The sequence below is a fragment of the Mobula birostris genome, chromosome 18 (genome assembly GCF_030028105.1).
Source record: "Mobula birostris isolate sMobBir1 chromosome 18, sMobBir1.hap1, whole genome shotgun sequence".
Lineage (NCBI taxonomy): Eukaryota > Metazoa > Chordata > Chondrichthyes > Myliobatiformes > Myliobatidae > Mobula > Mobula birostris.
In genome coordinates this window covers 60,265,190-60,409,368 of record NC_092387.1, presented here as the reverse complement: position 1 = coordinate 60,409,368, position 144,179 = coordinate 60,265,190, and the positions used below count along the sequence as shown (strand labels likewise).

General features: G+C 42.5%; 1 protein-coding gene across 1 annotated transcript; it reads left to right on the top strand.

Annotated features, from left to right (window-relative positions):
* Positions 1-67,100: 67,100 nt before the first annotated feature.
* Positions 67,101-139,882, top strand: LOC140212159 (tetraspanin-3-like). The gene is made up of 7 exons (XM_072282787.1): positions 67,101-67,330; positions 98,332-98,523; positions 103,029-103,103; positions 107,151-107,252; positions 107,967-108,119; positions 110,928-111,011; positions 139,200-139,882. The coding sequence occupies exons 1-7, from the start codon at positions 67,268-67,270 to the stop codon at positions 139,290-139,292; spliced, it is 762 nt and encodes a 253-aa protein (XP_072138888.1). The 5' UTR covers positions 67,101-67,267; the 3' UTR covers positions 139,293-139,882.
* Positions 139,883-144,179: the final 4,297 nt, after the last annotated feature.

Sequence of the window (144,179 nt, the reverse complement as noted above, 5' to 3'; positions counted from 1 at the left end):
TGTGGTTAACTTCACTCACCCCAGCTCTCAACTGATTCCACAATCACTCTGCATGGATAAGTTCATATTCTCAGTATTATTTTTTAATTGCACAATTTGTCTTTTTTTTGCACATTGGTTATTCGTCAGTCTTTTTGTATAGCTTTTTCGTAAAGTTTGTTGTATTTCTTTATGCCTGAAAGAAAATGAATCTCAGGGAAGTATATTGTGACACATACACATGATGCTTGTCCGTTGTATCCAACAATGACAGGAGAACTGTGCGAGAGAGTTTTTAAAAGTGGAAAAGCTGTTGCACTGGGACAGTTCCACTCTCTCGACTTCGGAGGTCCAGGTCTAGTGGTATGAGTAGACATCAAAAACTGGTGTCTTCCTTGCTTGTAGCAGATGCCCATGAGATCTCCCGTGCCTCGTTATGCCCTCCGTGAGGCCTTGTGAACTGCCTCGCTGGCTGTAGATCTCATCCACCCAGGCCACCTGAGCTGCCTTCACTCGTCCCTATCTCACCGGGGTCTGAGGCCCGCCAGCTCCCTTCACCTGCTTTGGCCCGCCTGTCGATGCGGTGTACCGGGGTGCGGCCGTTGTCGCATGCCAACGGTTACTCGGAGCCACAGGTGAGAGCTGAGTATGCAGTGGGAGAGACGGCCCGGAATGGACGTGACAAGCCCCTTCACCGGAGATGCTACCCCTCTCTGGCACCTCACACACCCCTGACACACTCATTGTTTAATGATAATTTAATTTCACTTTGGCTCCAGCACCTGAGCGGGGTCACCAGAATTGCGATCTGCACTCTGGGGTTATTGAAGGAGGAAATCAGCACCTCTCGGAAGATTCTGGAAACAGATTAGGTTAGTTTGTTGTTAATGTTCACATTGGGAATTTCCACATCTGCCTGCATTCAGACTTATGGCAGGCTAAAAACATGGTACTAACAGCATCCATTTCCAAGGCAGCTCTGGTCACTTCTGGTAAGACGATGAGTAAAGGGGTGTACAGGGACAGAGTATCGTGAGTCCTAAGCACACATCTGATCTTACAATGAAAAGTAAAACTGGTTTTACATGTAACAAATGCAGAACATGTGAAAGAGAAAGGTGCTTCACAAAGGAGATTTGCAGATTAATGTGCTATCACATGTTAGTGACGTGCTGTGTATTTTCAGCAAATGATGGCTGAGTCTGACTTTGAGGAAAGTGTCTAGCTCTGTTCCTGGCATCTGAGAACAGTTCACCTGACAAGGTGAGTGGAAGAGTCTCGTTCTGTCCTGTCTGACACTAAGGCCACTTGAGAGGGCAGGTGGGATCTTGGTTTAATGTCTGATGAGAGCAGAGATCAAGAGAGCACAATCGATCTGTAACCCTGTTCTTGGTGAAAGCCTGTGCTTTAAACCTGTATTTATTTAGAGATACAGTGTGGAACAGGCCTTTCCAGCCCAGTGAGCCACACCACCCAGCAACCCACCTAGTTAACACCAGCCTAATCACAGGACTACTTACAATGACCAATTAACCTACTGACCGGTATGTGTTCAGACAGTGGGAGGAAACCAGAGCACCCGGAGGAAACCCACGTGGTGACGGGGAGAACGCACAAACCCCTTACACTCGGCGCCAGAACTGAACTCTGATGCCCTGAGCTGTAATAGTCTTGTGTTAACCCTGCGCTACCCTGGCGCGCCAGTCCACTGGCCAAAGCAGAGAGGCTGAAGTGGAGTCACAGGCTCCCTCTGGCTCTGCAACACTTTACTGATGGGATCAAAGGATTTGAGGAAGTAAAGCTGCCTTCTGGAGGCGGGATAAGTTGAGAAGACGCGAGGGAAGGGACAAGGAGAAAGGAAAAGGAGGATTCACACAAAATACTGCAGGAACTCAGCAGGCCAGGCAGCATCTATGCTCAGCACAGTCGACGTTTTGGCCCGAGACCCTTTAGTAGGTCCGGATGCTGCCTGGCCTGCTATGTTTCTCCAGCATTTTGTGTGTATTGCTTGGATTTCCAGCGTCTGCAGATTGTCTCTTGTTTGTGAAGAAAAAGTAGGAATCTGAAAGTGGGAAGAAGAGTGGCAAACTATAGCCCAACAAGTGGCCAGACTAACAATTCCTTTCAATGTAGGAGAATGAGGAACTGCCTTATGGATATGTTTAAAATGAGGAGAGATATTGATAAGTGGGAGGTAACAGTTTTCTCCCCAGGCTAGGGGAGTCCAGTACAAGAGGGCATGGACTCTGGGTGAGAGGGGAAAGATTTAAAAGGGAACTGAGAGGCATCTTTTTCACACAGAGGGTGGTGTGAATCTGGGACACAGAGGCAGGTAAGGTACAAGATTCAAGTTTATTTGTCATGTGTACATTGAAACAAACAGTGAAATGTATTGTTGGCGAGGGTGCGCTGGGGGTAGATGCAATGTGCCCCCATGTATTCCAGCACCAACATAGCATGCCTGTGATGCTCGGCAGATCACAAGCAACAACAAACAACAACAGCAAAAACGAGCCCCTTTCCTTTTTCCTACTCACAAACATACATAGTGATGCACCATCAATAACTCTAAAAGACTGGAAGTAGAGTAAATACTGAAAGCCTTTTATTAACAGTAAAATGTAACCTCCAGCATGCTGAGTGTCTGACCCTGGACTGAGAGGAGCAGCCAAGGCCCAATCGCTTTTATTCAGGGGTCTGTGGGAGGAGCCACAGGAGCAGTCAGCAGAGGGGCGTGTCCAGACAGGTAACCCAGTTACAACAGATCTATATGGTTTACCACACATAGTCACAGAACAGACCTCCAGCCACCAGCTACCGGTGGACACAGACTCGGGCCTGCAGATACCAAGCATCTGCCTCCCCTGCAGACTCACAGAGATCTGCAGACTCAGCTCCCGCCAATGAACCTCCACTCCTGCACTTGCATTTTAACCCTCGTGTCTTAATCCTCAGCACCAGTCCCAAGACACGTTGATCACCAAACACTAGGCCTCAAACTCCAGACTTGCCGATAACAGGTAACTCCCCATACTTCTCATGCTTTAACCCACATTAATTTGTTTGTTACGTACACCAAAACATACAGTGAAATGTGTCGTTTGCATTAACAACTAGCACAACCTAAGGAATTGCAGGGGCCAGGCTGCAAGTGTCACCATACATTGTGGCACCAACTAGGGTTGCCAACTTTCCTGTATTAGCTGTATATTGGGCTAAATTGATATGTTCCATACGGGACCATCCTTGTCCCGTATTTCCCCCGCTAAGGTAGAGCGTTCCTATGAAACCGTTTGTGCCGAAATGGCGTAAAGCGAAGAAGCAATTACCATTAATTTATATGGGAAAAATTTTTGAGCGTTCCCAGACCCAAAAAATAACCTACCAAATCATACCAAATAACACATAAAACCTAAAATAACACTAACATATAGTAAAAGCAGGAATGATATGATAAATACACAGCCTATATAAAGTAGAAATAATGTATGTACAGTGTAGTTTCACTTAACAGAATCAGGAAAATTAAGCCAAAACCGATTTGTAGAAAAAAACCGGCACATACACGTATGCGCACGTACACGCATGTGCACACAGGTGCCCGCGCAAGGCTTCATGGTCATGGTAGTCTTTCTCGGGATAAACACAAGTGTCCCGTATTTGACTGCTACTTTTGTCCCTTATTTGGGAGTGAGAAAGTTGGCAACCCTAACAACACAGCATCCCCATAATGCTCAGCAGAACAATACAGAACACAACCAGAGCGACGGAGGATGAGAGGTGACCTGACAGAGGTGTACAAGATAATGAGAGGCATTGATCGTGTGGCTAGTCAGAGGCTTTTTCCCAGGGCTGAAATGGCTAGCACGAGCGGGCATAGTTCTAAGGTGCTTGGAAGTAGGTACAGAGGAGATGTCAGGGGTAAGTTTTTACGCACAGAGTGGTGAGTGCGTGGAATGGGCTGCTGGCGGCGGTGGTGGAGGCGGATACGATAGGGTCTTTTAGGAGACTCCTGGATAGGTTCATGGAGCTTAGAAAAATAGAGAGCTATGGGTAAGCCTAGGTAATTCTAAGGTTTGGCACAGCTTTGTGGGCTGAAGGGCCTGTATTGTGCTATAGGTTTTAAATGTTCTATGTTCTGACCAATAACTAACAACAGCAGCAAAAATAAGCCCTGCTACTCCTTCCTGCCCTGCTCCTGCCAATGAGCCTCGATTTCCGGACTCGCAATTTGACTGCTTGCACTAGGCCTGTTTGCATGCTGTATTGCTCTATGACTCAAGCTTTTGCAAACAGCTATGAAATAAATTGCAAATTATCTGTTTTAAGCTTTCGATGAGGGATAAATAATGAGAGTTTCCTACCCATTTTTAAAATAGTGCCGTGGGATCATTTATAAATTAGTGGAGGCAGGAAATCTCACGGCATTACACAATAGCTGAGTGAGGGGTTGAATTCTTAAGGCATTGTGGGCTATGACCAAGGGATTAGTCCAGAGAGGTACTTGGAGTCAGCCTAGACAAGTTGTGCCGAAGGGTTGTACGATTATAATGTCGCTAGAGAGAGCAGGTAGGATCCTGGTTTCATGTCTCATGAGACAGACTCTCCTCCAAGACCACAGCACTCCAAGGGTAACAGAGATCAAAAGAGCACAGCCCAGTTTTGTTTCAACTTCAACATCAGAATCTCACCATGCTTCCCATTCTGATGGTGCTTCCTTATCCTATCCCTGACATATTCTAAGATATGAGGGGCCGGAATGGTAGGGTGGGTGTGATTCTTTATAGCACCAGCAATCAGGCTTCAATTCCTGTTGCTGCCTGTGTGTGTGTTTTCCCCAGGTTTCCACTGGTTGCTCCAGTTTCCTCCCACATTCCAAACTCCAAACTGTACAGATTAGTAAGGATTAGTAAATGGTATGCATACTATGTTGGTGCTGGAAACACGGCAACACGTGTGGGCTGCCCCAGCACATACTCGGACTGTGTTGGTTGTTGATGCAAACGATGTGCTTCACTACATGTTCCGATGTATTCATGCATAGTTCACAGATAAAGCTAATCTTTATCTTGATTAATCAAGTCAATATGGAGATGGTGCAACTAACAATCTGCTGAAGGAACTCGATGTTCAGGCAACATCTGTGGAGGGAGAAGGTCAGTCGACGTTTCAGGTCGAGACGCTTCGTCTGGACTGAAAGGTAGAGGGAAGGTGGCCAGCAGAAATATGCAAGGGGGATGGGTGGAGACTGAGTTAGGATAAGATTGAGAAGAGCTTCAGTCCAGCTGAAGGATTTTGACCTGAACAGTCAACTGTCAATCTCCCACCATAGATATGACCATAAGGCGTAGGAGCAGAATTCGGCCATTTGGCCCATTGAAACCATTCCATCATGGCTGATTCATTATCCCATTTAACCCCTCTCTCCTGTCTTCTCCCTGATGCTGCCTACCTGCTGGGTCAAGTCTAATCAAGTTTATTGTCATTTCACTACACTGTATACATGTATACTGTCAAATGAGACAACATTTCTCCAAACCAGGTTGTAAAGCATAGTACTACACATAACACGTACATAACACACAATAACTTAGGAAAGTAAGAATTAAATCTACAAGTGAATTATGCACAGATAAATGAAGTAAAGTGCATAAATTAAATATTGTAGGGTACAGTAAAAGTTATCTGGTGACACTCTGAATACGATGCGGCAAGCATTTCAGAAGCCTAATGGCCAGAGGGAAGAAGCTGTTTACTATTCTGACTGTTCTTGTCTTTATGCATCGGAGTCTCCTGCCTGATGGTAATAAGTCAAAGAGGACACTGGATGGACGGGTGGGATCCTTGATAATACTAAGGGCCCTGCGTACTCAGCACTCCTGATAAATATCCCCGATGGATAGTAGAGAGACCCCTATGATCCTCTCAGTCATTTTCACTGTCCTTTGTAGACCCTTTTGGTCTGATGCTCTGTTGCTCTCATACCAGATGGAGGTGCAACTTGTCAGGAAGCTCTCAATGGTGCTGCTGTAAAACACAGTTAAGATTGAGGGGTGGGGTGGGGGGAGAGCCTTACTTGCCTCAATCTCCTCAGGAAGTTGAGGTGCTGCTGTGCTTTCTTATTCACGGAGGCGATATTCAGGAACCAGGTGAGGTCATCCCTGAGGTAAGCTCCCAGGAACTTGGTGCACTTAACTCTCTCTACAGAGGAGCCACGTATTCACAGTGGGGGAGGCATCATCTGCACCTTCCTGAAGCCCACACTTCATTTCCTTGGTCTTCGTTTGTCTCTCCAGTCCAGCATCTGCAAAGTCAAAGTCAGGTTTATTGTCTATGCACAGGTGCATTAAAACACTTACTCGCAGCAGCATTGCAGGCACAGTGTGTTATATAAGCAGCATTCACAGGAAAAGCTGTCTCTAGTGTCTTCATTAGGGAGATAGTGTTTATCAAGGGATTGCACGTTTTCAAATTAATTCCACAAATTCAGTGCAAGCAGAGGAAAGGCTTCTGGATAGGAATTTCACGGAGCAGTGCGTAGAGAGGTAGAACAAAGACAAAGAAAAATAAACCGGCTGATGGATGTATTAACTGTATTAAATACTGTCCCAAATGTATTGGCCAGACTGTTGCCAGACAAACATGGGCTCTGATTTCAACTCAAATTTTACAGAAACCAAGTAAGATAACATGCTGTTGTAAGTATTTGACCACACGCGAGTTCAAAGAAAACCCAGGAGTATAAAACTGCCCTCCATTCATCGTTGATCTTTTTCCCAACCTCATTTCATTTTCACTTTGTGTCCATTAACACTGGAACCTTGACAACATAGTCTGCCTGAGTACTGAAATTTATCTCTTTTGTTATTGGTCCTGTCAGTCACACCAGAAGCTAATATATTTTCTGCAGCTGCCTCTAAAACTTATTTTCTTTCTCCCCCTGCCTCGCCCCAGTACTTCCTGCTCTCCTGTTGAGCTGTTCTACGGTGGGAAAGAATTGCAGGGTTTCCAGCGGCCCACGCACACAGGAAGAGGAGGGGGGGCCATTCGGTCCCTCGGATCTGATCCACCATTCAATTCGACCACTGACAATCTGTAAAGCCATAGAGTTATGGAGGATTACAGCTTGGATATAGTCCTTCAACCATGTCCGCGGAAGCTTTAGGGAAGGTGCAGAGGAGGCCTACCAGGATGCTGCCTGAATTAGAAACATGTCTTAGTTTGAGTGAGCTGGGGCTTTTCTTGTTGGTGAGAAAGAGGACGAGAGGTGGCTCACAAATTTCCATAGATGTTCTGTGGAGAGCATTCTGACTGGCTGCATCACTGTCTGGTATGGGGATGGGGGAGGTGGTGGGAGCTGCTGTACAGGATCGAAATAAGCTCAGAGAGCTGTAAACTTAGTCAGCACCATCATGTGCACTAGCCTCCATAGTATCCTGGACATCTCTAAGGAGGCGGCATCCATCACTAGGACATGCCCTGTTCTCATTGCTACCATCAGGAAGGAGGCACAGGAGCCTGAAGGTACACACTCAACAGTTTCTTTCCCTCTGCCATCAATTTCTGAATGGATATTGAACCCATGAACACTACCTCACTACGTTTTTTATTTTCATTTTTACGCTCCTTATTTAATTTAACTATTTAATATATATACTTACTTTAATTTGTTTTTTTTTCCCTCTATTATTATGTATTACATTGTACTGCTGCCACAAGATGCTAAGAGGCATCGATCAAGTGGCTAGCCAAAGACTTTTTTTCCGGGGTGGAAATGGTTAACTAGAGGGGACATAATTTTAATGTAATTGAAGGAAAGTATAGAGGAGTAGAGGAGAGGTCAGAGATAAGTTTTTTTACATAGAGAGTTGTGGGTGCGTGGAAGGTGTTGCCTGGGGTGGTGGTAGAGACAGGTACGTTAGGGATATTTTAAAAACTCTTAGATAGGCACATGGATGATAGAAAAATGGAGGGTTATGCAGAAGAGAAGTGTTAGATTGATCTTAGAGTGGGTTAAAAGGTCTGCAAACTATTGTGGGCATAAGGGACCGTACTGTGCTGCAATATTCTATTAATGGAAAAGACTACAGAAAGTGTTGGATACAGCAGAGTCTGTCGCTAGCAAAGCCCTCTCCACCACTGAGTACACCCACAAGGGGTGCTACCACAAGAAAACAGCATCCAACAACAAAGACTCCACCATCCAGATATGCCCTCTTCTCACTACTACCATCGGGCAGGAGATACAGAAGTCTTGGGTCCTGTATCGCCAGGTTCAGGAACGGTTATTACCCTGCAAACATCAGGCTCCTGAGCTGGCGTGCATAACTTCTCAGCACTACTCTGCACTGAGTCTACGTCCTACAGACAAAGGGGCTTGTTTTACTGTTGTCGCTGCTGCTTGTGTTGCTCATTGTGGGCATGTCGAGTTGGCACCAAACTGCATGGTGTCACTTGCGGGCTGCCCTCAGCACATCCTTAGGCATGCTGGTTGTTAATGCACGTGATGCATTTCGATGTAGATGTGATAAATAAATGAATCTTTATCCTACACTGGAGCCAGTACTGCTCTTCCCCTTCAGACCGCATACCTAGTGCCTGCACAGTTTCTTCAGCACACATGCACTCCTAACTGCCACTGCAGGGCCAGAAAAAGCGTGGTGCATGCTGAGGTCGTTGTGGCTTGCCATTCAGCTCCACGCACAAGTGAATCACACGTATGATAGGGGCAATCTCCCACTGCATGTCCAGAAAGACCAGTTACATTCAATAGCAATTCTCCCTTTCAAAACTATAACATAGCATAGCAACCTTCTTGTTCAGTACAGCAGCACTTCGGGTAGAAACGGAGAAGGCCGGTGAATGTGGTTGGGGGAAAATAAATCAGCCATGATCAAATGGTGAAGTTGACTTGACGGGCCGAAGGGCCTAATTCTGCTCCTTTATCTTATACAGTAGTCTAAATGCTGCCTCGCAGCTCAGCGACCCTGGATCTCCAGTCTGCATGTCCTCCATGTGATCGCACGGGATTCCCCAGTCTGCATGTCCTCCATGTGATCGCATGGGATTCGCTGGGATACTCTGGTTTCCTCGCACATCCTGGAGATGTGCAGGCCGCTTGGTCATTTGGCCACTGTACAGTTATTTTAGTGTGTGTGGGGGGGTGGCAGAATCTTAGGGGAGTGTGGGGAGACTAAAACAGAATTTGTATAAGTGGTTGATGGGGACTTGGTGAGCCGAAGGGTGAGATTGCGTGCTGTATGAACACATAGTGTGATGAAAAACCAAGTTATCAGAAGATTGATGCAAATGAGAGAGATAAGTGAGACAATGGAGAAACATTCCAAATGTTAATGAGAGAGAGAAGAGAGATTAACGAAAAGAGACACAGTTCCGAGTATTGACAGACCGGTTGCTTTGAACCTGAACTGTTTGAAGTTTGATGGACAGGCGATACCCCAGCAGGGGGATAAAAGGAACAGGTTCGCTAAGGCACGACAGACACCACGAGATCACGAGATAACGAGACCCTGGAAGTGCAGTGTGCCCCCACAAGTTGGTGCGAGTTTGGAGGTCTGGTCGCGGGACCGACCATAGACGCACAGGGTGAAAAGGTACAATGGGCGGGAACCTGGTGTGTGTGTCCGCCCTTGCCTGGGTACCGGGTTCACTGCGAAAGAATGATTGTATCCGGAATGGAGGGGTCACAGTCAGTGACCTCAGAAGACATTAAAAGGGCTCGCCCAAAAGCTAACTGCGGGGAACATCAAAGGTCTGTTGAATCGAAATTTGCATTCGCTCGCGCTCTCTCTCTCTCTCCAACGGCACAACAGCGATTACTGCGAACTGTACTCAGCTGAACTGAACTCTGCGTCACTTGAGACTGATCATTTTACCCCAGACTGCAATAGAGCTTGATTGATTCCTATTATCCTAGTTCTGTGTACATGTGTGTTTTATCATTGCTAACCTGTTGCATTTATATCCTTACGATTAGAGTACTGTGTTACTTATTTCTTTAATAAAACTTTCTTAGTTCCAGTAATCCAGACTCCAACTAAGTGGTCCATTTCCGCTGGTTTGGCAACCCAGTTACGGGGTACGTAACAATAGCAAGTACATTTCATGTGCTATGTCATCAAGTCAGAAAGGTACAGCATAGAAGCAGGTTCTTTGGCCCATCTAGTCCACGCCAAACCATTTAAACTGCCTACTCCCATCGACCTGCATTGGGACCATAACCCTCCACATTCCTACCATCCCTGTAGCCATCCAAACTCCTCTTAAATGTTGAAATTGAGTTTGCCTGCACCACTTGCACCAGCAGCTCATTCCACACTCTTATGATCCTCTGAGTGAAGAAGACTCCCCTTATGTCTCCTTAAACTTTTCACCTTTCACTCTTAACTCATGATCTCTGGTTGCAGTCCCACCCAATCTCAGTGGAAAAAGCCTGCTTGCATCTACCCTATCTATACCGCTCGTAATTTTGTACACTTCTATCAAATCTCCTCTTAATCTTCTATGTTCCAAGGGATAAAGTCCTAACCTATTCAATTTTTCATTATAACTCAGGTCTTTCAGTTCTGGCAACATCCTTGTAAATTTTCTCTGTACACTCTCAACCTTAGTTGCATCTTTCCTGTAGGTAGGTGACCAAAACTGCTCACAATACTCCAAATTAGGCCTCACCAACTTCAACATAACATCCCAAAAAGGGAAAATCATTTTCTTTCAAAAAGAAACAGTATCTGAGAGCTACACATTAAAATGAGGAATTTGTACTGACACGTAGAAATTCCATAGTTAATTTTATCAACCTTTCAATGACCCGTCCAGGCCCATTTGCAGGGTATTGTAACATTAGCTGATCATTGATATCATTACATAAATTACAAGTCACAGCCTCTGTTTCAACTACCAAGCTCTAGAATTGACCTAATAGTAGTGTATAAGATGATAGGGGGCATTAATCGTGTGGATAGACAGAGGAGTTTTCCCAGGGCTGAAATGGCTAACACGAGGGGGCATAGTTTTAAGGTGCTTGGAAACAGGTACTGAGGAGATGTTGGGGTAAGTTTTTCACACAGAGAGTGGTGGGTGCATGGAATGCACTGCCAGCGGCGATGGTGGAAGCGGGTACAATAGGGTCTTTTAAGAGCCTCTTAGATAGGTACATGGAACTTAGAAAAATAAAGGGCCATGTGCTAGGGAAATTCTAGGCAGTTTCTAGAGTAGGTTACATGGTTGGCACAACATTGTGGGCCGAAGGGCCTGTAATCTGCTGTAAATTTCTATAGATTCACTCTATAAATATATTAATCTTTCTGGCTCTCTACCTCCCTTTTAGAATCTACCTTTTTGATTAAGTTTTCACAACTCACCTAATTCTGTGTTGTTTGTGAAGTACATTGAGTTAGATTAATGAGAATATAGAGTATATGTTTTTACAAGATATTTCACTGGATTGGTGCTGTAGTAGGTTTGGACATTATTCTCAGTGTTCAGTGGAACCTGTAGCAAAGAACTTGACTTCTGTGTCAAGTAAGTTAACCCACCTCCTAATGGTCAGGAGCCTACAAACATATGTTTCTACTTTGGCACTAACCCACTGAATTCGCTCAAGGAGATTACATGAGGACATCTGGAGGTAGTCAAGCAGATGAATATGGAGGGAATGGATCGTGTGCAGGTAGAAAGGTTTAACTTAATTTGGCATCATGGTTGGCAGTGGCCTCATGGAGCCAAGGGCCTGTTCCTGTCCTGTATATATCAGTATGATGCTCATGGGAGAGAAACTTTCAGCTGGGTGGTCTTGCTATGCATCAGTCACCCTTAAACTTCTGGGTGGTTTCAGGAGGAACCTTGTCCACCTAGGTCAGGGGTTGCCAACCTTTTTTATGCCATGGACCCCCATCATTAACCGAGGGGTTTGTAGCTCCCAGGCTGGGAACCCCTGAACTGAGTCACACAGATTACAGTTTCAGTGAGGCAATCATGGGGTAAAGAGAGGCTGGCAAAAAAGTCTGGTCCCACTTACAATTCTAGATCTTTCCCTGAGGTCTAGCACTACCTCCCCCTCACCTCCACTGACACTTATCTTGCCAATAATTGATCAATTGGGTTGTGATTGGTTTGGTGAGCATCTGCTTTCAGTTTTTTGCTTTTGGCTACAAGTTATTCACATGAAACATCCTTCCTGGTTGGCTTTTCCCATTGGGTGGCACGGTAGCATAACGCTTTGTAGCGGCAGCCACTGGAAGGTCAGGGTTCAATTCCTGCCACCATCCACGAGGAGTTTTACGTTCTCTCTGTGACCATGTAGGTTTCCTCTGCATGCTCTGGTTTCTTCCCACATTCAAAAAATGTCCGAGTTAGAGTTAGTAAGTTGCACGCATGCTATTTTTGTACCGGAAACATAGCAACACTTGCATAGCCCGCAGCATATCTTCAGAACGAGCTGGTTGTTGACACAAAAATATGCAGTTCACTGTATGTTTTGATGTTTAGGTGTATATGTGCCAAATAAAGAGAATTTTTCTCTTAGTCATTTTTTTGTTTGTGCCTTTCTTCCCCAAAATATCTTGTTGCCAGGCAACACTTTCTTGAAGCTTGAACGTTTTCTAACTCCTTACTGCAGGTGCCAAGGATGTTGGGCCGTTTCCATGTAGCTGTGTGAGGCAGATGAGGAAACATCATCCAAACAATCTGTCTGAACTTCCTGTGTCCGGACCTCACTCGGTCCTGGATACGTCAGGCATCTGACTCAGAGCAGAGGCGGTGAGCAATGAATGCCATCTGCTCCAGACTGGTGATCAAACAAGAAGGTCCATGAAGACCCTTCCTGTTGCTGCTCACTGCCACCTAAACACAGTTTTACGAGCAGCTTCTTCCCCCTGCAGTCAGATTTCTAAACAGTCTGTGAAACCATCAGCATTCCCTCGGATTTTGCTCTCTTTTTGCATTAAATAGTTTTTATATTTCTTCGTGTAATTTACAGTAGTTTTCATGTATTGCTGCCACAAAATAACAGATTTCATGACTTATATCAGTGATATAAAACCTGATTTTGATTTATTTATTTATTGAGAAACAACATGTAATAGGTCCTTCCAGCTCTTCAAGCCACACTGCCCAGCACCCCCAATTGAACTCTAGCCTTATTATGGGTCGCTTTACAATGACTGATTAACCTACTAACCGGTAGATCTTTGGACTGTGGGAGGAAACCCATGTAGTCACTGGGAGAATGTACAAACTCCTTACAGCAGCTGGGATGAAACCCTGAAAAGCATTGTGTTAACCACCACGTGTAAAGCATTGTGCTAACCACCACGTGTAAAGCATTGTGCTAACCACCACGTGTAAAGCATTGTGCTAACAACCACATGTAAAGTATTGTGCTAACCACCACGTGTAAAGCTTTGTGCTAACCACCATGTGTAAAGTATTGTGCTAACCACCACATGTAAAGCATTGTGCTAACCACCACGTGTAAAGTATTATGCTAACCACCACGTGTAAGGCATTGTGCTAACAACCACATGTAAAGTATTGTGCTAACCACCACGTGTAAAGCTTTGTGCTAACCACCATGTGTATTGTGCTAACCACCACATGTAAAGCATTGTGCTAACCACCACGTGTAAGGTATTGTGCTAACCACCACGTGTAAGGCATTGTGCTAACCACCACGTGTAAAGTATTGTGCTAACCACCACGTGTAAAGCTTTGTGCTAACCACCATGTGTATTGTGCTAACCACCACATGTAAAGCATTGTGCTAACCACCACGTGTAAGGTATTGTGCTAACCACCACGTGTAAGGCATTGTGCTAACCACCACGTGTAAAGTATTGTGCTAACCACCACGTGTAAAGTATTATGCTAACCACTACGTTACCGTGCTGCCACTAAATCTGATTCTTCTCCTGTGGTTTTAGGAATGGTTTATCAGTGTCTGTTTTCCATGAATGAGTAAAAAATACTCCATTGCATCAGTACGTTGTGAGTCCTGATAATCATCACCACAATGCTCGCTGTACCAAATCAGCTTCCCATCCAAAAGCACCACAGACTTTTATTTCCCAATTTTGTATTCAAGTATCTCCTTCGTCTCACCCCACTCTATCCCTCTTCCAATATCTGCAAACATCCAAGACACTGCCAATTCCTACATCTGGTGCAGTGTTGATTTTCACTACCATATCCACCATGATTTCAGCTGTACATTCCACTTTGTAAACCTCTCCACTTTTCTCTGGTCCTTGAAGACTCTTCATAAACCTCCAACACCCTCAGCCTCCATTTGCTGGTCACTTGTCATAACGACTGGAATCAAATTCTCTCTGCTTCTGCTCCTGCGAAACTTTCCGAAAAATTTTGCTAATCAAGGCACTATATAAACAAAAGTTATAAACACAGAGGTTCTGCAGATGCTGGAAATTCAGAGCAGCACACACAAAATGCTGGAGGAACTCAGCATCTATGGAGGGGAATAAACAGTCCACATTTCAGGCCGAGACCCTTCATCAGGACGGCGAGATGTAACCCTGTCTGCCCCCGCAGTGATGTCACACTGGCCAATGAACTTCTTTGGCTGGTTTGAAATTAACAACAATGTGAGGAGTGCAGGAATCCCGGCCATAGAGGATGAACAGGTTCTTACACTGAGCACACATGATGTACGGGGCACGCTGCAGAGGGTCAATCCACGAAAAGCTGCAGGCGCAGATGGGGTTCCGGGAAGGGTACTCGAAGACTGTGCTGAACAACTGGCTGATGTCTTTACCAGAATTTTCAACCTGTCTCTATCTCAGGCAACGGTCTCCAAGTGCCTGAAGTTAGCCATCATAGTGCCTGTCCCGAAGAAAACAAACATCAACAATCTGAATGACTATCATCCGGCTGTCCTCACGCCAATAATAATGAAATGCTTTGAGAGATTGGTCCTCTCCCACATCCCTGCTACCTGGACTTGCACCAGTTTGCCTATAAAGCAAACCAGTCCGCGAAGGATGCCGTCTCATTAGCTCTTCACACTGTTCTGACACACCTGGAGGGAAAGGGCACATACATGAGGATTTTGTTTGTTGATTATAGCTCTGCTTTTAATACCGTCATCCCCAGCAAGCTCATCTCCAAACTCCACCAGCTGGGCCTCAGCTCATCACTCTGCAACTGGGTCCTGAATTTCTTGTCAGAGTGTTCACAGGCAGTGAGACTGGGCCCTCACCTGTCCTCCACAACTATCATGAACACTGGTACACCACAAGGTTGTGTATTGTGTACCTACTCCCTCTTCACTTACGACTGTGTACCTGCATTTAACACCAATACCATCATCAAATTCGCAGACGACACAACAGTGATCGGGTTGATCTCCAACACAGACAAATAAGCGTACAGAGCGGAGGTACAGAACTTAGTGAGCTGGTGCTCAGAGAACAACCTGTCTCTAGTACAGCAAAGACTAAAGAGCTAATTATCAATTTTGGAAAGCCACGGGATGACGAGTACACTCCAGTCTACATTAATAGAGACATAGTGGAGAGCCCAGTTTCAGGTTTCTGAGAATACACATCTCAGAAGACTTTACATGGTCCACTAACACCACAACAATAGTTAAGAAAGCACAGCGATGCTTGTTTTTCCTCAGAACGCTGAAGAGAGCTGGTCTACATGAACAGATGCTGGTGATCTTTTACCGCTGCACCATAGAGAGCATCTTAACATACTGCATCTCTGTGTGGTATCTCAGTTGTACAGCAGCTGATAGGAAAGCACTTCAGTGGGTCGTCTCTAGCGCACAGAAGATCATCGGGACACAGTTCCCAGCCCTGGGGGACACCTACAGCTCTCGCTGCCTAAGGAAAGCTACAAGCATCTGTAAGGACAATATACACCCATGCAACCAACTGTTTGAACTTCTTCCATCTGACAGACATTATAAGATTTTCTATGCCCTCATTTCTAGACTGAAAAATAGCTTTTTCCCCAGAGCTATAATTGCTCTGACCCAATCGATCAAGCATCACCCATAAATGTGTTATATTGCTACTTTAATACTGGTTTTCTGGCTGTCACGCATCTGAGTTGCGCTTTTGTACTGCTGGACATTGCTTGTACTGGCTGGTTACTTGATTTTATTTATTGTTTATTTATTTTATTTGTTGTTTTATAGCATTGAGTACGAGAGTTGTAAACTCATTTTCGCTGTATTGGTGCATGACAAATTGTACTATGCAATGACAATAAAGATATTTCAGTTTTTTTTCAAAGAGTACAAAGCTTTCAAACGACAGCATCTCTCAGTGAAGATGTCTGCCAGCTAAGCTTGTCAGCACTTGATACCTAAAGACTGATGTTGGGAAAGATAATTCCGTTTACATGGCACCTCTTTATCATATTCAGCAATTATTGTTTGATGTTGACCCTATTTTTAAGATAAATAAATGCCCAGTGTGATCCCATAAACAGACAATGGGCAATCAGCGGGTTGACTGGACAAGTGAAGGGTATTTGATAAGTCTGAGCAGATAACATTTTGTGGCATTGCTTGTTTATACAAAGCACTCAGGTATGGGAATGGAGTTTGAACTCCCCTGAGGAACAGATGTGAAGGTTTGAAGTGAAGTCTCACAAATATAAACATAGGGTTCGGATTATCTTTTCAGTCTGAGTGTGAATCAGCTGTGAGTCATTCAGCTTGTTGAGCCTTATTATGTCTCACAGTGATGCATTAACAGTGACATTAGTGATCTTAATCAATAATTATGCCTCTAAATATCACAATTTAGTTTTCATCGCATTGAGCACCTGACTTAATTGAACAAATTATAATAAGGACTAAAATGGAAAATTTAAGAGACCATTTAGCCCATTACTATAATATAATCTCCTTAGCCCCTTCGTATACATCATTAAATGTAGAGGAACCTTACTTATGTAATAAAAGGATTTACGTCCACCACACTCACTCTGCCATTGTACCAGACACAGGGCAAATAACAAACATAATGAATCCAATCATATTGAAATACAGTTATCAAAATATTTTAAAAACACATTTGTGATATAGTAATATACAGTATGCACTTCTTTATTAATGTATTAAATAACAAGTAATGAGCGTGCAGTGAATGATATTTTTGAAACAACTGTAATGTGATATGAAAATATCTGTGATTTCTGTTGGTGACAAAGTCACAGGTACTTTTAATACTACTGTAATTTGTTGCCTACATTCATAAAATTGAACAAAATGCTAAACTTCAGTTAGGGGTTAATGAAACTAATGATGTAAATTTTTTCCCAAACAAGTTCGCGGACCCCCTGTAATCTATCCACAGATTCCCAAGGTTAAGAAACCCTGCTCTAATCATTTCCCGTCCAAATGTCTTTTAATTGTTGTTATTGTACCTGCCTCAAGTAGTTTTCTTTGGAGGCTCATTCCACAAACCCACCACCCCTTTGCATGAAAAAATTGCCCCCTTCATCTCCTTTTAAATCTTGCCCCCCTCACCTTAAACACATGCTCTCTAGTTTTGGATCCCTCTCCATGGGTAAAAGACTGTGTCCATTCACCCTGTCATTGCCCCTATTTATTATATACTCCCCCGATAAGCCATCCCACAGTCTCCTACATTCCAATAAATAAATTTCTAGCCTGCCCATCCTCTCCCTATAATTCAGCCTCATGTCCTGGCAACATTCTCACAATTCTTCTTTGCACTTTTTCCAATGTAATGATATCTTTTCTTTTCCCGGTGCTCCAAATGCAGCCTCACCAACATCTTGTACAACTGCAACGTAACATCCCAACCCCTATACTCATTGCAATTACTGATACTATTGTACAAAAACGCTATTTCACTTTTGTTTATGATACACAACAGCACCATTAACTTCTGAGTGAACCCAGTAAGTTTAAGGGGCACTGGAAGTACACAAGCACCCTGGACCCTGGCTCTGGCCACAAACGCACCCACATTCTTGCTGCCTGGTGTTCCAGACCCTAACCCAAGCTCCAACCACACAGCCAACTCACGGTCCAGATACTGACGTTCGCCACACCCAAGACCCTCGGGCTCTTGTCGTATATTTTACTTGCACTCTGGGCTCTTGGCTCACACTACAAGTCAGAAGCCAGATTGTCAAGATTTCTGAATGATCAGATGCCAGGTTATTTGAATTTTAGTATACTGTGGAAGACAGCCTGTGTAGGAGAGGTTGTTTCAACATTTTAGCCATAGAGATGAATGTACCATACAATAATTATGATCTACAGCCACATAGCTGTAACCCTATATAAAATATAGCTTGGTCTTATACTCCAGGGCCTCTTACTTGTTGGTAATTACCACTTGCACATATGGTAGTCACTAATATTAAACTGCAGGTTCAGTAATAACTAATATTATACAGAGTATCCAGCACTTACTAGTGTTAGTTTACAATCCCTGATGTGCAACATGAAAGGACGCTGTTATTGGGTGGTATCTTTTCTGCCGTGAAGAATAATCAAGCAGCCTTCTGTTTTTTGTTTAGCAAAAGAATTCCAAACACTCAAAATGCTCAAAGCCTTGAGTTCAAAGATCAGCTGAGGTTCAGTTGTAGGTGCCTAGTTGTTGGAAACTTCCCATCAGTTTTCACTCTGCCAGGCACCTTCCTCCTGTTGCCCCTAGCAACGCATTCTTACCGTGGGGCCTGCTGATCACAGGCCTCTGATGGAATTCCACCAAGCTGGCTGAATTGTTTGCTGAGAGCCCTTTGGGGATTTGGCAGAGCAGTGGGCTGAAAATCTGTGATGGGGAGACTAAGGGACGATTTGTTTAATTTGCTTGAAATTATTATGGGAAAAGGTCAGAGGTTGAAGTTGGGAATGAAACTGTTGATTTCTTTAGTGCAGACAGCAATAATTCAATTAAATCTTTTATTTTCTTTTTTTTCTGGACACAATTTTATTTTGTGTGTTTTATTGGCATACAGCCCAATAAATTATATTGTTAACCCTGCGAGTTTCAGCCAGAATAGAAAATAGCCTTGCTGAGAATGAGCTTGAAAAGGACTTTATGCTTCTTTTCATGAACATAAAACTGCCAATGTTCTCAGAAATGGGCTCATGATTAGGCTAAAGGTGTAGACATTTGAATCTGAATGTGGTGTCAGTCAGGATTAGACTCGGTTGCAGATGGCTTGAAAGTGAATGTAGACCATTGGACGCAACGGTGTGAAAGGCTGTCTGTTTCCAACAGCTACACTGAATGTCTCTACCCAAGAGTACAGCACACTCTGCAGCCACTCCAGGGTTGTGGTAATCAATGTGAAGGCTGGAAAATGAACAGGAATGTTTCGCTCTGTTCATTGAGTAAGAAATCAAACCTGCTGGGAAATTATTTACTGAGCTCAGCTGCGGTTGCTGTTTTTCTAGGGAATCTTCACACAGACGAGGTGTGAGGTCAGCCCTGGTGAAGTATCTCGACCTGAAACATTGACTGTCCGTTTGCTCCAGAGATGCTGCCAGTCCTGCTGAGTTCCTCCAGCATTTTGTGTGTTGAGATCATGTTTCATGGGTGTGAACTTGTCATCTCTTTCAATCTTCTATTCCACTATACACTCACTTCATCTTGAGGTAAAATCAATTCTCAAATCGCAGATTTAATGATTCCTAGTGTCGGCTAATAAAACACAGCTCTTTCTGAATTTGATTCCCTTGTCGCCTTGGGGAGAGCATGAGGAACAGACATTGCTCCTTAAGTGATGTTGATTGAAAGACAGATATTGGAGAGGATATCCAAGGAGAACTACCTGCTGTTAGATCATAAGACATAGGAGCAGGATTAGGCCATTTGACCCTTTGAATGTGCTCTAACATTTGATCATGGCTGATTTATTATCCCTCTCAACCCCATTCTCACGCCTTTTCCCCATAACCTTTGACACTCTTACTAATCAAGAACCTATCAGCTTCCACCAATGACTTGGCTTCCATAGCCATCTGTAGCAATGAATTCCACAGAATCACTACCCTCTAGATAAAGAAATTCCTCCTCATCTCTGTTCTAAAGGACATTCTTCTATTCTGATGCTTCTCCATCTGATTGAAGACTCCCCCAATGTAGGAAACCTCTCCATGTCCACTCGACCTAGGCCTTTCACTGTTCAATAGGTTTCAAAGCGATTTCCCCATCATCCTTCTAAACTCCAGTGAATACAAGTCGAGAGCCATCAAACACTCCTCATTCGTTAACCCTGACATTCCTGGGATCATCTCTCATGAACCTTTCCTGGACCCTCTTCAATGTCAGAACATCCTTTCTTAGATAAGGGTGCCCAAACCTGCTCACAATACACCAAGTGTGGTCTGCCCAACGCCTTTTTTGCTTTTGCATTTTAGTCCGTTCAAAATCAATGCTAACAAAATCAATGGAAGTAAGTTGAGAGGGGGAGAGTTTAACGGAGATGCACGGGACAAGTTTTTAACACACAGGTTGGTGGGTCCTGGATCAGGCTGGTGACGGCGGCAGATACAATAATGGTATTTAAGAGGCTTTCAGATAGATACATGAGCATGTAGGGAATGGAAGGAGAGGGGCTATGTGCTGGCTATGATCAGAATCAAGTTTCATATCACTGGTATATGTTGTGAAATATGCCAGAGATTTTAACCTGATTCTGATTCAGATTCCAATTCTATATACACATTATATATATATATATATATTATTGTAATTTATAGTTTTTGCATTATGTATTGCACTGTACTGCTGCCACAAAACAACTTGTATATAAACAAGAGAAAATCTGCCGATGCTGGAAATCCAAGCAACACACACAAAACGCTGGAGGAACTCAGTAGGCCAGGTAGGTTCTATGGAAAACAATTGACATTTCAGGCTGAGACCCTTCATCAGGACTGGAGAAAAATAATGTGGGGTCAGAGTAAGAAGGTGGGGAGGAGAGGGAGGAACAAACACAAGGAGATAGGTGAAACTGGGAGGGGGGAATGGTGAAGTAAAGAGCTGGGAAGCTGATTGGTGAAAGAGATACAGGGCTGGAGAAGGGTGAATCTAATAGGAGAGGACAGAAGCCCATGGAAGAAAGAAAAGGGGGAGGAGCACCAGAGGGAGGCAATGGGTAGGTAAGGAGATAAGGTGAGAGAGGGAAAAGAGAATGGGGAATGGTGAAGGAGGTAGGAGGGCATTACCAAGAAATTGACATTCATGCCATCAAGTTAGAGGCTACCCAGACGGAATATAAGGTGTTGCTCTTCCAACCTGAGTGTGGCCTCATCGTGACAATAGAGGAGGCCATGGACTGACATGTCGGAATGGGAATGGGAAGTGGAATTAAAGTGGATGGTCTCTGGGAGATCCCACTTTTTCTGGCGGACAGCGCATAGGTGCTTGGTGAAGTGGTCTCCCAATTCGCATCGGGTCTCACCTATATACAGGAGGCCACACCAGGAGCACGGGACACAGTATATGACCCCAACAGACTCACAGGTGAAGTGTTGCCTCACCTGGAAGAACAGTTTTATGCTTTTATGCTCAGTTCGATGTCGCTAACTCTGAGCCTCCAAGGAAAGCCACCGCTACAACCTGCAATTTGGTCATCTGAGGCTGAGGTACGCAGGTGTTTCCAACGAGTGGACAGTCGCAAGGCTGCGGGACCGACGACATCTCAGGGTGAGTACTCAGGATGTGTGCAGCATAACTGGCAGGTGTGTTTACTGATATTCTTAATCTCTCCTCTCCCAGTGTCGAGTGCCTTCCTGCTTCAAATTATCCACCATTGTCCCTGTACTAAACAAGACCAAGGTAACATGCCTGAACGACTGGCGTCCTGTCGCACTCACCTCAATAATAAGCAAATGCTTTGAGAGGCTGGTCAAGGATTACATCTGCAGCTTGCTACCACCCAAACTGAACCCCCTACAATTCGCCTACCGACACAACCGATTGACAGATGACACAATAGCCACTGCTCTACCTACCATCCTTACACTGTGTCAGACAGAAGTCATCTCTCTGACACAGTGATGTCAAGAAAACAACCTCTCCCTCAATGTCACAAAAACAAAGGAGCTGGTTGTGGATTACAGGAGGAATGGAGATGGGCTAACCCCTATTGACATCAATGGATCTGGGGTTGAGAGGGTGAACAGCTTCAAGTTCCTTGGCATCCACATCACTGAGAACCTCACATGGTCTGTACACACCAGCTGTGTGGTGAAAAAGGCACAACAGCGCCTCTTTCACCTCAGACAGTTGAAGAAGTTTGGTATGGGCCCACAAATCCTAAGAACTTTCTACAGGGGCACAATTGAGAGCATCCTGACTGGCTGCATCACTGCCTGGTATGGGAACTGTTCCTCCCTTAATCACAGGACTCTGCAGAGAGTGGTGTGGACAGCCCAGCGCATCTGTAGTTGTGAACTTCTCATGATTCAGGACATTTCCAAGGACAGGTGTGAAAAAAGGGCCTGTAGGATCACTGGGCACCCAAGCTATCCCAATCACAATCTATTCCAGCTGCTACCATCTGGGAAGTGGTACCGCAACATAAAAGCCAAGACCAACAGGCTCCGGGATGGCTTCTTCCACCAGGCCATCAGACTAATGAACTCACGCTGATTTGAGTATATTACATTGACTGTTCTATTTATTATAAATTATTATGATTGCACATGACACATTTAAACGGAGACGTAACATCAAGATTTTTACTATTCATGTATGTGAAGGACGTGAGAAATAAAGCCAATTCAATTCAGTTCAGTTTGGGGCCCTGAATGGTAGTGAGGAAGGAGGCGTAGGGGCAGGCGTAGCACTTGTTCTGCTTGCAAGGATAAATTCCAGGAGGGAGATCAGTGGGGAGGGAGGAATGGACAAGGGAGTCGCATCAACATATTGGGCCCAGGATAGATGTTCAGAGATGTCAACTCCCAGGAACTTGAAACTGCTCACCCTTTCCTCTGCTGATCCCTCGATGAGGACTGGAGTGTGTTGCCTTGATTTCCCCTTCCTGAAGTCCACAATCAATTCCTTGGTCTTGGTGACACTGAGTGCAAGGTTGTTGTTGTGACATAACTAAACCAGCTGATCTGTCTCACTCCTGTAGGGCTGCTCATCAGCATCTGAAATTCTGCCAACAGTAGTTGTGTCATCAGCAAATTAATAGATGCCATTTGAGTTGTGCCTGGCCACAGTCGTGGGTGTAGACAGAGAGTAGAGCAGTGGGCTAAGCATAAATCCTTGAGATGCACCAGTGTTGATTGTCAGTGAGGAGCAGATGATATTTCCGATCCACACTGACTGTGGTCTCCTGATGAGGAAGTCAAATATCCGCTTGCAAAGGGAGATACAGAGGCCCAGGTTTTGGAGCTTGTTGAAGATATTTAGATTAATTTAACATCATGTTCAGCACAGATATCATGGGTTGAAAGATCTGTGTTTTGTGTTGTACTATTCTATGTTAGAGGACTACAGCACAGAAACAGGTCCTTCTGCCCCATCTAGTCCATGCCAAACTGTTATTCTGCCTACTGCCATTGACTCACACCCAGAACATAACCTGCACACCTTTCCCATTCACATACTTATCCAAATTTCTCTTATAGGTTGAAATTGAACCTGCATCCGCCACTTCCTCCAGCAATTCGTTCCACATTCTTACCACCCTCCGACTGAAAAAGTTTCCCCTCAGTTTCCTCTTAAAACTTCACCTTTCACCCTTAACCCATGACTTCTAGTTCTAGTCTCACCCAACCTCAGTGGAAAAAGCTTGCTTGCATTTGCCCTACTGTAAGTACAAACGTTTGTACATAGTAAATACATGCTGATATTTAACTATTTATGCACATTTTATTCCATATCCATCCTTTAACCTCTAACTTATATTTGTGTGACTCTTTGTTCTTTGTCATTGTTGTGTACCATTGTGTTTATTGCATGTCATGCCAACACACCACAGCAAATTCCTAATATTGTACATGCAAATATATATCGTGAGTAAAGTTGGTCTTTGATTCTTAATCCTATTTGATTAGATTAGATTCAACTTTATTGTCATTGTGCCGAGTACAGATACAAAGCCAATGAAATGCATTTAGCATCTGACCAGAAATGTGAAGAATAGTGTTATTTACAAAATAACTGTGAATAAAAAAAGTGCTACAGCACACAAATATAAAAGTACTGAGACAGTACAATATGGATGCAATACTGCTTAGCGCTGTGATGAGAGGTTCAGCAGTGTCACAGCCTCAGGGAAGAAGCTCTTCCTGTGCCTGCTGGTGCGGGAGCGGAGGCTCCTGTAGCGCCTACCGGATGGGAGGAGAGTAAAAAGTCCATGGTTAGGGTGAGATGCATCCCTGATAATGCTTTTCGCCCTGCCCAGGCAGCACTTATGGTAGGTGCTCTCAATGGTGGGCAATTGGGTGCCGATAATCCGCTGGGCAGTTATCGCCACACACTGGAGTGCTTTGCGGTCCGATACGGGACAATTGCCATACCACACTGAGATGCAGTTTGTGAGTATGCTCTCAATGGTACAGCGGTAAAAATCCATCAGTATCCTGGGACAGAGGTGAGCTTTCTTCATGCTCCGCAGGAAATAAAGGCGCTGTTGTGCCTTTTTGATCAGGATGGAGGAGTTCAGGGACCAGGTAAGATCCTCGGAGATGTGGACACCAAGGAATTTGAAGCTAGATACACGCTCCACTACAGTTCCGTTGATGTAGATGGGGACATGAGTGTGACTCCTGACATGCCCAAAGTCCACGATGATCTCCTTGGTCTATACCCTTCATAATTTTGTATACTTCTATCTCTAGGTTCTATGTTCTCTGATCCACAACGACCTGAACGTTGTTAGGATGGAATTCTTCCCAGTCAGTGTGGAGGTCCAGCTTACATCTGATGCCCTTATGGGCCCGTGGAGCAGACAATAGCTTGTACTACAGGGAAATCAGCTTTACTGGAGAATCTCACTGCCTCATTTGCCACCTGGTCTGTACTGAAATCGTACCTCACCAACTCATCTTTGCACGAAATGTCGGGTGACTTTTCTTAAAGCAGTGGTTAGCAGCAAACTTTGAGACTTTGCAGAGGTCAGCTGCAGGCTGATTGAGAAGATCGTGTGGTGAGGGGCTTCAGCACCACGTGACCTTGACTTTCCTGGACAGAACAGTCCTGGTACGAGAGTATGGCTGAAGGTCTTTCTGCAGAATTTCCCAAGTCTCAGCAGTGGCAGCCTTGGAAAAGCTGAGACTGGAAAAACATTGTTCATCAGAAAGCCCTAGGTAAGATACAGCATCTTGATTATTTTTGGTTATTATTTAGAGATATAGCATGGTAACTGGCCCTTCTAGCCCAACGAGTCCACACTACCCAATGATACCCATGTGTCCAATTAATGTACACACCGTACATCTTTGGAATTTGTGAGGAAGTGGGAGACCCGGACAAAACCATGGGGTCACATACAAACTCCTTGCAGACAGTGGCAGGAATGATCTGGGGCTGCTGGCACCGTGATAACAATACACTAACAACTACACCACTGTGCTGTCCCAAATCTTCAGCCCTGAAGATTCTGTTGGAACAGGTTCTTTGTAAGAGGGCGTGTCTTTGCCTCTTGCCCAAGGCGCTGAACACACATTGTGTGGCCAATCATTGCCCCTAAAGTGGTACGACCAGGGCACTCACTTTCTGAATATCTCTGCAACTAAAATCGATTAGTTTAAGCACACGCTGTGAAATTGGGAATGTGCTTGAGTAGCCTCCAGTCAGATCTCAAGCTATGTAATTAAGAATCTTGATGTCAGCAGATTGTCACGTTAAATAGACATAAAAGAACATTGATATAATCCTACTTATACACTCAGTGGCCACTTTATTAGGTACACCTAAATCTAATCAGACAATCATCTGGGAGCAACTCAGTGCATAAAAGCATGTGGACACAGACAAGAGGTTCACTTGTTGTTCAGACCAAATATCAGAATGGGGAAGAAATGTGATCTAAGTGACTTTGACCATGGAATTATTGTAGGTGGCAGACAGGGTGGTTTGAGTATCTCAGAAACTGCTGATCTCCTCGGGTTTTCATGCACAACAGTCTCTAGAGTTTACAGATAAATGTGCAAAACACACAAAAAAAATCCAGTGTATGACAGTTTTCTGGGTGAAAATGCTTTGTTAATGAGAGAGGCCAGACTGGTTCAAGCTGACGAGAAGGTGACAGTATTTCAAATAACCATGTGTTACAACAGTGGTGTGCAGAAGAGCATCTCTGAACGCACAACACGTCAAACCTTGAAATGGTTGGGCTACAGCGGCAGAAGACCACAAACGTACAGTACACTCAGTGGCCACTTGTATAGGAGGAATTGTTCACTGTCATTCTTCATATACTGTACAGGCATAAAGGAGAAAGAATGATTGGTACTCTGGATCTGATGAAACAAAAAAAATAACAACATCATTAAGAACACAATAAATATAAATACATAAAATTAGTTGATATACATAGACTGGTTGTCCATAATGTGACGCTAGATATAGGCATATCTGTACACAAGGTGACTCTGACAGAAATGACAGAGTAGTGGTGATCGGTGGCGGGGGGTGGTCAGTGGGTGGAGAGGGTGGTTAGTGAGTGGAGGGGGGTGGTTAGTGGGGGGGTGGTTAGTGGGTGGGGGGTTAGTGAGTGGAGGGGGTGGTTAGTGAGTGGAGGGGGTGGTTAGTGGGTGGGGAGGGGGTTGGTTAGTGGGTGGGGAGGGTGGTTAGTGGGTGGGGGGGTTAGTGAGTGGGGGTGGTTAGTGAGTGGAGGGGTGGTTAGTGGGTGGGGAGGGGGATGGTTAGTGGGTGGAGGGGGTGGTTAGTGGGTAGGGAGGGGTGTGGTTAGTGGTGGGGGTGGTTAGTGGGTGGGGAGGGGGATGGTTAGTGGGTGGGGAGGGGGGTGGTTAGTGAGTGGAGGTGTTGATCAGCCTGATGCCTTTAGGGAAGGAACTGTTTTTGAGTCTGGTGGTCCTGGTGTAGACAGCCTCTTCCCTGATGGGAGTGTGATAAACAGTCTATAAACAGGGTGGGAGGGATCCTTCATGATATTGTGGCCTTTCTCCAGCACCTTCCTGTATATGTGTGTCCTTGATGGCGAGTCGGCTGGTACCAGTGATGCTCTGGGCTGCATAACTACCCATCTTCTGAAAATATGGACAGGAATGATAGGAATGCTGTTGAAGAATTAATCTTGCTGTATCAACAATATAATTTCTCAACATAAAACACCTCAAGTGTAGAAATTAGTCCAAAGCATTTTAAAGAAACCAACTGTATAAAAATAAACAAAAATACAACATTACAGTAAGGCTGCAAAGTGACATTAGGAAATCCCAATTGTTTGGCATCTGGCTGACAAGAGATGCTCACCACACTTCCTTGAAACCACTGTGGGCCGGGTCCCCATGCTCCCTGGAAACTCACTGGGTTCAGTGGGACTTTTACTACAGTAGCATGAATTTATCGCTTCTCTCTTCTCATCGGGCAGAAGATACAAAAATTGAGATTATGCACCGCCAGACTCAGATTCAGATTTATTTATTACATGTAGTATCGTGAGCAGTTTTGGGCCCATTGTCTCAGAAAAGATTTGTTGGCATTGGAGAGGGTCCAGAGGACTGCCGTGAGATTGATTCTGGGAATGAAAGGGTTAATGTATGAGGTACACTTAACGGCTCTGGGTCTGTACTCATTAGAATTTAAAAGAATGAGGGGTGGAGATATCACTGAAACCTAGAGAATAATGAAGGCCTAGATCGAGTGTGAACGGAGAGGATATTTCCTGGAGTGGGGGAATCTAGATTCAGAGGGCATGGCCTCAGAACAGAGGGATGGCCATGAAGAAAAGAGATGAGGAGGAATTTCTCTAGCCAGAGAGTGGTGAACCTGTTGAATTCATTGCCACAGACAGCTGTGGGGGCCAGGTCACTGGGTTTATTTAAAACAGAGGTTGATATGTTCCTGATTAGTAAGGGCGTCAAAGGTTACGGGGAGAAGGCATGAGAATGAAAAAGAGAGGGACAATAAATCAGCCACGATGAATGGCAGAGCAGACTCGATGGGCCAAATGGCATAACTCTGCTGCTATGTTTTATAGTCTTAATGTTATTTGCATTACCAATAAGCACACTCAAGGATGTGCTGGGGGCAGTCACATAGCAGGCCCACGCCCCTCCTACAAATTAGCTTCTACCCTGCTGTTATAAACTCCTTGAACGGACCTCTTTAATGATCCCCCAATCTACCATATCACAGTCTGTGTATATTACTGTCTGCTTGCTCTGTGCCTTCTCTGTAATGGTAAGTATAACACCGTATTCTGCGTTCTGTTATTGCTTTACCTTTCCTGCTGTGATGCGCTACTATTTTGAAATGATCCATATGGATAGCATGCAAAACAAAATTTTTCTCTCTACCTCGGTACATGTGGCAGTAATAAACCAATTATCCGTTTACATCTAAAAACGTGAAACGTGTTAAGGTAATCAATAGGAATAAATTCCTATGGTCTGGAATTCTCCCAGTCTAATACCGCCGAAGTCCCTAGCGCCCTAGATTATCATAGTTTTACAGTACATTTATTTCTTCTAATTTATTACATGCTGCTTTGATTTTGTTGTTGTTCCGTCTGTACAGTCTTCATTACCGCCATGAGTGTTTGGTCGCACTGAGGTCTTATGAGGACTCCTTGTGGGAACTTGTGTAAATGCTGCATCAGCTCACCACCAGCTTGCAGTTTTAAAGATAGAGACCACACCGCTATTTGTCACACGTTCGTTGAAACAGACAGTGAAATGCTTCATTGGTGTCAACAACCGACACAGTCCGAGGATGTGCTGGGGGGCAGCCCTCAGATGTCACCACGCTTCCAGTGCCAACATAGCAGACGCCCACAATTTACTGACCCTAATCCATACATCTTTAGAAGGTGAGAGGTTTCCAGAGCATCCAGAGGAAACCCATGTGGTCATGGGGAGAACATACAGAGTCCTTACAGGCAGCAGTGGGAATCAAACCCCAATCGCTGTTGCTGTAGAGCTTAATGCTCACTGCTACACTATCACGTCACCCCTCCCAGCCTCAGGTTGCCAGTCCTGCAAAATTGTGCCACAGTTTCCACAAATTAAACATTCATCTCCATTGAACAACCAAGGCAATAGTAAGTGTAGACCATTGAAGTAAAACTATGCAATCTTTAAAATTTTTAGTGAATAATATTGTTTTAAATGTTTGGATAGTCATGGAAAAGATGAACATTTGGAAATTAGATTTAAGGCAAAGATTCTTTTCAGATTCAAGTCAGCAGAATAGCACAAGCAACAAGAACAGCAAATCAAGCCCCTTTCCCAGCCTCCCACTCACACACACACACACACACACACAGGCCCCCAACCCCAGGGCAGGCCACCTCCTGGCCTATAACCTCCAGCACTTGGCCCCAGACTTGCAGACTTACAGACATTGGCCTCCAACCTCTGGACAGCTGACACAGCTTCAACCTTTGGGCCTCGACCTGCAGACTCGCCACCTTCAGCCTTTGAGCTCAGGATCTCGACCGCCAGCTTCACTCTCCGGGCTGTCGATCTCTAGGACTCAGCGACTGTGGGACTTGGGCCTCTGGGTTTCGACCTCTGAACTCCCATAGACCTCCATCAGTCAAATTTCCAAATGCTGTTACTTTTCTTATTGGGAATAGACAACCAATATTTGGGAATCGTTTGAAAACTCCAGAAAGCTGTTTGTGGTTGCCAGCTCTGATTGTACCAGCTGTCTCCTTTGTGTTGAAGTTGCTGTTTCATTATTTCTGCTCCTTTTTTCGTCAGTCATACAGTAATTGTGCCCATGCCTGGGTTGGGATTCTGGTGTGGAGCGAGATAGGTGTAGGGCTCTGTTGTGGCATCTGAGCTGCCTTTCCAGTGCTCCAGAGTAATGTGGGAGGGCAAGATTTTGGGGCGGCATAATGCTTAGCACAACGCTCTACAGTACTGGTGAAAGGGTTCAATTCCTGCCGCTGTCTGTAAGGAGTTTGTACGTTCTCCCCATGACCGCGTGGGTTTCCAGTTTCCTCCCACATTCCAAAGACCTTCTGGCTAAAGGGTTGATTCATCATTGTAAATTGTCCTGTGATTAGGTTAGGATTAATTGAAGGATTGCTGGGCGGTGTTGGAAGGGCCTATTCCACGCTGTTGTTCAATAAACAAGAAAATAAATAAATATTTAACTATGGTGCAAAACCCAATACTGTTTGCATTTACCTCAGTGGCCAAGAGCTTACACTCAAGATAGTTTTTGATTCATTATCATCCTGGCCAAAGGTTAACTCTCAATCAATATCACTGCAACATATTATTTAGTCATTATCAGCTAATTGCTTAAAGAAGCTTGTTAATTGCTGCACTTCCCACATTATCACAGCAATTTCATGTCAAAGAAGTATTTCATTCGCACTTTGGGCTGCCACGAGGTTATGAGAGCTGAATTATTAATGGAAAGTTTTCATTTTGACTTAAATACCAGTGCGTTACAAGTGTACCAAATTGGTAAATCGGAGCTCTGTAGTACATTCAGGAATGGGTATAATTGGACAGGTCTACGAAAGAACTGGCAGTGGAATCACAGTTGAATAAGGTCTTTTCTGTATCAGTCTAAGATTCTACATGAAATTCAGTAATCAGAGATTCATCTACTGCTGTAACCAGGGCAGTTTCAGTATTTAGCAGGTGACTGCATAAGCTAATATTAGGCATCAAGAATTAGCCCCTGTATCATTATGGGTTAAATACCCTTAGACAGTGTTCAAATAATTGCTATAAATGAAGTCGGCTGGCTCTGTTCACTATCCTCTGCTCTTGCCGAAAGCATATGTTTTGGCATTAGATGAAGATATGATCGGCTTGCTGATGATGACTTTAATGGCTTAACATTCCAACACTGCTGTTAAAGTTTCCATTTTAAAAACGTGAAAATGAATGGCTGAGGCACTAAGAAAACAGACAGACTCATTTATTTAATTTAATGGTGTTACCAGATCTAGTATTTCTGTTTTGAGTTTTCTTCAGAGATATAAAATGCTGCAGATACTGGAATCTGAAGCAACAAGCAATTGGCTGGAGGATCTCAGCAGGTTATGGAGGAAGGGGAGAGGAATCGACCCCCCCCCCCCCCCACACCTTCCCTACCCGGCGCAATCTGCCTGCTACATTTCCAGACATACCACCCTGCAAAAACTCATTTCAGGGAGGCAGCACCATCAATTTGCGGGAGACTCCCGGAACTTCCGGGAGAAGTGGGATGTCTGCAATAGAGTAGCTCCTTAGCAGCTAGCCGGCTAGTTTAAATAACGTTAGTTATGCTAATGAACGAATGACACCTGTTAAACTCACCTCAACATGTCTTTTACAGTCTTAACCCACCATGGGCAATAGAAAAGTCATTGTTGCAAACAGTGCAGCGAGCAACACTGTCATTATTTTCGACCCCTATTAGGCAGGGGTACATCTTAGTGTAGTCTGGGGTGACATACGTTTTATATTTTCTTTTTTTGGAACACTCTACCATGGCGTGTGCTCTCTCTCTCTCACGCTTGCTCTCGCGTTTGCTCTCTCTCTCTGTCGTGCTCTCTTGCTCGCTCTCAAAAAAATTGATTTCCGGGATATTGTACATAATTTGCGGGCATCAGGGAGCCACCATCAATATGCAGAAGACTCCCCGAACTTCCGGGAGAGGTGGGATATCTGCATTTCACCCCTCCTTAGCCACCCTGCCTTATCAGTCCCTCCTCTCCTATTTATATTGGCTATCTATCCTCTCTGTTCTTAGTCTAAACATTTCTTTAGTATTCCCTTCTGGGCACATGAATGCCATCTCCATCTTCCAAACATATTTAAACATGGAAAAGCTGTCAGCCAGTCTCTCTGTTTTTGTTTCCAGTACCTATGTATTTCTCAAAACTATTCTTTTTTTTTTGCCATAGGCATTTTCCGCACAATTTTCCATTTGGCTGCAGAAAGGACCACTAATAAGACCAATTTTTGCACATCATAAACACAAGAGATTCTGCAGGTGCTGGAACTGCTGAGCAAAGCACCACAAAGTGCTGGAGGAACTCAGCAAGTCAGGGAGTATCCATGGAGGAGATATCATCAGTCCCTTCCTCAGGACTGGAGAGGAAGGGGAATAGAAGCCAGAATAAGGTGGTGGGGTCAGGGAAAGGAGTACAAACTGGCAGGTTTGTACATTTTGATTTTGGGTTTAACATTCAACAATTCACTTTGGCCACCAGTCTTTGCTTCTGAAAATGTATTGTGCACTTAACTTGGAGTGCAGCTCTGAACAATTTGAATTGAATTGAACTGACTTTATTTCTTACATCCTTCACATATATAAGGAGTAAAAATCTTTACGTTACGTCTCCATCTAAATGTGCAATGTGCAATCATAGCGATTTATAATAATCTATAATAAATAGAACAGTCAATGTAACATAGAAATACACTCAAATCAGCATGAGTTAATCAGTCTGATGGCCTGGTGGAAGAAGCTGCCCCGGAGCCTGTTGATCCTGGCTTTTATGCTGCAGTACTATTTCCCAGATGGTAGCAACTGGAATAGATTGTGGTTGGGGTGACTCGGGTCCCCAGTAATCCTACGGGTCCTTTTTACACACCTGTCTTTGTAAATGTCCTAAAAGCTGTGAATCCCAGTCCAGACAATGCTGATTAAAATTCATTTGGGTGTCTGTGGTGTGGATGTGAATCAGGAGGTGTGGAGGTTGTATGTAGTTTCAAAGAAAGCATTGTCCACACATTGTAAATATGGATTTGTCCTTTGATGTTTGGCACATAAAATATGGAGCCCCACGCTGGGCCAGCAGACCTTTCCACCGAAAGCATCTCCATATGATGCCTGCTGTACCTTGTTTTGTTGAATAAAGAACCTGCTTTGTATTTATCAGTAATTTTCTTTGGTGTCTTCTTTCAGGCAACAACACAAATGATATATGGGACAAGGTGAGGGGGAAGGTAGATGGGTGGAGGTGGGAGGATGAAGTATTCCTTCCCTCCCCCACCTTCTTAATCAGGCTACTTTTCACCCTTCCTTTCCAGTCTTGATGAAGGGTCTCGACCTGAAACATCTACTATTTAACACCCCCCGCCCCCATAGATGCTACCTGACTTGCTGAGTTCCTCCAGCATTTTGTGTGTTACTCAAGTTTTGCACATGGTCTGCACCTGCATGTGAGCACTGGAAATGGGTCTAATCAGATCAGATACCCACTTCTTCAGCCCTTTATCATTTACACCAATCAACTTCCCAGCTCTTTACTTCACCCCCTCCCCCTCTCCCAGTCTCACCTATCACCTACCACCTTGTACTTCTTCCTTCCTTCCCCCCACCTTCTTACTCTGAACTCTCCTCCTTCTTTCCAGTTCTGATGAAGGGTCTCAGCCTGAAATGTAGACAGTTTACTCTTTTTCATAGGTGCTGCCTGGCCTGCTGAGTTCCTCCAGCGTTTGGTGTGTATCTGCAGATTTTCTCATGTTTGTAAGTAGAAAATGATCTGATGCAACATTTCTGACTGATTTTCTCTCTGCATTTTCAAGGCGTTAAAGTCAGATCAGTATTCCTGACACCATGCCTAGTGTGAAACCCAGCTCTCCCAATTAATTATTAAAATTTATCAAGGAAAAGAATCCCACCAATTCCTGCACGCATGCAGAACTCGTTGACTTTATTAACTTTGCCTCCAACTTTCACCCTGCCCTCAAGTTTACCTGGTCCATTTCTGACACCTCCCTCCCCTTTCTAGATCTTTCTGTCTCTGTCTCTCGAGACAGCTTATCCACTGATGTCTACTATAAGCCTACTGACTCTCACAGCTATCTGGACTATTCCTCTTCTCACCCTGTCTCTTGCAAAAACGCTATCCCCTTCTCGCAATTCCTCCGTCTCCGCCGCATCTGCTCTCAGGATGAGGCTTTTCACTCTAGGATGAGGGAGATGTCTTCCTTTTTTAAAGAAAGAGGCTTCCCTTCCTCCACTATCAACTCTGCTCTTAAACGCATCTCCCCCATTTCATGTACATCTGCTCTCACTCCATACTCCCGCCACCCCACTAGGAATAGGGTTCCCCTGGTCCTCAACTACCACCCCACCAGCCTCCGGGTCCAACATATTATTCTCCGTAACTTCCGCCACCTCCAACGGGATCCCACCACTAAGCATATCATTCCCTCCCCGCCCCCCCCGCATTCCGCAGGGATCGCTCCCTACACAACTCCCTTGTCCATTCGTCCCCCCCAATCCCTCCCCACTGATCTCCCTCCTGGCACTTATCCGTGTAAGCGGAACAAGTGCTACCCATGCCCTTACACTTCCTCCCTTACCACCATTCAGGGCCCCAAACAGTCCTTCCAGGTGAGACAACACTTCACCTGTGAGTCGACTGGGGTTATATACTGTGTCCGGTGCTCCCGACGTGGCCTTTTATATATTGGCAAGACCCGACGCAGACTGGGAGACCGCTTTGCTGAACATCTACGCTCTGTCCGCCAGAGAAAGCAGGATCTCCCAGTGGCCACACATTTTAATTCCACATCCCATTCCCATTCTGACATGTCTATCCACGGCCTCCTCTACTGTAAAGATGAAGCCACACTCAGGTTGGAGGAACAACACCTTATATTCCGTCTGGGTAGCCTCCAACCTGATGGCATGAACATCCACTTCCCTAACTTCCGCTAAGGCCCCACCTCCCCCTCGTACCCCATCTGTTACTTATTTTTATGCACACATTCTTTCTCTCACTCTCCTTTTTCTCCCTCTGTCCCTCTGAATATACCTCTTGCCCATCCTCTGGGTCCCCCCCCCCATCTTTCTTCCCGGACCTCCTGTCCCATGATCCTCTCGTATCCCCTTTTGCCTATCACCTGTCCAGCTCTTGGCTCTATCCCTCCCCCTCCTGTCCTCTCCTGTCATTTTGGATCTCCCCCTCCCCCTCCAACTTTCAAATCCTTACTCACTCTTCCTTCAGTTAGCCCTGACGAAGGGTCACGGCCTGAAACGTTGACTGCACCTCTTCCTACAGATGCTGTCTGGCCTGCTGCGTTCACCAGCAACTTTGATGTGTGTTGCTTGAATTTCCAGCATCTGCAGAATTCCTGTTGTTTGCCCACCAATTATTGAAGCTTTCCCTCAAACATTATGTATCACTTTCTATGATGAGACAAAAGCTCTGAACCAGAGGGGCACTGATGAAGAATTAAATGTAAGAGATTTAAAATGAAATTGGGGAAAAGAAATAATCATGGGCCATTAAACAAACTGACAAAATCTTCTATTTATACATGATTTGCTACTCCAATTCATGGCTACTTTAAGGCTTGTGAAGTGTGGTCAGTCAATGTAGATGAGTTTGCAAAGTGCTACATCTTCAAACAGCAATGACAAGCAATTCGAAAATCTTAAACATGAGAAAGTCTGCATATGCTGGAAATCCAGAGCAACACACACGAAACACTGGCGGAAGGGTTTGAAGAAGGGTCCTGGCCCGAAACGTCGACTGTTTATTCATGATGCTGCCTGACCTGCTGAATCTAATGCTTGTAACACTATTACAGCCCCAGAGACCCGGGTTAATTTCCTGCTACCGTCTGTAAGGAGTTTGTACATTTCCCCCATGGCAGAGTGGTTTCCTCCAGGTGCTCTGGTTTCCAAGGACATATGGGTTAGTAGATTATTTGGTCAGATGGGTATAATAGGGCAGTGTGAGCTTGTTAGGCCAAAGGGTCTGATATTGTGCTGTTTCTCTAAAGAAGATAAAAATAATTTAAAATTTAAATTTAATTTAATTTAGAGATACAGCACGATAACAGGCACTACCAGCCAGATGAACTAGATCGAAGTTATTTTTAGCAAATCACAAAGAAATTGGATGAGGGAAGTGTGACTGACTTGGGTACTGTTTTCCAAAAGTCACTTGGTAAAGTGCACCATGATAGGCTTGTCATCAAGACTGAAGCCCATGGAATAGAAATGGTTGTAGCGACTTGGACAGGACATTAACTAATTAACAGGAGTAATCGTTAAGGGTTGTTTTTTAGACGGTAGTGCTGAGTTGGTATTATGAACGCTGGTTTTCAAAATATACAGTATATGTTAATAAGTTTTCATCATCATCATCAGGTGCCATGCCTAGATTGAGCTTTGACTGCTATGGCCCACACACTCCTGTTTCGGGTCAAGTGGATCAATTCATTGGTATTCATTTCCAGTTCTCTGGCTGCTGTCCCCATCATCATTTGTCTTTGTCTTCCTCTTGCTTCCTTCCCTTCAATCTTTCCCATAATTACCGTGCATTCTAATTCCTCTTTCCTAATCACATGTCCAATGAAGTTACGTTGCCTTTTCATGATCTCATACATTATTTCTCTTTCTGTGTTTGCTCTGTTCATGACATCCTCGTTAGACATTCGTTTTGCCCATGATATTCTTTGCATCCTCCTCAAAAACCACATCTCTGCTGCTACAATTCATTTCCTCATGTTACTAGATATTGTCCAACATTCTGAGCCATATAACATAACTGGATAAACGTAACATTTCAGTGCTCTGAGGCCAGTTGTCATGCCTAGTTTAGTATTGGTCAGTATACTCTTCATTCTCGTAAAGGTGTCTTTTGCCATCCCTATTCATCTTTTGATGTCCAAGTCGCACCTGCCATCTGATGTCACCCAACTTCCTAAGTAGCAAAAGTTCTGTACTTGTTTTATGTCTTCCCCATCTATTCTCAGCCTGCAGATAGGATTCTCCTTCTTTTTGGATATCACCATACATTCTGTCTTTTTGTAATTGATAGGTAGACCCATTTTTGCACTCTTCAACAATTATATCAATTAAGTTTTGTAGTTCTTCCTCCGTACTTGCAATTAACACAGTGTCATCCGCATGTCTAAAATTATTGATGTTTTCACAGCCAACTTTGATTCCCAAGATGTCTCTTATTTTTTGTAATATTGTTTCACTGTACACATTAAATAAATCAGGGGAGAAAACACACCCTTGTCTAACGCCTCTCTTGATTTTCATAAGCTGACTCACTTCTCCATCTATTCTTACAGCGGCAGTTTGTTCCCAGCACAGATTTCTGATTAGGTGGAGGTCTTTCGAATCTAGATCTAGAGTTTTCTGTAATATTTCAAATAACTTATTGTGCTTCACTTTATCAATGCTTAATAAGTTTTACCTGAGTGTAAAATGAACAATTTCCAAATTTATAGATGACACTAAATTTGGAGGCACAGGGCACCCTGAGAAGAACAGTAAAAGACCTCACTGAGACATAGATTGATTAAATTTAATGCTGCATTGGATAACCTCTTTTCCAACAATGACTGGGAGAGTTTTTAAAGTGGAAAAGTTAGTGCACTGGGCAGCTCCACTCTCTCGACCACAGAAGTCCAGGTCCAATGGTATGAACAAGCGTCACAAACTCCGGTCTTCTTTGGTTGCATTGGGTGACCATGTCATATCTGTGTCCTTCCCTCTCCATGGAGTGTAGCAGTACATCCTTGCTAGCTGTTGGATCTTACTGTGGACCTCATCCACCAGTCCGCCCGAGCTGGCTTCACATACTAGGACAGACATGTCCCTACCTCACCGCATGCAAACAGCTGCTTGGAACCATAGGTGAGAGCTGAGTGCCCGATGGGGACCAAAGGTGAGTGAGCTGCCCCAGAATAGGGTGTCCAGGGAGGGATGGCACCTCTAGTGAAGGGTATTGCAATGTGCTGCTGCTGTAACACAACAAATTTCACAATATATGCCAGTGACGTTCAACTTGATTTTTGATCATGATTCTGATTTTCCTGCCTTTCCTATGACATCCATTCTAATTAAGGAAGAGAATCTAAACAAGATAGCCAATACAAAAAGGGGTACAAACAGAGATCTGTGGGTATACAGGCATAGTTTCTGAAAATAGAAAGGCAGATGAGAAAGTGGTTAAAAAAGTGGATGTATTCTGTATTTCATAAACAATACCATAGTGTACAAGAGCGAAGAAGTCACGATGAATCTTTATAAACACTGCATTCACTATAACCAAAGCATTTTGAACTTCTCTTCGTGTGCCTATCAGCTCCATCTGATTTCCCTCCACCTTCTTTTCATTCCATGGTTCACTCTCCTCTTTATCAGATTCCTTCTTCTTCTTCTTCTTTTTCCATACCTCTTTGTAGAACTGCTGTGCCCTAAAATATGTAGTACAGAGATCACTTCATTTCCCCTCTCAACGCACCCACTTTCGACGAAGCTGGAAGTAGAAGGTGGGGGAGGGGAAGGAATACAAGTTGAACCTCATGGTTCAGTCCACTGGTTCCCCCTTGACCTCCTCCAAGCGTAGCCGACTCTCGAACCCTCACTCCAAGTCCACTCCATCCAGCAGTCTACCAACTCTCTCCATTCGTGTCTTCTCTCCTCATCTCTCCCTGGCAAAAGACCGCGAAATTCCTGCTCCCAGACCCACAGGAAAGAACAACATCCCTCTCATTGGATAACCCACATTCCAAAGCCCCATTATCTCTTGTCATAACCCAAACATTGCTGCTACAGAGAAACCATTACATTAGCAGTGAAACCTTACAGCGCATTGCATTGGCATCAAGTTGTAACGGGGTAGTAAATTACACAGTATTCACACAAACCAGGGCTTGGGGCGGGAGAGTCGGCCCAATCTCACGGATTTGGTGGGACTGGAGTGTGTGTTTCCTAGATTTATGCAGCTCAAGGAAGCTGGGATTTCATATGTTTCAATGTGCATGTGACAAATAATGTTAATCTTTAAGGCCTAGATAGAGTGGACGTGGAGAAGATACTTCCAATTGAGGGCGAGTCTCGGAACAGAGGGCACAGCCTCAGGATACAATGACATCCCTTTAGAACAGAGATGAGGAGGAATTTCTTTAGCCAGAGGGAGGTGAATTTGTAAAATTTATTGTACAGATGGCTGGAGAGGCCAAGTAATTCGGTACATTTAAAGTGGAAGTTGTTAGAGTTCCTTATTAGTAAGGGTGCCAAGGGTTACGGGGAGAAGGCAGGACAATGGAGTTGAGAGGGATAATAAATCACTATGGAATGGTGGAACCTTAAGGTTGTCATAGTCAGGAGACATGGTGGGGATAAGCTTCCACGATCTAGTAAATGCTCCCAATGGCATGCATCTTAAATAGCCTCTGACAACCAAGTCCAGCTCCTGGTCTTCGCATGTGGCTTGGCCACTAAGCCTGGTGGAACCGTTTCTGCTGACAGGAGAAGAAGCAAAGTCATGATCCTAGTTCCTTAAAACTAGTCACTTCGGGAGGGATGGGGCTCGTCAGCCTTGGTTGGCAACTCATCTAGGAGAAGAAAAACTCTGATCTCAAATCTCCACTGTTTTGCGGCTATACTCATTCATGGGGAGGGTTTTGGGAGTAAATGTCGAGGAAAAATCTGGAGCTGGAGTCCCTAAGGCACTCCTGCACTGAGTTCAATGCTGACGTGCAACTCCTGTGACACAACTTATGTCGAAGTGTGTCAGTCTTTGCTGTTCCTTTGGATTCGTTGGCTGCGTGGAGGGGAGGAGCCTGCTACATGAGCAACATATCGTACTGCCCTGGCTTGCGTATCACGTAGACAGCTGGGATGCAAATCCATGGTAAACCTCAACCAATGAAGGACCTCAAGGTGGAATGGTTGAGCAGACTTAATAGGCCCAATGATCTAAATCTGTTCCTATGTCTTATGGTCTTTATCTATACAATGTCTCACCAGAAAGATGTCACCTCTGACAGTGCAGCATTCTCACAGATCAGCACTGGAACATCAATCTGTATTGTGTGCTGAAGTTCCCCAACAGAAGTTACTCAGTACAGAACATGCCAAAAATCGGCCAAATAGAGATGAATAACCCAGTAATTACAGGCCAGTCATTTCAACCTCAGTGGAGACAAAAGTCTGAGAAACAATAATCAGGGGCTGAATTAGCTGTCACTTGGACATTGTAAATTGATTAGAAAGAGGTGGCATGAATTTGATTGAGCCAGATGAACTAGATCAAAGTTATTTTTAGCAAATCACAAAGAAATTGGATGAGAGAAGTGTGACTGACTTGGGAACTGTTTTCCAAAAGTCATTTGGTAAAGTGCACCATGATAGGCTTGTCATCAAGACTGAAATAGAAAGCATTGTCGCAACTTGGACAGGACATTAACTAACAGGAGTAATAGCTAAGGGTTGTTTTTTAAATGGTAGAGCAGAGTTAGTATTATGGTCACTATGTCACGTGACCGGCAACAATGAATATAGAATTGAATTGAATCAGGTTTTATAAAATAATCAAACATTTATTAAACTCTGCTCAATATGAAAAAAATAAACAAACGAAAATCTTAACTGGAAGTAAACAGCTATGTGGCCATTTAACAAACCGCCACTCAGTACTAGTTCTTAACGCGATAAATGCGAAAACAGCTCTTAAAGTGGCAAATTCAAACACAGTTCTTAGAATGGTAAATTCGAAAGTCCAAGAGATTTGCACAGTCAATTAGGAGAGACTTTCCTGAAGTAAAGAATTCCTCAAAGACACGACGTCACTCCAGTCCCAGCCAGATCCTGCCTTGTCCGCAGGATTCACAACGATGGAAATAAAACGGTTTAAAGGCACTGACCTTTCCCTTTTGATACTATATCCTGCACAGCCTTTTCTGCCACTTTTAGCAGAGGCTATCTCATGTAGCTCACTCTTCCCTGAACGAATTCAATAATGGTCGATCCTTTCAACTGTCGAATGACTGCTTCAGGTTCCCGTCTTCACTCTCCAATACTACTGAAAAGATACATCAACAAACCTGGCAGCTATTGGTTAAACTACCGGCCCAACACTCTTGTACCTTACAATAGAACGTAAAACTCTGTTTTAAAATCAAAACTGCGTCATAAGGCAAATACGCAGCGGAGCTGAGTCTCTGGCTAATGTTCTAACTGGAAAACTAACTGCGTCACCCCAGGGGTCTCCTTTTATACCCGTGGTGAACATGTCATCACGTGACCTCACATTGGTGGGGAAAATTACATCATGTGACCTCCGCAAGACCATTACATCATCCTCATGACAGTCACAAGATATCCATGAGGTATGTAACAACTGGTTTTCAAAATATACAGTATATGTTAATAATTTTTACCTGAGTGAAAAACGCACAATTTCCAAATGTATAGATGACACTAAATTTGGAGGCATGGGAAACCCGGAGAAGAACAGTAAAAGACCTCACTGAGACATAGATTGATTAACTTAATGCTGCATAGGATAATGTCTTTTCTGACAATGACTGGAAACCTGTGTGGGAGAGTGTTTAAAGTGGAAAAGTCAGTGCACTGGGCAGCTCCACTCTCTCGACCACAGAAGTCCAGGTCCAATGGTATGAACAAGCGTCACAAACTCCGGTCTTCTTTGGTTGAAGTGGGTGACCATGTCATATCTGTTTCCTTCCCTCTCCATGGAGTGTAGCAGTACATCCTTGCTAGCTGTTGGATCTTACTGTGGACCTCATCCACCAGTCCGCCCGAGCTGGCTTCACATACTAGGACAGATATGTCCCTACCTCACCGCATGCAAACAGCTGCTTGGAACCATAGGTGAGAGCTGAGTGCCCGATGGGGACCAAAGGTGAGTGAGCTGCCCCAGAATAGGGTGTCCAGGGAGGGATGGCACCTCTAGTGAAGGGTATTGCAATGTGCTGCTGCTGTAACACAACAAATTTCACAATATATGCCAGTGACGTTCAACTTGATTTTTGATCATGATTCTGATTTTCCTGCCTTTCCTATGACATCCATTCTAATTAAGGAAGTGAATCTAAACAAGATAGCCAATACAAAAAGGGGTACAAACAGAGATCTGGGGGTATACAGGCATAGTTTCTGAAAATAGAAAGGCAGATGAGAAAGTGGTTAAAAAAGTGGATGTATTCTGTATTTCATAAACAATACCATAGTGTACAAGAGCGAAGAAGTCACGATGAATCTCTATAAACACTGCATTCACTATAACCAAAGCATTTTGAACTTCTCTTCTCTTCATGTGCCTATCAGCTCCATCTGGTGTCCCTCCACCTTCCTTTCATTCCATGGTTCACTCTCCTCTTTATCAGATTCCTCCTTCCTTCCCTCTTTGTAGAACTGCTGTGCCCTAAAATATGTAGTACAGAGATCACTTCATTTCCCCTCTCGATCCACCTACCTTCCTGCTTACCTGTCACATTCAAACCTGTACTCCCTCCCCTCCCCCACCTCCTTCTTCCGGCTTTGTCCTCCTTCCTTTCTGGTCCTGACGAAGGGTTCCGACATGAAACGCTGACTGTTCATTTCCCTCCATAGACGCTGAGTTCCTCCAGTATTTGTGTGTGGTGGTCTGTATAATTCCAGGTGCCACACTTTTAAGAAAGATAAAAATATTTTAGAGAAGATTCATAATCTAAGATTCATAAGATTCATACTCCAGGGAGCGGGAAGCGCAGAATCAAATATCGCTGTGATGATTGTACGTTCTAGTATCAATTGTTTGGCGACAATAAAGTATAAAGTATAATCGATTTACTAAAATAATTCCAGCAATGAGGGACTTTACTTACATTGGTAGACTAGAGAGGGTCTGATTGTTTTCCTCGGAATAGAAGGAATTGTAGAGCTGCTGCCTCACAGCTCAATTGCACTGGGTTCAATGCTGATCTCCAGTGCTTTCTGAGTGGAGTTTTCATGTGTCATTTACATAGGTTTCCTCTGAACATTCCTGTTTCTCTCATTTTCCTAAAGTGTGTATGGGTTAGTAGACAAAGTGAAGTCAAAGTAATTTATTATCAAAGTATGTATATAGTATGTCACCATGACCTTGAGAAACTACCTTAAGATTCATTCTTCTTGCAGGCATTCACAGGAAAATAAAGAAATACAATAGAATTTGTGAAAACTATACATAAACAAAGACTAACAAACAGCCAATGCAAAAGAAGACAAGATGCAAATAATAATAAAAATCAGTAGATAAATAATACTGCAAATAATAAAAATAGGTAGACATATAGATAATACAGAGAACATGAGATGTAAAGTCCTCAAAATTAAGTTGATAGGTTGTGGAGCAGGTTCAGCATTGAGGTGAGCAAAGTTATTCAGGTTGGTTCAGGAGGCTGATGGTTATAGGGTAATAACTGTTCCTGAACCTGGTGCCAGGCCTGCACATGCAGGCTCCTCCAGTATCCATCCAGGAGTCACCTGCCACACGTTCCCAACTCATCTCCTGCAACCTTTTTAAACCCATCTCTCACCCATAATCCTTGTTCACTTATATGAAGCAGCCAGCCTCAACTACTTACTCCTAGCCTTCAGGTACCTTGTTGCCTTGTCATGTTTTGTATCTGCTCTCTCTTGTTTTCTGGCCCCTTGAGGCTTATTTTTGCAGTCTATTATTAAAGTTATTGTTTATTGCTGAATTGTCTCCATTGCTCTGCTTTTAGGTCAAGCCTCCTCTATGTTTCTTGACAGGATGAGTGAACTAGCAATTGTTCAGAGTAAGCTCGCCTAAAGGAAGTCATCCGTCAACAGGAGCACGTGATCCAGAAGCAGCAGGGAACCACTGACCATCTGCTTGCCACTCTCTACCAACTCTCTGTCTCCTTACTGCAATCCTATGCAGGTCAACCTCCTGCCCCTGAGCCCCAGGTTCTGGTGCCCAAACACTTCGAGAGATCCCCAACCTAATGCAGCAACTTCCTGTCCCAGTGCATCTCACACTTGGAGCTCCAGCCATCTTTGTTTTTGACGGAGCGAACCAAGATTGCCTTCGTCATCTCTCTCTACATACTGGTTGAGCTCTGACCTAGGCCACTGCTAACTGGGACAATAAAATGTCATTTGCAATAAATATAAGGAATTTAACACTGAGATGCGCCATGTTTTTGAACATCAAGGAAGCAGAAGGGGGGGGGTCAGTGGATCAGATACTTTGCCCGTGTCAAAGTTCGCACACAATGCTGGAGTAGGTCATGGAATTCAGGACCCTCATAGTGGAGTGTGGCTAGAACACGTAAACACTGCTGGCCCATTACCACCATGGCCTCTCAGAAGATGAGCTGTCTATCCGGGAGGTGCCCATCCGACCACGAAAGCCTCAACACTTTGGCCCTCTGAATTGACAAGCGTCACATGGAATGGCTCTCTGGATCGTCAGCCAGAAACCCGGTTCTGCTCCCAGCACTATTTCAGGCTGCAGGACCCTCATCATGAATGCCTCCAGAACCTAGCAGTTAGAGAAAGCTTCTGTAACCCCCATTCCCCCACCAAGAGTGTGAGAGTTGGTCGAAAAACTCGTGTGCTTACTGCAGAGCTGCTGATCAGCCACGCATCAAATGCCCACTGTATCCAGGAAAACGGCACCACCGGGTAGCCACGAGGGATCTTCTATCTGATAAGCTCGCCCTGGTGTCTCATTTTGGCACTATGGCCTGGCACTCACTCTCTCTGTCCTCCTCCACAGCCTGATGGCTCTAAGCACATGGGAGGCTCTGCTGGACTCTGATGCAGCGGGCAACTTTCTGGCCCAGACTCTGCGTGTGCGGCTTGGACTCCATTACTGAACCTTCAGTATCTCTCACCCATTCAACGTCACGGCCATTGATTGACGTCACAGAGTCTGGGACAATCAGAGCACACACACGGCTTGTACACATGAGCAATGGAGAGCACTGCAAGTCCATCCAATTCTTCCTGATTGACTCACCCAACACCCCTCCCATCCTGGGTTACCACTGGAAACCCTCACTTCGCCTGGTTATTGAGTTCACAGCTGAGTTGGGGACCCACCTGCCGGACCACCTACCTGCAACCTCAGTTGACCTCACCCTGTTGTTACATACCTCAAGGAGATCTTGTGACTTTCTTGTGAGAATGATGTAATGGTCTTTTGGAGGCCACCTGATATAATTTTCCCGCCGATGTGAGGTCACGTGATGACATGTTCACCACGGGTATAAAAGGGATGACCTCTGGTAACGCAGTTAATTTTCCAGCTGGAACGTTCATCAGTGTCTCCGTTCTGCTGCGTATTTGTTTTATGACGCAGTTTCATTTTTAAAACGGAGTGTTACGTTCTGTTGCAAGGTACAATAGTGCTGGACTGGCAATTTCTGCTAGATTTGTTGATGTGCCTTTTCAGTGGTATTGGAGAGTGAAGACTTTATCGAAGTGCAGGACCTGAAGGATTAAGAGAAGTTGGTATCGTTTGGCAGTTTAATAAAGGATCGACCTTATTGAGTCTTTGTTGAAGAAGTAGTGACCTGCATCGAAGATAACTCCTGCCAAAAGAGCAAGGTAGTTCATGCAGGATTTGCTTTCTAGAAATTAAGGTCAGTTGTTTTAAGCTGTTTATTTCCTTCATTGTGAATCCTTTGGACAGAACCAGCAGGAAAGTCACGTCTATGAAGAAATCCTTCTCCAGAGAAGTCTCTCCCAATTGAATGTATAAATCTGTTGGACTTTCAAATTTACCATTTTAAGAACTGTGTTTGACTTTACTGCTTTAAGAACTATTTTCGCATTTATCGCTTTAAGAACCAGTACCGAGTGACGGTTTGTTGAACGGCCGCATAGCGGCTAACTTCCGGTTAAGGTCTTCGTTTGTTTTTTATTGTTTATCTGTGTTTAATAAATGTTTAATTGTTTTTATATAACCTGACTCAATTGATATTTATTGTTGCCGGTTACGTAACACTGTCAAGCCATGGAGATGGAGGAAACCCTCACCCTCACCAATCTCCTTCGGGAATACCAAGACAGCCATTGCCTTTGGTACAAGAAAAGCCAGCACCCTGCCACGCAACCATGAAACCTCCTCCTGGGCACCACCTCTCTCTGACGTCATCTGTTCTCCCTCTCCCTGTCTAAGACCCAAACCATAAATGGCTACATTGCTGAGGTGCTACACCATAGCTTCATTCATCCATCCCAGGACCAGCCAGTGCTGTAATCTTTGTCACGAAGAAAAGTGGGGGTCTTCATCCCTGTATTGATCACCAGGAACTCACAAAATCACCATTAGGAACCACTACCCTCTCCCCTTGGTGGATAGCATATTTGAAACACCCCACCGCGGGACCCACATCTTCAGCAAACTTACCTATAGAACACGTACAACCTGATCTGCGTCTGCCAGGGGGATGAGTAGAAGACCGAGCTCATAAAACCCAAAGGCTACTACAAGTACCTGTCGATGCCTTTCAGACTTTCCAACAGTCCGGCCATTTTCCAAGCCTTTATCAACAAGATCCAACAAGACATGCAACACAGGCATGTGTTCATCTACCTCAACAATATCATCTTCTCCAAGGACCCCCAAGACCACGCCAGTCACGTTTGATCAGTCCTTTGGCATCTCCTTGAAAACCAACTGTGCTGTAAGCTAGAAAAGTGCCAGTTCCACACTTCAGTCATCTCTTTCCTGTGTTATGTCCTTTCACCCCAAGGCATAACCATGGACCCAGAAAAAGCACACGCTATCGTTGAATGGCTCCAACCTCACTCCCTCAAACAGTTACAGCACTTCTTGGGCTACTCCAACTTCTACTGCTAGTTCATCAGAAACTACAGCCAAATCACCGCTCCACTCAGCTCCCTCACCAAGTCACCTACCTCATGGATAACCTATTCTTTTGCCATGGACCATGCTTTCGAGGAGCTCAAGATGCTTCACTACTGCTCCCTTTCTCCGCCACCCATGTCGGATGGCAGGGGTGGACGCATCTGACATGGGTGCCAGGAACATCCTTTCTCAGGGAGGACGGGTCAGGAAGATGCACCCTCCTGTCTTCCTGTTGTGCATCTCCTGCACAGTGCCTTTACGGAGTAGGAGAGCTACTTACTACAAATGAGCCTTGCAGGAATGGAATTTTTGACTAATGGCAGACACCAAGCCCTTCCTGATCTGGGTTGACCAGAAACTCATATCCCTTCAGCAGGCTCACTAACTCAACCCATGTCAGGCTCACTGGGCCTTTTACTTGAGCAATTCAAATTCACCATCTCCTACCAACCCAGCTCCAAGAACACTAAGACAGGCGTCCTGTCATGACAGTTTGACCCAGCTGAAATGGGGATCGACCCTCAGCCCATCATTCTATCCTCCTAGATCCTCACCCCGATTGTCTGGAACCTTGAGAACCAGGTCGGCCAGGCCTTACAGCATGTGCCTCTTCCGGCTGTCACACCTGACACCTGCACGTATGTGGCAGCACCTCACTGGCACTCCAGTGGGCCCAGTCCTCAGCCATCTATACGCCCGACAAACTCTGGGTTTTCTGCGACGCCAGTTCTGGTGGCCCACCAGGATTGCAGGTGTATGACAATTCACCTCTGCCTGCCCTTAATGTGCCCAGTCCAATTCCTCCAACCAGCAGCCCACTGGTCACCAGTGGCTCCTGCCGGTCCTTTGACGCCTGTGGTCCGATATCGCCACGGATTTCATCATGGGTTTCCTACCTTCTGATGGACCCACAGTGATCGTGACAGTGGTATACCAGTTCTTCAAGGCAGCCCACTTCATTGCTCTCTCCAAACTTCCATCAGCCATTGAGACGGCGGACATGGTTCTCCGGCGTGTAGTTCGCCTCCATGGCTTCCCCCAGGGCATTGTGTCAGACTGGGGCCCACAATTCATCTCTTGCTTCTGGTAAGCCTTCTGCTCCCTCCTCTGCGCCTCAGTGAGTTTGTCCTCTGGCTGGCACCCGCAGGCCAATAGGCAGTTAGAAGGAGCCAATCAGAGAGTGCAGAGGTTTCTGTGATGCTTTGCCACCTCTAACCCTTCCACATGGAAGAGGTATCTGCTCTGGGACAAGCAGTCCCACAATCTACACACCTCCTCTGCCACAAGTATGTCACTCTTTGAAGAGCTTCATGGCTACCAACCCCATTTTCCCCCACAGGGAAGCCAATGGTGGTGGTCCCATTCGCCAGATCCCTGGTTTATTGGCACCAGAATGCTTGGACAAGGGCTGGAGGGCCATCTTACCTGCCAACCACGTGTACTGATGCCAGGTCAGCTGCTGGTAGCCCCCAGCTAGTCTCTGCATGGGGACCATCTAGCTATCCACCTGCGATCTACCCCTGTACACAGACTCCCGCAAGCTCTCGCCCCAGCTCATTGCTCCCTTCAAAAGTACCCATCACATCAACCCAATCACTAACCTTCTCCAGCCAGTACCATCCCTCAGGATCACGCCTACCTCGACATGTCCTGCCTCAAGCTGGTGTCCATAGAGCACTCAACCCACCTGAACCTGCACCTCCAGAACTTAGAATAGTGGAGGGTGGTCAAGCGTACACAGTTTGATGGCTGTTGGATTCACGTCATCGTGGATGGGGTGTGCAGTACCTGGTCAGTCGGGGAGGGTATGGCCCAGATGAGACATCTTGGGTGCCATTCCGTTACAGCTTGGATCCATCGCTCGACAAGGTGTTCCACTGGACCCATCCGGATCATCCTGGCCTGTCAGAGGCCAGCTGTAGGGGAAGGGGTCCTGTCAGGCCTGCACATGCAGGCTCTTCCCAGTCTCCACCCAGCTAACAAGAGCCACCTGCCTTTCGTTTCCACCTCATCACCTGCAGCCTATTTGAACCCGACTCTCAGCCACAATCCCTGTTCACTTATGCAAACCAGCCAGCTGCTCCTAGCCTTCAGGTACCTTGATGCCTTGTTGTGTTTAGTATCTGTTCTCTCTTGTTTTGTGGCCCCTCATGGTCTGTTACTTTTGCAGTCTATTATTAAAGTTATCATTCATCGCTGAACCATCTTTCCTGCTCTGCCTGTTGGGTCAAGCCTCCTCTACATTTCCTGACAGCTGGTTGTGTGGGACCCAAGGCTCCTGTACCTTGTGCCCAATGGTAATAGCAAGAAGAGGGCTATTGATGATGAATAGGTTACTTAGCTACTGTAAATTGCCCCTCGTGTGTAAGTGAGCGGTTGAGTCTGGAGGGAGAATAATAGGAAGAATGTGGGGGATTTAAAACAGAATCAGTGTCAATGTGTGCTTGATGGTCTGTGCGGAGTCACTAGGCCGAGGGGCCTGTTTCTGTGCTATATGATTTTGTACAAAATACTCTACAAAATCATAAAGAGAAACATCGATGAGCTTTATTTGTCACATGTATATTGGAACATTGAAACATAAAGTGAATTGTGTCATTTGTGTCAATGACCAACAGAATCCAAGGATGTGCAGGGGGCAGCCCACAAGTGTACCAACATAGGATGTCCACGACATACTAACTCTGACGTGTATGCCTTTGGAATGTGGGAGGAAATTGGAGCACCCGGAGGACAGCCACGTCCAGAGGAGAACATACTAACTCTTTACAAACAGCAGCAGAACCTGAACCCTGATTGAAATGGACAATCCATTTATAAAATGGACGATCTTGAAATTCAACTGCAGATTGGCAAGTATGATGTTGTGGCCATCTCTGAAACTTAGCTAAAGGATGGTTGCCATTGGGAGCTGAATATCCAAGGATATACGGTGTATTGGAAAGATAGGTTAGTAGGCAGAGGGGGTGGTGTGGCTCTGTGTATAAGAAATAATGTTAAATCATTAGAAAGGGATGACATAGGATCAGCAGGCATAGCGTCTCTGTGGGTTGAGTTTAAAAATAGCAAGGGTAAAAGGATCCTAATGGCAATTGTATACAGGCCTCCAAACAGCAGCTGGGATGTGGATTACAAATTACAGCAGGAGATAGAAAAGGTGTGTCAGAAAGGCAATGTCATGATAATCGTTGGGGATTTTAACATGAAAGTGGATTGGAAAAATGAGGCCAGTACTGGACCTGAAGAGAGAGAATTTGTAGAATGTCTAAGGGTTGGCTTTTTAGAACAGCTTGTTGTTGAGCCCACTAGGGGATTGGCTGTGCTGGATTGGGTGTTGTGCAATGATCTGGAGGTGATAAGAGAGCTTAAGGTTAAGGAACCTTTAGGGGCCAGTGATCACAATACGTTCGAGTTCACTTTGAAATTTGAGGAGAAACTAAATTCCAATGTGTCAGTATTTCAGTGGAATAAAAGAAATTACAATGGCATGAGAGGGTAACGGGCCAAAGTTGACTGGAAAGGGACACTGAAAGGAAGTACAGCAGAACAGCAATGGCTAGAGTTTCTGCGAAAAATGAGGAAGTGCAAGACAGATGTTTTCCAAATAAGAAGAAATTTTCCAATGGAAGAAGGACACTACTGTGGCTGAGAAGTGAAGTCAGAGCCAAAGTAAAAGCAAAAGAGAGGGCATACAAGGAAGCCAAAGCTAGTGGGAAGATAGAGGATTGGTAAGCTTTAAAAACTTGCAGAAGGAAACTAAAAAGGTCATTAGGAATGAAAGGAAGCTGGTGACTAACATCAAAAAAAATACTAAAAGTTTTTTTGTATATAAAGAGTAAAAGAGAGCTGAGGGTAGATGTAGGACCAATAGAAAATGACACTGGAGATATTGTAATGAGAAACATAGAGATAGCAGAGGAACTGAATGTGTATTTTGCATCAATCTTCACAGTGGAAGACATTTGCAGTATATCGGACATTCAAGAGTGTCAGGGAAGTGAAGTATGTGCAGTGAAAATTACAACTGAGAAGGTGCTCAGGAAGCTTAATGGTCTGAGGGTGGATAAATCTCCTGCACCTGATGAAATACACCCTTGGGTTCCAAAGGACTGCGGAGGCAATAATAATGATCTTTCAAGAATCGTTTAGACTCTGGCATTGTACCGAATGACTGGAAAATTGCAAATGTTACTCCGCTATTTAAGGAGGGTGGGAGGCAGCAGAAAGGAAACTATAGACCTGTTAGCCTGATATCAGTGGTTGGGAAGTTGTTGGAATTGATTGTGAGGGATGAGATTACAGAGTACATGGAGGCACATGACAAGATAGGCCAAAACCAACATAGCTTCCTGAAAGGAAAATCCTGCCTGACAAACCTATTGCAAGTTTTTTGAGGAAATTACAAGCAGGGTAGACAAAGTAGATGCAGCAGATGTGGTGTATTTGGATTTTCAAAAGGCCTCTGACAAGGTGCCGCACATGAGGCTGCTTAGTAAGATAAGAGCCTGTAGAATTACAGGGAAGTTATTAGCATGGGTGGAGCACTGGCTGATTGGCAGAAAACAGAGAGCGTGAATAAAGGGATCATATTCTGGCTGGCTGCCAGTTACCAGTGGAGTTCCACAGGGATCAGTGTTGGGACCACTGCTTTTTATGATGTACATCAATGATTTGGACTATGGGATTAATGGATTTTTGTCTAAATTTGCCAAAGACACAAAGATAGGTGGAGGAGCAGGTAGTGTTGAGGAAACAGAGAGCCTGCAGAAAGACTTAGATAGTTTAGGGGAATGGGCAAAAAAGTGGTAAATGAAATACAATGTTGGAAAGTGTATGGTCATGCACTCTGGTGGAAGAAATAAAGATTATTATTCAGATGGGGAGAGAATTCAAAATGCAGAGATGCAAAGGGACTTGAGAGTCCTTGTGCATGATACCCTAAAGGTTAACCTCCAGGTTGAGTCAGTTGTGAAGAAGGCGAATGCAACGTTGACATTCATTTCTAGAGGTATAGAATATAAGCGCAGGGATGTGATGTTGATGGTCTGTAAGGCCCTCGTGAGACCACACAGAGTACTGTGTGCAACTTTGGGCTCCTTATTTTAGAAAGCATATACTGACATTGGAGAGGGTTCAGAGAAGATTCACGAGAATGGTTCCAGGAACGAAAGGGTTACCGATGAGGAATGTCCGGCAGCTCTTGGGCTGTATTCCCTGGAGTTCAGGAGAATGAGGAGGGATCTCATAGAAACATTCCGAATGTTAAAAGGCCTGAACAGATTAGATATGGCAGAGTTATTTCCCATGGTGGGAGAGTCTAGGATAAGAGGGCATGACTTCAGGATTGAAGGACGTCCTTTTGGAACTGAGATGCGGAGAAATTATTTTAGTCAGAGGTGGTAACTCTGTAGAATTTGTTGCCATGAGTAGCCGTGGAGGCCAGGTCATTGGGTGTATTTAAGGCAGAGATAGATAAGTTCTTGATTAGCCAGGGCATCAAAGGGTATGGGGAGAAGGCAGGGGAGGTGGGGATGACTGGAAGAATTGGATCAGCCCATGATTGAATGGCAGAGTAGACTCGATGGGCCAAATGGTCTACTTCTGCTCCTATATTATATGGTCTTATAATTGCTCGTCACTGCTGCTGCAAAGTGTTACGCTACTCTGCTGAGATGTGGAGAGCAACTATTCCTATTGATGAAAGGGTTAAGGATCTGGATTACAGAATGAAGGTGATTGCCTAAAGAGCCAAACATGGTAAGAAAAGCTTTTTCATGTATGGGTAAAGAATTCTCTGTTGGGGTAATAGTGGAGGAAGAGTTGATTGTAGTTTTTAGTTGAGAGTTAAGTATAAGAACATGAAGAACTTGTGGGGCTGTGGGGAAAGAAAGTGGAAGTGAGACTATCTAAATCATTTTTGGGTAGGACACAGACAACCATGATGGGCTGAATGGTCTCTTTTCAAGCTGAAATAACTTCAAGCATTGCAGATGTGGTTGAATGACGGAGGTAATAGTTAGTGCAGGTGCATAGGATTAGGATTTCTGACCGTTTAAGATAAACATCCTAAACATTGGATTGTGTTGGTTGTTAACACGAATGATGCATCCAAAGTCTGTTCAAAGATGGCAGCAATAACAGTTCAGAAGCTGCCCAAAAAACCTCATCATACAACATATCACCAGCCCCGTCTCGATGGCATTTTACTGTATGTTTTGATGTGCATGTGACAAATAAAGTATAGCTTTATAAATTCACCCTCTGTAGAACTGCTGTGCCTTAGAATGTGTAGTACATAAATCTAAGTGCTTGACCAGATATTTATTTTTATAGGAGAACTATCTAATCTGATATTCACATTTTTACTTATTTATGCCTCAGTTAAACCTTTGTGGTAGAGCTGAACTGTATTTGCTTTCTTCCTTCAATTTAATTTCTCTACCCTGCAATATATTCCACGCTTCATTAAAAAAATACAAATGTCTGCAGTTATCTGTCCCAAATTGAATTGTCCCTAATGGGTACAGTTTTGCCTTTACCACCAAATAAAGTAAAAGGCCGTTGTCACCAAACCTCATCCACAGTCACTCACTAGGATACTGTTTTATTGTGACATGCTGCCAAAGATAAATGCAATTTCCTTGGCTCATCACCTTCAACCACTTTCTTTCCTGTGTTGGCAGAAGATGCTTCACACGTCTCTTACACTACTGCTACATCTTGCAGCTTGAGAGTTCAGAGAACTGTCTCAAGAAGGCTCATTTAATTCCTTGCATTTTAAATTTCAATTTTGATACAAAGATTTGAAATGGTTAGAATTCTACTCGAAGTAAAATGGGAATAATAAATAATTGATGTGTCTCAAGTGTACAGATCGAATAGAATGCTGAATGAGACCATGGAAATGGTTTATGATAAAATTGCAATACTGCAGTACAATGTTTGGCACATTTAATAACTTAGTACTTCTATAAGGCATTACATAAAAGTGTTATATTCATACCCAAACAAAAAATACACTGGCAGGGTTTAATTTTACTTATTAACGTTCAGTACAAAAATCTGACCACCAGAGTGCAGAAAAAAACAAAGCTAAAGAAATGGTCTAATCTAGCAAAATACTGAGACTTTAGTTATTGTTTACAATAAATCAGTGAATATATGGTCAATGGAATGAAGTTTGGATGCAGAGCACAATGCTTCTTTACAGTATGTCTTGTGCTAGTAACCTGGGATAACTTCTTGGCACAATATTTCTGTAATAATGTGGAGCTGTTGTAAACAATGTGGAATTGTTTGTCTGTAACAATGTGGAGCTGTATGTGACACACAACCTTAAGAAGCTAATTTGTGAAGAAATATACCTTGGAGAAGGATTAAAGTTTAATTCTTGTTAAAGGGGGATGCTTTCTGATAAGAATATACTTCATAATATTATTGAAAGCTTTTGGCTCAGAAGGATACCTGCTGCTCCCATGGGACTACATCAGATCATAAAGAATTGCTATGCATTCCAGCTCTCAGCTTGTGACTTCAAGTGCATATCAGAGTACAGTTTATTCATTTTGAAAGTTTCTGCATCTACCTTTACCCAATGAGTTTCCGATCACTGGTAAAAAAAAAAGTTGTACGTTATATCTTTCTGGTAAGATGGCGATACTCTCGGACACAGTGGCTTCTACGGGGTCAACATTTTTTACCATTGCAAGACCCTGCAGAACATTATGAATTTAACGTACTGCAGGTCTATCCCATCAGCAAGACACTCACTGGTGGAGAAACTGAAAGAGCTGGACTTGGTGCTGCCTGTGACAGAGAGGCGTTGGTGCGCGAAGGAGGTGTGCAGTCTAACAGCGAGTGATTAACTTAGTCGCTTTCTTGTGATCGCAAGACCCTGTCGGACCTTGGTGGTATAGAATGCTGCAAGTCCAATTTCTTGGTTTATTAGCAAATAGCGGGAGTGAACGGTGTGGGAGCTGTGTGGCTTTGGTCCGAGCAAGGACTAGACCTCAAGTCATCGTGTTGCCTGTTTGCGGTTGCCCAGGGGATGGTGTCAGAGTCAGGTGCTCCACTGGAGTGTGGAGATGGTATGGCGTATGCATCCATGCTGGAATCGGAGCTGCCCCTCTGATCGCTTGGCAGAAGACAAGCTGTATTGTGTTTGGCATCAGGTTGCTGGAACATTCATGGACTCAGGGGCTTAGACTATTTTTTTGTGGACTGTATTTTACTGCTATCTTATGTGCTGTGTATGACTCAAGGTGTTTTGCACCTTGGCCCTGGAGTAATGCTGTTTTGTTTGGCTGGATTCATGTAAGGTTGAATGACAATTAAGCTTGAAGTTGAGAAGTTTTCAACTCTCTTCTAATCATTTCAATGATCACATTAGGTCCATGAACCCTGTGCTATAGACCACTTTGCTAAAGGATATATCCACTTCATAAAGGTCCTCAGAATTTTGTATCCCTCAGTAAAATATCCTTTCAATCTTATTCCATCTTTTCCTATCTTTCCTCATAACTATTTTTATTTCTATCTATAGAAATCTTTGTGCCCTAGCAACATCCCCATAAATCTCCTTTTTCCAAGTACTCTGAACTGGCAAAACTGAAGCTGCCCAGAATGGCTGGAAGACCAAGATTTTCCCTGTAGAAGTGAGATGCAGGGGATTCGTTGCTACATCTACGACCAGTCTATTGAAGAAGATGGGGTGAGGGGTCACTCTTTCCAACAAGCAATCAAGTCCTTGTCAAATGCAGCAGAAGAAAGCAGCAATTGGATTTGGATTAAAAGGAAAGACAACAACTGGGCTGCAAGATGAAGACAGGAGGGTATGGAACTGAGGGGGGTGTATCTGGAACGCCAGGTAGCACTGTTGAGCCCTCTGGAGACGTCATGGGCTTATCAACGAAATGTCAAAAAAGGAGGGTGCCCACCCGATGACCCCGATGACGTACTTACCCTCCCTCCTTGTCACCACTCCAAACCCACTGCCAACATCGAGAGTGCCGACTTACCATAGGGATTGAAACATCAAGTCCTAGTAGCTCTACTCCCCCTCTACTATAGTTGCATTTTGCACATAAAGTGCATAGTACTCTGTTAGTGTTATACTCACCTGGCATAACTTCCCTTCTCTTATATTCCAGAACTCAGCTAAGAATGTGTCCCTTATTTCGTCTGTCCTGTTATCATCAAGAATTAGTCGACACACTCTTCAAGATCCCCTATTCCTTTATACCTTCTGTATCCTGCTATTTATTGTTTTTCCGTGCTTTTCTGCACTCAGTTTTAGTCCCTCCTTAGTGCATTACTTCCCACTTCTCTGGATGGAATTGTAATTGCTCAAAGTACATTGATTATCAGAGTATGTATACAATGTACAATCTTGATTTTCGTCTCCTTACAGGCAGCCACAAAACAAAGAACCCATTAAAAAAGAAGACAAACACCCAACGTGCAGAAAAAAGTACAAACCGTGCAAACAATAAAAAGTAAGCAAAAAACACTCAGAAGTAAAGTTCATGAAAGTGAGTTCACGGACACGAAACCAGTCACAGCCAATCTAGGAGCTCGTTAGTTGCAGGCTACAGCCTCATTTCAGTGCAAAGACGAATAAACCTCACTGAGCAGTGAGCTGAACACCATCCCTCACCTTTGGTCCCGACATCCTGACCTTTTCAATCTGGCCCAGTGCTTAAATTGGTCAAACATTGGCTCATTCTGTGCTCTTGAGCCTGGGCCCCAACACCTCAACTCTACCTCACATCAGATCCACCTCGACTCTACCACACATTGGATCCACCACCTCGACTCTACCTCACGAGATCCACCACCTCGACTCTAACTCACATGAGATCCACCAACTCGACTCTACCTCACATCGGATCCACCTTGACTCTACCTCACATCGGATCCACCACCTCGACTCTACCTCACATCGGATCCACCTCAACTCTACCTCACATCCGATCCACCTCGACTCTACCTCACATCGGATCCACCTCGACTCTACCTCACATCGGATCCACCTCGACTCTACCTCACATCGGATCCACCTCGACTCTACCTCACATCCGATCCACCTCGACTCTACCTCACATCCGATCCACCTCGACTCTACCTCACATCGGATCCACCACCTCGACTCTACCTCACGAGATCCACCACCTCGACTCTAACTCACATGAGATCCACCAACTCGACTCTACCTCACATCGGATCCACCACCTCGACTCTACCTCACATCGGATCCACCTCAACTCTACCTCACGAGATCCACCACCTCGACTCTACCTCACATCGGATCCACCACCTCGACTCTACCTCACATCGGATCCACCACTTCGAATGGGCTCCAAGTTTGCTCTAGCAACAGCCGTACATTGGTATGTTCCTCACCCTCGGGCCTGGGCCCTGCCGCCCCAGTTTGGCTCGGACATGCCACGCTGCAACTGTCTGGCTCCTTAAGTTCACACCACAAAAATGCCAGGTTGTACAGGCAGTTCTGAAAGGGAAGTTACGGGCTATTGATGGCAGTTTTCCAGAAAAAGTGCGATTAATATAATAGTTAGTGGGTTAGTAAGTCATCGCTATGTTTCACCAGTGCTGTCTTAAACTGGAAACTCTAGTGCCCATGCACAGCTCTCCCCACTCTGTGTTAAGAAGCTCAACGGTTTAGCCAAAGCAAGAGGGAGAGAGACAGCAGCTTTCACCACTTCCAATCCCTGGCGATGAGGGAGGGTGGGGATCAGTGTAGTTCCTCGATCAGTGCTGGTCAGCACCAATGGTTGTTCTCAACTATTGCTGGCCTGGGCCTCGTCCTGAGCCGGCACGGCAGCGTGGCGGATGGCAACGTACCTTGCAGTGCCAATGGTTGGGGTTCAATTCCCGCTGCCGCCTGGAAGACATTTGTACATTCTCCCCTTGATTGTGTGGATTTCCTCCAGGTATTCCAGTTTCCTTGCACATTCCAAAGACATATGAGTTAGGTTTAGTGAGTTGTGGGCATGCTATGTTGGCACCAGAAGTGTGGTGACACCTGCAGGCTGCCCCCAGCACATCCTTGGACTGTGTTGGTCATTGACGCAAACACCACATTTCACAGTATATTTCAATGTACTGCACACAGGACAAGTAAAGCTAATCTTTAATCTTTCACATCTCCACATCTCAGCGCTGAGTAGCTCAACAGTCCAACACCAACCTTCACAGGCAGCCTCTTCGCGGAGAACTGTGGGATTGTTCACTGCTGATTTTGTGCCAGGTTCTTGGCAGAGTAACAGAGGGAAGAGATTTGAGCCAAATTCCCAGCACAGTAACACTGTCAGAGGTAGTGATGAATCAGCTTACGGGAGGGAGATTGAAAATCTAGCTGAGTGATGCCACGACAACAACCTGTTACTCAGTGTCAACAAGATCAAGGAGCTGCTTATTGACTTCAGGAGAAGGAAAGCAGAGGACCATGAGCCAGTCCTCATCAGAGGATCAGAGGTGGAGAGGGTAGGAAACTTTAAATTCCTGTGTCTTGTCATTTCAGGGGATCTGTCCTGGGCCCAGCACTTAAGTGCAATTATGAAAAAACCACAGCAGCACCTCTACTTCCTTAGGAGTTTGCAGAGATTTGGCATGACGTTTAAAACTCCAACTAACTTCTGTAGGTGTGTAGTGGAGAGTATATTGACTGGCTACATCACAGCCTGGTATGGAAACACCAAAGCCCTTGAATGGAAAATCCTAAAAAAAAGTATTTGATACGGTCCCGTCTATCATGGGTAAAACCCTCTTCACCATTGAGCACATCTACATGAAATGCTAACGCAGGAAAACAATATCCATAATCAGGGACTCCCACCATGCAGGTCATGCTTTCTTCTTGCTGCTGCCACCAGGAAAGATGGTACAGGTGCCTCAGGACTTGCTCCTCCAGGTTCAGGAACAATTATTATCCCTCAACCATGAGGCTCTTGAACCAAAAGGGACAACTTCACACAGCTTCACTTGCTCCTTCACTGAAATGTTCCCACAACCTATGGTCTCACTTTCAAGGACTCTTCATTTCATGTTCTTGATATTTATTGCTTATTTACTTATTCCTTTCTTTTTGTATTTGCACAGTTTGTTGTCTTTTGTACACTTTTGGTTGAAAACCCAAGTCGGTGCAGTCTTTTGTTGATTCTGTTATGGTTATTATTCTATGGATTTATTGAGTATGCCTGCAAGAAAATAAATCTCAGGGTTGCATATGGTGATATGGTGACAAATATGTACATTGATGATAAATTTACTTTGAAATTGTTGCTCTATATTTTAGCCCTGGTTCCATTAGACTCTTGGCTCTGGGAACACATCTTGTAAGCTACACAGAAATTTGCAAAATATGGCAAAGCTCAAACTATGCTGCTGATGTGTGTATGGAAATATGAACTGACAGGCAATTATTCATGGAGAGACTGATCCTTTGTGAAGTATGACGTTTCAACTACAATGCCATTCTATAAATGTGTTATCAATGAAGTGCAATGGAAAAGTTATACAGGAAAAAGGTCTGACATTTATAGGAATTGTGTGCAATAGATTAAAATGACAAGGATAGATAAAAGCATTATAATTATAAATGCTTTTATTTACTTTAGAAGAAGAATTTGAATTTTTGTTGTACCTCTCATGACATCAAGTTACACAAAATGCCGAGCCATGAAAGAAAGACTGTAAAATCAGTGAATTTACATCGCCACTGTTAACAGAATGCCACATAAGCTGGATGCAAAAGGAATGTCACCTACTTATGGGAAAGATAGCAATAAGATTGAAAGAGTACAGAGTAAAAATTACAAGGATGTTGCCAGGACTTGAGGACTTGAGTTATAGGGAAAGGTCGAATAGGTTAGGATTTTATTCCCAGGGGCGTAGGAGAACGAGGGGAAATTTGATAGAGGGATGCAAAATTATGAGGATATAGATAGAGTAAATGCAAGCAGCATTTTTTTTAACTGAGATTGGGTGAGACTAGAACTAGGAGTCATAAATTAGGTGTGAAAGGTGAAATATTTAAGGGGAACCTGAGGGCGAGTTTTGCTCCAAGGGTGGTGTGAGTGTGGAACAGACTGCCAACAGAAGCAGTAGATGTGGGTTCAATTGCAATATTCAAGAGAAATTTGGATAGGTACATGCATGGAGGGATATGGAGGGCTATAGTCCATTGTGCAGGTCGTTGGGATTAGGGAGAATAACATTTCAACATGAACTAGATGGGCTGAAGGGCTTGTTTCTGTGACTCTAAAAGGGCAGATTTTGCTTTCTCCATTCTATTTTCTCCTTTGAACATTATATTCTACTTGTGTCACTCATTCTCAGAAACATTGTTTATGTACTCATTCCTGTAGTACAAGTTGAGATGGCAAACGTCTACACACTATTCAACTATGAAGAGTCTAGCTACATTCTGTCTACAACCAAAGGAAACTTTCCAGCAGATGAAACTAGACACAACTCTTATTGCACAAATAACAACTGAAGGTGAAATTGTAACCCTGACGTTTTCAATTGGAGATAGGTAATGTTGTTTTGTTAACCACAGACGTTGAGGAAAAGGCAGGGCATTAGGTAACAGGTCAATCACAATCTCACTGAACAGTGCAGTATCTCACTGTTTCTCATAAAGCTGGAATCCTTGCTAATGTTCTCGACTTTATTGAGACCACAAGACCCATGTCTTTTAGATACTGTCACGATTTTGAACTTATCATGTTCTTATGGTTAGCACAGGTGACCATGCCTCAATGCAGAACAACATGGCCCTAACTACCATTTGTCACACTAACATCTATTGGTTATGGTAAGTCAAGTTCAAGAGCTGGTTCCACTGGAATAATGATAACGTTATTCTAGAGCTTACATTACTGCCTCTGCCATTAGTCCCATCAAACCCAGAAAACATCAAAGCAAAAATAACAGACCCTACATCAACTGGGGGACCACTTTGTTGAGCATCTTTACTCTGCCTGGCACAAAAAGTGAGATTTCCCAAAGGCCACCCATTTCAGTACAGCTTCCCATTCTCATTCCGACATGTCATTGCATGGTCTCCTCTACTGTCATGATGAGCCACACTCAGGTTGGAAGAGCAATACTTCATATTCTGTCTGGAAGCCTCCAACCTGATGTCATGAACATCACTTTCTCTAACTTTCAGTAATTTGTTCCACCCACCCTTCTCTGTTTTTCCATTCCCCATTCTGTCAGCCCTTTTACCTTTTGCCTTCTCCTCACCTGCCAATCACCTCTGACTGGTGCCCCTCCTCTTTCCCTTTCTCCCATTGTCCGCTGTCCTCTCCTATCAGATTTCTTCTTTTTCAGCCCTTTTCCTTTGCGTGGCAGGGTGGAGATGTGTTTCTACCAAAGGAAGTGTAAGGTACTCCTTTCCTCCACTAGCCTGAGTCACATGAAGCCACGGGAGCAGGTGGTGGATGGGCGTATGAGCAGCTGGTGCATATCAAAAGTCCTGGTTGTGCAACAACTGATGCCAGGCAGACAATCTCTGAAGAGGATTGATAATGGCTGGGGTCACCCATCTTGTAAAGTCATTGTCCAGAAGAACACAATGGCAAACCACTTCTGTAGAAAAAATTGCCAAGAACAATCATGGTCATGGTCATGGTCATGGAAAGCTTGGTCAAACAACATGCCAATAACAAATGAACCCTTGCCACCTATCACCTCTGATTGTTTTACTTCATTCCTCCTCCCTCACCCCCCCCACCATTCTCCTTACCTAGTTTCACCTATCATCTGCCAGCTTGTACTCATTCCCCTCCTCCCACCACATTACTCCCTTTGTTTCGTCCTTCTTTTCCAGTCCTGATGAAGGGTCTTGGCCTGAAACTTCAATTGTTTATTCTATTCCATAGATGCTGCATGACCTGCTCAGTTCCTCCAGCATTCTGTGTGTGTTGCTCTGAATTTCCAGTATCTGCAAAATCTTTTGTGTTTAAAAATGAACCAAATATGTTTCAATAGCATGCCATTGTAGCTTTGAGTTATTCCAAAGTGCAATGAATTATTTCTGTACTTTAATTTTAATTATTCATTTCTTGGGATTCAAGTATTGCTGGCAAGGCCACCGTATATTGTTCATTCCTAATTGCCCTTGAGATGGTGATGATGAGGCACTTACTTGAACTCCTGCAGTCCTCTGAGCGAGCTCCAGGATTTATACACCACAATAATGAAGAAACAGCAATATACACTCAGTGGCCACTTTATTAGCTCCCATATATACAGAAAAAGGCCAGCAACATCACAATGATCCCACACACCCTGATCGTAGTCTGTTTGTCCCACTCCCATTAGGGAGCAGGCTATGCAGCATCCACTCCAGGACTACTAGACTCAAAAAGTTACTTTCCTCAAGCAATAAGGCTGATCAACACCTCCACCACCAGTATTTTATTATTTCCTGTCAGAGTCACCTCATGTAGACATTCAGTCAATTTATATACAGCATTCTTTAATAAGATATCTTATGTATTTATATTTATTGTATATTTTTTATTATTATGTTCTTTATCTTAATGTGGTTTTTGTACCGCATCAGATCTGGAGTAATAATTATTCTGTTCTCCTTTACATTTGTGTACTGGAAATTACATTAAACAATATTGAATCTTGAAAACTGTACACCTGCTTGTTAATGCACCTCCTGTACACCTTGTTATTGCAAATATCTAATCAGCCAATCATATGGCAGCAACTCAATGCATAAAGCATGCAGACATGGTCAAGAGGTTCAACTGTTGTTCAGAACAAACATCAGAATGGGGAAGAAATGTCATCTAAGTGACTTTGACTGTGAAATGATTGATGGTGCCAGATGGGGTGCTTTGAGTATCTCAGAAGCCACTGATCTCTTGGGATTTTCATACATAACAGTCTCTAGAGTTTACAGAGAATGGTGCGATCAACAAAAATATCCAGTCAGAGGCAGATCTGTAGGTGAATATGCCTCGTTAATGAGAGAGGTCAGAGGAGAATGGTCAGACTAGTTCAAGCTGACAGGAAGATAGATACTTTATTGATCCCAAAGGAAATTACAATGTCACAGAAGCTTTACAAGTGCACAGATATACAAATATTAGAAGAGAACTAAGAAAGAATAAAAATTAAGTTACTTCAAACAGTCTAACAGGAGGGGGATCATCACTTCCCTGGCTATAGGTCGACTCATTATAGAGCCTAACGGCTGAAGATAAGAATGACATCATATAACACTCTTTGGAGCAGTGCAGTTGTCTTTGTCTATTATTAAAAGTGCTCCCCTGTTCAGCCAAGGTGGCATGCAGAGGGAGAGAAACATTGTCCAGAATTGCCAGGATTTTCCATTGGGTCTTTTGTTCTACCATAGCCTCTAGTGTGTCCAGTTTTATCTCCTATAACAGAGCCAGCCTTTCTAATCAATTTATTGAACCTGTTGGCATCATCTGTGTTGATGCCATTGCCCCAGCACACCACCGCATAGAAGATTGTACTAGCGACAACAGACTGGTAGAACATTTGAAGGAGAGACCTGCATACAGCAAAGGACCTCAGTCTCCTCAGGAAGTAGAAGCGACTCTGGCCCTTCTTGTACACAGCCTCTGTGCTGGTGCTCCACCCAAGTCTGTCATCCAGGAGCATCCCCAGGTACTTGTAGGTCCTCACCATCAGTAATATCAGGGAGCAGTGCAGGCTTAGTCTTCCTAAAGTCCATCACATCTCCTTTGTTTTATTGATGTTGAGCTGCAGATGATTCAGTTTGCACCATTTGACAAAGTTCTCCACCAGGGCCCTGTATTCATCCTCCTGTCCTTTTATACACCCAACTATTGCTGAGTCATCAGAGAATTTCTGCAGATGACTTGATTCAGTGTTGTATCTAAATTCCGAGGTATACAGGGTGAATAGGAATGGCGCCAATACAGTCCCCTGTAGGGCACCAGTGCTGCTTATAGCCATGTCTGACACACAGCTCTGAAGCTGCACAAACTGTGGTCTGCTATTCAGATAGTCCATTATCCAGGATACAATGGCTGGCAACAGTAACTCAAATAACCATGCATTACAACAGTTGTGTGTAGAGGAGCATCTCTGAACACTAAACACGTTGAACCTTAAATTGGTTTGGCCACAAGTGCAAAAGACCATGTACATACACTCAGTGGCCACTATATTAGATATAGGAGCTATCTAATAAAGCGGTCACTGGCTATATTTCCAAGGCAGAATAGCACGAGAGTTGCAGGAGAAAGTAGTGTTGTTCCAATATGCTTGTTGCTCTTCTTCTTGGTAACTTGGAAACGGTATTGGAAAGTGAGAAGATTCTGGTGTATTTTGTAAGTGGTACATACTGTAGCGTCAGTGCACCTGTGCTGTCGGGAATGGACATTCAGAGTGTGTATTTCATGTAATAACCAATCTGCCGGCTTCACTGCGTGTAATGTAGCGTTGAGTTTTTTGAATGATGTTGCAGTTGCACTCAGCAAGGCAAGTGCAAAGTGTTCTATTGCACCCTGGACATGCCTTTTATAACATGTGACATCTTTGCGAAGTAAGGAGGTGGTTTATTCACTATGCGGTACCAAGCCCCTTTTCTGTTCTTTTAAATATGGTTGGTCCAGTTGAGCTTCTGCTTTATGGTGACCCCTAGGATGTTGATGGGTACGTCTCTCATTGTCCCTTATTGGAGAAAGACATTAGCTGACACTGTAACTGAACTCTGTTTGGTACTTGTTGCATGCAGGCTATTCAATAAGCAAACCCGCTGGCTTATTTATAGGACATAGAACATAGGCCCTTAACCTACTCTAGGATAAATCTAACTCTTCCTCCTACATAGCCCTCTGTTTTACTTTCATCCATTTGCCTATCAAAAAGTCCTTAAATGTCCCTCATGTCTCAGTCTCCACCAACAACCTTGGCAGAGAAGGCCAACACACCATGTATCTTTTTAACCACCTGATCAACCTGTGCAGCAGGTTATGGATGTGGGCCACAAGGTCCCTCTGTTGCTCCACACTACTAAGAATTCTGCCATTAACCTTGTACTCTGCCTTCAAGTTCAACCTTCCTAAGTGTATCACTTCACACTATTCTGGATTGAACTGACACTTCTCAGCGAGCTCTGCATCTTGTAAGGTAATTTAACCTTCTAAACTATCAATAACACCATCTAATCTTTGTGTTATCTCAAAACTTACTAACCCACCTTTCCACTTACTCATTCAGGTCATTTATAAAATCAGAGAGCTGGGGGTCCCAGCAGTGATCCCTGTGAAACACCACTGATCACTGACCTCCAAGCAGAACATGTTCTATTTACTGTCATCTCTGCCTCTGGGAAAGCAAATCCCAAATCCACAAGATCCCATTGGCGGAGAAGAAATGGCAACTCCCTTGTTTCCCTAGGCTAGAAAGATTTCCACCTGTACACTAAAAATTATGTGGGGGGAGGGTGGTTAAACTAAGGTTGCAGGGGGATGGCAATCAGAACAGATAGTGGAATGGTTGTGGAGAAAGAAGTTGTTAAGCCAACATACAAAGTTTGACAATGGTGAGACTTGGTTGCAGGAGGGGCAGGATTGGCAGGTCAGTGTTCTGGGTTTCTGTTGTTTTAGACATGATTGAATTGGAGAAATTAAAGGGGAAGGGGTGGCAATACTAGTCAGGGAAAATACCACGGCAGTGCTCAGTCAAGACAGACTGGAGAGCTCGTCCAGTGAGGCTTTATGGGTAGAACTGAGGAATAAAAAATGTATGAACATGGTAATAGGATTATAATATAGATGAAGCAACATACCCTGGGATTTAGAGGAGCAAATTTGTAGAGATATTGCAGATTGTTGCAAGAAACAAAAGGTTGTGATAGTAGGTGATTTTAACTTTCCACATATTGACTGGGACTCCCATACTGTAAAAGGGCTGGATGGGAACGTTTGTCAAACGTGTTCAAGAAAGTTTCCTTAATCAATACATAGAAGTCCCAGCTAGAGTGCGATACTAGATCTCCTACTAGGGAATGAGACAGGATTGGTGATAGAAGGTTGTGTAGGGGAACACTTTCAATCTAGTTATCATAACGTCATTAGTTTCAAGGACACTTTGGTGGCAAGAATAGGAAGGCAGATTATTATCTAAATGGAGTCAAGTTAGGAAAAGGGAAAGTACAACGAGATCTAGGTGTTCTTGTACATCAGTCACTGAAAGCAAGCATACAGGTAGAACAGGCAGTGAAGAAAGCTAATGGCATGCTGGCCTGCATCACAAGGGGAATTGAGTATAGGAGCAAAGAGGTTCTTCTGCAGCTGTACAGGGCCCTGGTGAGACCACACCTGGAGTACTGTGTGCAGTTTTGGTCTCCAAATTTGAGGAAGGACATTCTTGCTATTTAGGGAGTGCAGCGTAGGTTCACAAAGTTAATTTCCAGGATGGCGGGACTGTCATATGTTGAAAGATTGGAGCAACTGGGCTTGTATACACTGGAATTTAGAAGGATGAGCGGGGATCTGATTGAAGCATATAAGACTATTAAGAGATTGGACACACTGGAGGAAGGAGGCATGTTCCCGCTGATGGGTGAGTCCAGAACCAGAGGCCACAGTTTAAGGATAAGGGGTAGGCCAGTTAGAACGGAGTTGAGGAAAAATTTTTTTCACCCAGGGAGTGGTAGATATATGGAATGCTCTGCCCCAGAAGGCAGAAGAGGCCAAGTCTCTGGATGCTTTCAAAAAAGAGATGGATAGAGCTCTTAAAGATAGCGGAATCAAAGGTTATGGGGATAAGGCAGGAAGTGGATACTGATTGTGGATGATCAGCCATGATCACAGTGAATGGCGGTGCTGGCTCGCAGGGCCGAATGGCCTACTCCTGCACCTATTGTCTATTGTAATTATGGAAAAGGACAGGTCTAGTCCTCAGGATGAGATTCTAAATTGGAGAAAGGCCAATTTTGATAGTAGTCTGGAGCAACAAACGAGAAGCTGGAGGAACGCAATGAGCCGAGAAATGGGGCAGTGAGTTGAGACCCTTCATCTGGACTGAAAAATAGAAAGGAGACTGCCAGTTTAAGGAGGTGGAGGGAAAGATCCAGGTGAAGAGGGGTCATAAGCAAAAGAGAGGAGGAGAGATTCATTTTCTTGCGGGCATACTCAATGAATCCAATACCATAACAGAATTAATAAAAACCCTGTTGAAACGTTAGTTGTTTAAGCTAACCTGCAGTACTGTATTCTGCAGCAAACCGGGTTGGGGCGTACGAAGGTACCGTCTCATCGACGCCAGCTCGCACAACACACACAGACAGCACCAACAAGCGGCCGGGACGCAAACGTTGACGTAATGCCTCGGTGACGCGTCGGTCACGTGGGAGGCTGGGTCGTCCCGACTCCGGGTGCCGTCGTGTGCACTTGTCAGTGGTCGTTGGGAGTTGAGGGGGTTGTAGGCCAGAGTGCCGAGCAACAACCGAACCTTCACAGGGCGGTTGTCGAGGATAAGATCGCGATAAACTCGCATTGCAACTATGGGTCAGTGCGGGATAACATCATCCAAAACCGTGCTGGTGTTTTTAAATCTGATATTCTGGGTAAGTAGGTCGGGAAGGACTTGCCGTCCGCTAAGGAATTGCGCCGTCTCCATGGCTGTATGCTCATGCAACCTAACCTGATGAGCGTAAATTGGAATACTTGATTGATGTTGTGCTGAGCATCCTGATTGGTTGTGGTTATCGTTGCTAGGCAATAGGGGTGGGAGTTTGTACGGCGTGAAGTTTGTGTGTGCTGACGAGCTGTGGCTGGTTGTCAGGCTCTGCCACACGGTGGAGACGAGATACAAATAAATCAGGTTTTATTCTCTTTGAATTTTATTTTAAAGACCTTTTGTAGATTTATATTTTAGTATTCTTCTGAAGACGACTTTAAATATAGTATTTCCTTTTGACTTGAAATAAAATCCAAGCACCTTTCATTTATCATTTTAGTTTTCTAGTGTTTTTTTTTCCTTTGCTTCATTACTAAATGCTTTTATGAATTAAAGTGGTGAATGGGCAGAGAAAAGAAAAACGATAACTTGTTTTTTTTTCTTGCGAAAATGCTACCCTGAAAAGTTTTAAATGGGGAGAGGATGTAAAATCAAGATGGAAATAACTGGCCAGCTCCATTTTAAATGATTCATTTGCCAAGTTAGATGTAGTTACTGGGTAATTCAGTACAGTGTCCCATTGTATTCATTGCCTCAAGAGGCTTCAATAATGCAGAAAGAGTCTTTATTCAGATAAACTTAACATGGTTCATATTTCCATTATTAAGATGTGTTTTAAATTTCACACCACCTAATCAAATTTTACAATTTATAAGCAAAACAACACACAATGCAGTATGAAAAAATAGTTGAGGGGATGGGAGTGCCACTACATAAAGTGTCATTCATTCTTGGGTGACTGTAAACTAAATCTTTGATTCAGTTTAAATTTAAAATACCACCACAGATGCTGTAAATCTGATAAATATAAACAAAATGCTGTAAATATTCAGGACAGGAGAGAGAAACCAGTGAACATTTCAAATTGATTGACCTTTGTTTTTAATTTGTTTTAATACAGCTTTTGGAAATCTGAAATCTTGACTTACACAGAACTGATTTGGTATACTTCAGTGATTTAGTAAAAGTTAGTGTTATATTACAACAGTATGGAAGGCTCAAGGGTACTTTGCTCAAAACTGATTATGAGAAATACATTGATATTATAAGACTAAGGAATGTGGCCTATAATTTAGACCCAGTACTTTCAGGCATGAAGCTACAAAAATTAGTTGAAATTTGGAACTTCTAGAAATGGTTCTTGATGCTATTTTAACCAAATTTATTAAGGATTTTGGTGAACAGATGGCTACATGGAGTTAAGTCACAGTTCAGCCATGGGCCTGCTGAATGGCAGTTGCAAAGGATGAGGAGGTGGAGTACAAGAGTAAGCCTTGTTGAACTTGCAGGAATTTACTAAGAACACTACTGTTTTGGGACTCCATACGTGCGAACATCTACCGTGTCTCTAGTCTCTATACTACTGTGTGCAGTATAGATGCACAAGATCTTTTGTGTGAAGAGTGAATAAGGAAGTTTGGCCTGTGCTCAGTGAAGTTGAGAAAATATGCTTTCATTGAGGTGTGCAAGAATCTGAGGGATGTTCATGAGAGATGCCAAGAGGTTGATTCCTTTCAGTGGCGTCCAGAACATTGTCTGCAGGCTATGATGAAGAGCATTTCATAAATAGTGTGCTGTAAATATTTTAATTTCCTACCCTGAGAGTTTCAGTACTCTTAAAAGCTGAGTTTTATGGATTCTCTTTGATTCTTGAAGATACAGTATGAAAATTGCCAATGCATAGGGGGTGGTAAATGATTGTTGAATAGCAGAGCAGATTTAAAATCACCTCTGGCATACTCGTATTTACTTCCTTGTGTTCTTAAAAAGCTTTTGCCTCAAAAGTAAATCCTACTATGTAGCTACTGCAACTAAAAATGTTTAATAACTGTGTTGTACAATAGAGTTGGGATTATAAGATTTGAAAGCGTGGCATTTAGAGAAATGGAAATTTTTCAGAATACACAGAAACAGTGTGAGCACAACTGGAATTTCCAAATCTATTGATGGAGTGGAGTAATATAATCACCAGGAATTGAGCTTCAAAGTTTCTTGGTTTAAAAATCTTTGGATAAAAGAAGGAGATAAATCTTCACTATCATCTCCATCTTCAAACAAATAAATTTGGCTAAGTATTTTTTAAATCGTAAAATAAATGAGAAATGTAATTGATCATTAGAATTAAGTCTCTAAAGTAAATGCTGTTCAGTATGCCCCTTTCTATTGCATTGGTAAAAAGAGTTTTGCAGTATTTAAAGCTAAACGTGCAACAGATAAGAAATTGCCATGTGCCAAAATAGATTCCTTATCTTTCAACATTTTTTACTCAAGTTCAAGTACACGTATGAGTAGTCGTTTTGCCCAGACTGGACACTCTGCTCATCCCTACATTGCATCATTTAATAACATCAGCATCTTCCATATGTTGAGCATTCTAATATTTGCACTAAGCAGGTCAATATTTGGTCAATGGTGTTGGTTTAAAAGGAACCTCTAAGTAGGAGAGAGCAGGAGTTTGAGTCAGAATTTCTGAAAGTCCTAATGAATGACTTGAGATTTAGCCTTCACTTCCTACCTGGGGGATCATACAAGTTTTCTTTTGTCCTTAAATAATGATCAGGAGTAATCTGTCCTAATGCCTTTGCAAAAAAGAAAGCATTCTGAGATGTTTTGCATGGAAAGTGATACGCCAGTGAATATAGTGGCATGTTTTGCAGCACCTTATATTTGTCTTTGTTCATATTGTAGCTTATCTATGCCTATAGATATATGAAGTCCTATAATATTATTACAAGAAATCATTTACTTTGAGCATTGCATAGATTTTCAAGAGTAGTTTGTTTAGGGATATGGTGATTTTTAATCTGAAACTCAGCAGGGTTTCATAAATAGTGGTCATAACCACTGATGTCTACTATAAGCCTACTGACTCTCACAGCTATCTGGACTATTCCTCTTCTCACCCTGTCTCTTGCAAAAACGCCATCCCCTTCTCGCAATTCCTCCGTCTCCGCTGCATCTGCTCTCAGGATGACGCTTTTCATTCTAGGACGAGGGAGATGTCTTCATTTTTTAAAGAAAGGGGCTTCCCTTCCTCCACTATCAACTCTGCTCTTAAACGCATCTCCCCCATTTCACGTACATCTGCTCTCACTCCATCCTCCCGCCACCCCACTAGGAATAGGGTTCCCCTGGTCCTCACCTACCACCCCACCAGCCTCCGGGTCCAACATATTATTCTCCGTAATTTCCGCCACCTCCAACGGGATCCCACCACTAAGCACATCTTTCCCTCCCCCCCCCCGTCTCTGCATTCCGCAGGGATCACTCCCTACACAACTCCCTTGTCCATTCGTCCCCCCCATCCCTCCCCACTGATCTCCCTCCTGGCACTTATCCGTGTAAGCGGAACAAGTGCTATACATGCCCTTACACTTCCTCCCTTACCACCATTCAGGGCCCCAAACAGTCCTTCCAGGTGAGGCAACACTTCACCTGTGAGTCGACTGTGGTGATATACTGCGTCCGGTTCTCCCGATGTGGCCTTTTATATATTGGCGAGACCCGACGCAGACTGGGAGACCGCTTTGCTGAACATCTATGCTCTGTCTGCCAGAGAAAGCAGGATCTCCCAGTGGCCACACATTTTAATTCCACATCCCATTCCCATTCTGACATGTTTATCCACGGCCTCCTCTACTGTAAAGATGAAGCCACACTCAGGTTGGAGGAACAACACCTTATATTCTGTCTGGGTAGCCTCCAACCTGATGGCATGAACATCGACTTCTCTAACTTCCGCTAGGCCCCACCTCCCCCTCGTACCCCATCTGTTACTTATTTTTATGCACACATTCTTTCTCTCACTCTCCTTTTTCTCCCTCTGTCCCTCTTGCCCATCCTCTGGGTCCCCCCCCCCTTGTCTTTCTTCCCGGACCTCCTGTCCCATGATCCTCTCGTATCCCCTTTTGCCAATCACCTGTCCAGCTCTTGGCTCCATCCCTCCCCCTCCTGTCTTCTCCTATCATTTTGGATCTCCCCCTCCCTCTCCAACTTTCAAATCCCTTACTCAGTCTTCCTTCAGTTAGTCCTGACGAAGGGTCTCGGCCTGAAACGTCGACTGCACCTCTTCCTAGAGATGCTGCCTGGCCTGCTGCGTTCACCAGCGACTTTGATGTGTGTTGCTTGAATTTCCAGCATCTGCAGAATTCCTGTTGTTTGCGTCATAATCAAAGGTTGACTGATAGTTCAAGTCTGATGCAGAACTTTTTGCTGCTAACCGCAACTGAGAAATAAACCTGCACTGACCAGAAGTTGTATTGGGGCAGTTAAAATGAAATAAATGCTGGAAATGCGTGGACAACATTTTTAGGAAGAGGGATGGACAAAGTTGATGATTCGGCCTGATGCACGTTGTTCTAACAAAAAGTCAAGCATAGACACTCTGGGCAGTGTAGTTGACACTTATTCTGCAGATCACTAACACTTCCTTCCATCGTTGGCTTGAACCACAGATTAACCACAATGTTTAACCATATGCAGTTTATATGAGCTTTGTGCATTTCTCCTGTTACAGGGAAGCCACAAAATGAATTTACAGATTGTTATTTTGCAACCTTCAATGCCAGACTTATTAGAAATGTATATTGTCTCCTTAAGTTAAAATAAGTTACTTTTGCTTTCCTGTTTTAATTCCTCTTGTAGTTGCTGATAATTTTGCAGATATTTGTGAAAATATTAATCTGACAAAAACTTGCTTTTCGAACCCTTTATTGATGATATCAAAAAGTTACGCATATAAGATTTGGGGCTGCATGGTAGCACAGTGATTAGCACAACACTTTATAGTACAAGTGATCCGGGTTCAATTTCTGCTGTGGTCTATAAGGAGTTTGTATGTTCTCCCCGTAACTGCTTGGGTTTCCTCTGGGTGCTCCGGTTTCCTCCCATGGTCCAAAAATGTACTGGTTGGTAGGTTAATTGGTCATTGTAAATTGTCCTGTAATTAAGTTAGGGTTAAACCAGGGGTTGCTGGGCAGTATGGCTCGAAGGGCCAAAAGGGCCTACTCAGAGCTGTATCTCAAAATAAAATTTAAAAAAATAAAAAGCTCAATATAAATACAAACATGCTTGAATTGCTACAAAGCCTTAGAAGGTATTTGGGTAGATGATCAAAGAGCTTGAAGCTTGAGTCCTGAGAAAGGTCTTGGCACAAAATGTTGATGGTTTATTCCCCTCCATAGAAGCTGCCTGACTTGCTGGATTTCATCCAGCATTTTGTTGCTCTGGATTTATGGAGAAGAAAAGAGAATTGGTTTAGGTAGGGAAATCCAGAGTTTGGGCTCTTGGAAGCTGAAACACAGCCTCTAAAGATGGAGCAATTAGAAAAGAATGATTTTTAAACCCGCAAACTCGAGGAAATCTGCAGATGCTGGAATTTCAAGCAACACACATCAAAGTTGCTGGTGAACGCAGCAGACCAGGCAGCATCTCTAGGAAGAGGGACAGTCGACGTTTCGGGCCGTGACCCTTCGTCAGGGCTAACTGAAAGAAGAGCTAGTAAGAGATTTGAAAGTGGGAGGGGGAGGGGGAGATCCGAAATGATAGGAGAAGACAGGAGGGGGAGGGATGGAGCCAAGAGCTGGACAGTTGATTGGCAAAAAAGGATATGAGAGGATCATGGGACAGGAGGCCTAGGGAGAAAGAAAAGGGGGAGGGGGGAAACCCAGAGGATGAGCAAGGGGTATAGTGAGAGGGACAGAGGGAGAAAAAGGAGAGAGAGAAAAAGAATGTGTGTATATAAATAAATAATGGATGGGGTACATCTGTTTTAAACACCTGAACTGAAACATAAAACAAGTACAGAACTTTTGCTACTTAGGAAGCTGGGTGACATCAGATGGCAGGTGGACATGGACATCAAAAGAAGAATAAGGATGGCAAAAGACACCTTTACAAGAACAAAGAATATACTGACCAACACTAAACTAGGCATGACAACCCGCCTCAGAGTACTGAAATGTTGCATTTATCCAGTTATGTTATATGGCTCAGAATGTTGGACAGTATCTAGTAACATGAGGAAATGAATTGAAGCAGCAGAGATGTGGTTTTTGAGGAGGATGTGAAGAATATCATGGACGAAATGAATATCTAATGAGAATGTCATGAACAGAGCAAGCGCAAAAAGAGAAATGTACGAGATCATGAAAAGGCAACGTAACTTCATTGGACATGTGATTAGGAAAGAGGAGTTAGAATGCACGGTGATTATGTGAAAGATTGAAGGGAAGAAAGTAAGAGGAAGGCAAAGACAAATGATGATGGAGACAGCAGCCAGAGAACTGGAAATGAATACCAATGAATTGATCCACTTGACCCGAAACAGGAGTGTGTGGGCCATGGTAGTCAAAGCTCAATCTGGGCACGGCACCTGATGATGATGATGAATTGAAATAGCACTTTAAGTCCTTTCTGATATTTCTCCTCTCTGTCATTGAAATCTCCTGCAGCTCTGCTGCTCTAGTTCTGGCCTTTTGCCTATCCCTGAGTTTAATTGCTGCACCATTAGCTACAGTACTATCACTTGCCAAGCTTCTAAATCTCTAGAATTTCCTCTGTGAACGTCTCTGCTCCTCTATCTCCTAAGACATTTCACAACCTACTATAGCTAATTTTTTGATAATCTTTAATGTTTGCTTCTGCAGTTCAGTTACTCTTTCAGGCACGTGTGTCTCATTTAAACAAAATGAGTATAGGTTGTTGCATTTCTTATTGGCTGTTTTTCTTCCCTGAATTTGGACTTTTCTGGTTTGGCAAGAATAAATTCTGTATGTGCATCAGTGAGGCACAATATCAAAAATCAGCACCTCTGGGGCACAATAACAAAAGTGCCTTGTTAGCAATGTCTGGAAATTCAGGGGACCATTGCTACTAACCATAAGACATTCTTTGTTAAGACATCACAAAGATGCAAAGCTTGCACAGTTGTACTTATTGTGTTGAGATTCAAGGATGAAATTTACATTTAATGAGGATTTATTCTTGGAAAAGGAAAGCAAAGATGATATATGACAAAGGATGTGTAGACAGTTCTTTAAAAGGCTCGATTTCTTGAACTGCAGTGAATTATATTACTGGAGTTAGACTGAAGATTCTTCTACAGTCATATGTGGATTTATTTTCCTGATTGTTTTTAATCAGTTGTCAGCTTAAGTATAGAATCTGATACCCAGTTAAATGTAAACCAGTTTTCTTTGTTGTTTTCGTTAATTTTTACCTTGCCATGTATACTTACCTGCTCAATTTTCCTGTTTTGCTGACAATGGTGACAATTTAAAATAACACTTCAAATAGCTGTGTAACTACAATACGTGTACTTAGATTGGTGATGTGCAATTCCCATTGAAGGTTGTGTTTTTATAAGTTTGAAATGATTTCTTCCTCTCGTAATACACTTATTCGCACCTAGGTTGTTCAAAGCCAAGTTTTACCAGCTGAGCCATGTGTCCAGTCTTTGGATGATCTACAGCAAATCAAAATTAGCCTTTCAAAATGACAATTACTAAACCAGCTGTAAATGTTTTAGCTCTGAACTTAATGCATTTCTAGATGAGTGGAGGTAATGCACTCTCTCAAGCTCTTAAAACTATACCTTGTGTTTTTTTTTCTCATGGCCATTTCCCCTATCATAACTTATTTCCTCCCTGAATATGTTGATTCTTTTAGGGTTGATGTTGACTCTTGGTGCATTTCCGCAATTGCTTTCTGATGCTCTGGCTGGATCCATTAAATGTGAGTTCTAACTGCAAGTTTAAGCAGTTAGCTAATGGTGTGTGAAAATTTCTTTGTATTTATTTTCATTCATCCTGCATTATAGGTTGGTCTAATTAACAGACCAGTTAAATAGAAGTAGCATATTTCTCTCTGAAATCGTGCATGTAGTACTGGGCAAAAGGAAGAATTTAGTGTTTTTAGAGTTGTCTATCTCAAAATGTCAAATTACAGAATGTTGTCCAAATTATTTTTGTATGCCTTAACTCCATTTAGTGAGCCTCAGTCTGAAGTCTCTTTGCTTGCTAAATGGTATGTGTCCTACTTAATCCAACTTGCCCCCTTCTGTAAATAAATTTACTTTGAACTGTGTAGTCCAGTGCTCCTAAGTGGCCTGCCATTTGCTTTGTACTGTCTTCTTGCATTTGACCTCCCAAAATGCACCACTTAATACTTGTCCGGGTTAAACTCTATCATTTCTCCACCCAAATTTCTAACTGATCTAAATCCAGCTGCATTGTTTGACAATCTTCCTCATTAATCTATTAGAGAATACATTACTTAATATATCTGTGTATTTAACATTTTGGTAATATTGTAAATGTATTTGATTAAACACTCCTAATTTAAATAAATCATTATGGGTTATATGTAACAATAAGTGAATTGCATACGTCATGATGCTACCACCTGATACAGACATGTCCCGCTTAAAGTAAACACAAAGTTAGAATTGCATTCCTGGCTTTCTCATTTTCCTTTGAATTCGTTTTTATGTTTTGGAGTTACAAAATATAACGTGACAAGGAAGTTTTAAACTAATCAGAAATTACTTCCTATTTATTGAAGTCATTCAACTTTTTATAAAGCACAGCAAGAAACTGTCGAATTAAAAAACCTGCTTCTTCAGGAGCATACAGAGACCATAAGAGTTTTTTGGGGGGGGGGGGAGGCAGAAAGTTAGTGCCAGGTGATAATCATAAAGATAAAGAGCAGAAATGGCTGGCCATATCGGAAATATTGACATGTCTGATTACACAACAGGATAACTGGGTATAATATGCAGAGAGAGTTGAGCAGTATTTTAAAGCAAATGAAATAGCCAATGAGAAATGAGTACCAGTTTTGCTGAGTGCATTGGATTTAAAAGGCATACAGTTTGTTTTGAAGTTTAACTGCTCCAACCAAACCAGACGGAATGAGCATTGCTGATATTGTAAATGTAATGTAGGAACTATTAGAACTGAAATCATTGTTGAATGTAGAACCTTTTAGGCTTCGTAAGCGAAATCAAAAGGAAGGGGAGTCCATTTCATCATTTGTGGCTGAATTGTTGAAGAAATTGTCTTGAGTGTTGCCAGTTTGATAATGGGCTTAATGCACTCTAGAGATTGTTTAGTTTGTGTAAAGCATTCAAAAACGACTCCTATCTGAAGGAGTTGAAATACCTGTCTCAATGGAAACAGCAGACAAAAATGAAAGTGAGTGTGAACAAAATTGCAACAATTAAACAGAAACCTGCTTGGCCAAACAAATTGTGTTACCATTGTGGCAGGGGCTCACGAATATCAGAGTAATCCAGATTTAAAGGTGAAACTTGCAGAAAATGCAACAAAGTAGGACATGTACAAAGAGCATGTCAGGCATCTAAAAATAAATAGACTGCACAGGGAAGAGAAAAAGCTTAAAAAGTCAATTTGCAGTTTCAAAAAAAAAAACACTAATCTGCATGTCACAACACACTGGAGGAACTCAGAGGGTCAGGCAGCATCCGTGGAAATGATCAGTCAACGTTTTGGGCCGGAATCCTTCATCAGGACTGCAGGGGGAAGGGGCAGAGGCCCTATAAAGAAGGTGGGGGGAGAGTGGGAAGGAGAAGGCTGGTAGGTTCCATGTGAAAAACCAGTAAGGGGAAAGACAAAGGGGTGGGGGAGGGGAAGCAGGGAGGGGATAGGTAGGAAAGGTGAAGAAGGAATGGGGAAAACACAATGGGTAGTAGAAGGAGGCGGAACCATGAGGGAGGTGATAGGCAGAGTGAAATAGGGATAGAGAAAGGGAGGGGGAGGGAATTACCGGAAGTTGGAGAATTCTATGTTCATACCAAGGGGCTGGAGACTACCTAGACGGTATATGAGGTATTGCTTCTCCAACCTGAGTTGGTCGGTTGGTATGAACTGACCAATTCTTTCTTCACTTTTCATGCCTATCACCTCCCTGCTTCCCCTCCCCCACCCCTTTATCTTTCCCCTTACTGGTTTTTCACCTGGAACCTACCAGCCTTCTCCTTCCCACCCTCCCCCCACCTTCTTTATGGGGCCTCTGCCCCTTCCTTCTATAGTCCTGATGAAGGGTTCCGGCCCAAAACATCGACTCATCGTTTCCAGGGATGCTGCCTGACCTGCTGAGTTCCTCCAGCGTGTTGCGAGTGTTGCTTTGACCCCAGCATCTACAGAGTATTTTGTGTTTACTAATCTGCATGTCACTGATGATCTGAAGAGAGTGACATAAGACTGGTTAGCCTTGAGATTTACAAAAGATACCAGACTGAAGCCTGCAGATATGCAGCTAAGAACTTGCACTGAGGAAAAGATAACTCCTGTGGGAATGGCATTTGTAACAGTAAAACACAACAACCAACAAACCACATTGGCCTTGTATGTGGTTAAAACAGGGGGGCCAGCATTGTGGGGATGTGAGTGACTGAGACAGCTGCACCATTTGCATGCTATATCCCCTGTAACAGGGTCAAGTTAAAAGCAAATTAAGAAAGGTACTGGATGATGCCGCAACTGTCTCCATGCTGTACACCATGAACCGTTGCCCATCAGAGGGCAAACAGGTGTTGGTGCCAACCTCTGGTTTGAAAGCAGATTAGACCAAGGAACAACCATGCTGCTCCGAGGAAGCATGAAAGCAGTGGTTGAGCTACAACGGTTTTTGTAAGTAGTGTGTCTGAGAAAGCATCTGATATGTTAGGCAGTTACTTGAAAAATGTGGCTTGGTTTTAAGCTGGAAGAGAGTTCACGTAGCTTCACAAAAGTTGCAAGCATTCGGCTTTTGTGAGTATAAAGAACCAGAATCTACTCTGCGTGCATTAAGGTTATTGTGTGAACTTCATGTGAAAGACAAAAAGCTGCTTGTAAAAGTATCTGTAAAGACCAAAGCCCAACTGATGAATGGAAGACCAAAAAGAAAGGAGTCAATGGAGTTACGAAAACAGGATTCATCTGGTTATGTTGTGGATGAAGAAACCAAGAGGAGATATCAGATCGTCAAGGGAGCAATAGAAGGATTAATAAGAGAATACTCCATTGATCTAAATGGACCTTCCCAAGATCAAGATGCACAAACTAGAAGACAGTGAAGAAAGGTATCTGGAGTTGTCAGAACCACTTCCCACATTCTCAGAGTCAACTCCTACAAACACCATGGAAGAGGCCCCAGAACCTGAGATTGTTTTCACAGCCACAAGTCTCACCTGCCAAGCAGAATGACCTCACTAATCAAGAAAGACATTATTCCACAAGAATAAAAAAACCTTCAGTGATTAAATCTTTATGCCTGAATGGGACAATTTGAAAATTTACTATGCTGTGGATGTTTATATAGGTGTTGTATTATATAGTATACTGTGTATATGGTGCATTCTATATTAGAGTTGGAGTTTATAGCTAAGCAGGGAGGAGTGTTGTGTACTTAATATTTCAGTTGTACTCGAGTACTATTGTAAATATTCTTTGATTAAGCATTCTTTGTTTAAATAATTCACTATTGTAAGTGAATTGCATATGTCTTGACGCTACCATGTGATACGTGTGCACCCCACTTAAAGTAAACACTAAGTTAGACTCACATTCCTATGTCTTGTTTTCCTGTCAATTAGTTTTTATGTTTTGGAGTTACAAAATAATATCTTCAACAGAAAGCTTGTGAATCATTGGTAAGTATGCAGGGCTTTCTGAAAAGGGGCAGATAACTCAAAATAATGTAAAGATTGTTGTTCCTTATCGTGCATTGGGCGGCATCTTTGCCATTTCCATAGCATTTGACCATTTTATTTATAAGGCCGAGTTGCTAACTTGACGTTCAATCTAGCACAGATGGAAAGTGTGCAAGGAGCTGGCCAGATTTGTACTTGGAGCTATTCTCCTGGAAGTCCAGTGCTGATGCCACTACACCACCAGCCAGCTAAATGTTAAGACTGGATTAGCTTTTTTTTGTCCTATATACAGTACGTCAAAAAATACAGTGAAATGTGTCATTTTGCCTCAACAGCCAACATAGTTTGAGTATGTGCTGGGGGCAGCTCTGAAGTGTCACTGCGATCCTGGCAATCAGGGAGCTATTGTAATATCTCAGTGTAATATATAGATATTCATTTGACTTTTGCTAAACAGGTGGCTTGAGTTTTGCAATCCATTCAGGAGCTTCAGAAGTCGCATAGTGTTGTTAACTTCATTGTAAGTTAAAGTTGGTATCATTCAGTTACCTGATCAATTTTAATTTATCAACCACTATTTCAAATATGCAAGGCTTTCCTCTTTTATCCCTCTAACGTTGCATTTGAGGGTTTCATATTTTTCTCTGAAAGGCCACATTGATTTTGTGAAGTGGACATTTCCTCCTCCCATCACAAAAAATCTTACGAAAGTTGGTGCTCAGATTTTTTTGTAGCTGTTTTGATGGAATAGATATGGCTAGACTGGTTGAACTTTAATCATTGGGATAAAAACTGATTTGCACCCATTTCCCCAGGGAATATAATTTAATTAAAATAATGTATTTAAATTCTGGTCTTTTGATGTAGTTGATCTTTTTAATACACTGATAATAGCCCTCTACTATCGTGGGAGCAAAGCCATGATAGAGATCAGTTGATGCAACAATCAACTTTATTAGCCATATACATTTACATGTATTAGGAATTTGCTGTGGTGTGTTGGCACAACATACAACAAAGTACAACAACATTCAATAATTATAAATAATTATATAAAAACATAAAGCTAAAGGCTGAAGTACAGATATGAAATAAAATGTGCATGAATACCAGCTTGTATTGACAATGTAAGCAGCATTATAATAAGTGGTTTGAAGTGTAGTGCGGTGACTGAGGTAATAGATAGAGGGTGTGGTTAGGGGCTAACTGGAATGGTTGATCAGATTAACTGCTTGAGGGGGATAGAAACTTTTAAAATGGTGTGAAGTGTAATCTGGTGATCAAATTTAGCACTGACTTCTGCACACCACCTGCTGAATGAAATTTCTGATTCATTCAAGTATCTTCTGGGTTGAATTCTGTGAAATAATATTTCTAAGTAGTTTAAAACTATTTCCATAAAATTATTTAGTTTATGTTAGTGACTTTCATATTTGTTTATCACCAGGAACATTCTTCAGTGTTATGTGAAGTGGAGTAAGGTTGGAGAGCAAAGAGGATGCCATAAAATCTCAGGAAAGCTGGTTAACAGTAAATACTGACTTTTAAGTATTTTTGGCAAAGTAACATCTTTTGATTCTATGGAAGAGAAATATAGTACTTTCAAAAGTCTGGGGGAGTAGTTCTGCATGTAACTTGTGGGTAATGTAAAACAGCAAACCTAATTTTGCTTGGGTAATTGGTTAAAATTTGTATCAGCTTTTTGACTCGAAATTAATAAGTAATAATTATGAAGTATAGAACAGTGTTATACAAGTAATTCAAATGACATCTTTAGAAATCAAAATTGTTGTAGCGCAGTGTAGTAAATTTCTCAACTCCTTCACCCACAATAAGATTTACAATTAAAAAATTTGCAAGTGGGAGCCTTGATTCTGCAATATTATCAAGCTTGCCTGAACATGTTTCTAGTTGCAGAGTTCTTGCAGAATTGGAAGGAAAAACATCCTCTTGCTGGAAGCATTTTAATGCTGTTATGAGTGACAGTTTTGTTCCTGGTACACCCAATGGTGAAACTTCATTATAATGCAGTGTCTTTAACTCCTGGACTCGAGTATTAGAAATACTAATGTTGATTTTGGACTAATGTGTTTTCTGTAACTAAATTAATTAACTTTAAAATTGCTGCTATTTATACTCTTGTGCTGATGATCACTCTAGCCAAACACCCATGACAAATTAAGAATAGTGCAAAACTGGAAGAGCTTTTTAACTGCTGATATGGTTTTAACTTGTGAGACAATTATACTTCAGAAAGATTCCATTGATATTGCCTATGCAGTCAGAAAAGTGACAATGCTCCATTTGACTAACTGCTTTGTAGTAGTCTTTTTTGACCTCTGAGCCTTTGGTGTTGGTTCTGTTCTGAGTTAGACTATTGCGCATGCAAGACTTTAACTGGACTTGCATTCCTGTCCTGGAGCAGTTCAAAGGATCTTCTGTCACTACTTAAGGCAGTTAGAAATTAGAAATGGAGCCTTGCCATAATTGCATTCAGTGCAGCAGTCAGTGACTAGGAACTATTTGTTTCTGTTAAGATAAACCATTGGTCCTTTTGAGAAGGTATAACATCACAGATGAGAGATAACACTTGTGATTTCTCTGCTTAGACTAACTCACTGTCATATCTCAATGTTGATTTAAAAGCAACATTTGGGCTGCCTTCCAGTTAGTGATTTGGATATTTATTTTTGTTCTTGAACAACTGTTGCTTGTATATAATTTCACGGTTGCTGGTTGTTTTCTGATATCTTGTCAGTGAAATGGCCACATTCCAAAGTGTGTATTGATAGCAAATTCTGTTAAATATTGCAGCAGTGGTGCACTAGGCCTGGGAGCATTTGATGTTACTGTCTAAAGTGCAAGAATATTCTGACTTACAGTTTTAACTGTATTTTTTCATTTATACTTCTGAGCTGTGAACATCTTTGTAGCATTGAATTTTTAGTTTCTACATATTCATAAGTTACTCAAGCAGTTTTGTGTTCTACACCAATATGACATGGCTTCAAAGTTACAAACCTTTCTGAATATGTTATCACAAAGCAGGATTTTTAGATGGTAAAGTTTATTTGATCTAGACAAATTTCTCTAACAAAGCTGCTCCTATGCAAATAATAAACAATGAGACAAACAGATGGTTGTTGATTGTAATTCTAGTATGCATTAATTAATCTATGTTTAGCAGAGAAATCCAGCATCCCGCTTCTGCTTTTCTCCACAAAATCTGGTTAAATTGTCAATATGCAAATTTGGTTTTGAGTGAATTGGGCCAGGCTCTGATATTTGCAACAACGAAGTGGCCAATAGGCGCTCAACTGCTTACAAGAGCGATCCTCATTTGAATCAGATACCAGAAACACTGTTATTATGATAGATCTGTTCACCTGAAAGAGTTGCTACTTTCAGGAAAAAGAAAGTAACCAATAGGCAAGATTTAACCAAATCCTAATTGATCTAGCTGTCTTGATTTTAATTGTTTTACAAGACTTACTAAAATATTTTTGCTGCTATTGCTCAAAGGAGTCATAGTATTCACAATTTCTGTCAGAAATATTAATACTTTATCCATGTTACCAATTCAGTATCTATCTTGTTAGTAGTTTATCCACAAATACTTTCTGGCAGGTGTCACTCAACTGGGAATCATATTTATTTCCCTTAGCAGCTGGGCCAATATTTTTCATGTGTAAAAGAATATAAATGTTTTGTCTTGTTTTTAAAAATCCTGGCGGACATCTCAGTATATACTTGTTCTTAGGCCAATGGATTGTCTAAAGGATTGTAGTAACTCAATACTTGATGTTGTTAATATTGCAATACTTCATTTAACCTTCAAAGCCTCATTTCGTGAGAATATATTAAAAGTTTCTGTTGGATGTTGCCTTAATATCAGCAGTTGTATTTACTTTTCTAGTATCAGAGTATTGATACTGGGTATCAAGGATAACATGCCTCCACGTTAGTTCTAAGCATGATAGCTGATACAGACAGCCATATGGCCTAGGCAGATCAAGGTCTTGATCAGATGGTAAGGAAGTCCAAGAATATTAGACATTGGGCTCTGCTGCACCGATTTGCCACAGACGTACATAGATACACATGAAAGCACTCTGACCAAGCATGTATCGATACGGGAACGTAATCTTGCCTGCCCCCCACCTCTCCTATGTGCCTTCTAGACCTTGATTGTCTACATTCTGCTGGTCTCTTAAGCCTCTTCAAGTCCAATTTTATTGTCATTCAACTGTACACATGTATGCTACCAAACAAATCAAGGTGCCTCCGGACCAAGGTGCACGATACAGTATATGCAACTTACACACAGTACCACAAATAAACAGATAATAAGGTGCATTTACGACATAAGTTAAAAAATAAACAGTATAACGCTACTGGCGCTTCAGACGTGGTGAGACCTGGGTGCTTGCAGGGAGTTCAGTAGCCTCACAGCCTGGGGGAAGAAGCTGGTTTCTATCTTAACAATCCTTGTACTGTAGCATTAGAACCTCCTTGATTGTAGAGGGGGTCAAAGAGATTGTTCGACAGATGGAAGGGATCATTACTAATGCTCAGGGCCTGTGTGTGATGTGTTCCTGATAAATATCTTGGATGGGAGAAGAAAGACCCTGATGATCCCCTCACCAGTCCTCACAATCCTTTGTATGGTCTTGCTGTCAGATGCCTTGCAATTCCCATAGCAGACGGTGATGTAGCTGGTTAGGACACTGTCAATGGTGCTCCTGTAAAAATGGATTAGAATTGGGATGGGGTAGTCTCCTTAGGAGCAGAGCCACTGCTGTGCTTTCTAGACTAAAGAGGTGGTGTTGAGGGAGCAGGTGAGACCTTGTCTCATCCCCACCCCATGTTCTCCATCATCTTAAGTTGGTTGCCCACTAATTCCCCCTCTTCAGAATTTCTTCCCAAGTTGTCCATCTTCCTTGTCCCTAATCATGCAGCTAAACAGAGTGAAGCATGAAGCCTGCAGCCTAGTTCAAATCACTCTGACCTCAAATAGGTAGATTACAACTTTCAAGTACTCAAAGCCTTCTGGATTAATGCCAATGTGATTTTCTGGCCAATGGTTGTGGTTTCATCCTTGCAGATATAGGACCATCCTGCTCAAGATATACGGCCTCATGGGTGTCTTTCTCGTGTACACTCCCTTCAGCTTGGCAGGAGATGGAGAGAATGGAGCCCTCAGTGGGTGTGCAGTAGAAGAGAATCCCTGTTACTGCAAATGGTGAATCGTGAATGTGAGGCACTTCCACAACATAGACCCTCATTATCCATTCACTACATGACAAATAGTTATGTACTGATTCTTCAATACAGCTAAATTGAAGAATCCTTATATTATAGCAGTCCATGGCCATGGGGCATCAAGGGCATCTTCAGGCAAAGGGTGCTGAACATTTGGGATAAGCTTCTAAAAGTAGTGATTGAGGTGGGCACATCCATAACCTTTAAAAGACATTGAGCTAGGAATGTCAGTAGCAGAGATTTACAGCATTGTAGGCCAAATGTGGGCAGATGGGACTACTCATTGGGCAACACATCTGGCATGGGTGAATTGGGCCATTGGACCTGTTTACATGCTGTATGACACTGACTCTCTTGATACTCCATGACTTGGTGTGCCCTCTTCACAGTATTAGTACCTGTTGAAAGTTGAGTCTGATCTGTGCTGCGCACATAAAGTGGCCACTTTTTTAGTTACACGAGTGGAACACAGTATGTTCTTCTGCTGTAACCCATCAGCTCCTAGATTCACACATCAAAGTTGCTGGTGAGCGCAGCAGGCCAGGCAGCATCTCTAGGAAGAGGTACAGTCGACGTTTCGGGCTGAGACCCTTTGTCAGGACTAACTGAAGGAAGAGCTAGTAAGAGATTTGAAAGTGGGAGGGGGAGGGATGGAGCCAAGAGCTGGACAGGTGATTGGCAAAAGGGATATGAGAGGATCATGGGACAGAAGGTCCAGGGAGAAGGAAAAGGGGGAGGGGGGGGGAAAACCCAGAGGATGGGCAAGGGGTATAGTCAGAGGGACAGAGGGAGAAAAAGGAGAGAGAGAGAGAGAGAGAGAAAGAATGTGTGTATATAAATAAATAACAGATGGGGTACGAGGGGGAGGTGGGGCATTAGCGAAAGTTAGAGAAGTCACTGTTCATGCCATCAGGTTGGAGGCTACCCAGACGGAATATAAGGTGTTGTTCCTCCAACCTGAGTGTGGCTTCATCTTTACAGTAGAGGAGGCCGTGGATAGACATATCAGAATGGGAATGGGATGTGGAATTAAAATGTGTGGCCACTGGGAGATCCTGCTTTCTCTGGCGGACAGAGCGTAGATGTTCAGCGAAACGATCTCCTAGTCTGCGTCGGATCTCGCCAATATATAGAAGACCACATCGGGAGCACCGGACACAGTATATCACCCCAGCCAACTCAGGTGAAGTGTCGCCTCACCTGGAAGAACTGTCTGGGGCCCTGAATGGTGGTAAGGGAGGAAGTGTAAGGGCATGTGTAGCACTTGTTCCGCTTACAAGGATTAAGTGCCAGGAGGGAGATCAGTGGGGAGGGATGGAGGGGACGAATGGACAAGGGAGTCGCCCTGAATGGTGGTAAGGGAGGAAGTGTAAGGGCATGTGTAGCACTTGTTCCGCTTACAAGGATAAGTCTCGGCCCGAAACGTCGACTGTACTTCTTCCTAGAGATGTTGCCTGGCCTGCTGCGTTCACCAGCAACTTTGTGTGTTGCTTGAATTTCCAGCACCTGCAGAATTCCTCGTGTTTAAGCTTCTAGATTCAATGTGTTCCACGTATAGAGATGCTCTTCTGCACACCACTGTTGTAACACATGATTATTTGAGTTACTGCTGCTTTCCTGTCAGTTTGAACCAGTCTGGCCATTGTCCTGACCTTTCTCATTAACGAGGCATCTTCACCCATAGAACTGCTGCTCACTGAATGTTTTCGTTTTTCACACAATTCTCTGTAAACTCTAGGGACTGTTGTGTGTGAAAATCCCAGGAGAATCAGCAGTTTCTGAGATACTCAAACCGCCCTGCCTGGCACCAATAATCATTCCACAGTCAAAGTCACTAGGGTCATATTTCTTCCCTATTCTGATGTTTGGTCTGAATAGCAATTAAACCTCTTGACCATGTCTGCATGCTTTTGTGCATTCAGTTGCTGGCACATGCTTGGCTGATAGATATTTACATTAATAGGCAGTTGTACAGGTGTATCTAATAAAGTGGCCACCAAGTGTATAATACATTATAATGCAATTGTGCTGGTTACTTGTCAATGGGAACACTTATGGTACAGTTTACTTATCCCATCAACACATGCCATTTTCTTCTAAATGAATTAATTCATCTTATTTGTTTTCTCTCCATTACCTGGCAAATCATTTCCCCTGGAGTACCAATATAAGTTCCTGTTTAAACTCCTGATTAATTCTATTACCTCCCCAAGTCAGTGAGCTGCAGACTGTAACTGTAAATGCTTTTTAGAAAAAAAAATTATTGTATTAATTAATCCCTGTTTCCTTTGCCTATCTTTTTAAACCTGTGTCCTATTGTCCTCAAGCTATGAATTAATGAGACAGATTTTGCTCCCTTCAAACTCATTATCGCCTTCTCTAGTCTAATCTTGAACATTACGTTCCTCAGTTTTCAAACAATGAATCATGTCAAATCTCTTCTGTGCCTTCTCTGGGATCTTTACACCTGTGTTGACCAGAAGATATCTTACTGGCTACTACACTGGACACGAGAGAGTGCAGGTGCTGGAAATCCTGAGCAACACCTGCAAATTTATGGAGGAACACAGCAAGTCAGACAACATATGTGGAGGAGAATAAACATTTACAGGCTGAGACCCTTCATCAGGCTACTATCCTGGACAAGCAACTGTCGTTCGCCATGTGAAATCTAATGGCAGAGGCCAATGTTGCTAGTATTTCCCAGCATTGCCCTGAGAAAATGACTGTCTAGTTTTGCTTCTCCAAGGGTTCAATGGAGCCTCTATTTCTACCCAGTCTTACTACTGGACTCTGAAATACAGTATGAGTGGAATTTAAGAGGGTGGAGGAGATGTGGGTGGTCTGTGAAACTGACTATATATAAACCTGTTAAATTTGCGTGTTGAGTACCAGAGTAGGGTCCCAAACCAGCAAGATTTACGTAGAACCTCCAGAAACAGAAGCAGGAGTTGGTGAAAGGGCCTTTTAAGCCTGCTCCTCCATTCATCAAAATCATGGCAGATTTTCTACCTCAGTTCCATTTTCCTGGGCTTTCTCCATATTCTTAAAGGTGTATATGTTTTGAATGAACACATTGATTGTGCTTCTGCTTGCGCAGAGATTTCCAAAGATTCACCACCCTGTGAAGAAATTTCTCCTCATCAAGGTTCTGAACAGCCGTATTCTCAAACTGTGCCATGGATGCTAGATTCCTCACAGGGGTGGGGGGAACATCCTCCCTGCATCTAGTCCATAGTCCTTGAAGAATTTAAGTGTTGAGAGCTTTCATTCTACGGGCGGTGTGGTAGTTAAGCGGATAACGTAATGTTAATACAGCAACAGTGACCCGGGCTCCTTTCCCACCACTGACTGTAAGGAGTTTGTACATTCCCTCTGTGACTATATGGGTTTCCTCTGAGTGATTCGGTTTCCTCTCGTATTCCAAAGATGCAGGGGTTAGGAGGTTAATTGGTATGGGTGTAATTGAGTAGCATGGGCTTATTGGGCTGGTCGGTCCTGTCACTGTGCTGTATCTCTAAATCTAAATCTAAGTTCTAAATTCTAGTGTATGGAGCCCTAGTTTATTTTATCCCTACTCGTATTGAAAACACACTATCCTTGTATCCAGCATAGAGAATATAACAACTCAAGTAAATCTGGTCTAATGTATTGTGCCCCTTTTAAAATAATTCATGTGCAGGTAGCCAGTTCCTCCATTCTTGTGTAAACTCTTTAAGACTCTTATCATTTGACTTATAATGTTCATATAATCATAGAATCATTCAGTACAAAAATGAGGCCTTTACAGCTCACCCTGTCCATGCTGACTGAATGCCAATCTATATTAATCCCATTGTCTGCATTAGGCCCATCGCCCAGTACAAACAAGAGAAAATCTGCAGATGCTGGAAATTTAAGAAACACGCACAAAATGCTGGAGGAATTCAGCAGCCCTTCAAAGGGTTTTGGCCCAAAATGTCAACTGTACTCTTTTCCATAGATGCTGCCTGGCCTGCTGACTTCCTCCAGCATTTTGTGTGTGTTGCTCCCATCTCCCTGTTCTGCTTTTCTGTCCAAGTATTTGTCTAAATACTTTATCATATTGTAATAGTATCTACCTCCATTGCCTCCTCTGGCAGCTTATTATAAATGCTTACCCACTCCGTCTGTGGAAAAATTGCCTATTGGATTACCTTTCTCACTTTCAAGCAGTGCCCCTCTAGTTTTAGACATCCCCATCTTGGGGGAAAAAGAGATTTTATTCATTCTTTATATACCTTGTATAGATAACAGAACAGTACAGGCCCTTTGGCCCATGACGGTGTGTTGACCTTGTAACCTCCGGGATCAATCTCACCCTTCCCTTCCACATAGCCCTTCATTTTTCTTTCATCCACGTGGGATTAGAGCGGGGGTCAGGATTCACATTTCTGGATCATTGAGACCTCTTTTGGGACAGGAGTGACCTGTACAAAAAGGACGGGTAGCACTTGAATCTGAGCGGGACCAATATCCTGGCAGGGAGGTTTGCTAAAGTTATTGGGGAGAGTTTAGACTAGAATCGCTGGGGAGTGGGAACCGAACTGAAGAGAAGGAGCAAGGGGTGGTTGACTCACAAGTAGAGAAAGCTTGTAGATAGTGTGAGAGGGAGGATAGGCCAGTGATAGAGAAGGGATACACTCAGACTGATGATTTGAGATGTGTCTGTTTTAATGCAAGGAGTATCATGAACAAAGCAGATGAGCTTAGAGCGTGGATCAGTACTTGGAGCTATGATGTGGTGGCCATTACAGAGACTTGGATGGCTCAGGAGCAGGAATGGCTACTTAGAGTGCCAGGCTTTAGAAGTTTCAGAAAGGACAGGGAGGGAGGCAAAAGAGGTGGGAGCATGGCACTGTTGATCAGAGATAGTGTCGCAGCTGCAGAAAAGGAGGAAGCCATGGAGTCTACTAAGTCTCTGTGGGTGGAAGTTCGGAACAGGAAGGGGTTAGTAACAATACTGGGTGTTTTTTATAGACCACCCAATAGTAACAGGGACATCGAGGAGCAGATGGGGAGACAGATTCTGGAAAGATGCAATAAATGCGGTTGTCATGATGGGAGATTTTAATTTCCCCAATATTGATTGGCATCTCCCTAGGGCAAGGGGTTTAAATAGGGTGGAGTTTGTTAGGTGTGTTCAGGAAGGTTTCCTGACACAATATATAGATAAGCCTACAAGAGGAGAGGCTGTACTTGATCTGGTATTGGGGAAATGAACCTGGTCAGGTGTCAGGTCTCTCAGTGGGAGAGCATTTTGGAGATGGTTATCACAAGTCCATCTCCTTGACCATAGGATTGGAGAGGGATAGGAACAAAAGTTAGGAAAGAGTTTAATTGGAGTAAGGGCTATCAAGCAGGAACTTGGAAGCATAAATTGGAACAGATGTTCTCAGGCAGAAATGGCAGAAATGTGGCAACTATTCAGGGGATATTTGTGTGGTGTTTTGTATAGGTACATTCCAATGAGACAGGGAAAGGATGGGAGGGCACAGGAACCATGGTGTACAAAGGCTGGTGAAAATCTAGTCAAGAAGAAAAGAAAAGCTTACGAAAGGTACAAAAAAAAGACCAGGTAATGATAGAGATCTAGAAGATTATAAGGCTAGCAGGAAGGAGCGTAAGAATGAAATTAGGAGAGCCAGAAGGGGCCTGGGAAGGTCTTGGCGAGCAGGATTAAGGAAAACCCCAAGGCATTCTACAAGTATGTGAAGAGCAAGAGGATAAGACCTGAGAGAATAGAACCAATCAAGTGTGACAGTGGAAAAGTGTGCATAGAACCGGAGGAGACAGTGGAGGTACTTAATGAATACTTTGCTTCAGTGTTCACTACGGAAAAGGACCTTGGTGATTGTTGGAATGGCTTACACCGGACTGAAAAGCTTGAGCATAAAGACATTAAGAAAGGGGATGTGCTGGAGCTTTTGAGGTGTATATATTTCAATGCTAGGAGTATTGCGGGGAAGGCGGATGAGTTGAGGGCGTGGATTGACACGTGGAATTATGACGTTATAGCAATTAGTGAAACTTGGCTACAGGAGGGGCAGGACTGGCAGCTTAATATTCCAGGGTTCTGATGTTTCAGATGTGATCGAGGCAGAGGAATGAAAGGTGGGGGAGTAGCATTGCTTGTTAGGGAAAATATTACGGCAGTGCTCAGGCAGGACAGATTAGAGGGCTTGTCTACTGAGTCCTTATGGGTGGAGCTCAGAAACAGGAAAGGTATGGCCACATCAGTGGGATTGTATTACAGACCACCCAATAGTCAACGAGAATTGGAAGAGCAAATTTGCAGAGAGATAGCAGGCAACTGCAGGAAACATAAAGTTGTGGTGGTAGGGGATTTTAATTTTCCATATATTGATTGGGACTCCCATACTGTTAGGGGTGTAGATGGTTTAGAGTTTGTAAAATGTGTTCAGGAAAGTTTTCTAAATCAATATATAGAGGGACCAACTAGGGGGGAGGCAATATTGGATCTCCTGTTAGGAAACGAGTTAGGACAAGTGACAGAAGTCTGTGTAGGGGAGCACTTTGGTTCCCGTGATCATAACACCATTAGTTTCAACTTGATCATGGACAAGGATAGATCTGGTCCTAGGGTTGAGGTTCTTAACTGGAAGAAGGCCAAATTTGAAGAAATGAGAAAGGATCTAAAAAGCATGGATTGGGACAGGTTGTTCTCTGGCAAGGATGTGATCGGTAGGTGGGAAGCCTTCAAAGGAGAAATTTTGAGAGTGCAGAATTTGTATGTTCCTGTCAGGATTAAAGGCAAAGTGAATAGGAATAAGGAACCTTGTTTCTCAAGGGATATTGCAACTCTGATAAAGAAGAAGAGGGAGTTGTATGACGTGTATAGGAAGCAGGGAGTAAATAAGGTGCTTGAGGAGTATAAGAAGTGCAAGAAAATACTTAAGAAAGAAATCAGGAGGGCTAAAAGAAGATATGAGGTTGCCTTGGCAGTCAAAGTGAAGGATAATCCAAAGAGCTTTTACAGGTATATTAAGAGCAAAAGGACTGTAAGGGATAAAATTGGTCCTCTTGAAGATCAGAGTGGTCGGCTATGTGCGGAACCAAAGGAAATGGGGGAGATCTTAAATAGGTTTTTTGCGTCTGTATTTACTAAGGAAGCTGGCATGAAGTCTATGGAATTAAGGGAAACAAGTAGTGAGATCATGGAAACTGTACAGATCGAAAAGGAGGAGGTCCTTGCTGTCTTGAGGAAAATTAAAGTGGATAAATCCCTGGGGCCTGACAGAGTGTTCCCTCGGACCTTGAAGGAGACTAGTGTTGAAATTGCAGGGGCCCTGGCAGAAATATTTAAAATGTCGCTGTCTATGGGTGAGGTGCCGGAGGATTGGAGAGTGGCTCATGTTGTTCCATTGTTTAAAAAAGGATCGAAAAGTAATCTGGGAAATTATAGGCCAGTAAGTTTAACGTCGGTAGTAGGTAAGTTATTGGAGGGAGTACTAAGAGACAGAATCTACAAGCATTTGGATAGACAGGGACTTATTAGGGAGAGTCAACATGGCTTTGTGCGTGGTAGGTCATGTTTGACCAATCTATTGGAGTTTTTCGAGGAGGTTACCAGGAAAGTGGATGAAGGGAAGGCAGTGGATATTGTCTACATGGACTTCAGTAAGGCCTTTGACAAGGTCCCGCATGGGAGGTTAGTTAGGAAAATTCAGTCGCTAGGTATACATGGAGAGGTGGTAAATTGGATTAGACATTGGCTCAATGGAAGAAGCCAAAGAGTGGTAGTAGAGAATTGCTTCTCTGAGTGGAGGCCTGTGACTGGTGGTGTGCCATAGGGATCAGTGCTGGGTCCATTGTTATTTGTCATCTATATCAATGATCTGGATGATAATGTGGTAAATTGGATCAGCAAACTTGCTGATGATACAAAGATTGGAGGTGTAGTAGACAGTGAGGAAGGTTTTCAGAGCCTGCAGAGGGACTTGGACCAGTTGGAAAAATGGACTGAAAAATGGCAGATGGAGTTTAATACAGACAAGTGTGAGGTATTGCACGTTGGAAGGACAAACCAAGGTAGAACATACAGGGTTAATGGTAAGGCACTGAGGAGTGTAGTGGAACAGAGGGATCTGGGAATACAGATACAAAATTCCCTAAAAGTGTCATCACAGGTAGATAGGGTCGTAAAGAGAGCTTTTGGTATATTGGCCTTTATTAATCAAAGTATTGAATATAAGAGCTGGAATGTTATGATGAGGTTGTATAAGGCATTGGTGAGGCCGAATCTGGAGTATTGTGTTCAGTTTTGGTCACCAAATTACAGGAAGGATATAAATAAGGTTGAAAGAGTGCAGAGAAGGTTTATAAGGATGTTGCCGGGACTTGAGAAACTCAGTTACAGAGAAAGGTTGAATAGGTTAGGACTTTATTCCCTGGAGCGTAGAAGAATGAAGGGAGATTTGATAGAGGTATATAAAATTATGATGGATATAGATAGAGTGAATGCAAGCAGGTTTTTTCCACTGAGGCAAGGGGAGAAAAAAACCAGAGGACATGGGTTAAGGGTGAGGGGGGAAAAGTTTAAAGGGAACATTAGGGGGGCTTCTTCACACAGAGAGTGGTGGGAGTATGGAATGAGCTGCCAGACGAGGTGGTAAATGCGGGTTCTTTTTTAACATTTAAGAATAAATTGGACAGATACATGGATGGGAGGTGTATGGAGGGATATGGTCCGCGTGCAGGTCAGTGGGACTAGGCAGAAAATGGTTCGGCACAGCCAAGAAGGGCCAAAAGGCCTGTTTCTGTGCTGTAGTTTCTATGGTTTTTCTATGGTTTTTTGGAAAGCATCAAGTTGGATAAGTCATCGGGACCGGGCGAGATATACCCCAGGCTACCGTGGGAGGTGAGGGAGGAGATTGCTAAGCCTCTGGCAATGATCTTGGCATCATCAATGAGGATGGGAGAGGTTCTGGAGGATTGGAGGGTTGCAGGTGTTGTTCCCTTATTCAAGAAATGGGGTAGAGATAGCTGAGGAAATTATAGACCAGTGAGTCTTACTTCAGAGGTTGGTAAGTTGATAGAGAAGATCCTGAGCGGCAGGATTTATGACCATTTGGAGAGGCATAATATGATTAAGAATAGTCAGCATGGCTTTATCAAAGGTGGGTCGTGTCTTATGAGCCTGATTGATTGAATTTTGAGGATGTCACTAAACACATTGATGAAGGTAGAGCAGTAGATGTCGTGCATATGGATTTCAGCAAGACATTTGGTAAGGTACCCCATGCAAGGCTTATTGAGAAAGTAAGGAGGCATGGGATCCAAGGGGACCTTGCGTTGTGGATCCAGAATTGGTTGCCCACAGAAGGCAAAGAGTGGTTGTAGATGGGTCATGGTCTGCATGGAGGTCAGTGACCAGTGGTGTGCCTCAGGGATCTGTTCTGGGACCCCTTTTCTTCGTGATTTTCATAAATGACCTGGATGAGGAAGTAGAGGGATGAGTTAGTAAGTTTGCTGATGACACAAAGGTTGGGGGTGTTGTGGATAGTGTGGAGGGCTGTCAGAGGTTACAGCAGGACATCAATAAGATGCAAAACTGGGCCGAGAAGTAGCAGATGGAGTTCAACCCATATAAGTGTGAGGTGGTTCATTTTGGTAGGTCAAATACGATGGCAGAATATAGTATTAGTGGTAAGACTCTTTGCAGTATGGAGGATCATAGGGATCTTGGAGTCCGTGTCCATAGGACACTCAAAGCTGCTGCACAGGTTGATTGTGTGGTTAAGAAGGCATATAGTGCATTGACCTTCAACAACTGTGGGATTGAGTTCAAGATCTAGGGCACAGTTTTAAGGTGCTTGGAAGTAGGTACGGAGGGGATGTCAGGGTTAACTTTTTTATGCAGAGAGTGGTGAGTGCGTGGAATGGGCTGCCGGCAACTGTGATAGAGGTGGATACAGTAGGATTTTTTAAGATGCTCCTGGATAGGTACATGGAGCTTAGAAAAATAAAGGGCTATGGGTAAACTTAGGTAATTTCTAAAATAAGGACATGTTTGGCACAGCATTATGTGTTGAAGTGCCTGTATTGTGCTGTAGGTTTTCTATGTTTCTATGTCTATTTCTGTGCGCCAACACATAATGTTGTAGACCTCTCAAGTCACACCTCAGCCTCCTATATTTCACTAAGAATAAGACCAGCCGCCTTGCATCTGCAACCCTTAGCTGGGCAACACTGGTAAACCTGTTTTCCACTCTTGCTTGAACCACATCCTTCCTGTAATGTGATGAACAGAACCATTATGAATACTGTTACAAACCAAGCAATGTTTTATGCAATTGCAACAGGGCCTCCCAACTCAATGTCTCAACCCATGAAGGCTTCTGCTTTCTACCAGAATGATGTATTTCCAACAAGTTAGCCTCTTTGTGCTGTTATGTATTTATTGCTGTCCACATTATTTTATACTGCACTTCCAAGTTTGGCTTTGTTACTTAACAAGTTCCTGCTGGCTTTCCTGTATTACTAACACAGGAGATTGCTGGGAATCCAGAGTAACACACAAAATGCTGGAGGATTTTGGAATGTCTGGTAGCGTCTGTGGAGGGGAATAAACAGTTGACGTTTCGGGCCGAGACCCTTCATCAGGATTATGGAGTCCTGATGAAGAATCACGGCCCGAAATGTCAACTGTTTATTCCTTTCCGTGGATGCTGCCTGACCTGCTGAGTTTCTCAAGCAATTTTGTGTGTTTCTTGTAATAATTTTTTTGTCCTTGATTTTATCTCCCAAGGTTCCTAAGTTCAAGTTTATTATCATTCAACCGTACACATGTCTACCACTGAATGAGACAACATCCCTCCAGATAAAGGTGCATAACACAATACATACAAGTTTCATGCATAACACAAATTTTACCATAAAGTAACAAGTTTGTATCGTATACATGTATTATTTGTTAATTTATGGTAAATAGTAATACTACTTGTGCTTCATATGTGATGAGACCTGGGTGGTGGCAGCGAGTTCAATAGTATTATGGCCTGTGGGAAGAAGCTGTTTTCCATCATAGCAGTTCTTGTGCTAATGCTATGGCACTTCCTCCTGTTGGTAGGAGGTCAAAGAGATTGTTGGAAGGATGGGAGGGATTGCTGATGATGCTAAGGGCCCTTTGCACACAGTGCTCCTGATAAACATCTCTAATGGATAAAAGACCACTGGCCACTAAAATTAAACTTGCTGCTTTGTAATTGCCCGGCATGTCCTGGATATATTTTATTTTGGGCACTGATAACACTTCTATTCACCTTAAAACTCCTTTATAACAATATTGAATTGAAAGATGAATGGGAAGCCCTTTTGTACTTCCCATGCTGACCTTCCCTCAACATTTTATAATGTGTGCATCTCAACCACATTTACTTTTGCATAACCAGTTTTTCTAATGCTCCTCCAATCTGAGAAACACAACCGAGTAGCCTAACTACAAAGGAGGAGGATATGATTCAATCATAGATTGTTTGAATGATCTTAATCTAATTTGTAGATGTAAGAAATTGAATCTGTAGCAGAAGCTATTCACTCTGATTAAATAGCATAATACAGGTCATTTGGAATGGACAGGACAGGTACAGTACTTTATAAAAAATATACAGTAGACCCAATGTGGGGCATGGTTTAGATGTGACAATATTAACAAATACCTTAACAAGCAGAATGTTTTAAATTAAGGTGTCCAGAGAGATGACAGCTGGTGTATCATTAACTATAACACCTGCTACAAGGTTCTTGCTCTTTGAAGATATGAATCCTAGTCACAAGGAGAAATGTGCAGATGGGTAGAACTGGCTCCACAACTTTAGCCTGCTGCAGTATTAGTCAATTGTTTCAATGTCGGATTTGCGGTCTGCTATTGGTTCCCGGTATGTAATCAGTTTCTATTTACACGTCTCCAGTGATGGATTGTTTCCGTTGGATGAGCTGGAGCATTCATTCCTTAGTATTTAAATTTGTAGAGCATTTTATTATGCTTAAGAATCTTAAAGGAGTCCTTGAGCTCCTAACCAAATTGTATTTCTGTGTTGTTTCCCCTGGCACTGACATGTATTATATATTCAGAATTGTATCGCTCAATTTTAAATAAATGTGATTTTCTTTGCATATTATTTAAAATCTTGAGTGGCTTCAGAATTGTCTTCAAATTGTTTACTTGTAAATTAAATTTGGGCTTATTAATCAAACTGTCCATCAGTCTCACTATGTTGGTAATTTGAAAAGCATCTTGAGCAATTAACCAGATTTCAAGGTACAACCCATTTGAAGTTTCTAAGTTTTCCTAATTTCATACTTGGAATATGTCATTGCCATTTAACTGGAATCTGACAACTTGTACTTGTTCGTTAATCACATTTTACTTACCTGGACACAAGGAGATCAGCATGGCCTCCATCGCTGCTCTGCACTGAAGTCTGAGCAAACAAATGCTATCTTTTTTTACAGAAACTGACGCCAGTTATTTATAAGTGTTGAACTAATAGAAACTTCTGAATCCCAACATTTGCATATTTAAGTAAATCTCAGCTGTTAATAACCAATTAAATCCACGTGTTAAGAATTAGTACAATAACTATCCAATAAGTGTTGCCCTAGAATACTTTCTTTTGCATTTTTATCTTGTCTTGGTATGCTCAATAACCTTCGTTCCCAAGCTTGAAGAGAGTTAGACTTTCAAGAACCACATTCAGCCTAGGTGACTGCACACAGTTGTCAGCTAACCATCTTAACTTGTTGCCCTAGTGAACTTCCACACAGCGAAAGGCTGTGTGAAGTGTCTGCACTAATTTTAACCCTTATTTCGCTGCAATTTCCACCCTTCCTTTTTGACCGTAAAGGATGACATCTTATGAATTTCAATAGCACATAGTCTCTGAACCTTGATGACAGCTTCATCAGGGGCAATTGGCTGATGGAGGGCAGTGTCCTGTGAATAGAGTAATGAAAAGTGCTTTTAGTATGCTTGCTTCATAGGCCAAAGAAAAGTGTCGGGACATGTTGAAGTTGTTCTTTTTTTAAAGATACATTATTTACACTGCACTTGGGTGGTAGGAAGGATGTCGTAGCAGTAACCAATGTGCACAAGAGGTTTATTAGGGTGTCGGCTGGAATGGAAGGCTATAGTTAGATTGGATAGGTTGGTTTGCTCTCACTGGATGTAGGAGGATAAGGGGTGACCTTACGTAAAATTCTTGAGGGATGATAGATGGAATAGGTAGTAAAAATAATGTTCCCAAGCAAGGGAGTGTAGAACTGGATGGCAAAAGTTTAACACAAGGAATTCTGCAGATGCTGGAAATTCAAGCAACACACACCTGACGAAGGGTCTCGGCCCGAAACGTCGACTGTACCTCTTCCTAGAGATGCTACCTGGCCTGCTGCGTTCACCAGCAACTTTGATGTGTGTGGCAAAAGTTTAATGTAAGAATGGGGAAATTTAAAGGAGATTTGAGTGGTAAGTTTTTTCCAGAAGTTGGTGAATATCTGTCAAAGGAGATAGAGGAAGCAGATACAATTATGTTTAAAGGGTGTTTGGACCAGTTTTTGGATATGAAAGGTGTAAAGGGACATGGGCCTATTTTGAGAAAATGGATAGGTCATATTTGGCATGGTTGAGGTGGAGCGAAAGGGCCTATTTCTGTACTGTGCATTTCTGTAGTTCCCTGCACTACTTCCTAGGTTTGCACAGAGGAAAGTAACGGTTATACGTACTACCTGATCCAGACATATGATGTGTTTGGGAGCAGCTGGAGATGGGTGATAAATGAAAGGTTGTGAATGCCCATGTTGCAACAAAATTAAGGTGAAGCCAGTGGTTTGAGGTGAAATATAGCTAGCTGGTAAAAATACTGTCTCTTGCATTTGACTATAGAGTAAAAGTAATTGCAAAGTATTCAATGTTTTCCTTTTGCTTTACCACACAGGCGGCAGCAGGGATCCTTTGTTACGTTGGTGCCTATGTCTTCATTACATATGATGACTACGATCACTTCTTCGAAGACGTCTACACGCTGATACCTGCTGTTGTCATCATAGGGGTCGGGGCGCTCTTGTTTATAATTGGTTTAATTGGCTGCTGTGCCACTATCCGTGAAAGCCACTGTGGCCTGGCAACAGTGAGTTGGACAAATTTTATTACTAATAATTTGGAGTAATGTGTTCTGTCTGAAGGCATTGCTCTAGCTTTTTGAAATGTTCAAAGTATTTTTGGAACAATTGTATTTTAAAATCTGTTTTTGAAATTAAGATTCTCTTTTTTTTAGATCAAATACTGCTTGAATATCATTCCTGGCCGGAATATTAGTTTCAAAGCTCATTCAGAATGTATCATGAATCTGAAGGAAGCACAGTTATGGAACAAATCAAGGATTTGTTCATCTTGTGCATTTACACGTATTAGGAATTTGATGTGGTGTGTTGGCTCAATGTACGGCAAAAAAACATCAATTCTACAGAGTAAAGAATTAGATAAAAATATAGAAGTTAAAATAGGGATATAGAATAAAATGTGCATAAATATCAACATGTGTTTACAGTGTAAACAGCATTATAAAAAGAGGTTTAAATTGCAGTACAGTAACAGATAGAGGGGTAGGGATGCTAACCACTGTGGTTGATTAGATTAACTGTCTAGCGGAAGAAACTTTTAAGATGGTGTGAAGTTTTTGTTTGATAACAAGGGAACAACTGTATTTTAAATGCTGTCTCCGGTAAGCATATTAATATACAGTGATTTCCGGATAATTGCGACACATTGGGGCCAGTACATTTTGGCCCAGTTAAGCATCTCCCCCAATTAGCTGAAGTTTAATGGAAATTGATATAAGAGTGTAAAAAAAGACAAACTACAGTTTAAATGAGTAACAAATTCCGTATTTAAATGAAATACAGAACAAATTAGAATTTTACCAATTCAGTACTATAAAACTGTGTATTAGTTCCTTAAAGTTAGTTCCTTAAAGCATAGGAACTCATCCAGTGTATGCTGCCATGTTCTTTTGATTGACTGTAACTGAACAAAATCAGCACAAGCATCTAGTGCAGAAATGGACTGCCTTCATACAGTGCTTTCACTGATTGCATCCTCCAAATCTTCATTTTCATTGCAACATTCAGGATGGTTGTCAATAACTTCAAATTCTTTGTAGATCACAACTGACTCTTTTTTAAAAACTGTTTGCTCTAAGCTTGGTCTAACAGCCACGCAAGTGTACACAACCTACGCCAGTTAGAAACGGTTTGGCAACAGTCTCCTGCCTCAATTAAACAGCATAGTATTCTAAATAAACAAAGAGAATTCTGGCTATTTTCTCTATTTTTTTCTTTAAGAGTTGCCCCAAATATGCAGCTGCTCCGATTAGCCAATGGCCCAAACCATTGTACTTGAGGACTGAAATACAAGCCATGAATGATACCATCTAATTATCATTTTCATAAAGTTCTAATTTTTTTTCTCCCTCAGATTTGTACTTCCCTGACTTGTACTAAAATATAGTTTCAACAATAAAACTGTCAATCAGAATCAGGTTTATTATCTCCGGCATGTGTTGTGAAACTTGTTGACATGGCAGCAGCAGTTCAATGCAATATATGATATAGAAAAGAAAAAAATAAAGTCAATTACAGTAAGTGTATATATGTGTATGAAGAGATTAAAAATAGTGCAAAGACAAATAATATATATTTTAAAAAGTGAGTTAGTCCTCCAGAAGAAAGATTTAAACTTCTTCAGGTAAGCATCCCTGAAAGAGACTTCACAGTGTAGTAATCCAATCACAAAGGAGAAAATTTGTGAATGAAGATCACACATGCTGGAAATCTAAGCAACACACACAAAATGCTGGAGGAACTCAGCAGGCCAGGCAGCATCTATGGAGAAAAATGCAGTCCTGCTGAAGGGTCTTGGCCCAAAACGTCAATTGTGTTGCTTGGATTTCCAGCATCTGCAGATTTTCTCTTGTTTGTGAGTTGGTCCTCCATTTCGTTAAACCTTGCCACTGAGTGAAAGTAGAAATAAGCAGTTCCACATCTTTTTGAAACTTTTCCACCCCATCTGTTAGTGGTCTAGTTGTGTGCTCACGTTACTCACCACTTCTCTCCTGGGTTGAGTTGGCTAGGTCATAACAGGTTGGGAATCAAGTCCTCAGTAAGTAAGAAGTTGTGGAGAAATGGGTTTTTGGGTTGTCAGTCGGTCAGTGGGTGCCGTCCCAAATCCGGGGTTGGCAGCTATGCACCTCCATCTTCTTCGATCTTGCGACAGCACCGAGTACAGCCTGTCCTCCCGTTTGTTCTCGCTGGCCGCCTTGGCACCACCTGCTGCAGCCCCCGCCGAACTCGAGCCGGAGGCCGTGTCGGCCTCTAGCTGCGGCTGCTTCTTTGAGCTCGGCCCTTCCTTAGGCAGAGGCCTTGGGCAGGTCCAGGCACACGGTGCAGCGCCCAAGTTCATCATGTCTCTTCTAACTAGGTGCATAGCATACGATTCATAGATACGTGGTGAGGCTTTAATCTCTTCCACAGAAGATGGCCATTGGCTCACAAGGAGCTCATCCGCCCTTTGTCAGGTCTTGTTTTTTTTTTTAAGTCCTGCTGGGTGTGCTCACACCCTCCTCACCAGACTAAGTCCAGTGAGGGAGCTGGTCCTAGTCGCTGACCACTCAACCACGGCCCCCAGCTGGGCGCCCGCTCCCCGCCGAATCTCTCCGAGCATCCGGCACCCGACTGAAAACCATGGTCGAGCGGCCGGCGACCAAACCGAACTACTTAAATAAACAGTTAATGCTGGTAATGTCATTGGCAGAGACTGACTGATCTTGCTGATCAGTTTAAATGAAACATTCCCATGTTAATAACAAGTGCCCCTACAGATAAATACTGTTGCATTTTGTTATCTTCCAATATAAAGAAATGAAAAGATACTAATTGCAAAATATGATTTGAAAGATGCTGTTGATGATCTATATCAGGGGTCCCCAACCTCTTTTGCACCGCGGACCTGTTTAGTATTGACAATATTCTTGCAGACCGGCCGACGGGGTGGGGGGGGGGTGGTGTTTAAGTAGTGTTGCCAACTTTCTAATTCCCAAATAAGGGACAAAAGTAGCAGTCAAATACGGGACACTTGTGCTTACCCTGAGAAAGGCTATCATGACCATGAAACCTTGCACGGGCACCTGTGTGCGCATGCGTATATGTGCCAGTTTTTTTCTACAAATCGGTTTTGGCTTAATCTTCCCGATTCTGTTAAGTGAGACTACACTGTACGTACATTATTCCTACTTTATATAGGCTGTGTATTTATTATATCATTCCTGCTTTTACTATATGTTAGTGTTATTTTAGGTTTATGTGTTATTTGATATGATTTGGTAGGTTATTTTTTTGGTCTGGGAATGCTCAAAAATTTTTCCCATATAAATTAATGGTAATTGCTTCTTCGCTTTACTCCATGTCCGCTTACGAACGGTTTCATAGGAACGCTCTACCTTAGCGGGGGAAATACGGGACAAGGGCGATCCCGTATGGGACAAACCAATTTAGCCCAATATACGGGAAGTCCTGGCTAATACGGGACAGTTGGCAACCCTGTGTTCAAGTTCAACAGTACATGACAGGGAATGAGGAAAGGTGCAGCTGACTCATGTCGTTTCATATCGCCAAGTAATATTGTTTCCTCGCGGCCCAGTAGCACATGCTTTGCGGCCCGGTGGTTGGGGACCACTGATCTATATGTAAACTATGCTAGTTCTGCTGAAAGTGTACAGCATGCTAAAGTTGCTGTGCAGAAATCTGATGAATAGGTTGGTGATATTTAAGAATTGATTGATTTTGCATTATATTCATCAATAAACTCTTTGGATGAGCGATATTAGAAAGCATTGTTTATACTTTGTTACCCACCTGAGATTCACAAACAGCACAACAGCACAGAACTGGGCTTTTAAACCCAGAACGCCCATGCCAACAATCAATTTCTTATCTATACTAATAACTTTTTACACACTTTTTTGCCTTTTCCATCCAGATGCTTAATTATTTTGAGAGTCTCTGTCTCTACCACTCAGTAGGTTCCAGATTCAAACCAATCTCTGGGTTTAAAAAAGTCCTTCCTCAGATCCACTTCAACACTCTAATTTTGTGTACTTTTTATCAGATTTACTTCTTGGCTCCAAGAAAATCTGAGCTAATCCATTCTCTTCCATCCCAGGCACCCTGTCCAGTGCAATCACATCCTGTCTATTGTGTGCTGACCAGAATTATTCACTCTTGTTGACCAATTGTAATTGTGTACATGATTAACACTAGAGCACCTGCACTTAAGCAATGCTGACCATCTGAGACTATTGGAATACAGTGGTATTTAATGGAAAATCAAGACAGAGAATATCCTTAAATCCCTAAATTGGCAGCCTTTAGCCTGTTGGTTGCCAGATTAAGTGACTTTTGAATGGCCAAAAAACCTTTGTTTAACTTTCTTATATCTGTTTAGAAACATTTATTGTTGGGTAATAAAAGAAGCTGCACAGTAAGGAAAAGTCTGTTTTGAAATTAGTTCGGATTATTATTTGTAACACAAATTCATAATACTACAGAAACTGAAAAGCTTTTCTCTTCTTCACACAAGTTTGTGCTGATTCTACTGATAGTTTTCATCACAGAAGGAGTTGTCGTAGTACTTGGCTACATCTACAGAGCAAAGGTAAATGTTCTATTTCCTGTTTTGTTTAGGATAGGAGAGCCAATGTTAATTTTGTGTCTTTGAAAAAAGGTGCAAAAAGATGGCTATTCATAACTGAAAAGCTGTAGCGGAAAAGCTTTACTGTTGTAAATGTCATTTGTATTTACCAATTACAAACTGATAAAAGTAGATAAAATGCCTGTAATTTGTATAATTAAATGTCAGTTTGTGCTGCAGTAACCTGTGATACACATCCTTTGCACACATTTGTGACAGATGTTTACATTTCAGACCCAAAATTCTTTTGTTATGTGAGAATTAAAACAGCAATATATTGACAGCATTAATAGTCTCTAAATGTCACAGTGTTCTGCTCAGTCAGCACCTTGGATTTCATTTCCATTTCCTCTCACCTATTTAACTGATAGTTGAGCTCCAAAGAATGGACAAAAAGAAGTTAGATGATCAATTGCTCATGTCTTGGAGTTAATTTCTAAACACGTGTGTAGAGAAACTGAGATGCTTGGCTTCAAAGTGTGATTGAGAGAGCAGCTTTGTAGCAATCACACCACAAAATCAAGTTAGCAGTCAAAGTTCAAAGTAAATTTATTATCAAAGTACGTGTATGTCACCATGACCTGACCTGAGATTCATTTCCTCACAGACATTCACAGTAGAACAAAGAAATGCAATAGAATCAATGAAAAACTATGCAGAAACTGACAATCAGCCAATGTGCAAAAGAGGGCAAACTGCAAATACAAAAAAATACATGCATACATACCTCAGAATGAAATACCCTGGTTTCCTTGGCTACATAAGTCTAGGGAAGGCAACCTCCAGCCCCACCAAGCTAATGAGAGGGAGGTACTCTCCCACCCCAAACCCCAGTTTGTGTGGATGCTGTGTAATTTCCTCCCTTGTTACAAATGGGTGCCATGAAATAGCAGTACACTGCATGCAATTAAAGGAGTTATATTTATAAATCTTAACTAAAAGGTTAATAACAAAAAGAAAAGAGCACATTCTAATTAAATAGTCAAATATGCACAGATTGGAGCTCATCTTGAACTTCTGTGTCACGCACGAGCTGGGCCCTCTTCAGTGTGAATGCCCACGCCACCTTCCAGACATTGCTTGCAATCCACCTTGAACAAACCAGTGTCCCACTGGGTCGTATGCTACAACCGATTCTCCCCAGCATCTTCTCTCTTCATCTGCCACCGAACAACAAAAAAAAAACCTGACTAACCTTATTGTCCCTCACCAAGAAAAGCTCCCACTAATTGGATGGCACACATTCCATGTCATCCCTTATCTTCAACAGTAACCCAAACAAACCAAAATGGAGCAAGCTGAAAACGAGCAGCTCTTACAAAACTGCCAAAATGAAATACATACAGTATAACAGTAAAAATATGAACCAGGGCATTACACATACATAAATAATACTTAGAACATGAGTTGTAGAGTACTTGAAAATGAGTCCATGGTTATGGAATCAGTTCAGAGTTAAGGTAAGTGAAGTTACCCAAGCTGGTTCAGGAGCATGATGGTTGAAGGGTAATATCTGTTCCTCAACCTGGTGGTGTGAGACCTAAGGCTCCGGTTCCTCCTTCCTGATAGCAGCAGCGAGAAAACAAAATGGATGGTAGAGTCCTTGATGGATACTGCTTTCATGTGGCAGTGCTCCTTGTAGATGTGCTCAATTGCAGGGAGCACTTTTCCAGTGTTGGGTTAGGTATTGACTTAACTAGTGATGTAAAAACTTTGAAAGCCTGCCCTTTTCCTAAAAGACAAGATCGTTATGAGGGGCAAAGTAGAATGGGGCCTTGCTCCCGAGTTTCCTCATGTAAGGACAGAGTCTTCGTGCACCATCTTCGGGTATGAAATATCAGAAGTATTATAACCCACATTACAAATTGTATAATTCTGCACCTTGAGGTTTCATTGTAGGAAAACAATGAAGGTGGCTAGATGTGAAAATTCAAGTCATTGACTTGTTAGAATAATGGAGGCCCGTTGTATAGAAACATAGAAAATAGGTGCAGGAGTAGGCCATTCGGCCCTTCGAGCCTGCACCACCATTCAGTATGATCATGGCTGATCATCCAACTCAGAACCCTGTACCAACCTTCACCCCATACCCCCTGATCCCTTTAGCCACAAGGGCCGTATCTAACTCCCTCTTAAATATAGCCAATGAACTGGCCTCAACTGTTTCCTGTGGCAGAGAATTCCACAGATTCACCACTCTCTGTGTGAAGAAGTTTTTCCTAATCTGGGTCCTAAAAGGCTTCCCCTTTATCCTCAAACTGTGACCCCTCGTTCTGGACTTACCCAACATCGGGAACAATCTTCCTGCATCTAGCCTGTCCAATCCCTTTAGGATTTTTATGTTTCAATAAGATCCCCCCTCAATCTTCTAAATTCCAACGAGTATGAGCCTAGTCGATCCAGTCTTTCATCATATGAAAGTCCTGCCATCCCAGGAATCAATCTGGTGAACCTTCTTTGTACTCCCTCTATGGCAAGGATGTCTTTCCTCAGATTAGGGGACCAAAACTGCACACAATACTCCAGGTGTGGTCTCACCAAGGCCTTGTACAACTGCAGTAGTACCTCTCTGCTCCTGTACTTGAATCCTCTTGCTATGAATGCCAGCATACCATTAGCCTTTTTCACCACCTGCTGTACCTGCATAACCACTTTCAATGACTGATGTATAATGACACCCAGGTCTCGTTGCACCTCCCCTCTTCCTAATCGGCCACCATTCAAATAATAATCTGTTTTCCTGTTTTTGCCACCAAAGTGGATAACCTCACATTTATCCACATTAAATTGCATCTGCCATGAATTTGCCCACTCACCTAACCTATCCAAGTCACCCTGCATCCTCTTAGCATCCTCTTCACAGCTAACACTGCCGCCCAGCTTCGTGTCATCCGCAAACTTGGAGATGCTGCATTTAATTCCCTCATCTAAGTCATTAATATATATTGTAAACAACTGGGGTCCCAGCACTGAGCCTTGTGGTACCCCACTAGTCACTGCCTGCCATTCTGAAAAGGTCCTGTTTATTCCCACTCTTTGCTTCCTGTCTGTCAACCAATTCTCTATCCACAATACTCTATCCACCTTACCCCCAATACTGTGTGCTTTAAGTTTGCACACTAATCTCCTGTGTGGGACCTTGTCAAAAGCCTTTTGAAAATCCAAATATACCACATCCACTGGTTCTCCCCTATCCACTCTACTAGTTACATCCTCAAAAAATTCTATGAGATTCGTCAGACATGATTTTCCTTTCACAAATCCATGCTGACTTTGTCTGATGATTTCACCGCTTTCATAGTTTCATCATGTCACTATATAGTTAAATCCTTCCCTCTCCCTCACAACCACTGAACCTGCATGGTCCTTTCGAACATCGAGTAACCAATTGTATGACTATTAGACTAAATAGATGTATGGCTTATGTTGCCTCTTCAAGACTTAGCTTTCTATGGTAAAACCTTAGACTATTTCGCTTATTCCATGCCAGCCAAATCTGTTGTTACAGATGATTGAAATCAATAATTGTTAACGTTTCTGGCACCTCATTTGCAAATGAGTCAATCTGTAATTTATTCCAGAACAAGCCAGGATTAATTTGAGATAATAAAATTTCTTATTGAACGGAATTACTTATTCCCTGCCAAATATTAGCATGGTTAATTTTATAGTTGTAATCTCATACTGAACTCTTGGTGATGTTATTACATGACTGTATTATACTGTCTTTGTGTATGGACATGATATTGTCCACACACCATTGTATTTAAAGATTCAAGTTCTCTTGCATAATTCACACCTGACAAGCTCTGGGTGTAACAAGTTAACTTTCTGTTTATTCCTGTTGCTTTAAAAGAGGCAGAGGAACCTGGTGCAAGGGAAATGCCTTCATTGGTTGTACCTCCAAATGTTTCCTAGCTACAGTGAGCAAAAAAAAAATTAAACGAGCATCTATTCTCAAAAAAGCATAAAATTATTTGCCATTTCTAAGCCTTGTTTCATTCTGCATAGGTGGAGGATGAGGTTGATGACAGTATTCAGAAAGTGTATAATGAATACAATGGAACATACCCGGATGCTGCCAGCCGTGCGATTGATTATGTACAGAGACAGGTGAGATTAGCTAAATAATTTACATCGATCTGTCTTGTCTTTGCCATTTGCACATGATCAAGATGTATGCTTCAGCAGCGGCATTTTAATAATTCCATATGCCTGTTAATCATTCTGCATAGATTAAATGACATAAACTTAAAGTAAGAGTATCTAAGGAAGACCCTTTTTCCCCACACTGCAGTATTATCTGCAGTGGCAATATTTGAAATGCAACCAGTTTACTACTTCCTGAGTTAAGGAGAGGAAAATCAATGGTACAGTTTACTCACTATTTGGTGTTGCTAAAGGCAAGTGAGGCAGAGTGGGGTGGTGAGGGTATTGGAGAGAGGTAATTCACTAATTTGTTCCAATTAAAAATTTCAAGCCGTAGAACTAATGAGGGGGAGTTGTTTTTTGACCTCGAGTGTTAATACTGTCTTCCCATCTTGAGTATTTCCAGCATTTTCTGTTTAAATTTTACATTTCCAGCATCTGCAGTATTCCGATTTTTATCTTTGACAACTCAGTGCCTGAAGGACCAGGCAGACTACTGAAAGAAATGCTATTACATCTAGTGCTGGTGATTGTGCTAGCAAGCCAAAGTATTCATTAAAAAAAAGGTGTCTGGTTATTTCCATTACTTTAACAGTTTAGTGATACAAGTATATAAACCATAGTAAATGAGTTCCATCTCTGCAAACTTGAACTAACTTGTGTATTTCCTTTTGAAAGCTGCGCTGTTGTGGTATCCATAATTACTCTGATTGGGAAGATACACAGTGGTTCAAACAAACCAAGAATAATAGTGTGCCAATTAGCTGCTGCAAATCAGGCATCAGCAACTGCACAGGCAGCATGAACCGTCCTTCAGACCTGTATTCTGAGGTAAGACTGGATGAAAAAAATTACAGGTATTGCATAAGAAGAATCTGTTAGTCATGGAGTCATGTACAGCACTCTGGTTAGGCCATATCTAGAATATTGCTTACAGTCCTGATCGCTCCACTATACGAAGGATGTTGAGGCTTTGGAGAGCATGCAGAAGAGGTTTACCAGGATGCTACTTGGTTTAGAGGGTATGTGCTATGATGAGAGGCTGGACAAATTTGAGTTGTTTTCTTTGCAGTGGCGGAGGCTGAGGGGAGATCTGATAGAGGTTTATAAGATTATGAGAGGCACAGACAGAGTATCTTTTTCCCAGGGTAGGGATGTCTAATATCAGAGGGGATGGATTGAAAGCGAAAGGGGGTGGGTTCAAAGTGAATGTGAAGGGTAAGTTTTTTTACTCAGTGGGGTGAATGCCAGGAATGTGCTGCCTGGTATGGTGGTAGAGGCAAATAAATTAGAGGCTTTTAAGAGGTGTTTAGATGGGCACATGAATGTGAGGAAGATGGAGAGATATGGACATTGTGTAGGTAGGAGGGTTTTTTTGGGGGGGTTTTGATTTACTTTTTAAGCTGGTTTGGCACAACGTTGTGAGCCAAAGGTCCTCTTCCTGTGCTATAATCTTCTGTGTTTGATGTTCTAGACCAGGACATCCCATTTGGCCTGTAACCTACTAAACCTTTCCAGGCGATGTCCAGCTGTCTTTAGAAGTTATTATTGTAATTGCCCCAACCACTTCATTGGCAACACATTCCACACACATACCACCCTTTGTGTTTAAAAGCTAAATAATTACCCCACCATGTAAATCTTTCGCTTCTCACCTTAAGCCTTTGCCTCTAGTTTTTGATTCCCCAAATATGGGGGGGAGGGGGAACGGGACACTGAATGCATTCGCTGTATCTGTGTCCCTCATGATTTTATACACCACTGTAAGATCACCCCTCAATCTCCTATGCTTGAAGGAATAAAGTCCTAGCCTGTCCAACCTCTCTCTGTAGCTCAGTCCCTAAAGTCCTGTCGCCATCTTTGTAAATCTTTTCTACACTCAGCCAAGAGTTTTGTTTGTGATTGAAAGCTAATTCAAAATTTTTGTCTCTTTGCAGTGGTAAACAGTTCCATAAATCAACTTTTAAATGGAAGTGGGTTGTTTTTGTTTCATAATAGTGGGTTATTTATTAACAGCACTTTTATTTGTAAGTGTTAAGTCACTTTTGCTGTATATTATATTGCTGTTCATCTCTGCACGTTTGAACTTAATTGACAGCTCTTTGTAGCTGTATGTCCTGGTGAAGGGTCTCTGCTCAAAATGTTGACTTTTACTCCCTTCCGTAGGTGCTGCTTGACGTGCTGGGTTCCTCTAGCATTTTGTGCATATTGCTCAAGATTTACAGTATTTGTAGAACCTCTTGTGTTTACGGAATCCTTTGATGCTTTCAGTCTTTTAAATTCAAATCTGTCTTGTGTCTTTCAGTACTTTTTTTTGTTTTGTTTGTTTTCCTCCTGTCGTGTCCAGTCTCCCAACCAGGAAAATCTGTCCATTTCTGAAGTTGTGTATTCTTTTGAATCTGAAATGTATGATTAAAGGCATACTACCATCCTCTTGGGGTAACTAGTGAAGAGTAATAAATAGATCCTGTATGTTCCCCGCCATCCAAGAATGGTCTTTATTTAACAAAGCTGATATTTTGGAGGATATGGTGTTAAAATACAAGATTTTGATAATATCTAAGCCAGAGAGATTTTTTCATGGATTGTTTAATGGTCTTTTAAAATCAAGAAAAATGTTTAATTTTACTGATAATGCATTGTCAACATTTTTCGGAGTAGCTTCTACCCCTCTGCCATCAGATTTCAGAATGGACAGTGAACCAACCCATGAACACTTAAGTTCATCACCCAACTCTGTGTGGATGCTTTCAGTTCTCCAGTAACAGCCTATAGCTGTCTTTTCCCTCCAATTCCCCCATCTCTGCTCATCAGAATCCTATACTAAAATAACAATGGGGTCAAACAAGATGCATGCAGTTTCATTGAATTGTAATATATTGCTTCTGGAGATTCTTAAAGCACATGTATATTTTGATGTGCCATCAATTGTTAAGAAAAAAAACAGAATTTGCTTTTCTGTAATACAACCTTAGGCCAATTTTCCCTGGAGTTTTTCCTGCCTTTCACTGACTTCAATGATAAATTGTAACCTGACTCCATACGCTAGACTTTGCCCCAGGGAAGCGATTGAATGTGTAATATTAAGCAAAACTTGATTGTTGGTCTTCTTCAGCTCAGTGTAATGCGCCTACTAATCTTGAGAACAAAAGCATGAGAGGAGGCACATGGGTGAGGTGATGGGACGGCAAACATGGGGTGACAATGCTTTACAGCACCAGTGATCACCAATTCCCACCGCTATCGTTAAAGGGTTTTATTCACTCTCCCTGTAACCGCATGGGTTTCCTCTGAGTGCTCCAGAAATGTGGTTAGGGTTAGTTGTGGGCATGCTATGTTGGCACAGGAGGCATGGTGATGCAGGCTGCTTCAAGCACAATCCTCGGATTGTGTTGATTGTTAATGCAAACAATGCATTTCACTGTATGTTTCGATGTATGTGTGACAATAATCTTTGAAATAAATCGAGGTTTCTGATTCATTATCTAGAGATCCTTCCCATAAATGTACCGGGGTTGGCTAAAATGTGATAAGTGCTGCTATTATTTTAATAAGATAGGAGGATTTATGGTTTAAAAAAGTGCAAAAATGCAAGGTAGTGAGATTGTTTAAAGACATAATTTTGATTTTATTTAACAGGGATGTAAAGTTCTGGTGGTGAAGAAGCTGCAAGAAATCATGATGTATGTTATTACAGCTGCTCTAGGATTTGCAGCGATACAGGTAAGGTTAAGCTGAGTTCCTATAGAACCTGATATCACTGAAGGGAACCACGTGATCCATCATCCTTGACCTTATTCTGCTAAAGAACTACCAAGCACTCTTGTTCACATTTTATTGTATTGATTTTGATGAACTACTGTGGAAATAAGATTGTTACACCAGATTAAAAACAGCAGCTGGTATATGATGCTTTTCTTTCACTCAAATGAGAATTGAAGCTTCAAAGGTATTGTGTAAGCTTGTTTTGAACTAACATCCTAATTTTAATTTGCAAGTTAACTGATCTATGTTTTATAGTTTGCAAGCCTATTTTACATGTTAACCTGAACTGGTGATACCATTAATGGAACTTGTAAATTCTGTTTTCTGTTTTCTCTGGTGTTTCTCGTAGCTGCAAGTTGATTTGTTCATATATCAAAACAACATGATACTTGCGGTTCCTGTTACAGGAAATTTGGTTTCTTGTTTGGTGGAGTATGTATGTTTTTGTTTAAATCTGTTGTGTGAAGTTGTTTTCCTTTATACATAATAAATAGATTTTAATATGTATGTACACATACATATATACATACATACATACACACACACATGCACAAGTCACACAGACACAGAAGAATTTTGGCCTTCCACACCTCAAATTGAACTTTTACGGCCTGAATTGTGACAGGTTCTAGATTTTATTCTATCAGATACTTGAGTACAATTTCAATCCAATAGGCCAAAACTTTCCCTGTCGTGGCTGGTCATGTCACTGTGCTTAAGGCTCAACATGTTTCTGCTGTTCAGGATGTTCTATGTATACAAGATTCTCCCAAGATTGCCATCCACCCTTTTGTTCATTTCTCTGTAGTTAAGGACATGCTTTATTTTTTTAATTGTTTCCAGGGCGCAAATATTTTATATATATCAAGATTACGTAGAGATTTTATTTGTAACCGCCTTTCCATTCCCTCTGTCAAGGGAAGTTATCGAGGGAGGTGAAGCACTGCACAGTGCAGCAGATTTTAGTGGAACCACAATTGATAAGAGTGAACATTTGACAAATATTTTAAGCCATAAATATTAAATATACATTGACATATTGACATTATTGAGTTCCATTTAAAAGACTCGGATCTCATCTTTGTACTCTTATTTATATGATAGATATTATCAGGAAATATAATAATCAAGCCTACATAATATGGCTTTTGTGACATGGGAAACATTGATGTTCAATATTATTGGTGATTTTTTACATCAGTGGCTCAGTGGAGATACACAGATTGACACAGGCAACTTGACCATGGTAACATTTCATGGAGTTATGTTACCTAAGTGAGGTAGAGCTGAGTCAACACAAATTCTGAGCTTGCCATTAACCTCAATTGAAAAATCAGGAACACCAGGCATGTGGGGAGGCCCAGGTTGCTTTTGTAGTGCAGCATCGTGGAGCTATTGCTTCATTCACTTTTTTTTTAACATGATCAGTAAGAGTGGTGTTATAGTATTAATCCCAGTGGATGCAGGAGAGAAGAAAGAAAATGAACTCCCTTGATTGCTATTCAGAAGTTCCTGTTTAAGTGTGCCAATGTATAGAAATTCCATAAGGGTTACAGAGTATGGTTTCCTCCCGGTGCTCTAGTTACCTGCCACAACCCAAAGATGTTCGTAAAATGGTTGTTGTCACAAAAGATTAGCTTTATTTGTCACATGTATATTGAACTATATAGTGAAATGCATCGTTCTGCATCAGCAGTCAACACAGTCCCAGGATTACAGGCAGCAAGTATCGCCATGCTTCTAGTGTCAATGTAGCATGCCCACAACTCACAAATCCTAACTTGTACATCTTTGGAATGTGGGAAAAAGCCAGAGCTCCCAGAAGAAGCCCACAGGGTCTTGGGGGAGAACGTGCAACTCTTTACAATCGGCGACGGAAATTAAACCCCAATCGGTGATCACTAGCACTGTAAAGTGATTGTGCTAACTCCTACACTACTGTGCCACAATGTACCACATAGTGGGGTACAGTGAAAAAATTGTTTTTGCATACCATCCATACAGATAATTTCATCACATCAGTAAGTTAATTGGTTGTTGTCAATTGCTTCTAGAGTATAGGTGACTCAGAGAATTTGAAGGAATTGAAAAGAATGTGGGGAGAATTTTTTTTAAAAAGTGGGATTAACATAAGTATTATTGTAAGTGTGTACTTGATGATTGGCGCAAATTCAGTGAGCCGAAAGTCATGTCCATGCTGTATCTCTGTATGAATCTAAAGAAATCAATGCCCTTTGATGTTGCCCAATGGTACTTTATATCCAAGTTCACTTAGAATGGTGGGCTGCTCACACTGTTAGGGATGAGGGAGGGTGACCTTTTGAGTGTAATTGGTTAAGTATATTGGACAGGAGAGCGTTTGTTGACTTGTACATATTACAGCATCATATTATGGGTATAGAGTTTTAAAATCAATAACAAGCCACCTGCTAATGTGTCACCCTCCCACTGAACTTCATGTCCTACTCACTTGGCATTAAAACATTGTGATTATCTCACAGCAGTGCCACATTCAGTTGTCAATAGTGCTTATGTTGCCTGTGACTCTTTACAGTTGCTTTTGTACTCAAATTATTGATGTATTCATTGAATTGCTGTGAAATGAAAGTCTACGTTTCCATTTATTAGTTCCAAGCAGTCTTTTTCCCCAATGCGGCGCTAGAATTACCAACAACACTCCTAGATGTAACACAATTTTCAATGCTCCCAAAGAAAAATTGCTATTAAGCTACTGGTGGGTGTTGCAATTTTATAGCTGAGCAAATATAATTCTTCAGCTTAATGTTTTCTATTCTTGTGTATGTACACCCATTCAAGTAATGAAGTCTTTCTTTAACCTTTGGCTTTATCATTAGATAAGCTATTGGTTACTGCAAATTTATTTAAGATTACATCAAGCAAGAAACTGCCTTTATTTGTATTGGCGTGTGGATATAGGGAGGTGTTGGTTGTTACTGTAGACCTATTGCTGGCTTTGTCATATTACAACATTCTGCAAATAGATTTGTGGATATGCAGGTTTTATTCTATAACAGCAACACAGTATTGATATGTTTTTGAGTTCAGTAATGCTAAAAATGAACACTTTAAATGTAGACAACAGGAATTCTGCAGATGCTGGAAATTCAAGCAACACACATCAAAGTTGCTGGTGAACGCAGCAGGCCAGGCAGCATCTCTAGGAAGAGGTACAGTCGACGTTTCAGGCTGAGACCCTTCGTCAGGACTAACTGAAGGAAGAGTTAGTAAGAGATTTGAGAGGGGGAGGGGGAGATCCAAAATGATAGGAGAAGACAGGAGGGGGAGGGGTGGAGCCAAGAGCTGGACAGGTGATTGGCAAAGGGGATATGAGAAGATCATGGGACAGGAGGTCCGGGGAGAAAGACAAGGCAGGGGGGGAACCCAGAGGATGGGCAAGGGGTATAGTGAGAGGGACAGAGGGAGAAAAAGGAGAGTGAGAGAAAGAATGTGTGTATAAAAATAAATAACGGATGGGGTAGGAGGTGGAGGTGGGGCATTAGTGGAAGTTAGAGAAGTCGATGTTCATGCCATCAGGTTGGAGGCTACCCAGACGGAATATAAGGTGTTGTTCCTCCAACCTGAGTGTGGCTTCATCTTTACAGCAGAGGAGGCCGTGGATAGACATGTCAGAATGGGAATGGGATGTGGAATTAAAATGTGTGGCCACTGGGAGATCCTGCTTTCTCTGGCGGACAGAGTGTGGGTGTTCAGCAAAGCAGTCTCCCAGTCTGCGTCGGGTCTCGCCAATATATAGAAGGCCACATCGGGAGCACCAGACGCAGTATATCACCCCAACCAACTCCCAGGTAAAGTGTTGCCTCACCTGGAAGGACTGTCTGGGGCCCTGAATGGTGGTAAGGGAGGAAGTGTAAGGGCATGTGTAGCACTTGTTCCGCTTACAAGGATAAATGCCAGGAGGGAGATCAGTGGGGAGGGATGGAGGGGACGAATGGACAAGGGAGTAGCGTAGGGAGCGATCCCTGTGGAAAGCGGGGTGGGGGGGGGAGGGAAAGATGTGCTTAGTGGTGGGATCCCGTTGGAGGTGGTGGAAGTTACAGAGAATAATATGTTGGACCCGGAGGCTGATGGGGTGGTAGGTGAGGACCAGGGGAACCCTATTCCTAGTGGGGTGGCGGGAGGATAGAGTGAGAGCAGATGTACATGAAATGGGGGAGATGCGTTTGAGAGCAGAGTTGATAGTGGAGGAAGGGAAGCCCCTTTCTTTAAAAAAGGAGGACATCTCCCTCGTCCTGGAATGAAAAGCCTCATCCTGAGAGCAGATGTGGCGGAGACAGAGGAATTGCGAGAAGGGGATGGCATTTTTGCAAGAGACAGGGTGAGAAGAGGAATAGTCCAGATAGCTGTGAGAGTCAGTAGGCTTATAGTAGACATCAGTGAATAAGCTGTCTCCAGAGACAGAGACAGAAAGATCTAGGAAGGGGAGGGAGGTGTCGGAAATGGACCAGGTAAACTTGAGGGCAGGGTGAAAGTTGGAGGCAAAGTTAGTAAAGTCAATGAGCTCAGCATGCGTGCAGGAAGCAGCGCCAATGCAGTCGTCGATGTAGCGAAGGAAAAGTGGGGGACAGATACCAGAATAGGCACAAACATAGATTGTTCCACAAAGCCAACAAAAAGGCAGGCATGGCTAGGACCATAATGGTGTCCATAATTACACCTTTAGTTTGGAGGAAGTGGGAGGAGCCAAAGGAGAAATTAGTAAGAGTAAGGACTAATTCCGCTAGATGGAGCAGAGTGGTGGTAGAGGGGAACTGATTAGGTCTGGAATCCAAAAAGAAGCAGAGAGCTTTGAGACCTTCCTGATGGGGGATGGAAGTATATAGGGACTGGACATCCATGGTGAAAATAAAGCGGTGGGGGCCAGGGAACTTAAAATCATCGAAAAGTTTAAGAGCGTGAGAAGTGTCACGAACATAGGAAGGGATTGAACAAGGGGGGATAAAACCGTGTCGAGGTATGCAGAAACGAGTTCAGTGGGGCAGGAGCAAGCTGAGACAATAGGTCTGCCAGGACAGGCAGGTTTGTGGATCTTGGGTAGGAGGTAGAAACAGGAAGTGCGAGGTGTGGGAACTATAAGGTTGGTAGCAGTGGATGGGAGATCCCCTGAGCGGATAAAGTCGGTGATGGTGTGGGAGACAATGGCCTGGTGCTCCTTAGTGGGGTCACGATCGAGGAGTAAATAAGAGGAGTTATCCGCGAGTTGTTGCTGTGCCTCGGCAAGGTAGAGGTCAGTATGCCAGACTACAACAGCACCCCCCTTATCTGCGGGTTTAATAATAAGGTTAGGATTAGTGTGGAGGGAGTGGAGAGCAGAGCATTACGAAGGAGTGAGGTTGGAATGGGAACAAGGTGCGGTGAAGTCGAGATGGTTAATGTCCCGTCGGCAGTTAGCAATAAAGAGATCCAGAGCAGGCAGAAGACCAGAGCAGGGTGTCCATGAAGAAGAGGAGGGTTGAAGACGGGAGAAGGGGTCATCGGTGGGGGTGGAAGAGTCCTTGCTGAAGAAGTAGGCTCGGAGATGGAGACGGCGGAAGAAGAGTTCCGCATCGTGGCGAACACGGAACTCACTGAGGTGTGGGCGAACGGGGACAAAGGTGAGGCCCTTACTGAGGACAGAGCGTTCTGCCTCTGACAGTTGAAGGTCAGAGGGGATGGTAAAGACCTGGCACGGATGAGAGCTGGGATCAGAGGGGGAGGGGGGAGGCTGGGGGTGTCAATGGAGAGGGGAGGGTTGGGGTGAGAGGAAGATGGAGCCTCCGAGGGCCCAGGAGTTAACGGTGGGATCTGAAGGAGACGGGGCTGCGGAGTGGTGGTGGGGGAAGGGGAGACGGGAGTCACAACAGCAGCACATAAAGACCCGGCCTGGAATTCAAGGCTGGCGTCACAGTTGGTGGTTGCACAATTGCTGTGAAGGTGTCCATGGTTGTTGCTGGAGTCCGAGTTTTGAATATGCCCTGAGGTGTTGGAGCCGGTGAGATCAATGGCAGGGGCTGCAATCTGAAGTTCATGCCTGCTAGCGTCGGGGCCGGCAGGCTCTGGAGTCCGTAGATGTAGGATCTTGCGATCTTTGCCTAACATGACAAAGTCAAAAAAACGGTGATTGCAGGCGTGAATCCAACAGAGGATGAAATAACGGGTCGGACCATTACAGACGGCAAAGAAAGTGTCCCAAAGTGTGGAAGGGTCTGGGATAGGGACACCAAATACCTCCTCATGGCGGAGAGGGTCGCCTTCAGAGCTTGACGGGAGAAGCAGCAAGAGGCAGAGTCAATAAAATGTGAGTACCTGGGGTCCTCAGAAGGTCCAAATTGAGAGGCTCGGAAACGAATCCTAAAGCCAACTGGAGTAAGTTGGCGACGGAGGCACATTCCAAGAAAGGATATATGGCTGTGATAGCGAGTCTGAGTCAAAATGTGGTCAAAAAGTTGAAGAGCCGAAGAAATTACAGATGGGAAGCAGTGAGAGATGGTTTCACTGAACTCCCGTCCTATTTGCCCCCTCAAATTCCTGTCTATCCATGGTAGCCTTTTGCCCCCTTGTTTATCAATTATTTGTCCATCTCTGCCTTAAGACTGTTCAAAAAATTTGCTTCCATCAGCTTTGGAGGAAGAGAATTCTAACAACTCATGACCCTTTGAAAGAAGTTTTTGCCTCGTCCCTTTTAAATGTGTGACCCCCTAGAAACAGTGACCCCTGGCACAAGGTTCTATTGACAGAGGAAATATCCTCTCCACAATCAGTTTCTGGAACCCTTGGGGTCTTGTATATTTCAATTTAAGTCCCCTCTCACTCTTAAGTGGATATATGTAAAGCAAGCTGTCCCAGCAATGGTGGAACTCAATAATTTTGGTGTTCCTATTTTAATCTATTATCTTCAGTCACATGGAATTGGACTTGTATGTCATTGAGGATTGAGAATAGAGATCAATGTGTCCTTCTCAGGTTAGAAGGGCCCTAATCATTGAGGTACCACAGGGACGTGTATTTGGCCCTTGTCTGGTCACTCTGCATAATCTTTAATTTGGCTCAGAAGACTAAATAGAATATATCCAAGTTTCCTGATTGCACTAACTTAAAATGAGTATGCAAAGAAGGATATAGAAAAGCTAATTTAGTTTGCAACAGCAGGACGAATGGAGTGTAAATATGGCAAAATGGGGGTGAATGGTGAGATATTTGGGAATCATAGTTAGAAAGACGTTGCTGATTAGTCCATGTCACTGAAATCTACGTGTGCAAAAAGGAGAGCATATTGCATTTGTATAGGGCCTAGATGAGACTAAACCTGGAATATTGTGGACAATTTAAATGATCTCACCTATGTTTTGTTTTGAAGACAATTACACTGGAATAAAAGGATTATGAACCATATTTGTTTCTGGGATCATAGATCTGCTATATAGAGATATTGAGGAGAACTAACCTGTATTTTTTAAAATCAGAATGAGAGCTTATTGCTTTAAAGGGTACAAAATTCTTAAAGGGCTCAACAAGGGTGATATGGCAGGGATATTCCCCTTGATTGAGGATAGGCCACTGAAGTGCTTGGTATTCCCTACCCCATGCTTGTTGATTGCACTCAGAGAGCATTTTTAAGGAGTTAAGTGATATGGGGATAGGGCCACAAAATGTTTGAGATAGAAAAGTACTTATGGACCTATTGAATCCCAGAACAGGCTCAATAAGCTGAATGGTCTATTCCTGATCTTACTACTTGTAGATGGCATTGCCAATTAATGATTCATGATGGGTATTTTTATCCTTTTGACACAGTCCCACTTGGGATGGGTTTGCAAGACCTAGTATTAAGTTTCTCATTGGCTTTATACAGCCTACAGGTTCCCATTCCATCAGTTCCTGTGTTTAATATTCTGTTAAATGTACTAAACATTGGGTATGCAAGTTCTCAGTTAATTTCTCCTCTAAGGAGGAACTGCTTCCTATGTTGGAAATAAATGCCACCTCCATTACACAGCAAAAACATTGATATTAGACATTGCAAAATCTTGCAATGTATCACAGATGTGCCAGCTTCCGAAAGAGAAAATACAGAGGACTGTGTACCAACTCCTCCCAGAAATTTCTTGCAAAATAACTGGAAGTCTTCAGCAATCTGCACTTTTCACAGTAAAAAGCAGCTTTATAGTGATGGTTTGGCTCTGCCAATTTGCATGTATACTTTGCATGGCTGCTTCTGTATACCGTTTGTTTGTTAAAACACTAATCCTTCTGCAAAATCTCAGGAGACACTAGTAGTTTATTCAGCTTTATCAATTGAAATACATTTTCCCTTTTTAAGGAAAACTGCTTCTTGTATGGTTTTATTGAACACTTTATTCTTTTGTGATAAATTTGGCTTGAAAGAATATTTTCTTTCAAAACAAAAAACATTGTGCTAATTTCCAATCCCTCTCATAATTGCAGGCCAAATTTTTAGTGCATTTTCAAAGCATCAGTGTAGCTTTGAGTACAATTCAAAGTACATACAGTGCTGTGCAGAAGTCCTGGGCACATACTGTACGTAGACTTTTGCACAGTACTGTATTTGTCATCGTAGAGCAGTGAGTGAGTTTGTAAATCTGGCTGGAGCAAAGGATGTTCAGAATGGCAAAGATGGAGTGCCACAGGAATGGTATAGGACAGTGGTTCCCAACCTCCGGGCCACGAAGCATGCAGCGGTGCAGCGGTAGCCGGAACGCACCCAGGACATCTTTAAGAAAAAAGCTGAAATAAACAAGCTAATTAATTAGGTGCCGCCTGGCACGTAAATGTCAACCCAGATCAGAGGCGATTCAGTAGGCAATCGCCTCTGATCTGGACTGCCATTTATGTGCTGGGCGGCACCTAATTAATTGGCTTGTTTATTTCGGCTTTTTTCTTAAAGATGTGCTGGGTGCGTTCCGGCTACCGCTGCACCGCTGCACCCCTGCATGCTTCGCAGCCCGGAGGTTGGGGACCACTGGTGCAGGATATGTGGCAGAGAAGGAGTGCTAGGGGTGGGGGAAGGGTGGTGCGGTTGCAGACACTTCCAGCCCTGAGACAACAGACAAGGTTACTTGATTCTAAACAATTGGTTAATTGGTCATTACAGAATGGTTCTCTGTGCTTCTCGCTCGCTCCCTTCCCTTCCCCTTTTCCCAGCCATGATTCCCCTCTCCCTGCCCCCTTCCCATTCTCAGTCCACAATAGATACCCACATCAGAATCAAGTTTAGCATCACTCACATATGTAATAAAATTTGTTTTTGTGGTAGCAGGACAGTGCAATACATAAATTTACGACAGTACTGTGTAAGTCTTAAGCACCCTAGCTAGGTATGTGTCTAAGACTTTTGCCCAGTACTGTATTGTATATGTCACCATATTTTTTGCAGGCATTCACAGTAAGTACAAAGAAGTACAATCAAATCAATGAACTATGGGCAAACAACCAAAGTACAAAAGACAACAAACTGCAAATACAAAAAAGGGGAGGAGGGGTGTAATAATAATAAATATTGAGAACATGAATCCAAAAAGTGAGTTTATTGTAAGTGTAGTTATCCTCTCAGGTTCAAGAGCCTGATGGTTGAGGGTTAATAACTATTCTTGAACCTGGTGGTGTGGGACTTGAGACTGCTGTACCACCTCCCTGATGGTAGCAGCGAGGAGATACCATGGTTAGGTTGGTGGGAGCCCTTGATGGATGTTGCTTTCCTGTAACAGAGCTCCTTGTAAATGTGCTCATTGCTGGGGAGGGCTTTACCTGTGATGGACTGGGTTGTATCTACTACTTTTTTGTAGGCTTTTGCATTCAAGGACATTGGTGTTCCCAGGCCAAGCTGTGATGCAACCAGTTAGTATACTCTCCAGTGCGTATCTATAGAAGTTTGTCAAAGTTTTAGATGATATGATCAATCTGCACAAACTTCTAGAAAGTAGAGGCACTGCCATGCCTTTACTGTAATAGCCCTTGTGTGCTGGACCCAGGAACCATCCTCTGAAATGATAACACTGAGGAATTTAAAGTTGCTGACCCTGTCTGCCTCTGATCCCCTGATGAGGACTGGCTTATGGACTTCTAGTTTCCTCTTCCTGTAGTCTATAATCAGCCCTTTGGTTTTACTGACATTGAAAATGGACAAGGGAGAGCCAGTGGATGTAGTGTACCTGGACTTTCAGAAAGCCTTTGATAAAGTCCCACATAGGAGATGAGTGGGCCAAATTAGGGCACATGGTATTGGGGGCAGAGTACTGACATGGATTGAAAATTGGCTGGCTGACAGAAAACAAAGAGTAGCAATTAACGGGTCCCTTTCGGAATGGCAGGCGGTGACCAGTGGGGTACCGCAGGGTTCAGTGCTGGTACCACAGCTGTTTACAATATATATTAATGATTTAGATGAGGGAATTAAAAGTAACATTAGCAAATTTGCCAATGACACAAAACTGGGAGGTAGTGTGAAATGTGAGGAGGATGTTATGAGAATGCAGGGTGACTTGGACAGGCTGGGTGAGTGGGCAGATGCATGGCAGATGCAGTTTAATGTGGATAAATGTGAGGTTATCCACTTTGGTGGTAAGAACGGGAAGGCAGATTATTATCTAAATGGAGTCAAGTTAGGAAAAGGGGAAGCACAACAAGATCTAGGTGTTCTTGTACATCAGTCACTGAAAGCAAGCATGCAAGTACAGCATGCAGTGAAAAAAGCTAATGGCATGCTGGTCTTCATAACAAGGGGAATTGCGTATAAGAGCAAAGAGGTCCTTCTGCAGCTGTACAGGGCCCTGGTGAGACCACCACTGGAGTACTGTGTGAAGTTTTGGTCTCCAAATTTGAGGAAGGACATTCTTACTATTGAGGGAGTGCAGCGTAGGTTCACAAGGTTAATTCCTGGGATGGCGGGACTGTCATATGTTGAAAGATTGGAGCGACTGGGCTTGTATACTCTGGAATTTAGAAGGCTGAGAGGGGATCTTATTGAAACATATAAGATTATTAAGGGATTGGACACCCTGGAGGCAGGAAGCATGTTCCCGCTGATGGGTGAGTCCAAAACCAGAGGCCACAGTTTAAGAATTAGGGGTAGGCCATTTAGAACGGAGTTGAGGAAAAACTTTTTCACCCAGAGAGTGGTGGATATATGGAATGCTCTGCCCCAGAAAGCTGTGGAGGCCAAGTCTCTGGATGTTTTCAAAAAAGAGATGGATAGAGCTCTTAAAGATAATGGAATCAAAGGTTGTGGGGATAAGGCAGGAACTGGATACTGATTGTGGATGATCAGCCATGATCACAGTGAATGGCGGTGCTGGCTCAAAGGGCCGAATGGCCTACTCCTGCACCTATTGTCTATTGAATGAGAGGTTGTTGTTGGAGGAACATTCAGCTAGATTTCCAGTCTCCCTCTTACGGTATATGCTGATTATCACCACCTTTGATCTGGCCAGCAACAGTGGTATCATCAGCAAACTTAAATATGACATTAGAGTGGTATTTAGTCTTGCAGTCATAAGTACAAAGCGAGTTTTACAGGGGACTAAACACATAGCCTGTGGTGCACCTATGCCAATGGTGATTATGACGATGTTGCCAATCCGAACTGACAAAGGTCTGCAAGTGAGGAAATGCAGAATCCATTTGCACAAAGTATTGAGGCCTAGGTGGTGCAGTTTGTTGATTAGTTTTGAGATGATGATAGTATCGAATGCAGAGCTGCAGTCAATATAGTGCATCCTGGTGTATGTTGCCTCACAGTCCAGATGTTCCAGGGTTGAGTGAAAAGCTGATGAATGGGCATTTGCTGTTGACCTGTTGTGATGATAGGCAAATTGGAGCAGATCTAAGTCACTCCTCAGACAGAAGTTGATGTGCTTCATGACCAAACTCTCAAAGTACTTCACAGTGAATGTAAGTGCTAATGGATGATATTCAGGCAGATTAGCACATTCTTCTTTGGCACCTGTACAACTGAAGTCTGCTTGAAGCAGGTGGGTACTTCAGTCTGCCAAAGCGAGAGAGTAGAGATACCAGTGAACACTCTAGCCAGCTGAATAGCATACATATTCAGTATCTGGCCAGGTACCCCATCTGGGCCAGATGCTTTCCTTTGGTTCACGCCTCTAAAGAATTCTCTCACGTCGGCCTCAGAAACTGAAATCTCAGGGTCATTGGAGGCTGTGGGAGTTCATGAAGTTGCCTTCATATTTTGTTGGTCAAAGCAACAATAAAAGGCATTGAGCTCATATGGGAGTGAAACCTTTCAGAGGAATTGAATGTATGTGATTACAAACTGAGTGAACAACCTTTCACTTCCTTTTGGGGAACCTGGTAACCCCTTTGCCTTGATGAAAGTTAACAGTTTTGTATGTTTTAAGGCATCTGACTGCTGGATGCTAAACTGTTCTTCGAGATGTACTGTATTTTCCCAACTTATGAAATATCAATTGTTGAGGTTCTAAAGTAGAACATAGAAAACCTACAGCACAATACAGGCCCTTCGGCCCACAAAGCTGTGCCGAACTTGTCCTTATCTTAAAACTACCTAGCCTTACCCATAGCCCTCTATTTTTCTAAGCTCCATGTATCTATCCAAGAGTCTCTTAAAAGACCCTATTGTTTCCACCTCCACCGCCGCCGCTGCCAGCCCATTCCTTGCACTCACTACTCTCTCCCTGACATCTCCTCTATACCTACTTACAAGCACCTTAAAACTGTGCGCTCTCGTGCTAACCGTTTCAGCCCTGGGGAAAAAGCCTCTGACTATCCACACAATCAATGCCTCTGATTATCTTGTACACATAAATCATATAAAATCCTGAATTTTTTCCAATTTAAGTGATTTCACCTTTAAGAACAAATTCCATTAAACATTGAATGCTCTATTTGATCTTGTGCACCAGTGGAATGCACTATTACCAACCTGGACAGCTTTTTCTTGGTGTCTTCAACAATGTGGTCAGTGTTCTCTGTCTAATGTTTTCACAATACTATCCTGTAGCAAACAGCTAAAATTGTACCGCTTGAAATGATTTTCTTTTAACCTGGAGAAATGCAAGATTTGGATCTAATAAAGAAGTCATTCCTCAATGAAAGCAATTCACAGAAATTCAGTCCTATTGGGACAATTCATGGAATAAGCAATTTTAGCTATAGAATTAAATTGGAGAAGCTGGAATGTCTTTTGGAACAAAGAAGATTGAGAGAAGTTTCAATAGGCGTACAAGATTATAATTGTTTTAGAAGGGGTAAATGGAGATGCTCTTTCCTTTAGGAAATGTTCAGGGACTGGGAGCGGTGATTCAAATTGACATGTAAATGATGTAGGGAGAAAGTGGAAGAACGTCTTTATGCAAAGAGTTAATGATCTGGAACTGTTCATCTGTAAGAGGGTCCAAAAGAGGTTCATGACAATGATCCTGGGAATGAAAGGGTTAACATATGTGGAGCATTTGATGGCTCTGGAGTTTTAGAGGAATGAGGGGGAGGATCTCACTGAAACTGATCAGATATCAGAAGTGGACGTGGAGAGGACGTTTCTTATATTGGGGGTGTCTAAGACCATAAGGCACAGCCTCTGAGTAGAAGGATGTCCCTTTAGAACAGAGATGAGGAGGAATTTCTTTACCCAGAGGGCAGTGGAATCTGTATAATTAATTGCCAGAGATGTCTGTAGAGGCCGAGTCATTGTGTATAATTAAAGAGGAGGTTGATAAGTTCTTGATTAGTAAGGGTGTCAAAAGTTACAGGGAGAAAGGAGAATAATGGGGTTAAGAGGGATAATAAATCAGCCATGATGGAATGATGGAGAAGATTCAATGGACTGAATGGCCTAATTCTGCTCCTATGTCTTGTGATCTTATGGTAAATGGATTGGGGCTTTTGGAAGGAAACTGAAGCTAATCCAACATATTTCATCTATGTACTTAGCTGGGCGCAGCCCAGTCTTAGATAATCAGTTGGAAAGGGAGTGTAAATATTTCTTGTTCCTTCCCCTAAAAGTCTAGAAACTGAAACTGACAAATCCTTAAGGCAATGTTGGGCATGGTGTACAAAAGGGTAGAATTTTAAACCACATTGATAAACCACCTGCATTCATTTCTCAGTGGAGATCTCCTTCACAAAGGCTGTTCTATTTACCTATGTGCCCTCTTGAATATTTTGTGTTTTTTGGGCTGCCAAATGTGCACCTGTTCACTTTGAATTAGACGCAAATGTGATGTATGATGGTGTGCATGGTCTGAGATGATGATTAATGATGACTGGTGTGGTGCCACTGAACTGTACTTCAGAAAAGTGGGATTGCCAAGAGGGAAAATTATTTTCTTTAGTTATGAAAGTGCATTAGGGCTTTAGATTTGTTGCAGTTGTCTTGGATAGGCATACATTTATATGCATGTTTCCAAATAAATGGTGCTATTAAAAATATTTTGTATAAACCAAGTACCCCAGATTAGGTCTCTTACAAATTTGAGCTTAAAAGCAAAATCTTGTTCAAAAACTTTCTTTGTGCAGTAATCTGCAAAGTTATCAATTCCTGACATTTAGATGAAATTAATTTTATTTGTCACATGTATATTGAAATATCGAGTGAAGTACATAATCTCTGTCAAATCATCGAGGATTGTGCTGGGAAACCCACAATGTCACCAGCTTCTGGCGTCAACATAGTGTGGCCACATCCCACTGACCCTCACCATATGTCTTTAGGACATGGGAGGAAACCCACGCAGTCACGAGGAAAACATACTACATCATTATAGGCTGCAGCAGAAATCGAGCCCCTATCGGTGATTGATGGCATTGTAAAACAATGCGCTAATTGCTACTATGTCACCCGTAATGTAGCATATAGTGGATTGCCTTATTCCACTATACGCTGCATTTACCCCTTTTCTGAAATACTTTAAAACCTTACTGGCTGAAAATCACTTTGTATTCATTATAAATATCTCTTATCCTCTGTGGTTTCTCTTATGGAGCTGTAAAAACTGATTTGTGGAGGTTTGTAGCAAACCTACTGCAGAACACTTAGGTGCTGCTGGGTCAACATCAAAAGGCTGCTGTGGTAATCTTGTCTGCTTTCTATTGAGCTTCAAAGGGTAGATTTTTTTTGTTCCAGTGACTGCTTTGCTAATGGACAAGCTGGCCTCTAGTGGTTTTTGCTTTGAAATTGGTTTCATGGTGTGGGAAAGGATAGCAAGAAGGCAGCATAGAGCGTATCGCTTTACCTATTGTAATCTATTCCACATTGTTTACTGACTTGATTTGTGTGATGCCATTAGCTGCATGGCGAGTGAATTACTCTACACAATAGTCAAGCATTCATTTGAGCAGTTCTGTAGTTTTACTCTGTCCTCCCCTACCAGCATCTAAACTTTATTTACCTCACTTGTTGAACATTCTTTTAATGCCTTAGTGCACCAATTTAAGGCAAAAAAATGCAGTTAACAATACTTCGTCCTTGGAACATTTTTTATTAAAACGGTGTATTTACATTTTGTATGCTCTTTATTAATTTCAATATTGTTTAATGGCATTTCCAGTACACAGGTGTAAAAGAAAATGAAATAATTACTACTCCGGATCTGATGCAGCACAAAAACACAACAAAACTTGCATTGTTCTAGAACATAGAACATAAAAATCTACAGCATGTTACAGGCCCTTCTGCCCACAATGTTGTGCTGACCATGTAATCTACTCTAGAAACTGTCTAGAGTTACCCTACTGCATAGCCCTCTATTTTTCTAAGCTCCATGTACCTATCTAAGTCTTTTAAAATACCCTATTGTATCCACCTCCAATTCAGTATTAATTTTTAATTGTATTGTACTTAATTTAGTATTTATAAAAGTGCATTAAATTAAAACCTTGTCCATGTTGTACTCCAGCCTGTGTGGCATTTACTGACCCCAAAGAGGCAGTGGCCTCTGCTTGCTTGTTCTTCAAGGACACCCAGACATGGAAGAGAGGAGTAGCCAGCTGGCTCAAGTGGAACCCACAGCAGCCCACTAACTGGACTTGTGAGTTGGAGCAGAACAAATAAAGAAGTCCTCCAACTGACTTGTGCCCTATCCTACCCTCTGCTCAGGGTGCCCAAGGATCAGGAGAATGGGGCGGGGGGGGGAGGGGGGGAACTAATTAGTACTTGTGCAGTCCCTTCAAATACTCAAACAGGGTTGCAGATGTCCCAATACACTTGGAAGCAAATTCAAAGTTCAAAGTAAATTTAATATCAAAGTATGTGTATGTCACCATATACAACCCTGAGATTCATTTTCTTGCAAGCATTTACAGTAGAACAAAAAAATTACAGAATCAATGAAAAACTACACACAAACACCGACAAACGATCAATGTGTAAAATATACATACTCATATATTTACAGGTTCTTCTAAGGAAATAAGTTCCCAAAACATCAATTCTGACCTGGTGTTGCATTTTGATGCTGTTTTGACTGTGCAGGGTGGGGGCAAGTGGGGGTCAGTTGTTGCTAGGAAGCAAGGGACAAGGTATTGTGCATTTATGGTCTGTGTGTTTGTATACACGCACACAATTAGTTGCTGCACTGATTTGCAGGTTCAGTCTACGGCAATTATAACCATGAATTTTAACACTTGATAAAATCTTTCCAGTTAATGTTAACCTCAATTGACCCAGACCTGCATTGAAAAGTGCTCCTACACAAAAGGGAGTCTGCTTCACGAGGTCATTAGTGTGATGCAGAATGCAGGCAAAATCAATTTTAATTTAAAGTGGGTAAAGGTTCAGTTCCACTAATTTGTACACGTCTTTTGTCTAGACTATTTTGTTACTGCTTTATGAATAAACATCTTAATTGATTCTGGCTTAAGAAATAAAAAGGAGCAGTAAATCATTTAAACCTTCCCCGCTATGCTATTCCATAAGGTCGCTATTATAAAAAGATCATCCACTTTGGTAGAAGAGAAACAACTTCCCAAATTACATTCAATCTGCTGTATCCTTGCCACTTCACTTAGCCTGTACATATCCACTCAAAGTCTCGTTGGATTCCTTTCAACCTCTCACTGCTGCCTACCTTAATATACATTTATATAGTCTTTGTAAGGCATTGTATAGACCACATTTGGAATAGGGTCAAAAGGGTGGTGGGGTGGAGATGTGTTCTATCAAAGGAGGTGTAAGGTACTCTTTCCCTCTGCTAGCCTGCAGGTCACCCTTAGGCAAGGAGTAGCATCTACTGAGCTCCCCCCCACCCCCCAACCGATCAGGGTCACGTGAAGCCATGGGAGCAGGTGGTGCATATCGTATGTCCCGGTTACGTGACTACTGACGCCAGACAAGCAATCTCTGAAGTGTATTGATAATGGTTGGCGTCACTCATCTTGTAAAGACACTGCCCAGAAGAAAGCAATGGCAAACCACTTCTGTTGAAAAGTTTGCCAAGAACAGTAATGGACCTGAGACCATGATCACCCATGTCATACGGCATGGCACATAATGATGATGATCTAAAGAAAGATGTGCTGCTCTGGAGTAGGTCCAGAGGAGATTCACAAAAACGATCCCAGGAATGAAAGGCTCTGGGTATTTATTAAAGATGCAGCCCAGAATAGGCCCTTCTGGCCCTTCGAGGCATGCTGAGCAGCAATTAATGGGACAATTTACAATGACCTATTACACATAACCAGGACTTTCAATGTGCACCAACTACTCCCAGTCTTTGGTCTTTGAACTGTAGGAGGAAACCCTCACTGTCACGGCAGCATGTACAAACTACTTGCAGGCAGCAATAGGAATTGAACCCATTTCGCCTGTACTGTAAAGCGTTGTGCTAACCATTATGCTACCGAGCCACCTAGGAACATTTGATGCCTTTGGGCCTGAACTCATTGGAGTTCAGAAGGATGAGAAGGAGGTAGGAGGGTTCTCGTTGAAACCAAATGTCTGGATGAACTGGATGTTTCCATTAACAGAAGAGTCCTGGATCTGAGGGATGCCTCAGAATAAAGGGATGACCCTTTAGAACTGAGAAGAGGAACTTCTTCAATCATAGGGTGGCAGATCTGTGGGATTCACTGCCATGGAGAGCTGGGAAGGCCAGGTCATTGGATGTATTTAAGGCAGAGATTGATAGGTTAATGGTTAATAGGGGGATCTGAGGGTTGAAGAGAGTGGCTAAATGTGGTTGAGGAAGAAAAATCTGCCATGATTGAATGGTGGAGCAGATTTGATAGGCTGACTAGCCTAATTTTGCTCCTGTAGTTTAAATGGTCTTGCATTTCACTTTGGTCTACTCATCCAAATCATTGATGTAGTTTGTAAACTGCTGGGACGCCAGAATTTTCCCTGCAGTAACCTACTAGTCATAGCTTGCCAGCATGAAAATGAACTGTTAATCCTATTTTCCATATATTAACTAATCTTCAGTCTCTGCCAAGATGTACCAAATATCATGTTTTAATTTTCTTTAACAACATTCTTTTGTAGTTCCCTTTTATAAGAGGGCTTCTGAAATTCTAGCCACACCACATCTACTAATTTGCCTATTTTCATTCTGTTTGTTACAACCTGAAACAACTCTAAGTGTTGTCAAGCACGATTTCCCATGACAAATTCAGGGATCCTCTTTGCCCATTCCTATGGTTGCTTGTGTATGACCTGCTTTCAGCACAGAATTGCAGGGATCAATATTGAGATCTCTATTCTTTGTGATTGATATAATTGACCTGGACAAAAATGTAGATGGATTTGCAGATGGCACAACAGTTGATAGAGTTGTGGATAATGAAGGTCATCAAAGGTACAGCAGAATATATATTAGGTACAGTTATGGGCAGAGAAATGGTAGGTGAAGTTTAAGTGTGAGGTGCCCCACTTTAGGGGGTCAAATATAAATATTTGTCATTTATAGGCTTTTGATCCCATTAATTTTTCCCTCTTTACTAATGCTAAATTCATTCACTCTGGAACATTTATTCTCCATATCTTGATGGATTACTGTGAAGATAGAACCCAATACATTTAATTTCTCTGTCATTTTCTTACTCCCCAATATAACTTTTACTGTCTCTTAATCCATGATGGACTCACATTACTGTTAAAGAGGACTTCAGGCAATTCCTGCAAATGTTGTCTGAACAGTTGCTATTTTTTAACTCTGCCTAAATGGGCTCCATTTCTCATTTTATTTTTTTAGCTATGATCCTGTGTGTGTGCCTGTCCATCTCCTTCCTTATTATCAGGGCTACCTCTCCTCCTTTTCCATTCAGCCTATTGCCTTTATGTTCAATTCCCAACCAATTTGCAGCCATGTCTCTGCATTGGCCATTGCATTGTAGATGCTTATTTCTATTCAATTCAGGTCATGACTCTTATTGTAAATCTGTACTTGGACGTAAGCTTCAGGATTTGTTTTATTGGCCTAACATGAATTCGAGCATCTCCTGACTCTTGGCTTAAGTAGTTTTTGTTTAGAAAGGAAGAGTTGCTTCTTATCTCTATCAGTTCTTTCTTGAATGAACATCATTGGGCCAATCCTTTTAAACATATTACTATCAGTGTTTAATTCACATTTATTCAGTTTTTGTTTCTGAACTTTCACTATAGCCAATATATCCTTCCTTTAAGGATTCAAAGTACATTTATTATCAAAGTATATATGCAGTATACCACTCTGAGATTCATCTTCTCCACACCAGAATGATGTGATGGCCTTATGAAATTCATGTCTGAGTCATGTGTGTTGATTTTATGAATGCTGCTTATATAATGCTAGGTGCCTATGATACTTAAGCAACTAAGTTCTTCATTGTACCTGTGCATACGTGTACCTGTGTATATGATAACAAACTTGGTCTGACCCTCTCTGTGAACCGGCTCACTATTTGTTGCTGTCCTTTTGTTCTGGCAAATGGAGTCCACGAAAGTAAACTTGTACTGACAGCCAGCCTCACCATTAGAGTGGAAAGCATCTGCAAATTTTTGATTTTTTTTTTCACCCTTTAATTCCAGCCCTTGCGTCTCCTGCAAATAGTATAATGGGTAGGGTTGCTAAAAGTAGTGGCACTTCTGTCAAGTAGACACCAGGATTGCTGCATTTTAAACTCGGTGATTTTTCATGCCCTATGGAGAATTGGATAGTGCATTCAGCATAGGAATAGGTCAGTCAGCCCCTTCAGTGCATACTGTCATCTGTGTTCCACTAGAGCTTTCAACTGACTCTTCCATCTGGGTAACTATTCCTTTCCTTTGTGTTAGCTTCCACTCAAATGCATCTGTTGTTTGTATCAGCAGCTGCTTGTGCCAGTGAGTCTTACATTCTTTCCCCTTTAGGAAAGAAGCTGCCTCTGAATTCTCTATTTAATTTCCAGTCTATTTTAGAGTCATAGAATCGTACTGCAAAGAAAGCAAGTCCTTTGGACAGCCACTTCCACGCTTACTATCAAATACAGTACCCATCTGTACTAATCCTATTTAATCAGGCAGTTAATCAGAACAACCATTCTAGTTGGCATCCCCCCCCCCCCGCAACCCTTCAATCTGTTACCCCTGTTACTGCACTATAAACGCTTTAAACCTCTTTTTATAAAGTTGTTTACATTGTACACAACAGCATAAATACATTCTGGTATTTGTGTATTTATGCATATTTTATTCCATACCTGTACCTTAAACTCTAACTTTATATAATTTTTTATTCTTCATAATTGTTGATTTTTTTTATTGCATTGTCATGACCAACACACTACAGCAAATTCCAAATACATGTAAATGTATGTTGTGAATAAATTTGATCCTTGATCCTGATCCCATATACCAGCACTTGTCCCATAGCTTTCTATGCCTTAAAGATCCAAGTCTTCTTATGTGGCTGAGTGAGGAGAGAGGAAAGTTTTGGGAGCAATTGCTCACAAAGTTGAAAACTGCATTAGTTTCAACAGCTTGTGTAAGTAAAGTCTTGTTTCAAAGCTCAGTTAAAATCTGAACTATTCTGGTTTACTCAGTCATCTGTGATGTGGTCTGGAGGGATTCTTTGGATTTCATTGTGTGAGCCATCACCGGGAGCCATCGCATTTACTCTGATCATGTTTACTAATGCAAACTATTAACTCCAGCTGATGCATCTTTGTGTTGGTATTTTAAGAGCAGAATATTGCGCCACATTTGATCCAAAGCTGCAGCTGATACTCCTGGAATGTAGAAGGTTGACTTCATTACTTTTTGTAACAGAGGGTCAAAGAAGTAACTCCCATGCCAGATTGTACTGGGCTTGAGACCAAGAGACAAGATGGGAAACCCTATCATGTAGATTTATACTGCTTTGCATGAATTTGATGGCAGAACCCAATCACGTAGGGGGCTGGTTTTATTATATTTTATATAAGAAAAGCAAATGCCATGCCTAGCTGGAGACAGAAGAGGTTCTGCATGCCCAGCTGCTGTTATCCAGATGAGGGGCTGGCTGAAGTGTTGGGCGTGATGCTGCCTTCAGTCATTCCATTCTTCACATCTGCATTCAGCTACTTTCACCAGCTCCTAAACTGACCCTTTCACCCAAACTTTTTGTTTAATCATCTTCCCTGGTATCTCATTTGGGTTAGTGCCAGACTTTTTTAATGTTTCTTTGATATTTTGCTGCATTGAAGTTACTATAACTAGTTATCAAAATTCAGTATTAATAGCTATAATAGGAGCAGTGGAAGTAGGGTTCAATAGGAGCATTTAATGTCAGAGAAATGAATACAATATACATACGAAAACAGAAGAGTGCCCCAAAGAATGAATGACAGTTAAATATTAGAACCCCCAAAGCACCCCCCAGCTTTCCCCTCCCATGCACAAGCAGCAGCAAGACTATGATTCCCCCCTTCCCCCAAAAGCACCAGCACCCTTCACTAAGCACTCAAGCATGCAGCAAAGCATCAATAAAGACACAGACTTGCAGTACCCCAAAGGCAACTCATTCACCCAGTAATTCAACAAACCACAGTCTGTCTGTGTCTGTGTCTGTCTCTGTCTCTCTTCCTCTTCCCCCCCCCCAATAAGGGGGAAAAAGATGTCCCTTTTACACAGCGAGAGGGGAGACATAACAAACAACGTGCTGATTTATGATGATAAACGTCTGTTGTGTTGCTTTTTCCTAGCTCTGCTCCCAGAGAATCAGCCCCAGAAAGGCTCGGGTCTCTAGACACCTAGCTTCTGATGTTCCGTGTTCTCCTGCGATGACTCAGTCAGGGGCACCAGCCTCGATTCAGTCTGTCTCCAGAATCCTGAAGGCGCACTAGTCTTCAAGGCGTGTCCTTGGCTTATCAAAAAGCGGCCAGTCGTGAGGCCCACTCCCGCAAAGAACCAAAGTCAGAGCGTAACTCCAGGTCAGGGTCTTCAAAGGAACTTTGAAAAGGGAAAAAAGAGATATCAAAGATAGAAATAGAGTTGTTTCCGAAGATGGAAGCAAAGGAGTTGTGTTTAATGCCATTAAAGGCAACGACAGGGAACAAGAGTCACTGGTGTTTTTGTCTGCAGGTGCCTGTTGCAGGTGATGCTGGAAAAAGCTGTTTACGAATAACTACATCGTTATTATCCGAATAGAGAATCCTCTATTTCATGCATACCTCGTGCTCAGTATTTTTGATTTTAAAGTCAGATGCTCATTTTTGTGATAATGCTGTATCATTTTCTGTCATTCACCTAATGTACTGTGCCAAGCGTGACTTTATGGACATACAATCAATCTGTGTATTTAGCTATCTTATGTATTCATATTGCGTTTTTATTATTGTTGTGTTTGTTACTGATGCTCACCATTAAAATTGAGGCGAGAAGACTGCAACTAGTGGGGCACTGTCTACGCCACCCTGAGCTACCTGCGAGCCTAGTTATCATATGGGAGCCCAAGCATGGGAGGATGAACCCTGGGCAGCCTCCCAAGACTATGGTCAATACGCTTCTAGAAGACAGCGGCGTGGCTAATGTAGATGAACTGAACACACTGATGAAGGAGAAGGAGAAGTAGAGAGTCCATCATCGTGCCCGACGCCAGCCCCCTAGGCCTGAGTCGACATAGTAGTAGTGTGTTCTTTATCCTTTTTTTTTAATGCTGCATCAGATCCAGAGTAACAATTATCTTGTTCTCCTTTACAATTGTGTACTGGACATAACACTAAACAATTTTGAACATAAACTTACACTCTGACTTCGGTTCTTTGTGGGAATAGGCCTCACGACTGACCGCTTTTTGATATGCCAAGGATGCGACTGGAAGACGAACGTGCCTTCAGGGTGCTGGATTTTCTTGGTTCTGGAGATATCGCCTTAACAGGCTGAGCCACCATTTCATTGCCTAAGCTTGGTCTCTCTTTAAATGATCTGTGATCAGTCATTGCGTAATGATGCAGAAGGAAGCTATCAACTTTAAGGAGTGCAATACCATCAGCCCTACTCCCCTGTTCCTTATTTCCCTGTACTGCTGTAATTTATTCTCTCACATACTTCCCTTTGCTTTTCTTTTGCCCATTTAACCTGCACTGAGGGATCATTTATAGCAGCCAACTTCACACAGAGAGCAGGCAAGGTCAGGATTAAATCAGTAGCATGGAGTTGAGGCAATAGCTCTAACTGCTGATACATCTCCATCTTGCTCAATGTGCTAAGCCAGCTCAAGGAAAATATTTTGCCAAATGCTAATGGAACAAAGTGTGATGCAAAGATTTACTTTTGTTTGTCAAGCTTTGTTTACTTAAGTATCATTTTGGGCCCTGTGTAATTTTATTTACTGACACACTATAGAGGGACACAGCTCTTCCGGGGCACCATCTTAATTTTAAATTTGACCCCTTTCAATTCCCAAACATTTCAAACAATAACCAAAAGTGAATTTAAATCCTTTATTTAAAACGTGTCTAGTCCTTATTAGAGGTCCTTGTCAATGTGTTATTTTTGAGTAAAATTGTGTTCTTAAATTTTGCACTACAATCTTTGGTTGCATAATTTCCATTGCTTTTCCATTAGTGGTTATGGCGATCAAATCTAGTCCCTCCAATCTGCTTAGCTAGCCATGTCTGTGATCTGGAATACTGTATGACCAGAAATTATTCAAGTTAAATTATCATTAAAAAATACATGAATATCCATGAATACAGCCAAATTGAAACAGTCTTCCTCTCAGACAAAGGTGCAAAACACAGACCAACAGTCATACATAACACAGGGCATATAAAAGATAGCAATAAACATCCAGTTACACAAAAAAATATAATCTAGCCCAAGTCCCTAAGTGACATGTCCTGTAAATTGATGGAGCATGAATGTTGTCAGCAAGAGCAAGCTCTCAGCAGTCTGCAGACGACCGCACGCATGCATGCAATCCGGCTTGTCTTCCACCGAATGAGCACTGAAGAGGGAGCCTGCCCCCAATCCTACATGGATGCCGCACCACACCACCTCTGGCGGCTGCAGCAGGTAACACCGCGGCATGAGGCCTAGGACTCGCTACAACCTAGGCCAAGCAGCTTCCCCGTTGTTGGTCTCAGCAATAAGCCAGTGAACCAGACTTGAGTATTTTATGTTACCAACATCTAACGGGGTCTTGCAATCGTAAGAAAAATGTCCACGACAATAACTTGCTGTTAAACTTTGCAATGCTTTTGTGCACCAACTCTGATGCCTTTCTGTAGCAGGCAGCAACCCAATCCATTCTCTCCATGAATGAGCAACTCACTGATGGGGTAGAGTTGCAGTACCTGAAGTTCTTAATGTCCAGCAGTATCTTGCGATCGTAAAGACAAAAGCAGACAAAAATATCTTAGGTTGACCTCAGAGAGGCTGCTGTGTCTAAGCACACTGCCATCGTACTGGAATCTTATCATCAGAAATGATTATAAGGCAGTATTCTAAAGGTGTTGTATTACATTGCCAACTGCCAGAGTGCAGCCAACTTGAGTTGACTGCTGATTGAACTTACCTATTAGATTGTAGTCTTGATCCACTTCTGGCAGTTAATACATCTTCAGTTTTGTGTGGGTTTTGTGTTCACTCTATCAGCAGCTGCTGCCAGTAAGGATACCAACTGTCAACATTGGCTGTGTGCTTGATGCTTGTTCCCATAAAGGGATTAACTAAGCATTGCCAACAAATCAAGTCCTAAACATCTAAGGCTGTATTTGGCTAGCTCTCAAGTGTTGCTGATAGGAAATGGACATACAAGTGATTCTTTGGAGTCCATTACAGCTTGAACTGTTTAAAATGCCGATGCATTAACAACTCTTGCAATTGAATAAGGTGATAGGTTTCAGGTTGTCATCTTTTCAAAGATTTCAAGTGATTCAGAATTTTGGGTTTGCACTAACGTAGATATTTGAGGAGTTCTGATTTGCTGAAAGATGTATCATGAGGTTCATATCAGCACTTGTGCCTAAGACCATAGACGTAGCAGAATTAGGCCATTTGGCCCTTCCAGTCTGCTCTATCATTCAATCATGGCTGATTTATTATTTCCCTCAACTGCATTTTCCTCTCTTCTCTCCATCATCTTTGATGCCCTTACTAATTAAGAGCCTATCAAACTCCACATTAAAAATGCCCGATGACTGTGCCCTCTGGTCCCAGACTCGCCCACTTCCTATGGGACACATCCTCTCCACATCCAATCTTTCTAGGCCTTTCAATATCTGATACAGTGCCTTGTAAAAGTATTCGGCCCCAACCCTTTGTTCACATGAATCAGTATTACAACCAGGGCTTTTGAACAATTTAACTGGTAATTTTTATTTGTGAATCACATGCGGCCTTTTTCACAGTGGAGCCCAAAAATCAGGAAAGATTGTAAAGCATGAAAAACTAAAAAATTCAGAAACTGTAATGTCAGCAGTTCCAAAGTATTCATTTGCCCTTTGCTCAGTACATGGCTGTTACAGCCAGTTGTCTTTTTGGATAAATCTCCATTAGCTTTGCACAACGTGATGGAGCAAGATTTGCCCATTCCTCCTTGCAAAATTGCTCAAGCTGTACCAGGTTAGTTGGGAAATGGCGGTGAACAACGGTTTTTAGGTCTTACCAGAGATGTTCAATTGGGCGAAGGTCTGGACTCTGACTGGGTCACTCAAAGACATTAATTTTCTTCATTTGAAATCATTCTGTAGTTGCTCTGGCAGTGTGCTTTTTGGGTCATTGTCCTGTTGAAAGATGAACTTCCTCCTCAGTTTAAGCTTTGTAGCAGAGGTGGGCAGGTTCTAATCCAGGATCTATCTGTATTTAGCAGCGTTCATCTTCCCATCAATCCTGACCAGGTTTCCAGTCCTTGTTGCTGAAAAGCATCCCGTTGGCATGATGCTAACTCCACCATTCTTTATGCTTCACGTACCACTGCATAAAAAGCTTATCCTTGCCCATAAAGACTTTGCATTGCATCAGTAACAGATACTGTAAAGATGTGGAAGAAGGTCTTGTGGTTGGAAGAGTCTGAAATAGAACTTATTGTCCCCAACGCCAAGCATTACATGTGGTATAATTCTAATACTGTGATTCTGCCAGATAATGCCATCCCTACTGTAAAGTAGGACATTCAAGGTTGAAAATCTGATTGGAGGGTAAGTGCTGGTATGAAAGCCTTTGAAGTATTGAAAAGAAAAAGCCAAACAGGAATAACTAACAATGGTCAAGCAAAAACTAAATTTTGACACACTTTAGTTTTGCATGGTGAAATTAGACTCTCATCATGCTTGACGATGTTCCAAAATATTTGGATGTTTGAGTTTGCTCCCAGTATCTGGTACCTGTATCCAGATTGATATTGTGGAGACTAAGGCAATGACTATAGACAGACAGTGATCAGAGGGTATTATTGTCCCATACAGATTCTTCACTTCCTTCTCCAAGTGTGTCACTTTTACCTTTGGTTTTACTTGTAACTCAATGCTAAATCCATATGATAGGACTTGAGTTTGACTAAAGTGAAATCTCAATTATGATATTAAATTCTGTTACAATTTTAACCTGTTCACTCCATTCCACAGTAGGTGTCTCTCAATTTATCTGTGGTTCCATGTTCCTGTTTCTCTTCCCTTCAAAAAATAGTTGTTATAACCAATCCCTGCCTGAGCTATGCTCACCTGACTGCATTTCTTTAGTGAGCTTAGTGTTAACTTTTTTTAAATTTCCAGAGAAGAAACTTCAGGCTATATTTTACTAACTAAATATCACTTCATAAATTAAACATTGTTGCTGTGATACAGGGTTTTGAAATGTGCATTCTAAAGCCAGGCACTGAGGTTGCATAACATTTTGGCATTACTACTCCCAAGGATTGTGCAGTCAAGTTTGATGGTTAAATCTGTGTTCATTTTGTAACAAGCGATTGAATCGAGTAGACTTTCCTCAGTTACATAATGTGTACTTTATTCCAGTCTGCAGGAATAGGAAAGGAATCTATGTGCCCTCCTTTAAATGCTCAAACAGAGAAAGGTGGTGGTGTGTATGACAGCTGTTGCTTGGTATGCAGCCAGTGCCCGATTACATTCTGCTGGTGGACACACCCATGTATGCTTTTCTTAATGTACTTAACACTTGCAAGCCCTTTGACAATTGGGTTGAGTCATAAACTTGTACTGTGCGATTACTGATCCAGTAGCCACAATCTTACCAATGGAAAGAGCAGCCTAACAGGGTGCAAGTGCTCTACTCATTGAAAAGGTAGTTAGAGAAGCATTTGCAGGGTTAGGCTGGTTGAATGAAGACAGCCTGATGGAGATGGCATGGTAGCATAATGCTATTACAGCGTTCACTCTGTGACCATGTGGGTTTCCTCTGGGTGCTCCAGTTTCCCCCCGCATTCCAAAGTACAGTTTAGTAGATTAATTGATCACATGGGTGTAATTGGGCCACAAAGGCCTGATATCGTGCTGCATCTCTAAATAAAATTAAATACTGGTCATCCTGATCTGTAAATATTTGTAATCTTCTTTGTCCAGGTCTGAAAGAAACAAGTTTGTGCTGTTTGTTTTTGCTTGCTTGATCTTGTGTGCATATATTGAAGCAGCAGGTCAATAATGGGCTGAAAGGTCCACTAGTTATTGAGTTGATAAATTTGTATCTTAAATATGAATTTTATTTCAATTTACATTGGTTAATATTTACCCTTTTCGTTCTAGTTGCTGGGCATGCTGTGTGCCTTTGTTGTGCTATGCAGGAGGAGTGGAGACCCTGCCTACGAACCGCTTATTCCTGGAGGAACCTACGCATAATCTGCTTCCTGGGTATTCTTTTTCTTTTCCCAGCCTTCTGCCCTATTCCCCACCCCCTTCCATCACCAATCCCCAATAACCCCTCCTACTTGGAATGGGTCAGCCATTCTTGCCACTGGAAGTTCAGAGACCATGTCTGTGGCACTGAAGTGGTTCTCCCTTTTTGTGTATATAAAGTAAATTTAAAGCACATCTTACAGTCTGAACTGCTGGGGTTAATCACCCACAAGTGTACACACAATAGGTATATCTGAGGCTCTGTATCTAGACAAGATTAAACAGTACAAAAATGACTAATACTGTAGAAATCAAGGAAACTGAAATCAGAAGTAACTAACAATTGTCTCAAAAACCTGATCTTCCAAGATTTAAGCATCAACTCTAATCTATAAACTGAATTTTGTTTTAGTTTTACTGTGTACGATCAAGGTATTTTACATTGTATAGTTTTCTTTCCCAGTTTGCTGTCTTTGTAGTGAGTTCTGATGGGAAGTTTTAAGCTGTCTCTTAAAATAATGCAACCTTGTAGCAAGGAATACAGTCTGTGAACCGAACTGAATTAAATGAAAATAAAGATTGTTGAAACCGAACCTGTGCCATTTCTCTTCCCTCTGGTTTCAGTGCAGCTGGGTGCACAAAACTACTTTCTTCTGATTAAGTAATTTGTACTGCTTAAACCATATGGACCATCTGGATCCAGAGTTGATTCTTTGGTTTCAGAGTTAGCTGATCCAGTGCTAGGAGTACTCCAATACAACATCTGTCCACTCCATTCCTTTAGCAATAAGTTCAATTTTAGACCCTTGGTGTTCACAGTTGACAATCCACCCTGATCAGATTTAGTGATAAGAATTTAGATCCTGTTGAGATTGTTGGTCAAAATAAAAACTTGCCCTGTTTTAATTATTCATTAATATGTGTGTAATGTAATATGACCAGAGGGAGAATGCCTAATTAGGGTCATTGAAGAATCAGATACTAAATATATTATTGGTTTCAGTTCCCTACCACTGCTGCCTGCATGCATTAGGAGGTTAAACCCATCTTCAGAGGTGTGACAATTATCAGAGAGCATTTCAGTGCAATATTAAGGGAGTGCTACCTTATCTGAGATAACCTGTGGAATAGCAATAACCCTAGAAACACTTTGAGTTCTAGGTGGATGTAAAAAGCTGCCATGACGTCTTTGAAGAGTAATAATACCTCCAGGCCAATAACTAATGCCAGTAAAATAGAACTTTTAGAAGTGTCAGCATTGAAAGCAGGAACTAGCTGATGAACATATTTCCTTTGCTTGCCTCTGCTATCTATTTTAAAAAAAACACCCTAATGACTTTGAAGTGTAGGGTTGCCTGGAGATTGTGAAAGGCACCTTCTGCTGTGTAAACGTAAACTAGTCAAACACAGCATAGGCCCTTCAGCTCATGATGTTGTACCGACCCTTTAACCTGTTCCACAACCAACCTAGCCCTTCCCTGCTACATAGTCCATAACCCTCCATGTTTCTTTCATCCATGTGCCTACCCAAGAGTCTCTTAAATGTCCCTAATGTATCAGCCCTAGCAGTGCATTCCAGGCACTTGCCACTCCATGTGTTTTAAAAAAAAACACATTACCTCTGACATCTCTAAACTTTCCTGTGCTCACTTTAAAGGGATGTCCTCTGGTATTATCCATTGTTCTGGGGAAAAGAGGAACACTCTATTCATGTTTCTTACAATCTTGTACACTTCTATCAAGTAATTTCTCATCCTCCTTTGCTCCAGATAGAAAAGCTTTAGTTTGCTCAACCTTTTCTCTTAAGACGTAGTCTTAGGCAAAGTTAGTTACAAATTTGCATGGAAGCGATCTTCAAGAGAAAATTTTTAATGTTTTCATATCTGCCAAATGTCAGTCTGTAACTGAATTTAGTTTTTTTTAAATAAAGTTTAGTTGCCTTGCAACCATTTTAACTTGAAGTTTGAGATACTAAAACAATTAGTATTTCTGAAATGCTGGGGATATTGCGGTTGTTGGTACTCTTATCAGTGTTGCATCTGCCAGATTTGCAGTGGCCAAATTTATATAACTCCAGTTTGATAAGGTGCACCATCATTACAGATGGAAACACTGACTTTGTGTGATTTCAAGGATGGTGTGGATTTAATAGAATTAATGTTCATGAGATGAAAACTCCTGCTGAACAGCAGAGGTCATACTAAGTGAGTGGAGTCCTGTCAAAGGATTTCGACCCGAAACGTTGACTGTACTTTTTTTCATAGATGCTGCCTGGCCTGCTGAGTCCCTCCAACATTTGTGTGTGTTGCTCGGATTTCCAGCATCTGCAAGCTTTCTCTTGTTTGTGGTTGTCTGGTTCCATTTGTTCTGTGGGTGTCAATTCAGGAAAGATGGATTAAATGTGATTAAATGAAAATGTGATTGAAACAAGACTCTGAGGCTAAGCATTATCTGAGGAACAGTTGATGCTTTGGATCCTGTTATCTGTACTGCTTTGAGATTACAGTATAATTGTAGTGTATGTGAAAGATACTTTTATCTGCAAAATGTTATACTGGACAATGCGGGCAACCTAAAACTCTTAAGCAGAGGTTGTAACTGCAGTTTAAGTAACCTCTGAGTCCTGTCTGAGATGAGCAGTGGAATAGTGATTAAATCTAGAAACTGTCTGAATTAAGAGCAAACATTATGCTGCCATGGGAGATCCAGGGCAACACACACAAAATATTAGAGGAACCCAACAGATCTCATAGCATCTGTGGAAAGGAATAAACAGTCAAGGTTTCATGCCGAGACCCTTCATTGGACTGGAAAGTAAGGGGAAAGAAACAGAATAAGGTGCTGGGGAGAGGGGAGGGAGAACGAGCTGGAAAATGGTAGGTGAGGCAAGGTGAGGACGAAGATGGATGGGGGAGGGAGGATAAAGTGAGAGGCTGGGAGGTAATGGTTTAATCACCTGAGGTAAGAACAGGATAAAGTATTTGACTTGTGCTCATTGCTTTATCATTACCATTAATGGTTTTGATTTGATAGATTATGGAAAGTATAATGTGTGCTAAATTTACCTATTTGTAGTCTTCATGTACATTTGACCATATTAATCAAATTTCAAATCCTCTCCATTGCTATTGAAAATAAAACCTTGAACAAGATGTCTTTACTTCTCCCTTCTAGCTTCCTGTACTCCCAAGCACACGGTTGTAGTTATATGACACAAAAACAAGTTGTTCAATTCATGCCAATATTTAAAGTACTCATGAGCCTCCCTGCAACTTAACTCACATTTACCTTTTTCTATTGCTTTCTCTCACCTGTTCATACCACCTTTCCCTTAAATACTTGAAAGACCTTTTGTTTTCCTTTTGTACTTCTGTCCATGCACCATCAGCAGAAGAGCTTTCAAACACCCTGACCACATGTTCTGAAGTTGAATTTAAAACATGATAAAGCTGCATCCTTCTCCAAGCTCTGAATGTTTCCTTTCTTTCCGTGACATTTATTTTTCCCTTGTGTCAAATGCCTTGGGAATGTTGTTCCATGTTCAGGATATAACGTTGTAGCAAGCTGTGTGAATGAATTTTATTCTTGTAGCTGGTAAGTATTCTGGGTCCATCTTAACTATACCTTGAGGTCTACCTTAACTGACAATTCAGTCTTTGACAGTTAACCACCTCATTTGTTTTACTTGAAAGCTGAGTCTTATTTGCCTGAAGTGCCCAAGGCAGATGAACCTTCAATAGATGTAACTGCCCCTTCTTCCATTTTTAATTGAGACTCATTATGACCCAACCTTGGATTAACCAGCTCAATGCAATCCAGTAAACAAACCTAAGACTTCTTTTTGCATGATGTAATGTAGCTGAAAAATAAGAGTTCATCTCTCCCTGTTTTTGAATTTCACCATCTGAGTTACAATGAAGCTTTGAAAATTGAGCTGCAGAATTTATAAGACTCTATAAGACATGGGAGTAGAATTAGGTCATTTTGTCCATGAAGTCTGCTCCGCCATTCAATCATTGGTGATTTATTATCTCTCTCGATCCCATTCTCCTGCCTTCCCGTAACTTTTGGTCTATCAACCTCCTCTTTAAATATACCCAATGATTTGGCCTCCTCAGCCATCTGTGGCAATAAATTCCACTGATTCACTCATGACCTTAGAGCAGTGTCTCTTGTGTTTAGGGCAACAAATTAATAAGTTTTCTGAAACAGTAATTGGATGAATACTTGAGGACAGTTTTGTGGGATATTGAGATAAAAGAGAAAGGTTAGCTTTATTTGACACATGCACATTGAAAATACAGTGAAATACGTCATTTGTGTCAATAACCAACACAGTCCAAGAATTGTGCTGGTCACAGCCCCCAAGTGCCACCATGTTTCTGGTGCCAACATAAAATGCTCACAACTCATTAACCCTAGGAATTTTGGAGGAAACGTGCGTGGTCACAGGGAGAACATACAGGCTCCTTACAAAGAGTGGTGGCAGTTGAACCGCAATTGGTGATCGCTAGTGCTGTAAAGCGTTGCACTAGCCGTTATGTTACATTCCCGCCCACAGATGGTTTACAATTCTTTTGAAGAGCCAGTGTAGGTGCAAAGTTCTCCTCTGTACAGTCTTACTGCATGAAAAGTACAGTCCTTGTCACCAAAACTGTATTTGTTATAATCCCCTTGCTTTTCACCGGGGAAAGGGGGGCTTGCTGTGAAATTATTGCAATGCAGGAATTAGCCAATACCTCACTTCTAAAGCACTTTACATTGGATGCAAGGTGCTTTAAACCCTAGAGATTGTGAAAAGTGCTGTATAAATACACATCCTTTTAGTTAAATCCATCTGGTGCCTAGCCTTCTGGGGAGCTTGGTGTTTGTCTCTGGTATTTACAGGCA

Coding starts and splice junctions, on each gene's coding strand:
- LOC140212159 (XM_072282787.1), top strand. CDS start 67,268: ATGGGTCAGTGCGGGATAACATCATCCAAAACCGTGCTGGTGTTTTTA. Junction 67,331..98,331: donor TTTTAAATCTGATATTCTGG/GTAAGTAGGTCG, acceptor TTTACCACACAG/GCGGCAGCAGGGATCCTTTG. Junction 111,012..139,199: donor TAGGATTTGCAGCGATACAG/GTAAGGTTAAGC, acceptor TTTTCGTTCTAG/TTGCTGGGCATGCTGTGTGC.